Source organism: Ranitomeya imitator, chromosome 2 (genome assembly GCF_032444005.1).
Source record: "Ranitomeya imitator isolate aRanImi1 chromosome 2, aRanImi1.pri, whole genome shotgun sequence".
NCBI classification, from domain to species: domain Eukaryota; kingdom Metazoa; phylum Chordata; class Amphibia; order Anura; family Dendrobatidae; genus Ranitomeya; species Ranitomeya imitator.
This window is the reverse complement of record NC_091283.1, coordinates 240,184,150-240,328,328: the sequence shown is the minus strand read 5'-3', so window position 1 is coordinate 240,328,328 and position 144,179 is coordinate 240,184,150. Positions and strand designations below refer to the sequence as shown.

Sequence of the window (144,179 nt, the reverse complement as noted above, 5' to 3'; positions counted from 1 at the left end):
TAAAGCACCTCTCTAGCAGATTTTTTTTTTCTACCGCTGGAATGGGGCTTTAAGCGCACTATTTTGCGGCACTGCTGCAGTGTGGCGGCTCAAACTTGTGAGCGCAGCTTCTGACTGGCCAGAAATGAGAAGCTATGTCACAAGCGCTCAATGTAAGACTATGAGAGTGAGGAACATAACAGAACGAGGCTCCCATAGACTTACATGATTAGTGACCTCTGCACCGCTCCATGAAACACTGCAAGAGACGGAGCCGAGTTGAAAACCGATGAAAACTCCTGAAGGTGAGTATTAGGCTAGGTTCACATTGCGTTCGGGCAGTCCGTTTAGCGCATAGCGCTATGGACTGCGCTAACGCAATGTCCCCAAAGGGATTGCGTTTGCCGATCCCGCTAGCGCAGATGCCCGATCTGCGCTAGTGAGGAACGGACCGCGAACGCTGCAAGCAGTGTTCGATATCCGTCACTCAAATGACAGCACATCGCTAGCGCACGCCCAATGTGGGCATGCGCTAGCGATGCCTTCGCCATTACAAGCAATGGCGGCGTTAACGGACTACGTTACACCGCGTTATGCCACGGTGTAACGTAGTACGCTAAATGGGTTCACACAACGCAGTGTGAACCTAGCCTTAGACAGGGGGCAGGGGACTTGGATTTTCAGCTCCGCTCCAGCAGTGAAATAAAAAGAAAATGCTGGAGTGGTGCTGTAAATGTGATGCAGCTCTTGGTTACTGTATGGGGCTTCTTATACTAATACTCATAAAAGACCCATGTGGTACGTATCAAAAGCCCCCTACCCTCCCCCCATCTCCAGCCTCCCCAGACAGCAAATATTACATGTGATGGAGTACTTGTAATAAAATAACATAAAACATAATATTTAGCCCCCTGTGCCCTGTCCCCCTCCCCCAATTCAGCCCCAACAATACCCCCATCATCTCACATCCACCCCCTCAGTGCCCTGTCTACACCTCACCCACAACACCCCCATGGCGTCACATTCACCCCCCCAGTGCCCTGTCTCCCCTCACCCACAACACCCCCATGGCCTCATATTCACCCCCAGTGCCCTGTCTCCCCTCCCCCACAACACCCCCATGGCCTCACATTCACCCCCCAGTGCCCTGTCTCCCCTCCCCCACAACACCCCCATGGTCTCACATTCACCCCCCAGTGCCCTGTCTCCCCTCCCCCACAATATCCCCATTGCCTCACATTCACCCCCCAGTACCCTGTCTCCCCTCCCCCACAATATCCCCATTGCCTCACATTCACCCCCCAGTGCCCTGTCTCCCCTCCCCCACAATATCCCCATTGCCTCACATTCACCCCCCAGTACCCTGTCTCCCCTCTCCCACAATACCCCCATGGTCACATTCACGCCCCAGTACCCTGTCACCCCTCCCCCACAATACCCCCATTGCCTCACATTCACCTCCCAGTACCCCGTCTCCCCTCCCCCACAACACCCCCATGGTGTCACATTCACCCCCCCAGTGCCCTGTCTCCCCTCCCCCACAATACCCCCATTGCCTCACATTCACCCCCCAGTACCCTGTCTCCCCTCCCCCACAATATCCCCATTGCCTCACATTCACCCCCCAGTACCCTGTCTCCCCTCTCCCACAATACCCCCATGGTCACATTCACGCCCCAGTACCCTGTCTCCCCTCCCCCACAATACCCCCATTGCCTCACATTCACCTCCCAGTACTCTGTCTCCCCTCCCCCACAATACCCCCATTGCCTCACATTCACCCCCCAGTACCCTGTCTCCCCTCCCCCACAATACCCCCATTGCCTCACATTCACCCCCCAAAACCCTGTCTCCCCTCAGCCACAATACCCCCATTGCCTCACATTCACCCCCCAGTACCCTGTCTCCCCTCCCCCACAATATCCCCATTGCCTCACATTAACCCCCCGGTACCCTGTCTCCCCTCCCCCACAATATCCCCATGGCCTCACATTCACCCCCCAGTACCCTGTCTCCCCTCCCCCACAATACCCCCATTGCCTCACATTCACCCCCCAGTACCCTGTCTCCCCTCTCCCACAATACCCCAATGGTCTCACATTCACCTCACGGTGACATACCTGAATTTAGGAAAGCTAATAAGTTCCATCCCCACTTACTGATGAAGTTTGCAGGCAGCACCAGGAAGTGTCTCTGTGTCAGTGAAATGGCACTAGGACCCAGCGTGCACACTTCACAGAGTCAAGATTCAGAGCTGCAGCCCAGGAAAAGACAGGCAATACCATTCACTGCAGGAGGGAGACTCTGCAGCTGCCACTGTGCTAGTAGCTTGCAGAGTCTCCGTCAGATGGGAGCAGACACACTGCCTTGCTCCTATGCTGTGTTCTGCCTCATCACAGAAGTGGGCTCGCCCTGGCTCCCAGTGGGCCCCTTCATGTGACAGGGCCCGGGGCGACGGCCCCCTCTGCCCCCCCAGTAGCTACGCTACTGGAGCAGGGGCTGTTTTGTCGCAAAGAAGTTCTGATGGTTCGGTGATGAAACCATGTGCCTTCTCTTCTAGAAAATTCTCGCCTGCTGAGCGCAATTATGATGTTGGCAATCGAGAGTTGTTGGCCATGAAGTGGGCATTCGAGGAGTGGCGACATTGGCTTGAAGGAGCTAAACATCGCGTGGTGGTCTTGACGGATCACAAGAATTTGACTTATCTCGAGTCTGCCAAACGGTTGAATCCTAGACAGGCTCGATGGTCGCTCTTTTTCTCCCGTTTTGATTTTGTGGTTTCATACCTTCCGGGATCTAAGAATGTGAAGGCTGATGCCCTGTCAAGGAGTTTTGTGCCTGATTCTCCGGGTGTTCCGGAGCCGGCGGGTATTCTTAAAGAGGGGGTAATTTTGTCTGCCATCTCACCTGATTTGCGGCGCGTGCTGCAGAAGTTTCAGGCTGATAGACCTGACCGTTGTCCAATGGAGAAACTGTTTGTCTCTGATAGATGGACTAGTAGAGTTATCTCTGAGGTTCATTGTTCGGTTTTGGCTGGTCATCCTGGAATCTTTGGTACCAGAGATTTGGTGGCTAGATCCTTTTGGTGGCCTTCTTTGTCACGGGATGTGCGTTCTTTTGTGCAGTCCTGTGGGACTTGTGCTCGGGCTAAGCCCTGCTGTTCTCATGCCAGTGGGTTGCTTTTGCCCTTGCCGGTCCCGAAGAGGCCCTGGACGCATATTTCCATGGATTTTATTTCTGATCTCCCTGTTTCTCAAAGGATGTCGGTCATTTGGGTGGTTTGTGATCGCTTCTCTAAGATGGTCCATTTGGTACCCTTGTCTAAATTGCCTTCCTCCTCTGATTTGGTGCCATTGTTTTTCCAGCATGTGGTTCGTTTGCATGGCATTCCAGAGAACATCGTCTCGGACAGAGGTTCCCAGTTTGTTTCGAGGTTTTGGCGGTCCCTTTGTGCTAAGATGGGCATTGATTTGTCTTTTTCTTCGGCTTTCCATCCTCAGACTAATGGCCAAACCGAACGAACTAATCAGACTTTGGAAACATATCTGAGATGCTTTGTTTCTGCTGATCAGGATGATTGGGTGTCCTTCTTGCCTTTGGCTGAGTTCGCCCTTAATAATCGGGCCAGCTCGACTACTTTGGTTTCTCCTTTTTTCTGTAATTCTGGTTTCCATCCTCGTTTCTCTTCAGGGCAGGTTGAGCCTTCGGACTGTCCTGGTGTGGATACTGTGGTGGACAGGTTGCAGCAGATTTGGACTCATGTGGTGGACAATTTGATATTGTCCCAGGAGAAGGCTCAACGTTTCGCTAACCACCGGCACTGTGTTGGTCCCCGACTTCATGTTGGGGATTTGGTTTGGTTGTCATCTCGTCATGAAGGTTTCCTCTCCTAAGTTTAAGCCTCGTTTCATTGGGCCATATAAGATTTCTGAAGTTCTTAATCCCGTGTCATTTCGTTTGGACCTTCCAGCTTCTTTTGCCATCCATAATGTGTTCCATAGGTCGTTGTTGCGGAGATACGTGGCGCCTATGGTTGGTCGAGGGGGAGTTGGAGTATGTGGTGGAGAAGATTTTGGATTCTCGTGTTTCGAGACGGAAACTCCAGTACCTGGTCAAGTGGAAGGGTTATGGTCAGGAAGATAATTCCTGGGTTTTTTCCTCTGATGTTCATGCTGCCGAGCTAGTTTGTGCCTTTCATTTGGCTCATCCTGATCGGCCTGGGGGCTTTGGTGAGGGTTCGGTGACCCCTCCTCAAGGGGGGGGTACTGTTGTGAATTCTGTTGTCGAACTCCCTCCTGTGGTCGTGAATGGTACTTCGGCGAGTTCTGTCTATGGACTCCCTCTGGTGGCTGTGAGTGGAGCTGCTGCTTCTGAGGTTCCTTGCACAGGTGACGTGGTTTATCCTGTGGTTGGCTGCTCTATTTAACTCCACTCAGATCGTTACTCCATGCCAGCTGTCAATGTTCCTGCATTGGTTCAGTTCGCTCTTCGATCTTTCTGGTGACCTGTCTACTCCAACAGAAGCTAAGTTCCTGCTAGTTATTATTTGTTTATTGTTTCCTTGTCCAGCTGGATTTCATGATTTTGCCTTGCTAGCTGGAAGCTCTGGGATGCAGAGTGGCATCTCCGCACTGTTAGTCGGTGCGGAGGTCTTTTGCGCACTCTGTGTGGTCTTTTGTAGTTTTTTGTGCTGACCGCAAAGTTACCTTTCCTATCCTCTGTCTGTTTAGTAAGTCTGGCCTCCCTTTGCTGAAATCTGTTTCATTTCTGTGTTTGTGACTTCATCTTAACTCACAGTCAATATATGTGGGGGGCTTCCTTTACCTTTGGGGAATTTCTCTGAGGCAAGGTAGGCTTTATTTTCTATCTTCAGGGCTAGCTAGCTCTTAGGCTGTGAAGAGGCGTCTAGGTCATGTTAGGTACGCTCGACGGCTATTTCTAGTTGTGTGATAGGATTAGGGGTTGCGGTCAGCAGAGCTCCCACTTCCCAGAGCTTGTCCTGTGGTAGTTTAACCATCAGGTCATTCCGGGTGCTCCTAACCACCAGGTCCATAACAATACTCGTTAAGAGTCATTATGTGGCGAGCCCCCCGGATAGGTTCGGATTAGGGAAACCAAGGGTTGGTTTCTTCCCCTGCATGGAGTGTTTAGCATGCAGAAATCATCAGAGAGCTGTATCTTTTACATCCTCAGACGGGGTTTATTTTCTATCTCTAGCGCTAGCTAGCTCTTAGGCTGTGAAGAGACGTCTAGGGAGTGTCAGGAACGTTCCACGGCTATTTCTAGTTGTTGTGATAGGATTAGGGGTTGCGGTCAGCAGAGCTCCCACATCCCAGAGCTTGTCCTGTGTCAGTTTAACTATCAGGTTGTGCCGGGTGCTCCTAACCACCAGGTCCATAACAGACCAGCCCCAGTCACACAAAGGTGATTGTGGGAAAGTGTCAGAAGAGGTGGACGATGATGAGACACAATTGCCAGAAAGTCAGGAGGAGGATCAGGATGCGGATGTGGAAGACGAGGTGGTGGATGACTATGTAACTGACCCAACCTGTCAGGTGGACATGCAGAGGAAAGGCAGCAACACACATGGGGAAGGAGGCATATTACCCCAACAGGCAGGAAGAAGCAGTGTGGTGGCCACAGACAGAAGGCGTGCATCCGTTCCCCGTAACACCAACATGAGGGAAGTTGCCATTCCAACTGTTAGATCTTCCCGAGTCTGGTTATTTTTTAAAGACTCTGCCGATAACCCCAAACAGGCCGTTTTCAGCACCTGCAATGCCCGCATCAGCAGGGGTAGCAAAACAACCAGCCTGACCACCACCAGCATGATCACGCACATGGCAGCAAAACACCCGACTTTATGGGCCAAACCCCAGGCTCCAGGACCACTGCCTGCATGTCACACCACTGCTTCTTCCACTGTTTTGCATAGAAGCCAATCCCCAGTACACCATGCATGTGAAAATGCCTCTATCTCTGCACCTGTTTTGGCCCACAGTCATGCAGCACCATCATCAAGCCATCCACGTCCTTGTCCCATCACAGCCTTCAGTTGTCTATAACCAAGTCTTTGGAACGCAAGCAGAAATACCCAGCCAACGCCCCACAGACCACAGTCCTCAATTCCAATATTTCTCTGCTGCTTGCGCTAGAAATGTTGCCTTTTAGGCTTGATGAGATGGAAGCTTTCCACAACCTGATGGTGGCAGCCGTCCCAAGGTACTCGGTCCCCAGTCGCCACTATTTCTCCCGTGGGGTGCCGTACCGGCATTACACCAGCATGTGTCCCACAACATTACCCGTGCCCTCAACAATGCTGTTACAGGGAAAGTCTACCTAACCAAGGACACATGGACAAGTGCTGGTTGGCAGGGAAGGTGTCACGCCGTTAACAGCGATAAAGGGGCAGGACGACATACTGGGACCCGCACCTGTCCCTGCCACTATAATGGGGCACTGGCTTTCCCTTATCTCAGGGGTACCTATGATGGTTAGGAGACCTGAGCGGCCAACGTATCCCTGTCTCCTGTGCAGACCCTATCAGTGGCCCCCTCTCCCCTCAAGGGAGGTGGACTGCACCTAGTGTAACAATACAACAAATAACAGGGTATACAGACAAGGTAACTAAAAGTCTCAAACTCACCAAATGTTCACACAACCACAGAGGAAACACAGAGAAGGGAAGAGAAGGAATAAACTAGGAAGGAAAACAGGTTTAACATGCAACCAGAACAGCAGACACCAATCTCTGTAAATAAACCTCCAACTCCAACACTAAGCTCCTTCAACCTCCAAGCCAAACAGTAGAACTGATCACTGACAATAGCTGAAGTCAGGACTGGGTCTATATAGAGGATCAGATTACAAAATCCACTTCAGCTGAGAGACCCAGCTCTCAACAACTCAGCAATAAGGCTAATTCCTGCACTGCTGGCACAAAGCAGCCAGGTCAGAATACAGGTGAAGAGCTTCTGTTCACTATGTGTGAACGAGGCCCAGAGCGCTGCGGTTCTCTGGAACCTCTCTGTCGCGGTAGCCCCGTGACAGTACCCCCCTTCTACGAGAGACCTCCGGAAACTCAGGACCAGGTTTCTCAGGGTGAGCTGTATGAAATGCCCGAACCAACCTAACCGCATGGACATCGGCAGCAGATACCCATGTCCTCTCCTCAGGACCATACCCTCTCCAGTGTACCAGATATTGTAGGGACCGACGAACTAAACTAGAATCCATAACCCTGGAAATCTGGAACTCGAGATTTCCATCAACAAGGACCGGAGATGGAGGTGAAGGGGACTGATTGGATGATGCCACAATCCTATAAGGGCCAATGAACCTAGGGCTCAATTTCCACGAGGGAACTCTCAGCTTAATATTTTTCGAGGACAACCAAACACAATCACCCACACACAGGTCCGGACCTTCCACACGTCTCCGATCAGCCGCATTCTTATACATGGAACCCATCCTCTTTAATTTATCAAGAACCCCTTGCCATACGGACGTGATGGATAAAGAAAACCTCTCCTCTTCAGGAACACCTGAGGAATCCCTCCTATTAAATGAACTAGATTGAGGATGAAAACCATATGCCCCCAAAAATGGGGACTTACCAGTAGACTCATGAGTACGATTGTTTATAGCAAATTCTGCTAACAGTAAGTACTTAACCCAGTCCTCCTGATTCTCTGAGATGAAACACCTGAGATAAGTCTCAAGATTTTGATTTACGCGTTCAGTCTGACCATTGGATTGGGGATGAAAAGCTGAAGAAAATGACAAATGAGTCCCCAGCCGGCTGCACAAAGCCCTCTAAAACTTAGAAATAAACTGCACCCCACGGTCTGAGACAATATCTGAAGGAATACCATGCAGTCTCACAACCTCCTTAATAAAGACCTGTGCCAGAGTCTTAGCATTTGGTAACGCGGGGAGCGCAATGAAATTAGACATCTTGCTAAATCTATCAACTACGACTAAAATAACTTTATTACCCTCCGAAACCAGTAAGTCAGTGATGAAATCTATTGACAAATAAGTCCAAGGTTTATTGGGAATCTCCAAAGGTTGGAGAGACCCAGACGGGCAAGAACGAGAGGACTTCGAACGCGCACACACACTGCAGGCAGCAACATATTCCTGTACATCATGTCTTACCCCAGACCACCAAAAACGCCGAGTGAGTAGGTCCATGGTAACCTTACTTCCAGGGTGTCCGGCCAAAACCGAGTCATGATGCTCATTTATGACCCTGAGACAAATTAGCTGGAACAAAAAGTTTACCTAACGGACAGGCTGCTGGGGCGTACCCCCTGTGCCTCTACCACCTCTTTCTCAAGATCAGAATTAATTGCGGCTTCCCACCCCCGGAAAACAATGGGATAACGCATCAGCCTTGACATTCTTATTTCCTGGCCGGTATGTAATGTAGAAATTGAACCTGGCAAAGAACAGAGACCACCTTGCCTGCCTAGGTGTAAGACGCGTTGCAGATTCTAAATACAACAGATTTTTATGATCTGTGATCACCATGACAGGGTGAAGTGCTCCCTCCAAAAAATGACGCCATTCCTCAAATGCCCATTTAATTGCCAACAGCTCCCTGTTACCAATATCATAATTCTTCTCCGTAGGAGAACATTTTTTCGAGAAAAATGCACACGGATGCCACTTACTCGGAGAAATCCCCTGAGACAATACAGCTCCCACCCCTACCTCAGAGGCATCCACCTCTACCACAAATGGCTGAGTGATGTCAGGCTGTATTAATATGGGTGCAGTGGAAAAACACTTTTTCAAAGTTTCAAAAGCTTTACTGGCCACACTGGACCATACGGAGAAATCCGTGCCTCTTTTGGTCATGTCTGTCAATGGTTTGGCTACCACTGAAAAGTCTTTAATAAATTTGCGATAGAAATCTGCAAAACCTAAAAACCTCTGCAAAGCCTTAAGGTCCTCAGGACAATCCCACTCCAAGACTGCCCTGACCTTAGTGGGATCCATACAAAAACCTGTGGAGGATAAGAAATAACCCAGAAACGGAATCTCTTTGACCGCGAACATGCATTTCTCAAGTTTGGCAAACAGTTTATTGTCCCTGAGTACCTGAAGGACCTGCCGTACATGATCCTGATGAGACTCGAGGTCAGGGGAATAAATTAAGATGTCATCGAGATATACCACCACAAACCTACCTATTAAGTGACTAAGTATATCATTGACAAAGTGTTGAAACACAGCAGGAGCATTACTTAACCCAAAAGGCATAACCAAGTTCGCGTAATGTCCCTCTGGAGTATTAAACGCCGTCTTCCATTCATCCCCCTCCTTCATCCGAATGATATTATATGCCCCCCCCCCTGAGATCTAATTTGGAGAACCATTTAGCCCCCACAATTTGATTATAGACGTCCGGAATAAGAGGGAGCGGGAAAGAATCCCGGACCGTAATTTGATTTAATTCATGGAAGTCTAAGCATGGGTGTAAACCCCCGTCCTTCTTAACAAAGAAGAACCCAGCAGCAATGGGTGATGACGAGGGTCTGATATGACCCTTGGCCAGACTCTCCGTGATATAGTCCTTCATGGCCTGTCTCTCAGGGGCAGAGATGTTGTATAGCCTACTCTTAGGCAGTTTAGCACCAGGAATGAGACGTATGGCGCAATCATAAGGACGGTGTGGAGGTAGCTCTCGACTCCCCTCCTCAGAGGATACATCCTCAAAATCTGAGATGAACTCTGGCAAAACCTGAGAACTCAACCCGGCCAGCCGAGGACCCAGGCAATATTCCTGACAAAACTCACTCCATCTAGTAATCTCCCGAGTCTGCCAGTCTAACACTGGGTTGTGTAACGTGAGCCATGGTAAACCGAGAACTACAGGCGATGGCAAACCCCCCAACACATAACAATCTAATGACTCAGAGTGCAACGCCCCTATTTGTAGGCTCACCCCACGGACGATCTGAGTGAAAGTCCCCTGACTCAAAGGTGCAGAATCAATAGCAATTATAGGTATGGGTCTAGACAACTCTTGAGCCTTAAGCCCATGTGCCTGAACAAACCCAGCATCATTTAAATCAAACCCTGTCCCAGAGTCTTTCTATATTGTAGTGAGTTAGACCTCTCTTCTAATCATGATGCCATTCTTTGCAGCCGTATCTTGGCACTGAGGGATCTCTACCCTTTCCGCTTCAAATCACTTCTTATTGTGGATAAGGTAAACATATGTTTCCTCTATGTATATTTACATTTGTTAGAACTAGACTATCTGTCAGCCTACTACTGTATATATTGTATACGATGGGCGATCCAAAAGTAATGATAATCGGTTATTTCTATTGCACACAGAAATTAAAATAAAATGTTTTCTTCTCTCTTAGGTGCCCACTAGTCCAGGAAAAAAAATCACTTAAATAGACCACGATTCCCGGGAGCTACATTCATTTGAATATGAACTGCCGAGGAGTGAACATCAAAATGGAAAAAAACGAGCTCAGAGCTGTCATCAAATACCTCTGCTTGAAAAAAAATGACTACCAAAGACATACACAGCGACTTGGTGGAAACATTGGGGGCCTCTTCTCCTCCATATTCCACAGTTGCATGCTGGGCCAAGGAATTTAAGCTGGGAAGAACATCGACGGAAGATGAACATCGTGAAGGACGCCCATCCACGTCCCTCAATGAAGAAAACGTGAAAAAAGTTGAAGAAGTTGTATTGGCAGATCGAAGAGTGACTATCAGGCATGTAGCTGAGGTCACAGGGATCTCATATGGCAGTATTCAACGAATCCTTGCAAAAGAATTGCATATGAGAAAGGTCTCCCCGCGTTGGGTGCCAAAAATGTTAACCGACAAGCAAAAGAAGAAACGAGTTGACATTTCAATAGCAAATCTCGAAAAGTTCCAAGCAGACAAGGAAAATTTTTTGTCACGTTTTTTGACCATGGACAAGACCTGGATCCACCACTTTGATCCCGAAACTAAACAACAATCGATGACGTGGAAACGAGCCGACGAACCGACGCCGAAGAAATTCAAAGTGTCAAGCTCAGCAGGGAAGGTTATGGCGTCCGTTTTTTGGGACGCTGAAGGAATTATTATGGTGGACTATTTGGAGAAGGGAGCCACTATTACGGGCTCCTACTACGCAGAACAAATAAGAAGATTGTGGGAGGCTATCAAGGAGAAAAGGCGCGGCAAACTGCGGGCTGGAGTGCTGTTTCACCAAGATAACGCGCCGGCTCACAAAGCTGCAGTTGCCATGGCTACCATTCAAGAAGCGGGCTTTGAACGGGTGGAACACCCCCCCTATTGGCCAGATCTAGCCCCCAGTGACTTCTTTCTCTTTCCTCGGCTCAAGGAACACCTCCGGGGCAAGAAATTTGATGACAATAGCGACGTGATAACCGCTGTTGGGGATTTTTTTGAAGGTCAAGATCAAGAATTTTTTCTAAGGGAATTCTAAGTTTAGAAAAGAGATGGACTAAATGTATAGACTTGTTAGGAGACTATGTAAAAAAATAAAAATAAAATTTGACTATATTCATTGTGTTTAGTATTGATTATCATTACTTTTGGATCGACCCTCATATATTGTCCGCTCACGATATGCTGTCTTTTACTTCCAGGATCACGGAATTTTTCCACAGTGCACTACCATTATACTATTTTGTTTATTGTTTATTAGTTTGTTATTTTGTCTCTTGGTGATACATGACTCTTTTGTTCTTTCAGCGATTCAATGAATAAGGCTCTGGTTGAGCCGAAACGTCTGTTTTATATATCGCTTCCAGCACTATATTACTGTTTCGCTCCCTTATTTAAATTTATTTTGACAAATAAATATTCAAGTAAATTCACACGTTGTCATCAGAGTGTGCAGTGTAAACATATCTACTAGTACCCAGGATCATCTGATCCATTACACCAGCACCTCGCAATTCTGACTGAGTGCACGCCATCATTATATTTATATCCAGAGTCCAGAAAGGCAGAGATATTGAACCTACTTTCACCAAGATGAATCTCGGCTGGTAGGAAAAATTGAGGTTTACCTAAGGAGGAAATTAGTACACCCGAGTTGCCAACCTCCTTGCAACCCGGGCTCAATAGTTTTCCGGCGGTTGTCTTCTAGAAGGACACACATTCACATAATGACCCCTTCTGCCACAAAAAAAGCACCTCCCTTACGCCGTACTACTGCAACCCCCTTAGAACGAGAAGCGCCACCCAACAGCATAGGTTCTCCTAGAGACTCAGATTCTGGTGAGTCCAAATCTGAATTACCCTTGAATAGCGGTGATTCATTAAGTCTCTGGCGCAGGCGGCGGTCCACACGGATCGCAAGAGACATAGCTGCCTCCAGTGTGGTTGGTGTCTCCTGTAGGGCGAAAGCATCTTTTATTTTATCAGATAGGCCCTGATAAAATTGACTGCGGAGTGCAAGGTCATTCCACATTGTGTCAATAGCCCATCTCCGAAACTCAGAGCAGTACTCCTCTACTGGCCGGTGTCCTTGTGTAAGATGGCATATTGTGCACTCAGCGAGGGAGACACGGTCAGGATCATACACTTGACCTAAGGCTCAAAAAAACTCCTCCACAGTCCGTACCGGCAAAGCGTCAGCGGGAAGTGAAAATGCCCAAGCCTGAGGGTCACCTTGTAGGAACGATACTATAATTCCAACCCTCTGCTTCTCTGAACCTGAAGTGTGAGGACGCATCCTAAAATACAATTTACAGGCCTCCCTGAAAGTAACAAATTTGTCACGCCCCCAGAGAACCTGTCAGGTAACGCAATTTTAGGCTCCAGCGAAGCTTGTGGAGGTGCAGCAACCCCTGCAGTGGCCACTGGAGTGCGCTGCACAACCGCCGAGCGGAGGTCAGCCACCTCTGGACTCAGTTGCTGCATTTGTCCATCTAAAGCAGCAATGGGGTCCATATTGGACCCAAAATTTTTTTAAGGTCAGTGATACTATCACGCCGTTAACGGCGATAAAGGGGCAGGATGGTGTACTGGGACCCGCACCTGTCCCTGCCACTATAATGAGGCACTGGCTTTCCCTTATCTCAGGGGTACCTATGATGGTTAGGAGACCTGAGCCGCCAGCGTATCCCTGTCTCCTGTGCAGACCCTATCAGTGGCCCCCTCTCCCCCCAAGGGAGGTGGACTGCACCTAGTGTAACAATACAACAAATAACAGGGTATACAGACAAGGTAACTAAAAGTCTCAAACTCACCAAATGCTCACACAACCACAGAGGAAACACAGAGAAGGGAAGAGAAGGAATAAACTAGGAAGGAAAACAGGTTTAACATGCAACCAAAATAGCAGACACCAATCTCTGTAAATAAACCTCCAACTCCAACACTAAGCTCCTTCAACCTCCAAGCCAGGCAGTAGAACTGATCACTGACAATAGCTGAAGTCAGGACTGGGTCTATATAGATGATCAGATTACAAAATCCATTTCAGCTGAGAGACCCAGCTCTCAACAACTCAGCAATAAGGTTAACTCCTGCACTGCTGGCACAAAGCAGCCAGGTCAGAATGCAGGTGAAGAGCTTCTGTTCACTGTGTGTGAACAAGGCCCAGAGCGCTGCGGTTCTCTGGAACCTCTCTGTCGCAGTAGCCCCGTGACAGACGGTACATCTCACTGATTGTACACTGGGTTAACATAGTGGAAGCCAGGACCCAGTCGGACCTTGGGATGGAACACATCCTCCCCACGCCGAGGATTGCTGGCCCTACGTCAATCAGGGTTGCCCCCACAGTCTAGAGTTCCTGCACCTCCTCCTCCTCTTCATCCTCATCTCTGAAATCAACACATCAGTCAGAAGCCGAAAGCACTGCAGCACTGCCTCAGCCAAGCGGCAACAGGCTGTGCTGAAGCTAATCTGCATGGTTGACACACCGCACAATGCAGAACAGTTGTGGATAGCACTGAAAGAGCAGTCAGATGTTTGGATGACACTACTGAACCTACAGCCAGGTATGATCGTGTGTGACAATAGCCGTAACCTGGTGGCGGCTCTGATCCAAGATGAGATCACACACGTACCTTGCTTGGCACATGTGCATAACCTCGTGGTTCAACGTTTTCTGAAAAACTAACCTGGAGCTGCCGGATCTGCTAGTGAAAGTACGCCATCTGTCTGCCTATTTTAGAAAGTCAGCTACAGCTTCAGCCGCCCTTGTCATGCTTCAGCAGCGTTTGCAGCTTCCAGCTCACCAGCTGGTGTATGATGTCCCCACTGTTGTGAATTCTGTGGCAGAGCTCCCTCCTGTGGTCACAAGTGGTACTTCAGCTAGTTCTCTCTGTGAGCTTCCGTTGGTGGAGGAAAGTGGTACTGCGGCTTCTGAGTTTCCTTCCTCAGGTGATGTGGTGAAGTCGTTAGGTGCTGCTCTATTTGACTCCACCTAGTGCTTTGATCCTGGCTTCCAGTCAATGTTCTAGTATTGGACCTGTTTCCTCCTGGATCGTTCCTGTGGCCTGCTGCTCTTCATAGCTAAGTTCCTCTTTGCTATTTGTTTGCTGTTTTTTTCTGTCCACTTGTCAATTTGTTTTTTTCTGCTTGCTGGAAGCTCTGGGACGCAGAGGGTGTACCTCCGTGCCGTTAGTTCGGTACGGAGGGTCTTTTTGCCCCCTTTGCGTGGTTTTTGTAGGGTTTTGTGTTGACCGCAAAGTTACCTTTCCTATCCTCGCTCTGTTCAGAAAGTTGGGCCTCACTTTGCTAAATCTATTTCATCTCTACGTTTGTCTTTTCATCTTAACTCACAGTCATTATATGTGGGGGCTGCCTTTTCCTTTGGGGTATTTCTCTGAGGCAAGGTAGGCTTATTTTCAATCTTCAGGCTAGCTAGTTTCTCAGGCCGTGCCGAGTTGCATAGAGAGCGTTAGGCGCAATCCACGGCTGCCTTTAGTGTGGTTGGGTAGGATTAGGGATTGCGGTCAACAGAGTTCCACGTCTCAGAGCTCGTACTTGTTTTTTGGGTTATTGCCAGGTCACTGTATGTACCTCTATGTCCATTGTGGTACTAAATTACCTTTCATAACAGTACTGGAAGCCCAAAGTACTAATGATTCCCAATAGAGGGAAAAAAGAAGTTCTGAGACCATTTTTTTTTCTTTGCACTGTGTTTTGCCTTTTTTTTCCCCTAGACATTTGGGTGGTTCAGGACACAGGTGTAGCAATGGACATTAAAGGTCTGTCTTCATGTGTGGATCAGCTCACGGCAAGAGTACAAAGTATTCAAGACTTTGTGGTTCAGAATTCTATGTTAGAACCGAGAATTCCTATTCCTGATTTGTTTTTTGGAGATAGAACTATATTTCTGAGTTTCAAAAATAATTGTAAACTATTTCTGGCTTTGAAACCTTGCTCCTCTGGTAACCCAGTTCAACAAGTTAGGATCGTTATTTCTTTTTTGCATGGCGACCCTCAGGACTGGGCATTTTCTCTTGCGTCAGGAGATCCTGCATTAAGTAATATCGATGCATTTTTCCTGGCGCTCGGATTGCTGTACGATGAGCCTAATTCTGTGGATTAGGCAGAGAAGAATTTGCTGGCTCTGTGTCAGGGTCAGGATGAAAAAGAGGTATATTGTCAGAAATTTAGAAAGTGGTCCGTACTCATTCAGTGGAATGAAGGTGCACTCGCAGCTATTTTCAGAAAAGGTCTCTCTGAAGCCCTTAAGGATGTCATGGTGGGATTTCTTATGCCTGCTGGTCTGAATGAGTCTATGTCTTTGGCCATTCAGATCGGTCGACGCTTGCGCGAGCGTAAATCTGTGCACCATTTGGCGGTATTACCTGAGCTTAAACCTGAGCCTATGCAGTGCGATAGGACTTTGACCAGAGTTGAACGGCAAGAACACAGACGTCTGAATGGGCTGTGTTTCTACTGTGGTGATTCCACTCATGCTATCTCTGATTGTCCTAAGCGCACTAAGCGGTTCGCTAGGTCTGCCACCATTGGTATGGTACAGCCAAAATTTCTTCTGTCTGTTACCTTGATCTGCTCTTTGTCATCGTATTCTGTCATGGCATTTGTGGACTCAGGCGCTGCTCTGAATTTGATGGACTTGGAGTATGCTAGGCGTTGTGGGTTTTTCTTGGAGCCCTTGCAGTGTCCTATTCCATTGAGAGGAATTGATGCTACGCCTTTGGCCAAGAATAAGCCTCAGTACTGGACCCAGCTGACCATGTGCATGGCTCCTGCACATCAGGAGGTTATTCGCTTTCTGGTGTTGCATAATCTGCATGATGTGGTCGTGTTGGGGTTGCCATGGCTACAAGTCCATAATCCAGTATTAGATTGGAAATCCATGTCTGTGTCCAGCTGGGGTTGTCAGGGGGTACATGGTGATGTCCCATTTCTGACTATTTCGTCATCCACCCCTTCTGAGTTTCCTGATTTCTTGTCTGATTACCGGGATTTATTTGATGAGCCCAAGTCCGATACCCTACCTCCGCATAGGGATTGTGATTGTGCTATCGATTTGATTCCTGGTAGTAAATTCCCAAGAGGTCGACTGTTTAATTTATCTGTGCCTGAGCACGCCGCTATGCGGAGTTATGTGAAGGAGTCTTTGGAGAAGGGGCATATTCGCCCGTCATCGTCGCCATTAGGAGCGGGGTTCTTTTTTGTAGCCAAGAAGGATGGTTCACTGAGACCTTGTATAGATTACCGCCTTCTAAATAAGATCACGGTTAAATTTCAGTACCCCTTGCCATTGTTATCTGATTTGTTTGCTCGGATTAAGGGGGCTAGTTGGTTCACCAAGATAGATCTTCGTGGTGCGTATAATCTTGTGCGTATTAAGCGAGGCGATGAGTGGAAAACTGCATTTAATACACCCGAGGGCCATTTTGAGTATCTAGTAATGCCATTCGGACTTGCCAATGCTCCATCAGTGTTTCAGTCCTTTATGCATGACATCTTCCGAGAGTACCTGGATAAATTCCTGATTGTGTACTTAGATGACATTTTGATCTTCTCGGATGATTGGGAGTCTCATGTGAAGCAGGTCAGAATGGTGTTTCAGGTCCTGCGTGCTAATTCTTTGTTTGTGAAGGGATCAAAGTGTCTCTTTGGTGTTCAGAAGGTTTCATTTTTGGGGTTCATCTTTTCCCCTTCTACTATCGAGATGGACCCTGTTAAGGTCCAAGCCATCCATAATTGGACTCAGCCGACATCTCTGAAAAGTCTGCAAAAGTTCCTGGGCTTTGCTAATTTTTATCGTCGCTTCATCTGCAATTTTTCTAGTATTGCTAAACCATTGACCGATTTGACCAAGAAAGGTGCTGATTTGGTCAATTGGTCTTCTGCTGCGGTGGAAGCTTTTCAAGAGTTGAAGCGTCGTTTTTCTTCTGCCCCTGTGTTGTGTCAACCAGATGTTTCGCTTCCGTTCCAGGTCGAGGTTGATGCTTCTGAGATTGGAGCAGGGGCTGTTTTGTCGCAGAGAAGTTTTGATTGCTCGGTGATGAAACCATGCGCCTTCTTTTCCAGGAAGTTTTCGCCTGCTGAGCGAAATTATGATGTGGGCAATCGAGAGTTGCTGGCCATGAAGTGGGCATTCGAGGAGTGGCGTCATTGGCTTGAAGGAGCTAAGCATCGCGTGGTGGTCTTGACTGATCATAAGAACTTGACTTATCTCGAGTCCGCCAAGCGGTTGAATCCTAGACAATCTCGTTGGTCGTTGTTTTTTGCCCGTTTTGACTTTGTGATTTCATACCTTCCGGGCTCTAAAAATGTGAAGGCGGATGCTCTGTCTAAGAGTTTTGTGCCCGACTCTCCGGGTGTATCTGAGCCGGCGGGTATCCTCAAGGAAGGAGTAATTGTGTCTGCCATCTCCCCTGATTTGCGGCGGGTGCTGCAAAAATTTCAGGCTAATAAACCTGATCATTGCCCAGCGGAGAAACTGTTTGTCCCTGATAGGACGAATAAAGTTATCTCTGAGGTTCATTGTTCGGTGTTGGCTGGTCATCCTGGAATCTTTGGTACCAGAGAGTTAGTGGCTAGATCCTTTTGGTGGCCATCTCTATCGTGGGATGTGCGTACTTTTGTGCAGTCCTGTGGGATTTGTGCTCGGGCTAAGCCCTGCTGTTCTCGTGCCAGTGGGTTGCTTTTGCCCTTGCCGGTCCCGAAGAGGCCTTGGACACATATCTCTATGGATTTTATTTCAGATCTTCCCGTCTCTCAAAAGATGTCAGTCATTTGGGTGGTCTGTGATCGCTTCTCTAAGATGGTCCATTTGGTACCCTTGTCTAAATTGCCTTCCTCCTCTGATTTGGTGCCATTGTTTTTCCAGCATGTGGTTCGTTTACATGGCATTCCAGAGAATATCGTTTCTGACAGAGGTTCCCAGTTTGTTTTGAGGTTTTGGTGAGCCTTTTGTGGTAGGATGGGCATTGACTTGTCTTTTTCCTCGGCTTTCCATCCTCAGACTAATGGCCAGACCGAACGAACCAACCAGACCTTGGAAACATATCTGAGATGCTTTGTTTCTGCTGATCAGGATGACTGGGTGTCCTTTTTGCCTTTGGCTGAGTTCGCCCTTAATAATCGGGCCAGCTCGGCTACCTTGGTTTCACCGTTTTTCTGCAACTCTGGGTTCCATCCTCGTTTCTCTTCAGGGCAGGTTGAGTCTTCGGACTGTCCTGGTGTGGATACTGTGGTGGACAGGTTGCAGCAGATTTGGACTCATGTAGTGGACAATTTGACTTTGTCCCAGGAGAAGGCTCAACGTTTCGCTAATCGCAGACGTTGTGTGGGTCCCCGACTTCGGGTTGGGGACTTGGTTTGGTTATCTTCTCGTCATATTCCTGTGAAGGTTTCCTCTCCTAAGTTTAAACCTCGTTTTATTGGTCCGTATAGGATTTCTGAGGTTCTTAATCCTGTGTCTTTTCGTCTGACCCTTCCAGATTCTTTTTCCATACATAACGTATTCCATAGGTCATTGTTGCGGAGATACGTGGCACCTATGGTTCCATCTGTTGATCCTCCTGCCCCGGTTTTGGTGGAGGGGGAGTTGGAGTATATTGTGGAGAAGATTTTGGATTCTCGTGTTTCAAGGCGGAAACTCCAGTATCTGGTTAAGTGGAAGGGTTATGCTCAGGAAGATAATTCCTGGGTCTTTGCCTCTGATGTCCATGCTCCCGTTCTTGTTCGTGCCTTTCATATGGCTCATCCTGGTCGTCCTGGGAGCTCTGGTGAGGGTTCGGTGACCCCTCCTCAAGGGGGTGGGTACTGTTGTGAATTCTGTGGCAGAGCTCCCTCCTGTGGTCACAAGTGGTACTTCGGCTGGTTCTCTCTGTGAGCTTCCGTTGGTGGAGGAAAGTGGTACTGCGGCTTCTGAGTTTCCTTCCTCAGGTGATGTGGTGAAGTCGTTAGGTGCTGCTCTATTTGACTCCACCTAGTGCTTTGATCCTGGCTTCCAGTCAATGTTCTAGTATTGGACCTGTTTCCTCCTAGATCGTTCCTGTGGCCTGCTGCTCTTCATAGCTAAGTTCCTCTTTGCTATTTGTTTGCTGTTTTTTTCTGTCCAGCTTGTCAATTTGTTTTTTTCTGCTTGCTGGAAGCTCTGGGACGCAGAGGGTGTACCTCCGTGCCGTTAGTTCGGTACGAAGGGTCTTTTTGCCCCCTTTGCGTGGTTTTTGTAGGGTTTTGTGTTGACCGCAAAGTTACCTTTCCTATCCTCGCTCTGTTCAGAAAGTTGGGCCTCACTTTGCTAAATCTATTTCATCTCTACGTTTGTCTTTTCATCTTAACTCACAGTCATTATATGTGGGGGCTGCCTTTTCCTTTGGGGTATTTCTCTGAGGCAAGGTAGGCTTATTTTCAATCTTCAGGCTAGCTAGTTTCTCAGGCCGTGCCGAGTTGCATAGGGAGCGTTAGGCGCAATCCACGGCTGCCTTTAGTGTGGTTGGGTAGGATTAGGGATTGCGGTCAACAGAGTTCCACGTCTCAGAGCTCGTTCTTGTTTTTTGGGTTATTGCCAGGTCACTGTATGTGCGCTGACCTCTATGTCCATTGTGGTACTGAATTACCTTTCATAACACCCCACGCACTGGAACTCTACGCTGTATATGTTGGAAAGGATTTGTAAGCAGAAGAGGGCAGTTGTTGACTACCAACATCAACAAGGCCGTCAATATTCAGGTCAACCTCCACACATAAGACCTCAGGAGTGGACATGGCTGTCAGACATATGTACTACCCTCCAAAACTTTGAGGACTGCACCAAGATGGTGAGCAGCGCTGACGCCATAATTATAATAATCTTTATTTTTATATAGCGCTAACATATTTCGCAGCGCTTTACAGTTTGCACACATTATCATCGCTATCCCTGATGGGGCTCACAATCTAAATTCCCTATCAGTATGTCTTTGGAAAGTGGGAGGAAACCGGAGTGCCCAGATGAAACCCACGCAAACACGGGGAGAACATACAAACTCTTTGCAGATGTTGTCCTGGGTGGGATTAGAACCCAGGACTCCAGCGCTGCAAGGCTGCTGTGCTAACCACTGCGCCACCGTGCTGCCCCTAATTAGCATCACCATCCCGCTTCTCAGCATTCTCAAAACCTCTCTGCTCACAATTAAAGAGGATGCATTGCAGGCAGAGCACAAGGACATGGAGCAAGGAACCATACAGGGGGATTTCACTCAGCCCAGCCTCATGTCTTCTCAACGTGGATTGGTAGACAATGAGGAGGAGGAGGAGGAAGAACAGGATCTACTTTCATGCGCTATAGACGGTACTACAAATACATCTGTATTAGCGTCTGTTCAGCGTGGATGGCCTGATGACAGGGAGGAGGAGGATGAGGAGGAGGACAGCATGGTCAGTCGTCCTGTTGGTGAGGACACGGAAGTGCTGCCTGTTAGCAGTCTGGCACGCATGGCTGACTTTTTGTTGCACTGCGTTTCACCTGACCCTCGCATTATAAAAATTATTTTGGATGACACTCATTACTGGTTAGTGACACTTCTAGACTCACGCTACAAGGAGAACTTTCAATCTCTTCTGCCTGAGGCAGAGAGGTGTACTAAAATGTTGCAGTACCAGAGGGCCCTTGTAGCGGAATTACTCAGAAAATGTGAGAACGCTGACAGCAGACGTCAGAGTTTGTTGTACAACCAAGGAGTTCAAGCGAGAGAGACAGAAGTACAATCCAGTGCAGGCAGGGGAACAATGGCAAAGTTCTGGGACCGTTTTCTCAGACCCTCCCATCATGCTGGCACAGAGGCAAGGGGTGCTCTCACAAGAAGTTCAATGTTTAGGAAGATGCTGAGGGAGTACCTTGCAGATCGTACAAACGTCCTCCGGGATTCCTCTATGCCTTTTAATTATTGGGTATCCAAGCTGGACACATGGCATGAACTGGCTCTTTACGCCTTGGAGGTCCTGGCCTGCCCTGCTGCTAGCTTTCTGTCAGAGCGGGTTTATAGTGCCTCTGGTGGAATTATTACTGATAAGGGCATCCACCTGTCAACTGAAAATGCTGACAGGCTGACTCTTATCAAAATGAACAAGGGCTGGATTGGGAAAGACTTCTGTACACCACCAAGTGAAAACAGCGAAACATGACCTCTAATACATTCTATTTTTGGGGAGGTGTATTCTCATGCACCTTTTCCAAATCACACATGAGAATACGCTTCCAGATTTGGTCTGTTTGGTGCTATCTTCCTCATCCTCATCATCCACAACCAGTAGAGCAACAGGGCAACAGGGGAACAGATTATGTGATGCCTAAGTCACAATTTTTGGGGGGCAAGGGTGTCTATGATGCCCATACTATCTTTTTTTAAATGTACCCCCCCCCCCCATGGGGAAATGTTTGTCAGCCCATCCAGTTAGTGTATGGGCATTACAAGTATAGGAGACCTGCTCCTTTAAATTGGGTCTACTTTTCAATTAGGCTTTAGCAATGTCTCCTCATTTTCCACCACTAGATAACCAAGGTTCATGTGTTCCGTGCTGCTACAGACAGTGACATTTTTATGATCCCCATGAAATATTTTTTAAAAATTTAGCCCCCATGAAGAAATGCTTGTCAGGCCATGCACTCCATTACAAGTCTTAGAGACCCACACCCCTACATTGGGCCTACTTCTTAACTCGGTTTCCTGCAATGTTTCTTCCTTATCTCCGATGACATGACCTGGGTGAACGTGTTCTGTACTGTTACAGGCCACAGAATTTTGAGCAAGGGGGCTGTGATGGCAATAATATATTTTTTAAAAAGGTACCCCACATTGGTGAACCCACATCCTTGTTGGCAAAGACTTCATAAGATTTCTGTACCTTAACCCCTTTACCCCCAAGGGTGGTTTGCACGTTAATGACCGGGCCAATTTTTACAATTCTGACCACTGTCCCTTTATGAGGTTATAACTCTGGAACGCTTCAACGGATCCCAGTAATTCGGACACTGTTTTCTTGAGACATATTGTACTTCATGATAGTGGTAAAATTTCTTTGATATTACCTGCGTTTATTTGTGAAAAAAAATGGAAATTTGGCGAAAATGTTGAAAATTTTGCAATTTTCCAACTTAGAATTTTTATGCAATTAAATCACAGAGATATGTCACACAAAATACTTAAGTAACATTTCCCACATGTCTACTTTACATCAGCACAATTTTGGAACCAAAATTTGTTTTTGTTAGGGAGTTATAAGGGTTAAAAGTTGACCAGCAATTTCTCATTTTTACAACACCATTTTTTTTAAGGACCACATCTCATTTGAAGTCATTTTGAGGGGTCTATATGATAGAAAATACCCAAGTGTGACACCATTCTAAAAACTGCACCCCTCAAGGTGCTCAAAACCATATTCAAGAAGTTTATTAACCCTTCTGGTGCTTCACAGGAATTTTTGGAATGTTTAAATAAAAATGAACATTTAACTTTTTTTCACAAAAAATTTATTTCAGCTCCAATTTGTTTTATTTTACCAAGGGTAACAGGAGAAAATTGACCCCAAAAGTTATTGTACAATTTGTCCTGAGTACGGTGATACCCCATATGTGGGGATAAACCACTGTTTGGGCGCATGACAGAGCTCAGAAGTGAAGGAGCGCCATTTGACTTTTTAATGCAAAATTGACTGGAACTGAGATGGGATGCCATGTTGCATTTAGAGAGCCACTGATATGCCAAAACATTGAAATTCCCCACAAGTGACACCATTTTGGAAAGTAGACCCCCTAAGGAACTTATCTAGATGTGTGATGAGCACGTTGACCCACCAAGTGCTTCACAGAAGTTTATAATGCAGAGCTGTAATAATAAAAAATCATATTTTTTCACACAAATGATTTTTTCGCCCCCAATTTTTTATTTTCCCAAGGGTAAGAGAAGAAAATGGACCCCAAAAGTTGTTGTACAATTTATCCTGAGTACGCTGATACTCCATATGTGGGGGTAAGCTACTGTTTGGGCGCATGGCAGAGCTCGGAAGGGAAGGAGCGCCATTTGACTTTTCAATGCAAAATTGACTGGAATTGAGATGGGACACCATGTTGCGTTTAGAGAGCCACTGATGTGCCTAAACATTGAAACCCCCACAAGTGACAGCATTTTGGAAAGTAGACCCCTTAAGGAACTCATCTAGATGTATTGTGAGAACTTTGAACCCCTAAGTGTTTCACTTCAGTTTATAACACAGAGCGGTGAAAATAAAAAATCTTTTTTTCCACAAAAATTAAGTTTAGCCCCCAGTTTTGTATTTTTCTAAGGGCAACAGTTGAAATTGGACCCCAATAGTTGTTGTCCAATTTGTCCTGAGTACACTGATACCCCATATGTGGAGGGAACCACCGTTTGAGCGCATGGCAGAGCTCGGAAGGGAAGGAGCATCATTTGGAATGCAGACTTAGATGGATTGGTCTGCAGGTGTCACATTGCATTTGCAGAGCCCTTAATGTACCTAAACAGTAGAAACCCCCCATAAGTGACCCCATATTGGAAACTTGACCCCCCCAAGAAACTTATCTAGATGTGTTGTGAGAACTTTGAACCCCCAAGTGTTTCACTACAGTTTATAACGCAGAGCCGTGAAAATAAAAAATCTTTTTTTTCCACAAAAAATATTTTTTAGCCCCCAGTTTTGTATTTTTTTCAAGGGTAACAGTTGAACTTGGACCCCAAAAGTTGTTGTCCAATTTGTCCTGAGTACACTGATACCCCATATGTGGGGGGGGGGGGAACCACTGAGCGCATGGCAGAGCTCGGAAGGGAAGGAGTGTCATTTGGAATGCAGACTTAGATGGATTGGTTTGCAGGCGTCACATTGCGTTTGCAGAGCCCTTAATGTACCTAAACAGTAGAAACCCCCCACAAGTGACGCCATATTGGAAACTAGACCCTCCAAGGAATTTATCTAGATGTGTTGTGAGAACTTTGAACCCCCAAGTGTTTCACTACAGTTTATAACACAGAGCCGTGAAAATAAAAATTTCCACAAAAATTATTTTTTAGCCCCCAGTTTTGTATTTTTTCAAGGGTAACAGTTGAAATTGGACCCCAAAAGTTGTTGTCCAATGTGTCCTGAGTACGCTGATACCCCATATGTTGCGGTAAACCCCTGTTTGGGCGCAATGGAGAGCTCGGAAGGGAAGGAGCACTGTTTTACTATTTCAACGCAGAATTGGCTGGAATTGAGATCGGACGCCATGTCGCATTTGGAGAGCCCCTGATGTGCCTAAACAATGGAAACCCCCAATTATAACTGAAACCCTAATCCAAACACACTCCTAACCCTAATCCCAACAGTAACCCTAACCACACCCCTAACCTTGACACACCCCTAGCCATAATCCCAACCCTATTCCCAACCGTAAATGTAATCCAAACCCTAACCCTAACTTTAGCCCCAACCCTAACCCTAACTTTAGCCCCACCCTAAATGTAGCCTTAACCCTAGCCCTAACCCTAATGGGAAAATGGAAATAAATAAATTTTATTAATTTTATAATTTTTCCCTAACTAAGGAGGTGATGGAGGGTGGTTTGATTTACTTTTATAGTGGGATCTTAGCGGATTTTTATGATTGGCAGCCGTCACACACTGAAAGACGCTTTTTTTTTTGCAAAAAATATTTTTTGCAGTACCACATTTTGAGAGCTATAATTTTTCCATATTTGGGTCCACAGAGTCATGTGAGGTCTTGTTTTTTTGTGGGACGAGTTGATGTTTTTATTGGTAACATTTTCGGGCACGTGACATTTTTTGATTGCTTTTTATTCTGATTTTTGTGAGGCAGAGTGACCAAAAACCAGCTATTCATGAATTTCTTTTTTTTTTTTTTGGGGGGGGGGGGCGTTTATACCATTCCGCGTTTGGTAAAATGGATAAAGCAGTTTTATTCTTCGGGTCTGTACTATTACAGCGATACCTCATTTATATCATTTTTTTATGTTTTGGTGCTTTTATACGATAAAAGCTATTTTTATAGAAAAAATAATTATTTTGCATCGCTTTATTCTGAGGACTATAACTTTTTATTTTTTCTTTGATGACACTGAATGGTGGCTCGTTTTTTGCGGGACAAGATGACGTTTTCAGCGGTTCCATGGTTATTTATATCCATCTTTTTGGTCATGTGTTATTCCACTTTTTGTTTTTCGGTATGATAATAAAGCGTTGTTTTTTGCCTCCTTTTTTTTTACGGTGTTCACTGAAGGGGTTAACTAGTGGGACGGTTTTATAGGTCAGGTCTTTATGGACGTGGCGATACTAAATATGTGTACTTTTATTGTTTTTTTTATTCTGAGGACTATAACTATAACAGACCATGACCGCTATATCTATATCTCTCATTTGGGAGATTCTGTACTATATTTCTATTTGATTATTGCTTTCTTGTTTTCAGCATTGAGGGTCCGACTATCCTTTATTTATCTCTATAAGTCTAATCCCTATACTGCATACTATATTTTTGTAGGAAATATTTTAAAGGGATGTGTAGTATGAGATGGAATACACATGGTGGACATGGAAATAAGGTATATCTTTAGGTCCCTATACGAACTAATAGAGGGAAGAGGTCTATTATGACCGTTTCCATTGTCCGTTAGCCATAATGATTGTGGAACAGATTTTCTATCGCTGTGGATCTTTTAGCAGCTGGAATATAACACAACATGGAATATAAGGACCCTCTGTTGAAGCGCATTCAGCACTTTTTCATTACAAGCTGCCTGATGCTTACCGCTGGCATTGCCCTGATGAACCCCTTTGGACCGGCAATGGGGGGAAACGGGTCGGGATGGGGCACTAGTCCCCGGGAGATAAGGGGACATTATTGATTACACACCTATGTGCTGATCATGAGGTGTCTGTTACCTTTTTGGTTGGGATGAATACTCAGACAACGCGGTTGTGGCTCAATACATATTAATGCCTATAGAGATGGTCACTGTTTTCATCTATATTGGATGCCTTTGCCTGCCTTGACCCAATGGGACTTGTGGCTTATTTTGTTACCACTTTTGGCAAGAATTATGAGCTGTGTAATCTTTTGTATTGACATCATGTATAAATGCCCTAACCTGATGGTTTGATGACTATTAGCACCTGAGTATATTCACCTTGCCTAAAGGATGGTTATGACACATAATGGGTCTCTTAGCTGTTAAGTTTGCCAGTTGTTTCGACTCCTCTATCCATCAATGAACCTGAGGTATCATCCTCTATCAGCCAATTCTTGGATAGTGTCAATCTGTTTCACATCTATACATCAACATAAGAATTGTGGATAAAGACGAGGCGTTTGTGAAATACATGATACCCTCTTTGATTATCACTTGTTATTAGCCTATTGAGCCTTACCTAGAGTTATTCCGCTCCGCCTCTGGAACCACAATGTTTAGATTCAGATAAGGACCTTGGTAACTGCACGAACAGCACTTTAGACATTATAGGTGTTTGGTGATGGTGGTGGCTTTTTGATAGGGATTCCTGTTGAGGGTCTTGAGGGTCAGTCGACGGTGAGCGGGGGTGCCATATCATTCCCAGGGTGCCAACCTCCGCTGCCTGGAAGGGACATCTATAGGGTAAGGCACCTCTATCTTCCCTAGTCCATTCCCTATGCATTTAATAATTTGTGGCTCAAGTATTGACACTAATTATGGTACCTAAACCTCTGTGGTGTACAATAAACTATTCAGTCTGTATGCTATTTAATTTACGGCATAGATCCTCAACTTTCCCTATTTTTTAGGAAAGTATTTTTGGTTGTTCATACTTTTAATCATTATTATTATTATTATTAAAAGGTATTTTTTAGGGTTTTTTTGTTTTTTCAATGGTGACAAGATGGCCTACCTGCACTTTACTCTCCTATGGTGAAGGTCCTCTAGACACCCGGATAGTCAGGAACATTGGATGCCCTCTGCATCTACCCACTATTCTAACAATGGACGGTCTCTCCGCAATCATCTCCTACCTGCACTTTACTGTTCTATGGTGAAGATCCTCTAGACACCCGGATAGTCGGGAACATTGGATGCCCTCTGTGTCTACCCACTATTCTAACAATGGACGGTCTCTCCGCAATCATCTCCTCCTCTATACACTGATTACAGGGAATGATGACTTTTTTTCTGGGACAAACACAGATCAAATGTGACTAATATTGCAGTGTGAATATAAACTTAGATTATTTTCCTCATTTTTTCTGACTTTACATTATGGATTGTTAGTTGTTTGGTGCTTGTTTTTTTTGCGTGGTGTCGGCCTGTCTGATCTCCATGGCAATGAGTCCATCCAGTGTCCTTCCGGACACTCCCCCTTGGAAACACCAGAGGCGGAGTTACCCGATATGGCGTGTGACGCTGTTTCCTGGATCCCACACATGACACCACCCGGGGGCCTCACAGATGCATTTACCCACGTGGGGTATACTCGCTCTCTGGGAGCTCTGATTGGCATTTGCACTAGGACGTTCGGTTTACACCAATAAGCCATCAGGGGTATGTCCCAACTACTATTAGGTGTCACGCCAATAACATGACCCTGGATAGGAAAGGGTGGTATAAACAATAACCACCTATGTGATTGGCTTACACCGGCAGACTCAGTCATGTTTTCCATAGATGTGACCGGGGAACAGCCCCAATTAGAAACACTCCCACTGTATCCCAGAGTTACTCACCTTGCCTGGATTAGTGCAGGACCTTGGTTTGTTGGAAACACTTATCCATACCCTCTGAAGAAGCTGACGTGGCGAAACACGCGCAAGAGGGAATAGTGGTAAATATTTCATCCTTATCGGTATACCACTGGCATGTCGTCTATAGGATTTGTAATCTCCATCTCCTGTTAGGATGTTTACTCCCTTACACTACATGGGCTGTACTATATTCCTGGAATATTCCATATAGCACTTGCTGCACTTTATATCTCCTATTATTCCAGGAATGTAATGCACTGTTAGCGCTTTATTTTCTTACTATTTATACCCTTTGCTCTGTGTCCTCTCATTATAGAAGCTATTCATTTATAAGTGCACAGTATCTATTGACCTTATAGACTGATATCAAGTGATAGATCTACAATTCGTTTACATATATCTATGTATGTATTTATCGTATACTCAATAAATACATTTGTGCTGAAAAGTTTACATACCCCTGCAGAATTTTTGCTTTCTTGGCCTTTTTTTTGGAGAATATAAATGATAACACCAAAACTTTTTCTCCACTCATGGTTAGTGGTTTGGTGAAGCCATTTATTGTCAAACTATTGTGTTTTCTCTTTATAAATCATAATAACAACCCAAAACATCAAATGACCCTAATCAGAAGTTCACATACCCTGGTGATTTTCGCCTGCTAACATGCACAGAAATTGACACAAATATGTTTGAATGGCTACTAAAGGTAACATCCTCACCTGTGACCTGTTTGCTTGTAATCAGAGTGTGCATAAAAGCTGAGTGAGTTTCTGGGATCCAGACAGACTCTTGCATCTTTCATCAAGCCACTGACTTTTCTGCATTGTGAATCATGGGGGAAGCAAAAGAATTGTCAAAGGATCTACAGGAAAAGGAAGTTGAACTGTATAAAACAGGAATGGAAAACAAAAAGATATCCAAGGAATTGATAATGCCTGCCAATAATGGTGCGGAAAAATCTCACACGAATCCACAACGTGGCCACATAGCCTTAGGGTTAGGGTTGGAATTAGAGTTAGGGTTGGAATTAGGGCTAAGGTTGGAAATAGGGTTAAGATTAGACTGTGGTTAGGGTTATGGTTAGGGGTGTGTTGGGGTTAGGGTTGTGGTTAGGGTTGGGATTAGGGTTAGGATTAGGGTTGGGATTAGGGTTATGATTAGGGTTAGGGTTGGGATTAGGGTTAGGGGTGTGTTGGGGTTAGGGTTGTGATTAGGGTTATGGCTGCAGTTGGGATTAGGGTTAGGGGTGTGTTGGGGTTAGCGTTGGAGTTAGAATTGAGGGGTTTCCACTGTTTAGGCACATCAGGGGTCTCCAAACGTAACATGGCGCCACCATTGATTCCAGCCAATCTTGCATTCAAAAAGTCAAATGGTGCTCCCTACATTCTGAGCCCTGACGTGCGCCCAAACAGTGCTTTACCCCCACATATGGGGTACCAGCATACTTAGGACAAACTGGGCAACAATTATTGGTGTCCAATTTCTCCTGCTACCCTTGTGAAAATAAAAAATTTCTTGCTAAAACATCATTTTTGAGGAAAGAAAAATGATTTTTTATTTTCATGGCTCTGCGTTGTAAACTTCTGTGAAGCACTTGGGGGTTCATAGTGCTAACCACATACCTAGATAAGTTCCCTGGGGGGTCTAGTTTCCAAAATGGGGTCACTTGTGGGGGGTTTCTACTGTTTAGGCACATCAGGGGCTCTGCAAACGCAACGTGACGCCCGCAGACCATTCCATCAAAGTCTGCATTTCAAAAGTCACTACTTCCCTTCCGAGCCCAGACGTGTGCCTAAACAGTGGTTTACCCCCACATATGGGGTATCTGTGTACTCAGGACAAACTGGGCAACAATTATTGGGGTCCAATTTCTCCTGCTAGCCTTGTGAAAATAAAAAAATTCTTGCTAAAACATCATTTTTGAGGAAAGAAAAATGATTTTTTATTTTCACGGCTCTGCGTAGTAAACTTCTGTGAAGCACTTGGGGGTTCAAAGTGCTCACCACATAACTAGATAAGTTCCTTTGGGGGTCTAGTTTCCAAAATGGGGTCACTTGTGGGAGGTTTCTACTGTTTAGGCACATCAGGGGCTCTGCAAACGTAATGTGACGCCCGCAGACCATTCCATCAAAGTCTGCATTTCAAAAGACACTACTTCCCTTCGGAGCCCCGACGTGTGCCCAAACAGTGGTTCCCCCACATATGGGGTATCAGCGTACTCAGGACAAGCTGGCCAACAACTTTTGGGGTCCAATTTCTCCTGTTACTCTTGTGAAAATAAAAAATTGTGGGCTAAAAAACAATTTTAGAGGAAAAAAAATGATTTTTTATTTTCACGGCTCTGTGTTATAAACTTATGTGAAGCACTTGAGGGTTTGAAGTGGTCAACGCACATCTAGATTAGTTCCATGGGAGGTCTAGTTTCCAAAATGGGGTCACATGTGGGGGAGCTCCAATGTTTAGGCACACAGGGGCTCTCCAAACGCGACATGGTGTCCGCTAACGATTGGAGCTAATTTTTCATTCAAAAAGTCAAATGGCGCTCCTTCTCTTCCGAGCCCTGCCGTGTGCCCAAACAGTGGTTTACTCCCACATGTGAGGTATCAATGTACTCAGGAGAAATTGCCCAATAAATTTTAGGATCCATTTTATCCTGTTGCCCATGTGGAAATTAACAAATTGAGGCTAAAAGAATTTTTTTGTGACTAAAAAGTACTTTTTCATTTTTACGGATCAATTTGTGAAGCACCTGGGGGTTCAACGTGCGCACTATGCATCTAGATAAGTTCCTTGGAGGGTCTAGTTTCCAAAATGGGGTCAAATGTGGGGGAGCTCCAATGTTTAGGCACACAGGAGCTCTCCAAATGCGACATGGCATCCGCTAACGATTGAAGCTAATTTTTCATTCAAAAGTCAAATGGCGCTCCTTCCCTTCCGAGCCTTGCCGTGTAGACAAACAGTGGTTTGTGACCACATATGAGGTATCGGTGTACTCAGGAGAAACTGTCCAACACATTTTAGGATGCATTTTATCCTGTTGCCCATGTGAAAATGAAAAAATTGAGGCTAAAAAATTTTTTTGGGGAAAAAAAGTACTTCATTTTTACGGATCAATTTGTGAAGCACCTGGGGGTTCAAAGTGCTCACTCTGCATCTAGATAAGCTCCTTCGGGGGTCTAGTTTCCAAAATGGGGTCATTTGTGGGGGGAAGCTCCAATATTAAGGCACACAGGCGCTCTCCAAACACAACATGGTGTCCGCTAAAGATTGGAGCCAATTTTTCATTGAAAAAGTCAAATGGCGCTCCTTCCCTTCTGAGCCCTGTCGTGTGCCCAAACAGTGGTTCCCCCCACATATGGGGTATCGGCGTACTCAGGACAAATTGTACAATAACTTTTGGGGTCCAGTTTCCCTTTTTACCTTTGGGAAAATAAAAAAATTGTTGCTAAAACATCATTTTTGTGACTAAAAAGTTAAATGTTCATTTTTTCCTTCCATGTTGCTTCTGCTGCTGTGAAGCACCTGAAGGGTTAATAAACTTCTTGAATGTGGTTTTGAGCACCTTGAGAGGTGCAGTTTTTAGAATGGTGTCACCTTTGGGTATTTTCAGCCATATAGACCCCTCAAACTGACTTCAAATGTGAGGTGGTCCCTAAAAAAATGGTTTTGTAAATTTCGTTGTAAAAATGAGAAATCGCTGGTCAAATTTTAACCCTTATAACTTCCTAGCAAAAAAAAATGTTGTTTCCAAAATTGTTCTGATGTAAAGTAAACATGTGGGTAATGTTATTTTTTAACTATTTTGTGTCATATAACTCTCTCGTTTAACAGAATAAAAATTCTAAATTTGAAAATTGCGAAATTTCCAAAATTTTAGCCAAATTTCCATTTTTTTCACAAATAAACACATTTTGATAATTTTTTATCAACCTAAATTTAGCACTAACATGAAGCCCAATATGTCACGAAAAAACAATCTCAGAACCGCTAGGATTCGTTGAAGTGTTCCTGGTAGGCACGGTACCGCATAAGGAATTGTTGTGAATTCTGTTGTCGAACTCCCTCCTATGGTCGTGAATGGTACTTCGGTGAGTTCTGTCTATGGGCTCCCTCTGGTGGCTGTGAGTGAAGCTGCTGCTTCTGAGGTTCCTTACACAGGTGAAGTGGTTTATCCTTTGGTTGACTGCTCTATTTAACTCCTCTCAGATCGTTACTCCATGCCAGCTGTCAATGTTTTTGCATTGGTTCAGTTCGCTCCTGGATCTCTCTGGTGACCTGCCTTCTCCTGCAGAAGCTAAGTTCCTGATAGTCATTAGTTGTTCATTGTTTTCTTGTCCAGCTGGTTTTCATGATTTTGTCTTGCTAGCTGGAAGCTCTGGGATGCAGAGTGGCCCCTCCGCACCGTGAGTCGGTGCGGAGGTCTTTTTTGCACACTCTGCGTGGTCTTTTGTAGGTTTTTGTGCTGATCGTAAAGTTACCTTTCCTATACTCTGTCTATTTAGTAAGTCTGGCCTCCCTTTGCTGAAACCTGTTTCATTTCTGCGTTTGTGACTTTCATCTTTACTCACAGTCAATATATGTGGGGGGCTTCCTTTACCTTTGGGGAATTTCTCTGAGGCAAGGTAGGCTTTATTTTCTATCTCTAGGGCTAGATAGTTCTTAGGCTGTGACGAGGCGCCTAGGTCTGGTCCGGAGCGCTCCACGGCTATTTTTAGTGTGTGTGATAGGATTAGGGCTTGCGGTCAGCAGAGCTCCCACATCCCAGAGCTCGTCCTGTATGAGGTTTAACTATCAGGTCATTCCGGGTGCTCATAACCACCAGGTCATAACAGTACAGCTGGCCCAAAGTATTAATGCATCTCAATAGAGGGATAAGAGAACTTCTGAGACCATTTTTTTTTCTTTGCACTGTGTTTTGTCTTTCTTTTCCCCTAGACCTTTGGGTGGTTCAGGACACAGGTGTAGATATGGACATTCAAGGTCTGTCCTCTTGTATGGATCATCTCTCTGCAAGGGTACAAAACATTCAAGATTTTGTGGTTCAGAATCCTATGTTAGAGCCTAAAATTCCTATTCCTGACTTGTTTTCTGGGGATAGATCTAGGTTCTTGAATTTCAAAAATAATTGTAAACTGTTTCTAGCTTTGAAACCCCGCTCCTCTGGTGACCCCGTTCAACAGGTAAAAATCATTATTTCTTTGTTGCGTGGTGACCCTCAAGACTGGGCATTTTCCCTTGCGCCAGGAGATCCGGCATTGCGTGATGTTGATGCGTTTTTTCTGGCGCTTGGATTGCTTTATGATGAACCAAATTCAGTGGATCAGGCAGAGAAAATCTTGCTGGCTTTGTGTCAGGGTCAGGATGAAGCGGAGGTGTACTGTCAGAAGTTTAGAAAGTGGTCTGTGCTTACTCAGTGGAATGAATGTGCCCTGGCGGCAATTTTCAGAAAGGGTCTTTCTGAAGCCCTTAAGGATGCCATGGTGGGATTTCCCATGCCAGCTGGTCTGAATGAGTCTATGTCTTTGGCCATTCAGATCGATCGGCGCATGCGTGAGCGCAAAGCTGTGCACCATCTGGCGGTATTCTCTGAGCATAGGCCTGAGCCTATGCAGTGTGATAGGACTTTGACCAGAGCTGAACGGCAAGAACACAGACGTCGGAATGGGCTGTGTTTTTACTGTGGTGAATCCACTCATGCTATCTCCGATTGTCCTAAGCGCACTAAGCGGTTCGCTAGGTCTGCCATCATTGGTACGGTACAGTCTAAATTTCTTTTGTCCGTTACTCTGATTTGCTCTCTGTCGTCCTATTCTGTAATGGCATTTGTGGATTCAGGCGCTGCCCTGAATTTGATCGACTTGGAGTTTGCCAGGCGGTGTGGTTTTTTCTTGGAGCCCTTGCAGTATCCTATTCCATTGAGAGGAATTGACGCTACGCCTTTGGCCAAGAATAAGCCTCAGTACTGGACTCAATTGACCATGTGCATGGCTCCTGCACATCAGGAGGATATTCGCTTTTTGGTGTTGCATAATCTGCATGATGTGGTCGTTTTGGGGTTGCCATGGCTACAGGTCCATAATCCAGTGTTGGATTGGAAATCTATGTCTGTGTCCAGCTGGGGTTGTCAGGGAGTACATGGTGCTGTTCCATTGCTCTCAATTTCACCTTCCACTCCTTCTGAAGTCCCTGAGTTTTTATCAGATTACCGGGATGTATTTGAAGAGCCCAAATCTGGTGCCCTACCTCCTCATAGGGATTGCGACTGTGCTATTGATTTGATTCCTGGTAGTAAGTTTCCTAAGGGCCGTCTGTTTAATTTATCTGTGCCAGAGCACGCCGCTATGCGGAGTTATACAAAGGAATCCTTGGAGAAGGGTCATATTCATCCGTCGTCGTCACCATTGGGAGCAGGGTTCTTTTTTGTGGCCAAGAAGGATGGTTCTTTGAGACCTTGTATTGATTACCGCCTTCTTAATAAGATTACAGTCAAATTTCAGTATCCTTTGCCGCTGCTGTCTTATTTATTTGCTCGGATTAAGGGGGCTAGTTGGTTCACCAAGATAGATCTTCGTGGTGCGTATAATCTTGTGCGAATTAAACAGAGTGATGAATGGAAGACGGCATTTAATACGCCCGAGGGCCATTTTGAGTACCTGGTTATGCCATTCGGGCTTTCTAATGCTCCATCTGTGTTTCAGTCCTTTATGCATGACATCTTCCGAGAGTACCTGGATAGATTCATGATTGTATATTTGGATGACATTTTGGTCTTTTCGGATGATTGGGAATCTCATGTGAAGAAGGTCAGAATGGTGTTCCAGGTCCTTCGTGCAAATTCCTTGTTTGTGAAGGGGTCAAAGTGTCTCTTTGGAGTTCAGAAGGTTTCATTTTTGGGTTACATTTTTTCCCCTTCTACTATCGAGATGGACCCTGTTAAAGTTCAGGCCATTTACGATTGGACTCAGCCGACATCTGTGAAGAGCTTGCAGAAGTTCCTGGGCTTTGCTAATTTTTATCGTCGCTTCATCGCTAACTTTTCCAGTGTTGCTAAGCCGTTCACTGATTTGACCAAGAAAGGTGCTGATGTGGTCAATTGGTCCTCTGCGGCGGTAGAGGCTTTTCAGGAGTTGAAGCGTCGTTTTGCTTCTGCCCCTGTGTTGTGCCAGCCAGATGTTTCGCTCCCTTTTCAGGTGGAGGTTGATGCTTCTGAAATTGGAGCAGGGGCTGTTTTGTCGCAAAGAAGTTCTGATGGCTCGGTGATGAAACCCTGTGCCTTCTTTTCTAGAAAATTCTCGCCTGCTGAGCGCAATTATGATGTGGGCAATCGGGAGTTGTTGGCCATGAAGTGGGCATTCGAGGAGTGGCGACATTGGCTTGAAGGAGCTAAACATCGCGTGGTGGTCTTGACGGATCACAAGAATTTGACTTATCTCGAGTCTGCCAAACGGTTGAATCCTAGACAGGCTCGATGGTCGCTCTTTTTCTCCCGTTTTGATTTTGTGGTTTCATACCTTCCGGGATCTAAGAATGTGAAGGCTGACGCCCTGTCAAGGAGTTTTGTGCCTGACTCTCCGGGTGTTCTGGAGCCGGCGGGTATTCTTAAAGAAGCGGTAATTTTGTCTGCCATTTCCCCTGATTTGCGGCGTGTGCTGCAAAAGTTTCAGGCTGATAGACCTGACCCTTGTCCTACGGAGAAACTGTTTGTCCCTGATAGATGGACTAGTAGAGTTATCTCGGAGATTCATTGTTCAGTATTGGCTGGTCATCCTGGAATCTTTGGTACCAGAGATTTAGTGGCTAGATCCTTTTGGTGGCCTTCTTTGTCACGGGATGTGCGTTCTTTTGTGCAGTCCTGTGGGATTTGTGCTCGGGCTAAGCCCTGCTGTTCTCGTGCCAGTGGGTTGCTTTTGCCCTTGCCGATCCCGAAGAGGCCCTGGACGCATATTTCCATGGATTTTATTTCTGATCTCCCTGTTTCTCAAAAGATGTCGGTCATTTGGGTGGTTTGTGATCGCTTCTCTAAGATGGTCCATTTGGTACCCTTATCTAAACTGCCTTCCTCCTCTGATTTGGTGCCATTGTTTTTCCAGCATGTGGTTCGTTTGCATGGCATTCCGGTGAACATCGTCTCGGACAGAGGTTCCCAGTTTGTTTCGAGGTTTTGGCGGTCCTTTTGCGCTAAGATGGGCATTGATTTGTCTTTTTCTTCGGCTTTCCATCCTCAGACTAATGGCCAAACCGAACGAACTAATCAGACTTTGGAGACATATCTGAGATGCTTTGTTTCTGCTGATCAGGATGATTGGGTGTCTTTCTTGCCTTTGGCTGAGTTCGCCCTTAATAATCGGGCCAGCTCGGCTACTTTAGTTTCTCCTTTTTTCTGTAATTCTGGTTTCCATCCTCGCTTCTCTTCAGGGCAGGTTGAGCCTTCGGACTGTCCTGGTGTGGATGCGGTGGTGGACAGGTTGCAGCAGATTTGGACTCATGTGGTGGACAATTTGACATTGTCCCAGGAGAAGGCTCAACGTTTCGCTAACCGCCGGCGTTGTGTTGGTCCCCGACTTCGTGTTGGGGATTTGGTTTGGTTGTCATCTCGTCACGTTCCTATGAAGGTTTCCTCTCCTAAGTTTAAGCCTCGTTTCATTGGACCATATAAGATTTCTGAAGTTCTTAATCCTGTGTCATTTCGTTTGGATCTTCCAGCTTCTTTTGCCATCCATAATGTGTTCCATAGGTCGTTGTTGCGGAGATACGTGGCGCCTATGGTTCCCTCCGTTGATCCTCCTGCCCCGGTGTTGGTCGAGGGGGAATTGGAGTATGTGGTAGAGAAGATTTTGGATTCTCGTGTTTCGAGACGGAAACTCCAGTACCTGGTCAAGTGGAAGGGTTATGGTCAGGAAGATAATTCCTGGGTTTTTGCCTCTGATGTTCATGCTGCCGATCTTGTTCGTGCCTTTCACTTGGCTCATCCTGATCGGCCTGGGGGCTCTGGTGAGGGTTCGGTGACCCCTCCTCAAGGGGGGGGTACTGTTGTGAATTCTGTTGTCGAACTCCCTCCTGTGGTCGTGAATGGTACTTCGGCGAGTTCTGTCTATGGGCTCCCTCTGGTGGCTGTGAGTGAAGCTGCTGCTTCTGAGGTTCCTTACACAGGTGACGTGGTTTATCCTTTGATTGACTGCTCTATTTAACTCCTCTCAGATCGTTACTCCATGCCAGCTGTCAATGTTTTTGCATTGGTTCAGTTCGCTCCTGGATCTCTCTGGTGACCTGCCTTCTCCTGCAGAAGCTAAGTTCCTGATAGTCATTAGTTGTTCATTGTTTTCTTGTCCAGCTGGTTTTCATGATTTTGTCTTGCTAGCTGGAAGCTCTGGGATGCAGAGTGGCCCCTCCGCACCGTGAGTCGGTGCGGAGGTCTTTTTTGCACACTCTGCGTGGTCTTTTGTAGGTTTTTGTGCTGATCGCAAAGTTACGTTTCCTATCCTCTGTCTATTTAGTAAGTCTGGCCTCCCTTTGCTGAAACCTGTTTCATTTCTGCGTTTGTGACTTTCATCTTTACTCACAGTCAATATATGTGGGGGGCTTCCTTTACCTTTGGGGAATTTCTCTGAGGCAAGGTAGGCTTTATTTTCTATCTCTAGGGCTAGATAGTTCTTAGGCTGTGACGAGGCGCCTAGGTCTGGTCAGGAGCGCTCCACGGCTATTTTTAGTGTGTGTGATAGGATTAGGGCTTGCGGTCAGCAGAGCTCCCACATCCCAGAGCTCGTCCTGTATGAGGTTTAACTATCAGGTCATTCCGGGTGCTCCTGACCACCAGGTCATAACAGGGAATGTGCCTCTGACTGCGGAGCTCCTGATGGACGAAGCAAATAGGAAAAACCGTGCAGTGCCAATTCCCCCCTCACACTACTCCCCCAGGTGATGCACTAATTGGGACGCCCAGCTGACCGACGGGAAGAGAGAGGAAGGGGCGTCCGGCCACACCCACAAGGGCTAAATCCAGGTGCCGGGGTCAGTCCCTTCCTCTTTCTCCCCGGCTGACCCTCTGGAAGCAATTGTCCTCTTTCTCCCCGGCTGACCCTCTGGAAGCAATTGTCCTGGATATTTCGTCTGCCATGTCTGACCCCATGATCGAGGCCATACAGTGGAGAGCTGCACAGGAAGGTGAGCAATGGTTGCGATTGCTTATTTCTGACCTGGGTGCTCACCTTCCTGTGCCCTCTCCTCACCCCCTAGCCTCCCCTCAAGCCTCCCCGCCATCCCCCAGGGCTCCGTCCTCCCATGCACTCTGCCCCGGGGCCTCGTCCTCTCCTGCCGCCCCGGGGCTGACAATCCACCCTCCCCTGCCCGCGGACCTCGGCGTCTTCTGGACTACCCCTGCCCCTTAACTTTTAGAGATAATTTCCATATTCATACTAAATAATCGCACAGATCTTCCAGACATTATGATTGCACACATCCCTAGCCTTTATAACGATACTGCACTCATTCCTTGACAGACCGCAGGATGGCCATTAGTTAGAAGCTGCTATTGATCTTTGGAGCAGGTAAGTTTCCCTGAGTGGTACATATTGGGCTGTCTGAAAACTGAGTTTAGTCTAGGACAATATGTCTGTGTAACACCCCAGGAGCCGATTGTTGCGTTGCCTTCCTTTCGGGGAGGGTGATGCCATGCCTGGAAGCGAGGAACATCCCTTTAACAGGTGGTACACATACATGCAACATGTTCCGATTCCAGGTCAGAAGAGGGAGCTCTGAACCCATTTTCAGGGGAGCTTCCCCCAGATATATATATTCTGGTGTGGAGGAGGAGTTAGTGTCACGGTACCTGGATATCTATGCTGCAGGGGAAGCTGCACACAGCAGCTGAGCAAAGTGCCAAGTTACTAACCTGAACCCACAGGACCTTTGACATGAAACAGAGTGTACAGGTAACGAACAGGACCTAGACCATGTGACAGAATGGGAGGAGGAAAAGGGGGCGGAGCCAGACGCCAGGGAAACAGAGAAGGGGCAAGCACTAAAGAATTATCAAACAAGCAGAAGTCGTAGCCAGGAGATTACGAGGTACCAAAACAGAGAGACAGAGGATCGTCAGAAGCAAAGCCAGAGTTCAGTAGCCAGGAACACAAACAGGGTAAAGCACAGAAAGCAAGACAACGCTATGCAAACCAGGCACACAATCCAGGAGTCACGCATACAGGCAGAAACAGAATCTATAGCTGACAGAGGAACCAGGCTAGGAGCGAGTATAAATACCCCTCCCAATATAGAAAAGAGGCTAGCAAAAATTAACCCTGACAGGACATTAACCATGTCCTGACCATGACAGTACCCCCCCCTTAACGGGGGGCCACTGGACCCCCAGGCTTCTCAGGGTATCTTACATGAAAAGCCCGCACCAGTCGATCAGCATGCACAGAACTGGCCGGAACCCATGACCTATCCTCAATAGAAAACCCCTTCCAATGTACAAGGTACTGAAGCCTACGACGCACCCACCGTGAATCAATGATGCGCCCTACCTCGTACTCCAGCTGACCCTCTACCAATACTGGCGGAACAAATGAAGAATCTTCTCTAACCGTCCCCCACAGGTTTTAATAGGGACCTGTGGAAGACATTAGAAATTTTGAAAGAGGTGGGCAACTGTAACCTATAGGCCACCGGGTTGATCACCTCAATAATCTTGTATGGACCTATAAACCTGGGGCCCAACTTCATGGATGGAATCTTAAGTTTGATGTTACGAGTAGACAACCATACCTTCTCCCCCACCGTCAGTGAAGGAGCTGACCCCCTTCTCCTGTCTGCAAAATGTTTGCACCTCTTTTGGGCTTTGGAGATGTTCGCCTGAACCTCCCTCCAAAGGGTTCTTAACTGTTGCACCAGACCCTCAGCACCAGGGCAACCAGAATCCATGCGGGAAAATTCTCCAAACTGTGGAACAAATCCACAATTGACTTCAAAGGGAGATTTGCAAGTAGACTGATTAATACGACAATTGAACGCAAACTCAGCCATGGGTAAAACCTCACACCAGTCCTCCTGTCTGGAAGAGGCCAGGCATCTCAAAATCTGTTCCAACGACTGGTTGGTGCGTTCAGTCTGTCCGTTGGATTGCGGGTGATAAGCAGAGGAAAATGACAACGTAACCCCCAACTTCTTACAAAAAGCTCTCCAAAACCTGGCCACAAACTGCACACCCCTGTCAGACACCACATTCACAGGGACCCCATGCAACCGAACTATATGCTGAATAAACAAGCAAGCCAAGGTTTCAGCAGAAGGCAACGCAGGTAGCGGCACAAAATGGGCTTGCTTTGAAAACCTATCAACCACAACCCAAACTACAGAGTTGCCCTTGGAAGACGGAAGATTAGTGATAAAATCCATGGAGAGGTGTGTCCAGGGTTTATCCGGAATTGGCAAAGGTACCAATTCCCCGGCCGGCCGGACCAGAGAGCTCTTAGAACGAGCACACACCCCACAAGAATTCACAAACTTTTTGATATCCGAACCCATAGAAGGCCACCAAAAGTTCCTAGCTACTGCCCCCCGGGTAGCTGCAATCCCAGGGTGTGCACTCAACACAGAATCATGAAATTCTTTCAGAAGTGTGAAACGGAAGTGATCGGGTACAAACAGTTTACCTTGGGGTTTATTCCTGGGAGCTTGTGCTTGTGCATTCAAAATCTCCCTCTGTAACTCAGATGAGACTTCAGCCACAACCACTCCAGGTTGAAGAATGGAGGAAGGAGGTTCTGGAGGGGACACAGAATCAAAACTATGGGATAAGGCATCCGCCTTCACATTTTTAGACCCTGGTCGGAATGTAATGGTAAAATGAAACCGAGAAAAAAAAAGTGCCCACCGAGCCTGTCTGGGGGTTAATCTCTTAGCGGACTCGATATAGGCCAAATTTTTATGATCAGTGATGACCGTAACGGGAAAAACAGCCCCCTCCAGAAAATGCCTCCATTCTTCGAAGGCCAATTTAATTGCCAACAATTCTCTGTAGCCGACATCATAATTTCTCTCGGCCGAAGAGAATTTTTTAGAGAAAAAGGCACAGGGTTTAAGGTTAGTAAGGGTGGACGGACCCTGAGACAACACTGCCCCCACCCCCACCTCCGAGGCGTCAACCTCCACGATAAAAGGTTTCGATGGATCGGGTTGTATCAACACGGGTGCTGAAGTGAAACATTTCTTCAGTGTCAGAAAGGAATTTTTTGCGGCCATGGACCAATTTTTTACATCCGCCCCTTTGAGTGTGAGGTCCGTCAAGGGTTTCACTACCTGCGAAAACCCTTTAATGAACTTCCTATAATAATTAGCGAAGCCCAGAAATCGTTGCAACCCCTTCAGGTCCTGAGGTTGCACCCAATCAGAAATGGCCTGAACCTTCCCAGGATCCATGCGGAATCCCTCCCCAGATACAATTAACCCCAGAAAAGACAGTTCTTGCAAAAAGAACGAGCACTTCTCCAGCTTAGCATATAAATGGTTCTCCCTGAGTCTTACAAGAACCGAGTGAAGATGGTGTAAGTGTGACTGACTGTCCTCTGAGTATATCAAGATGTCATCCAGGTAAATGACAACATAACGCCCAATCAGGTCAGAAAACACAACATTAATAAAACTCTGGAAAACAGCAGGAGCATTGGTGAGACCGAAGGGCATGACCAAATTTTCAAACAAGCCCTCGGTCGTCAGAAATGCCGTTTTCCATTCATCCCCCTCTCGGATCCTTATCAGATTATAAGCCCCTCGTAAGTCAAGCTTGGAAAACCACTTGGCCCCAGTGAGTTGATTACATAAATCAGGAATCAGAGGAAGAGGATACGTGTTTTTAACAGTAATCTTATTTAGTTCTCGAAAGTCGAGGCACGGTCGCAAACCACCATCTTTTTTCTTGACAAAGAAAAACCCCGCAGCAACGGGTGAGACAGAGGGCCGAATATGCCCCTTGCGGAGACTATCTGTGATGTACTCTTTCATAGATTGGCGCTCAGGCCCAGATAAATTGTACAGACGAGCCTTGGGTAATTTGGCTCCCGGGATCAAATCAATTGCACAATCACCGGGTCGATGTGGTGGAAGCGCCTCAGCCTCACTTTCGGAAAACACGTCTTCGAAGTCCTTCAGGTACTCCGGAATACCCTCCAGACTGACAGACGACACAGATACAGACTTAATAGGGTTAACAAGAGGTCCCAGGTTACAACACGGACCATTACCCTTACATCTCCATTGAGTGATTTCCCCTGCCACCCAATCAATGACAGGATTGTGGCGTTGCAGCCAAGGCATACCCAGTACCAGTCCTGCAGGTAGATTATTCATTACAAAGCAACTTAATTTTTCCACATGAGTGGAACCCACCTTCAGAGAAAAAACATCAGTCCCGAAACAAATTCCATCCCGGGTAAGAGGGGATGAATCAACAGCCACAACTTTAACAGGGTTTTTCAGCCTGACTGTCCCTATCTTATGACGAGTCACAACTTGGGCATCAATCAAATTAATAGAAGAGCCACAGTCAACAAAGGCGGTGGTCACCACAGGACCTCCAGCAAGTTCCAATTCCACTTGAAGCAATATTTTGGCAAGTGAAAAAACATGTACCTGGGAGTCTGGACAACCTCCTCGATTGTTGCCCAGACTCAGTCGTTTCTCAGACGGTTTCACAGAAGAAGGGCAGAGTGGACAGTTGCTTTTCCAATGTCCAGAGGCTCCACAGTAAAAGCACAATTGATTGTCTCTCTGGCGCCTCCTTTCTTTCTCCATAACCGAAACTGACCCAATCTCCATGGGTTCAGATACAGGAGCAGCGTCACGCAATTTGGAAAACAAGGAAGTCTCTTGCTACATCACTCCTCGAGCACGGAGTCTCCGGTCCATTCGAACTGCCTGTGTCATGGCATCCTCCAGGGTATTAGGAGGAGGATGAAGTGCCAGAGCGTCCTTCAGACGGTCAGACAGATCCATGCGGAACAACCCCCTCAGGGCTGCATCATTCCAAGAAATTTCAGCTGCCCAGCGCCTAAACTCTGAGCAGAACCATTCAGCAGAGTGCTTCCCTTGTGTCAAACTCATCACCATTTCCTCCGCCAGATGTACTCTATCTGGTTCATCATAAATGAGCCCCAGGGACTCAAAAAACAGGTTCACAGGCATGCGTTCAGGAGCAGAGGGAGAGAGGGAGAAGGCCCATGCTTGAGGGGACCCCCTTAATAAAGACATAACTACCCCCACCCTCTGTCTTTCATTTCCCGAGGCCCGGGGACGCAACTCAAAAAACAACCTGCATCCCTCCCTAAAGACCCTGAATAACTTTTTATCCCCAGAAAAAGAATCGGGTAACTTTACAGGTGGTTCGGGGTCCACCAGGGATACATCAGTGGTGCCCCCCTCCCGAGACCGCAAGGAAGCAGACATCTGTAAAGCACCTGCCACATCTCTCTGCACCTGCTGGTGCGAGTGGACCAGGGCTTGCTGTTCCACAGACAGCTTCTGCAACAACTGGGAGAGCTCATTAATCTGCCCCGTGAGAACCTGTACAGGATCCATGGCATACCAAGAACCCCCCACCAGGGAAAAAGACTGTAAGGTCAGCTATAATGTCACGGTACCTGGATATCTATGCTGCAAGGGAAGCTGCACACAGCAGCTGAGCAAAATGCCAAGTTACTAACCTGAACCCACAGGACCTTTGACATGAAACAGAGTGTACAGGTAACGAACAGGACCTAGACCATGTGACAGAATGGGAGGAGGAAAAGGGGGCGGAGCCAGACGCCAGGGAAACAGAGAAGGGGCAAGCACTAAAGAATTATCAAACAAGCAGAAGTCGTAGCCAGGAGATTACGAGGTACCAAAACAGAGAGACAGAGGATCGTCAGAAGCAAAGCCAGAGTTCAGTAGCCAGGAACACAAACAGGGTAAAGCACAGAAAGCAAGACAACGCTATGCAAACCAGGCACACAATCCAGGAGTCACGCATACAGACAGAAACAGAATCTATAGCTGACAGAGGAACCAGGCTAGGAGCGAGTATAAATACCCCTCCAAATATAGAAAAGAGGCTAGCAAAAATTAACCCTGACAGGACATTAACCATGTCCTGACCATGACAGTTAGGCAGTCTGTAGTAGACAGTGAAGGAGAGAGGAGTGAGAGCACGTGGTGCTGCAGCTCCAGTCCAGAGTGAAGAAGCAGGAGTGTCGCATTGGTAACAAGTGCCAGAGAGGGAGATGCACAGGAGAACTAAGGAGCTGGAGGGGAGCTGTGACTGGGCTCCCTCGACGCTGAAGTGCAGGAACCAGGCACCAGGAGCCCGAGGCTGTGTGGAACTGTATGTCCCACAGCAGAACCAGAGGGCAGAAGATTCTAGGTCGTCTGTCTGCACCCAGACCCGAAGGTACAGCAGGATACAGAGCCCGGAGTCATGACAGAGAACCTGTAAAAAGGCTCATGCTGCCTACCATGCGGGTACTGTCTTAGGACAGGGAAAGAGAGGACCTTGTGTGGAGCCATAGGCAGCAAGGGACTCGCCTCACAGCGTGAGAAGGAAGGCTTTCTAACCTCACCTGAGAAAGGGATTCATAATCGCTTCCAGGCCGACTGGAGCTCACCAACACCTGTTACCGGTACCCTGGACTGTGGCAGCAAACCACCAATAAACAGGCAAAGAGACTGCAACCTTGTGTCCTCTGATTATTTCTGGCACCACACTATCTTTGCCAAATACACCGGGAGCCCTTGGGACCCAGATTCACCTGTGGGAAGCCATACCATCATTGCTGCAGTGCCATCACTCCCCAGAGGACCCCTTTAAGCAGTGTTAGTCACCCCGACCGAGTACCACAGGTGGCGTCACGAACATTTCTTATTCTAATAACCCCTTTAAAGACCTTTCCTTTAAATTGGACGCCTAGGGCCACGGACCGGGTCGCTGCCACCATGACTTCCCCTTTAATTACCACTGGACCTGGTACCGAGTAACCCCTAGGCTCTGGTGAACGCTCCATCTGCACTACTAATTAACAGCTGTTACAATACCAAACTAGTGCAGTCCCTATAGGAGAAAAAACACAAGAATTATACTGTATTGTCAGATACTATCTATTCCTGACACCGGAGTGACTTATAAACTTACGAAGTATATAGTTTGAGGTCTGGGATCTGCCAATATGTGGCTAGTTTTCTGACTGTTTTGGACATCATGATACCTGATTTTAGTCTTTTTTTGTCTAGTCTCGCTTGAATATAGGTCAATATTAAATAGTCTCCTGATGAGTCGCCTTTGGTGTGGACGATGAAACCGTAGAAATGAGAGTCTTGGAGAGTGAGTGTGTATACGTCACCTCACCCTATATACTAAACTGTGGGGTGCATGTTTTTTCTATTAGTCACCTTCTGACTAACCTTCAGAGGGTGAATTATGGGTATAGTTTTACATTTGGAATTAATAAAGTTTTATCCTTTTTTCAGCAAACAGGAGGAATGACAACAGGCAACCCATTTAAGAAGATTCAACTTTGGTGAAAACTATTCCAACATTATGAACATAAAAAAGGCGTCTCCCCTATGTGACGTTTCTGATGTTTATTAACAGCTGATTTCCAAGTAAAATATTTCCCACATTAAGAAAATGTAAAAGGCTTCTCCTTTGTGTAACTGCACTGATGTCTAACTAGATTCGCTTTCCATTTAAAACATTTCCCACATTCTGAACAGGAAAAAGGCTTCTCCCCTGTGTGAGTTCTCTGGTGATTAACAAAATGTGATTTCCGGTTAAAACATTTCCCACATTCTGAACAGGAAAAAGGCTTCTCTCCTGTGTGAGTTCTTTGGTGTCTAACAAAATATGATTTCCGGTTAAAACATTTCCCACATTCTGAACATGAAAATGACTTCTTTGCTTTAGGAGTAGTTTGTTTTTTAATGCCCCTTTTGTGACTTTGATTTTCCTTAGTAGTCATAAATGAATCAGAAGATAGGACCTGTTTCATAGGATCAGATGACAGATCTTTGCTGTGAATGGATGATGATATATCTGGAGTAATGGCATTCACTTCAGTTGTATCTTGTAGGATCTCAAGATCATCAGATTTAAAAATTGAAGATGTCAGCTGTCCCTCTGATCTCCTGGTATAGTCATCTGCTAAGATAGAAATATAATTATTTTTTAATAAAATATCATTTTGTGTTTTTGAGCACTTCTACTTAACCCTTTAACCTCCAGAGCTTTTTTCGATTTTGCGTTTCCCCTTCTTCCAAGAGCCATAACTTATTTATTTTTCTGTCAATATGGTCTTGTGAGGGCATATATTTTGTGGGACGAGATGTACTTTTGAACAACACCATTGGTTTTACCATGTCGTGTACTAGAAAATGGGGATAAAAAATCCAAATACAGTGAAATTTCAAAAAAAGTGAAATTCTTTGTTTGTTTATTTTTTGCGTGACGAGCTGATGTTTTTAGTGATACCACTTTTGTGCAGATATGTTGTTTTGATCGCCAATTATTAAATTTTAAAGCAATGTCACGGCAACCAAAAGAACGTAATTCTGGAGCTTTGAATTTTCCTCGCTACGCCGTTTAGCGACCAGGTTAATCTTTTGTTTTATTTATAGATCGGGCGATTCTGAACGCGGTGATACCAAATATGTGTAGGTTTGATTTTTTTATGTTTTATTTTGAATGGGGCAAAAGGGGGGTGAATTAAACTTTTATATTTTTTTCATATTTTTAAAAACATTTTTTTTAACTTTTGCAATGCTTCAATAGCCTCCATGGGAGACTAGAAGCTGGCATAACCTGATCGGCTCTGCTACATAGGAGTGATGCTCAGATCGCTCCTACGTAGCAGAATTACAGTATTGCTATGAGCGCCGACCACAGGGTGGCGCTCATAGCAATCTGGCATCAACAACCATAGAGGTATCCAGGAGACCTCTGGTTGTCATGTTGATGCACCAATGACCCCCGATCACGTGACGGTGGTCAGCGGTGAGCGCATTTCAGGCCCGATGGCTGGAAACGCTTTTTAAATGCCAGAGTTTGACAGTGGCATTTAACTAATTAATAGGCGCGGGTGGATCGCGATTCCGCCCGTGCATATTGCACGCACATGTCAGCTGTTCAAAACAGGTGAGATGTCCCAGCTTTCATGCGGACTCACCGCCGGCGTCCACATCAAAGCAGGGGACGTACTATTCCATCCGATGGAAGAAAGGGGTTAAACTGTCCATAAGGCTATGTGCAGAAATTTCCTGAACAAAACCGGACATTTTTTTTCTCAGATTTTTAATGTTTTTTTCAGGAGGTTGCCAATGCAATAATATAGTGGGAAATCCGCAAAAAATCCACAAAATTAATGAACATGCTGCGTTTTTTACTGCAATGCGTTTTTTTTTTTTGCAGGACCATTGTGGGTTTTTCTGTCTTTAAACGAGGGATACCAACAATTTTGACCACATATGTATAGATTATAACCCTCAGTGAATTAATTTATAAAATGGAAGCACTTTATGTGGATTTCGACTATTCTGGATTTTTGTCATTTAGTCATAATTAGGGTTGAGCGACTTTTCTTTTTATAGGATCAGGTCAGGTTTCACGAAACTCGACTTTTTCACAAGTCGGGTCGGGTGAAATCGGCCGATCCTATAGAAAAGTCGGGGTCGGGGTTGGCCGAAACACGAAACCCAATACAGTGCATTGGGTTTCTAATGGTTCCCAGGGTCTGAAGGAGAGGAAACTCTCCTTCAGGCCCTGGGATCCATATTTAAGTGTAAAATAAAGAATCAAAATAAAAAATATTGCTATACTCACCCTCGAACGCGCCCTGCTTCTTACCGGCAGCCTTCCTTCCTAAGAATGAGCGCCTGAAGGACCTTCGATGACGTCGCGGCTTGTGATTGGTCGCGTGAGTGTTCACATGGGCGTCACGCGACCAATCACAAGCCGCGACGTCATCTAAGGTCCTTCAGGCGCTGATTCTTAGGAAGGAAGGCTGTGGGTTAGAACCAGGGCGCGTCCGAGGGTGAGTATATACCTATTAGGAATATACTCACCCTCGGACGCGCCCTCGGACACTTCCTTCCTAAGAATTAGCGCCTGAAGGACCTTAGATGACGTCACGGCTTGTGATTGGCCGCGTGACCGCCCATGTGACCGCTCACGCGACCAATCACAAGCCGCAACGTCATCGAAGGCCCTTCAGGCGCTGATTCTTAGGAAGGAAGGCTGCCGGTGAGAACCAGGGCGCATCCGAGAGTGAGTATATCAATATTTTTTTATTTTTATTCTTTATTTTACACTTAAATATGAATTCCGATACCGATTCCCGATATCTTAAACATCAGGAATCGGTATCGGAATTCCGATCCCAGATCAGAAGATCGCCGACCTCATGGCCGACCCCACGCAGGGGTCGGGTCGGGTTTCATGAAACCCGACTTTGCCAAAAGTCGGCGACTTCTGAATCTGGCCGACCCGTTTCGCTCAACCCTAGTCATATTATGGCTTCTGCATATGGTGTGTCCAATCTCATCTGGGATCTGTTCCTGCTGTCCTGCTGGAGTAATCTATTCCCTACTTCAGCCAATTAGAAAGTACCACACCCTACTAAAGCTCAAAGCTAGTGATGAGTATATTCATTGCTCGGGTGGTCTCTGAGTATTTGTGACTGCTCAGAGATTTAGTTTTCCTTGCCACAGCTGTATGATTTACGGCTACTAGACAGCTTGATTATATCTGGGGATTTCCTAGCAATCAGGCAACCCCCACATGCACTCAAGCTGGATAGCAGCCGTAAATCATGCAGCTGAGTCAACAAAAACGAAATCTCCGAGCAGTCACAAACACTCGGAGACCACCTGAGCATGTTCTGGAAAACCCGAGCAATGAGTATACTCGCTCATCACTACTCAGAGCACATGGAATCTGCCAGAAACAGCGTTGTTCTCCTCTGGTTTAGTCCTCTGTGCTCAGCTTGCGTCTTGTGCATTTGTTTCCTGCTGTGACCGTGGCCCGTTTACCGATACAAATGAAGTGAATGCCATTACTTCAGATATATCATCATCCATTCACAGCAAAGATCTGTCATCTGGTCCTATGAAACAGGTCCCATCTTCTGATTCATTACTGACTACTAAGGAAAATCAAAGTGACAAAAGAGGCAATAAATAACAAACTGCCCCTAAAGCAAATAAGTCATTTTCCTGTTCAGAATGTGGGAAATGTTTTACATGGAAATCACATTTGGTTAATCACCATAGAACCTTGCCTCCAAACATAACATCACTCTCCCCGTGAGGAAAGCAACATTACTGTGACAACCAGGACCCTGGGGCGCCACAAGAATAGCCTCCCATAGCCGCTGTTTTGACGTGAACTGCCTCCCACCCTCATAGATCTTTGGCTTGATGATATTCCAAAGGTTCTCTATAGGGTTGAGGTCAGGGGAAGATGGTGGCCACATCATGAGTTTATCTCCTTTTATGCCCATAGCAGCCAATGACTCTGAGGGATTCTTTGCAGCATGAGATGGTGCATTGTCAGCATGAAGATGATTTTGTTCCTGAAGGCACGTTTCTGCTTTTTATACCATGGAAGAAAGTTGTCAGTCAGAAATTCTATATACTTTGCAGAGGTCATTTTCACACCTTCAGGAACCTTAAAGGGCCCTACCAGTTGTTTCCCCATGATTCCAGCCCAAAACATGACTCCTCCACCTCCTTGCTGACATCACAGCCTTGTTGTGACATGGTGGCCATCCACCAACCATCCAGGGTTGCTCAACACTCATCAGTAAACAAGACTATTTGGAAATTAGTCTTCATGTATGTCTGGGCCCATTGCAACCATTTCTGCTTGTGAACACTGTTTAGGAGTGGCCGAATGGTAGGTTTATGTGCAACTGTAAGCTTCTGGAGGATCCTACACCTTGAGGTTCACAGGACTCCAGAGGCAACAGCAGCTTCAAATAACTGTTTGCTGCTTTGCAATGGTCTTTTGGCAGCTGCTCTCTTAATCCAATGAAATTTTCTGGCAGATATCTTCCTCATTATGCCTTTATCTGCATGAACTCTGTTTGTGCTCTGTTTCAGTCACAAATCTCTTCACAGTATGTTTTCGTGAAATATCTAATGCTTTCATCCCTTGCCCAGAGCATTGCACTATTTAACGCTTTTCAGCAGCAGAAAGATCCTTTTTATTTCCCATATTGTTTGAAACCTGAGGCCTATGTGGAACATCATTTTTAAGTAGCTTTCCTTTAATTAGAATCACCTGGAAAACTAATTATCACGTGTTTAAGATTGATTTCAGTGATCCATTGAGCCGTGAGACACAATACCATCCACGAGTTTATTTGAAAAACAAAACAATTAAATCTTTATGACACATAAATCCAATTTGCATAATAATTTGGAACATGGTGTAGTATATACCTGCATGTCATCTCCTCCTTTGTATAGCATATTCCTGTGTGTCATCTCCTCCTGTATATAGTATATACCTGTGTGTCATCTCCCCTGAATATAGTCTACACCTGTGACATCTCCCCTATATATGGTATATACCTGTGTCATTTCCTCCTGTATATAGTTTATACCATGTGTCATCTCCTCCTTTATATAGTATATACCTGTGTCATCTCCCCCTGTATATAGTATATACCTGTGTCTTCTCCCCCTGTATATAGTATACACCTGTGTCATCTCCCCCTGTATATAGTATATACCTGTGTCTTCTCCCCCTGTATATAGTATACACCTGTGTCATCTCCCCCTGTATATAGTATATACCTGTGTGTTATCTCCCCTGTATATAGTGTATACCTGTGTCATCTCCTCCTGTATATAGTATATACATGTGTGTCATCTCCCCTGTATATAGTATATACCTGGGTGTCATCTCCTCCTGTATATAGTATGTACCTGTGTGTCCTATCCCCTGTATATAGTATATACCGGTGTGTCATCTCCCCTGTATATAGTGTATGCATGTGTGTCATCTCCTCCTGTATATAGTATATACCTGTATGTCATCTCCCCTGTATACAGTATATACCTGTGTATCATCTCCTCCTGTATATAGTATATACCTGTATGTCATCTCCCCTGTATACAGTATATACCTGTGTGTCATCTCCTCCTGTATATAGTATATACCTGTGTTTCGTCTCCCCTGTATATAGTGTATACCTATGTGTCATCTCCTCTTGTATATAGTATATACCTGTGTGTCATCTCCCCTGTATATAGTGTATACATGTGTGTCATCTCCCCTGTATATAGTGTATACATGTGTGTCATCTCCTCCTGTATATAGTATATACCTGTGTATGTCATCTCCCCTGTATACAGTATATACCTGTGTGTCATTTCCTCCTGTATGTTACCCTATAAAAGAAACTTTTGCACAACAGAACTATAGTATTAAGAAGTAATTTTATTAAATAATAATTAAAATCATAAACAGTATCAACAGATGGTGAGCAGTACCAAATGAGAAAGGCACCACAGACCAGAGGAAGGTAATATCCAAAAAATATGAACCGTACCGCCAAACAATAGATACACCCTGTGACCAATTAATACGCAATGCCATAAAGGACAGAGAAACTATATGAAAGTCACAGATGGGTTAATAAGAGGATGGCATAGTAATGGTGAATATGAATTGGTAATAGTTACCTCTGGTCTGATGGTGCCACGGCCCGTACATGCGTTTCGGCTGTGTGTGCCTTCTTCCGGGAGGAGTGGCAACATTAGGTCCCGGTACGTGTTAATTACTGGAGTTGACCAATGAGAATACAATACAATCGCTACATCATAATGCCGCCGCTTTGTACGGCGCATGCGCCGCTGATCGGCAGGGCGCTCACATCACCATCGGCATCATCAAAGGCCACTGCCGTGATTGGACCACCCACACACGTGAGTGAATCCATATCTGTGCTGTCCAAGGAAGACGCCAACAGCGATGCCTAGCAACCCAACGAGAGATGAGCACGCGCACAGGCGAGAGCAACAGACTGAGCGCACTGCAATTTCAGCAAATCGTAAATATATATAGTTTATGATGACATTAAGAACTATGATGGAATCCTGAACCAGAGATACCACCATTGAAGTCATAGAAAAATATAACATTTTTTTTAGAAAGATTACCAGGAAGAGCAGCGAACAAAACAAAAGTAATGAATAATAATAAAAATAATTATGTGTTGTGTCTACCATAAGTGCTGAACAAGCCTTAAATATATAAATATAAAAAAATACAGTATATACCGCTTAGGGAACACTTAACTTTCAGAGATAATCTCCATATTCATACTAAATAATGGCACAGATCTTCCAGACATTATGATTGCACACATTCCTAGTCTTTATAACGATATTGCACTCATTCCTTGACAGACCGCAGCATGGCCATTAGTTAGAAGCTGCTATTGATCTTTGGAGCAGGTAAGTTTTCCCTTAGTGCTACATATTGGGCCGTCTGAAAATGGAGTCTAGCCTAGGACAATTTGTCTGCACTACTAATTAACACCTGTTACAATACCAAACTAGGGCAGTCCCTATAGGAGGAAAACACAAGAATTATACTGTATTTTCACAGCCTATCTATTCCTGACACTGGAGTGGCTTTTAAACTTACGAAGTATATAGTTTGAGGTCTGGGATCTGCCAATATGTGGCTGGTTTTCTGACTGTTTCGGATAACATGATACATGACTTTAGTTTTTGTTTTGTCTAGTCTCGCTTGAATATAGGTCAATATTAAATAGTCTCCTGATGAGTCGCCTTTGGTGAGGACGATGAAACCGGAGAAATGAGAGGCTTGGAGAGTGAGAGTGTATATATCACCTCACCCTATATACTGAACTGTGGGATACATGTTTTTTCTATTAGTCACCTTCTGACTAACCTTCAGGGGGTGAAATATGAGTATAGCTTTACATTTGGAATTAATAAAGTTTAGTTTAATCTTTTTGTCAGCAATCATGAGGAATGACAATCGACAACCCATTTCAGAAGATTCAATTTTGGTTAAAACTATTCCAACATTATGAACATAAAAAAGGCTTCTCCCCTATGTGACGTCTCTGATGTTTATGAACAGTTGATTTCCATTTAAAACATTTCCCACATTCTGAGCAGGAAAAAGGCTTCTCCCCTGTGTGAGTTCTCTGGTGACTAACAAGATTCCTTTTGTGGTTAAAACATTTCCCACATTCTGAACAGGAAAAAGGCTTCTCCCCGTGTGAACAAATGAAGAGACTGGATCATGAATGATATAAACTTATAAAAACCATCTATTTATTAGTTACAAAAATATAAAAACAACATAACATAACACATACAATAGTAAAGTGAGAAACAGTCACACGAACGGAGTCGTCACAAAGCCAGAGGCTGAGAAACCCTCCCTCTAATTAAACGTCTACAGATCAAAATATAGCTGATCCAGCTGCACATACATAACATTCTATTATAGTGAATCACTAGTACAATGGTGCAACTACATAAGTACAACACATGTGTAGCCAGAACCTTGCCTAAATATAGTAGCTCAAACCAATTAATCAGATACTAAGTGAGTAGATAAAGTAATCGCAGTTGTTATACCTGCAGTCATGTTGGTCAGCCACAAAGAGGAGGGGGGACACTCAGCCTGGAGCGCACCTCGACGCGCGTTTCGCCGGGCTACCGGCTTCGTCAGGAGGTTGAGTCCTAGTGCTGCCCCGGTCTTTATATAGCGGTCATGTATTAATGAATTGCCGGCATGTGTGGAGAGTTGCGCACCGCCGCCATGATGCATCGTCACTGAGGGGGACAGCGCTCAGTTCGTGCGTCATCCGGTCACATGTCCAGGTCACATGACCCGGCAGGTAACCAGGACAACGCATCGCAGCCATAGAGCACTTCCCCACAGCGGCGATGCAGCATATGCGCGCCGCGCGCCAGCACACAGATCAGCAGGATGTAAGTATCTAGGCGCGCATAGTATATTATACTTGCCACTTATTACACACCTATAACGGCATATACTACTCAGAAGTGGGGGACAGATATAGAGAACCCCCGAAAAATGCGCTACAGCAATATCCTAACCAAATGCCTATAAACATACCTACAACCCACCAAAAGACCAATAGAAAAAAACACATAACAATGTAGGATTTCTAGGTAACAGCAGCATCTACTAGACACAAATTCAAAGAAGTATACATACACTGCATAGTACAATAACAGAGTAAAACTCATATACTTTTAGTCCGGTATATGTACATCTGGCGATGACAGATCTCTCATTGTCTTTAGTACTGTTGAACATGTGGCAGTGGTATGAATGTTCACTTCCAGAGGGGTGCTGCAACTGATGAAATAGGCACCGTCCATCAAATATGCCAGCGATCGCCAAAAAGTATCTGTTACAATACTAGAGTAAAGTGCAAATTATAATTAGCACACAGGGAACCCACATAGACACAAATAAAATGGTACAAAGACCACAAAAACAAAAAATAAATAAAATAGAACATACACATACAAAAGGACAGCCTAAAATTCGCGCTAACCTAAAAAGGATTTGAAGCTAACATACTCATTAAGACCTTTGGGGGCAACTGTGTCCAGATCTACCATCCATCTGGTTTCTCTCTTTAATAGCTCTTTCCTATAGTTCAAAAAGTAGTAATCACACCAGCGCTATAATACCCAAATAAATTCCTAAGCAGCTGGACTCAAAACCGGGAAGACGCCACCCCGGATATGAATAAAAGATACAAAAAAGCTAGAGACCGCGCGTAAAGGAAAAAGACTGCGAGAAAAGAAAAGGGAATGTCTAAAATCCTACTGTAAAGAGTCCCACAATGGAGCCATGCAAACCCCTAAATCAGTGTAAGCCCCAATGAAGGTACTAGTGTGGTAGCACAAACATATAAACATAGACAATACTATATCAGACTACATAGACTCCGCAATGGCCCCGACCCCGTGAAAACAGTACCTGTAACCGGGCAATATGGCTGGGCGATGAATCAAAAGGAGGGCACCGCTGGGTCCAATACAGAGCTGAGCCTGACGCCGCAGGAAAAGTAGTGAGACAATACGTGCAGAGATGCAGTGGGGGTCTGCAGATGTCTGGAGCGAGGCTTCACGTGGTAGTAGCGGGAAGGCTGTGTAGAGCCAGGGAGAGCCCCGGCCGGTGGCGTCCCTGGATACGAGCACAGGGAAGATGGCCCATGTCTGCTCAGATGGGCATATTTCTGCATGATTCTGGCACATACACTGCTTGTAGTTTCTCCTATCTCATCCGTAGTGGGCGCTATTTTTATATTATTGGAGCATTCGGCAGAATGCACACACTGATTTTCTCACTTTATAGGGCGGGGGGGGCGGGGCCTGGGTTGGATGATTGACAGACACTTAGCCTTTATATCTTCCGGAGCCGCCGGTGCCAGGTAACCCTGACGAAGAAGGACGCTGTTCCTTCGAAACGCGTTGGTTTGTGCCGCTCCGTAGTTTTTCAGCTGTGACGTCACATGCTAGGTTCTCCGTCGGCCATCTTCCCTGTGCTCGTATCCAGGGACGCCACCGGCCGGGGCTCTCCCTGGCTCTACGCAGCCTTCCCGCTACTACCACGTGAAGCCTCGCTCCAGACATCTGCAGACCCCCACTGCATCTCTGCACGTATTGTCCCACTACTTTTCCTGCGGCGTCAGGCTCAGCTCTGTATTGGACCCAGCGGTGCCCTCCTTTTGATTCATCGCCCAGCCATATTGCCCGGTTACAGGTACTGTTTTCACGGGGTCGGGGCCATTGCGGAGTCTATGTAGTCTGATATAGTATTGTCTATGTTTATATGTTTGTGCTACCACACTAGTACCTTCATTGGGGCTTACACTGATTTAGGGGTTTGCATGGCTCCATTGTGGGACTCTTTACAGTAGGATTTTAGACATTCCCTTTTCTTTTCTCGCAGTCTTTTTCCTTTACGCGCGGTCTCTAGCTTTTTTGTATCTTTCCTATAGTTGCCACCTCTGATCCCCAGCTGGACACGATCAATCCCTCTTACTTTACCTCTTCTCCCCGTGTGAGTTCTCTGGTGACTAACAAGATTCCTTTTGTGGTTAAAACATTTCCCACATTCTGAACAGGAAAAAGGATTCTCCCATGTGTGAGTTCTTTGATGGCTATCAAGATCTATTTTCCATTTAAAACATTTTCCACATTCTGAACATGAAAAAGGTTTCTCCCCTGTGTGAGTTCTCTGGTGACTAACAAGTTTCCCTTTGTGGGTAAAACATTTCCCACATTCTGAACATAAAAAGGCTTCTCTCCTGTGTGGGTTCTTTGGTGTTCATCAAGATTCCCTTTGCAGGTAAAAAATTTACCACATTCTGAACATGAAAAAGGCTTCTCCCCTGTGTGAGTTCTATGGTGAATAACAAGCAGTGATTTACGTGCAAAACACTTCCCACATTCTGAACAGGAAAAAGGCTTCTCCCCTGTGTGAGTTCTCTGGTGACTAACAAGATTCCTTTTGTGGTTAAAACATTTCCCACATTCTGAACAGGAAAAAGGATTCTCCCCTGTGTGAGTTCTTTGATGGCTATCAAGATCTATTTTCCATTTAAAACATTTCCCACATTCTGAACATGAAAAAGGTTTCTCCCCTGTGTGAGTTCTCTGGTGACTAACAAGATTCCATTTGTGGGTAAAACATTTCCCACATTCTGAACATGAAAAAGGCTTCTGTCCTGTGTGGGTTCTTTGGTGTTCATCAAGATTCCCTTTGCAGGTAAAAAATTTCCCACATTCTGAACATGAAAAAGGCTTCTCTCCTGTGTGTGTTCTACGGTGTCTAACAAGATTCTCTTTGAGGGTAAAACATTTCCCACATTCTGAACAGGAAAAAGGCTTCTCCCCTGTGTGAGTTCTATGGTGAGTAACAAGCAGTGATTTACGTGCAAAACATTTCCCACATTCTGCACAGGAAAAAGGCTTCTCCCCTGTGTGGATTCTTTGGTGTCTAACAAAATGTGATTTCTTGTTAAAACATTTCCCACATTGTGAACATGAAAATGACTTATTTTTTGCTTTAGGAGCAGTTTGTTTTTTAATGCCTCTTTTGTGACTATGATTTTCTTTAGTAGTCAGTAATAAATCAGAAGATGGGACCTGTTTCATAGGATCAGATGACAGATCTTTGCTGTGAATGGATGATGATATATCTGGAGTAACAGCAATCACTTCAGTTGTATCTTGTAGGATCTCAAGCTCATCAGATTTAAAAATTGAAGATGTCAGCTGTCCCTCTGATCTCCTGGTACAGTCATCTGCTAAGATAAAAAAAAACATTTTTTTTAATAAAGTATCCTTGAGATTTATATTTTTGAATATTTCTACTTAAACTGTCCATAAAATGGCAAGCTATGTAAAAAACGTTATTTACCAAGACAATGACTGTTCACAGTCTAACAGAAAAACCTTGTTGGATGAACAAGTAGTGTGTGGTGTTCAACTGTTTGTTCATTCTGACTCCCAAATATCGAATAAAAAGAAACCAATCAATGTTATGTAGGCGAAAATAATACCAATTCTCATCTCACAAAAACAAGTCCCCACTCAGGTCCATCATCTGTCAATGGAAAAACAGAGGTTCCCACACTATTAGTGGCTCAAAGGCTGTTGAAAAGCAACAAAGTTTCTATAAACCAATCCAGAAAAATCCGCTCTCACTTCTGAGTCTTGCAGTGTGCTCAAACAACATTTAGGATCCCTGTATTTAGCACTATTATAGTGAGAATAATCCACTTAATTTACTGTGTGTGTGTCTCCTGGAGCACAATCTGGGCATTATGTGCTGGGTAATAAAATGGCAAATGTGTAATTTTCACTCTCCAATATCCACTTCATGCTAATTTCCAGAAAGTGGCTGTGGAGTCAAAATATTCATTCCTCCTACACACGTGGTCTAAATTGTTGATACCCCTCGTTTAATGACAGAAAAACCCACAATGGTCACAGAAATAGCTTGAATCTGACAAAAGTAATAATAAATCAAAAATCTATGAAAATCAACAAATGAGGACATTGCTTTTCAACCATGCTTCCACAGAAATTAAAAAAAGTACAACTCATAAAATAGGCCTGGACAGAAATGATGGGACCCTTAACTCAAGCGCTTCGTGACTGCCAACGGTAGATAAACATCTGTGTTAGCAGGGCTTTGTGCAGCGCCAAAGTTTGTCTATGGTCAGCAGTTTTGTGCTCATCGGGACCCCCATGTACCTTATAACGAGGGGATTCCGGCTCACAATGCTTACTGTGACCCCCCGACCTCATCGAGACCTGATTGGCTCAGGTCCTGATGACGTCGGCATCACACCGGACAAATTACTTGGACAGTTGGTTGTAGCAACGAACTTTCCCGGGTGAGCTGCCTCACAAAAACGCTGATTCTACTCAGATCACCTGTCAGTGAGAGATTAGAGGAGAAACAGTGTTACAAGTGCTGCTGGCAACAGCTGTGTCAGTCAGCGATTTTGCTATAAAGTAAAAAAAAAAACAGATAAGGCAGGTTAGGGTTAGGGCTATAGTTAGGGTTAGTGTTGGGGCTAAAGTTAGGGTTAGGGTTAATGTTAGGCTAAAGTTAGGGTTAGGATTTATTCTAATGTTAGGGTTAAGCTAAAGAATTAGGCTTTTCTCAATTGTCTCCCCAATAATTTGGTCACATCAGTCACATCAGAGTTTTCTATTTCCGGAAAAAATAAATAAAAACTTATTAAATGGCCCGTCAGTATTATAGTGCAGAGGGGGCTTACAAAGTTTTATGTTCTAACAGCGAAGAAAGTGCTGTGCCAGATGGCCATGTGGATTTCGAGGGCTTTAGTAGCAGCAACAGTGATAGCTCAGAAATGAGCAGTGATTCTGGTCCATCCTCACACACAAGGACCAGTACAACAAGAAGGACAAATAGCGCTTCTGGAGAAATGTATCCAACTCAGGGAACAATGCCCAGTACTAGCGCTGTCCCTAGTGCTCGTGATTTGGTGCACACCAATGTCCAAGGGGCTTTGCCTCTTGGTGTAGGATTTCCCAGATGGAAGGCTTCAGATTCGGCTACTCCATTCATCCCTAATTTTAATGCCATTCCTTGTATAAATGTGGAGGTGGAAAATTTTGGACCAATTAATTTGTTTCTGATAGATAGCTTGCTAGAGCATATTGACCTACAAACAAATTTATATGCATCCCAATTCATCAGCCAGAATCCACGATCCTATCATGCTAGGTTAAATTTATGGACACCAACTTATGTCCTAGAAAATAAAAAAAATTTAGGACTTACATTCGATCCATTCGCTCAAAACCACATTCAAGAAGTTTATTAACCCTTCAGGTGTTTCACAGGAATTTTTGGAATGTTTTAATAAAAATGAACATTTAACTTTTTTTCACAAAAAATTTAGTTCAGCTCCAATTTGTTTTATTTTACCAAGGGTAACAGGAGAAAATGGACCCCAAAAATTGTTGTACACTTTGTCCTGAGTACTCCGATACCCCATATGTGGGAGTAAACCACTGTTTAGGCGCATGGCAGAGCTCGGAAGCGAAGGAGCGCCATTTGACTTTTCAATGCAAAATTGACTGGAATTGAGATGCGACGCCATGTTGCGTTTAGAGAGCCACTAATGTGCCTAAACATTAAAACCCCCCACAAGTGACACCATTTTGGAAAGTAGACCCCCTAAGGAACTTATCTAGATGTGTGGTGAGCATTTTGACCCACCAAGTGCTTCACAGAAGTTTATAATGCAGAGCCGTAAAAATAAAAAATCATATTTTTTCACTAAAATGATTTCTTCGCCTCCAATTTTTTATTTTCCCAAGAGTAAGAGAAGAAATTGGACCCCAAAAGTTGTTGTACAATTTGTCTTGAGTACGCTGTTACCCCATATGTGGGGGTAAACCACTGTTTGGGCGTATGGCAGAGCTCGGAAGGTAAGGAGCGCCATTTGACTTTTCAATGCAAAATTGACTGGAATTGAGATGCGACGCCATGTTGCGTTTAGAGAGCCACTGTAACAACTCTGCTGGCATCACAGCATGGCCTCACATCTCTCACACAATCTTACCCACTGCTCCAGGCCATGATGTGCTTTCTCTTTAATGCCAGCTCCATGTTCTGTGTCTCTGCTCTCTGCTTGCCTCATGGCTATGTGTATAGGGGGCCGGTGCCTGAACTCTCTGGTTCTTATAGGAATCAGGTGCACCTGTCCAATCAGTTCCTGACCAATTATCAAGAGGCCTCCTGTATATAGTGCAGCTCCACCCTGTGGTCTGGGCCTGTCCAATGTGTTAGCTCAGTTAGTGTTTAGGTGCTGAGTTTGCCTAGCCTTGCTCTGAGTTACTCCCTCTCTGGAGGCTTTTCTCTGTGCTATTGCCTTGATCCTGTAGTCCGCCCTCCAGGAGGCAGAATATCCTGGTCCCTGTGTCTTTGTCCCTGTGTCTTGTTCTATTGCCTTGTCTGTACTTTGTCTTTTCTCGGTCTCCTTGTCTGTGGCTTCCTTCCCTGCTTTCTTTCCTTGTGTTTTCTGTTTGCTTACACTCCGCACTCTTGCGGCTCTGCACTCAGACTTTGCTTCGCACTCTCTGGCTTTGCTCTGTGGCTCCGCTCTTTGCGGTTCTATCTGGCTCCGCTCTTTGCGGTACTGTCTGGCTCCGCCTTCAGCGTCTCCGCTCTTGGCTCCGCCTCCAGCGTCTCCGCTCTTGGCTCCGCCTCCAGCGTCTCCGCTCTTGGCTCCGCCTCCAGCGTCTCCGCTCTTGGCTCCGCCTCTAGCGTCTCCGCTCTTGGCTCCGCCTCTAGCGTCTCCGCTCTTGGCTCCGCCTCCAGTGTCTCCGCTCTTGGCTCCGCCTCCAGCGTCTCCGCTCTTGGCTCCGCCTCCAGCGTCTCCGCCCTTGGCTCTGCCTTCTCCTTCTCTTTTCTTAGTTCCACCTTCAAAACCAGGGATTCAAGCTTCAGGAGGCTAATTTGCATATTCCAGGTGCCTTCTGGGAGAAGCGAAGTCTCCCTAAGCTAGAAGATCGTTGGGTACAGCCGGGACCAGCTGCTTCGAAAGCATCACCAAACCAGGGATTCAAGCTTCAGGAGGCTAATTTGCATATTCCAGGTGCCTTCTGGGAGAAGCGAAGTCTCCCTAAGCTAGAAGATCGTTGGGTACAGCCGGGACCAGCTGCTTCGAAAGCATCACCAAACCAGGGATTCAAGCTTCAGGAGGCTAATTTGCATATTCCAGGTGCCTTCTGGGAGAAGCGAAGTCTCCCTAAGCTAGAAGATCGTTGGGTACAGCCGGGACCAGCTGCTTCGAAAGCATCACCAAACCAGGGATTCAAGCTTCAGGAGGCTAATTTGCATATTCCAGGTGCCTTCTGGGAGAAGCGAAGTCTCTCTAAGCTAGAAGATCGTTGGGTACAGCCGGGACCAGCTGCTTCGAAAGCATCACCAAACCAGGGATTCAAGCTTCAGGAGGCTAATTTGCATATTCCAGGTGCCTTCTGGGAGAAGCGAAGTCTCCCTAAGCTAGAAGATCGTTGGGTACAGCCGGGACCAGCTGCTTCGAAAGCATCACCAAACCAGGGATTCAAGCTTCAGGAGGCTAATTTGCATATTCCAGGTGCCTTCTGGGAGAAGCGAAGTCTCTCTAAGCTAGAAGATCGTTGGGTACAGCCGGGACCAGCTGCTTCGAAAGCATCACCAAACCAGGGATTCAAGCTTCAGGAGGCTAATTTGCATATTCCAGGTGCCTTCTGGGAGAAGCGAAGTCTCCCTAAGCTAGAAGATCGTTGGGTACAGCCGGGACCAGCTGCTTCGAAAGCATCACCAAACCAGGGATTCAAGCTTCAGGAGGCTAATTTGCATATTCCAGGTGCCTTCTGGGAGAAGCGAAGTCTCTCTAAGCTAGAAGATCGTTGGGTACAGCCGGGACCAGCTGCTTCGAAAGCATCACCAAACCAGGGATTCAAGCTTCAGGAGGCTAATTTGCATATTCCAGGTGCCTTCTGGGAGAAGCGAAGTCTCCCTAAGCTAGAAGATCGTTGGGTACAGCCGGGACCAGCTGCTTCGAAAGCATCACCAAACCAGGGATTCAAGCTTCAGGAGGCTAATTTGCATATTCCAGGTGCCTTCTGGGAGAAGCGAAGTCTCCCTAAGCTAGAAGATCGTTGGGTACAGCCGGGACCAGCTGCTTCGAAAGCATCACCAAACCAGGGATTCAAGCTTCAGGAGGCTAATTTGCATATTCCAGGTGCCTTCTGGGAGAAGCGAAGTCTCTCTAAGCTAGAAGATCGTTGGGTACAGCCGGGACCAGCTGCTTCGAAAGCATCACCAAACCAGGGATTCAAGCTTCAGGAGGCTAATTTGCATATTCCAGGTGCCTTCTGGGAGAAGCGAAGTCTCCCTAAGCTAGAAGATCGTTGGGTACAGCCGGGACCAGCTGCTTCGAAAGCATCACCAAACCAGGGATTCAAGCTTCAGGAGGCTAATTTGCATATTCCAGGTGCCTTCTGGGAGAAGCGAAGTCTCTCTAAGCTAGAAGATCGTTGGGTACAGCCGGGACCAGCTGCTTCGAAAGCATCACCAAACCAGGGATTCAAGCTTCAGGAGGCTAATTTGCATATTCCAGGTGCCTTCTGGGAGAAGCGAAGTCTCCCTAAGCTAGAAGATCGTTGGGTACAGCCGGGACCAGCTGCTTCGAAAGCATCACCAAACCAGGGATTCAAGCTTCAGGAGGCTAATTTGCATATTCCAGGTGCCTTCTGGGAGAAGCGAAGTCTCCCTAAGCTAGAAGATCGTTGGGTACAGCCGGGACCAGCTGCTTCGAAAGCATCACCAAACCAGGGATTCAAGCTTCAGGAGGCTAATTTGCATATTCCAGGTGCCTTCTGGGAGAAGCGAAGTCTCTCTAAGCTAGAAGATCGTTGGGTACAGCCGGGACCAGCTGCTTCGAAAGCATCACCAAACCAGGGATTCAAGCTTCAGGAGGCTAATTTGCATATTCCAGGTGCCTTCTGGGAGAAGCGAAGTCTCCCTAAGCTAGAAGATCGTTGGGTACAGCCGGGACCAGCTGCTTCGAAAGCATCACCAAACCAGGGATTCAAGCTTCAGGAGGCTAATTTGCATATTCCAGGTGCCTTCTGGGAGAAGCGAAGTCTCTCTAAGCTAGAAGATCGTTGGGTACAGCCGGGACCAGCTGCTTCGAAAGCATCACCAAACCGCGCGCCTTACGGCGCGCGAATTTTTGCCTGTAGGACATTATTGCAAGAGAGCTTGGCTGAGTAGATTACACAAGAAGGAAAACACACAGCAAGTCAGCAGGATCTAGGAGCAACATGGCAGATGTGACAACCTACATGGTGAGCTGCAGCATGTGCTACATGTTCACAGATCGACCAGAAGAAGAATCCAATTTCACCTGTCAGAAGTGTAGACTAGTGGCCCTTTTAGAAGAAAAGGTGCGGGGTCTGGAAGAAAGAATAGCAACTTTGAAACTCATCAAAGAGAATGAAGACTTTCTAGACAGAACAGAAGCATCTCTACTGGTCACAGAAGGTGCAAAAAGTGTCAGAGAACCTCCAAAAGCAGATGAGTGGAAGCATGTGACCAAAAGAAGCAAGAAGACCATGGAGAAATCACCAACCACACAACTGAAGAACCGATATCAAATCTTTGTAGAGGATGAAGATGGCACACCTAAGAATGAAGCAATACCAGCAAGCAAAAAAGAAAAGGGCACACAGCAACAAGTGACAGCAAAAAGTACAGCCAAGAAGCAACGAAGAGTGGTGGTGGTGGGAGACTCACTACTGAGAGGCACCGAAGCAGCCATCTGCAGACCGGACATAACTGCAAGAGAAGTATGCTGCCTTCCAGGTGCGATGATCAAGGATGTGACCGATAGGATACCAAAGCTCTTCAGCTCCAAGGACGTCCACCCATTTCTTCTGATACATGTTGGCACCAATGACACGGCAAGGAAGGACCTACCGACAATCTGCAAGGACTTTGAAGAGTTGGGGAAGAAAGTAAAGGAACTGGATGCACAGGTAGTTTTTTCTTCTATCCTTCCAGTAGACGGGCATGGCACCAGGAGATGGAACAGGATCCTTGATGCAAACAACTGGCTAAGACGATGGTGCAGACAACAAGGATTTGGATTCCTGGACCACGGTGTGAATTACTGGTATGATGGACTCCTCGCCAGAGACGGACTACACCTCAACAAACCTGGGAAACACACATTCGCCAGAAGACTCGCTACACTCATCAGGAGGGCGTTAAACTAGAAGAAGAGGGGACGGGAAGAAAAACATTAGACTCGAACAAAGACGACCCAGGAAAACATACTCAGAAGGGAGGTAAGAACATTTCTAAAACAATCCACAGTGAGGAGATTGGAACAAAACAAAATCCTCTAAACTGCATGCTCGCAAACGCCAGAAGCCTGACAAACAAGATGGAAGAACTAGAAGCAGAAATATCTACAGGTAACTTTGACATAGTGGGAATAACCGAGACATGGTTAGATGAAAGCTATGACTGGGCAGTTAACTTACAGGGTTACAGTCTGTTTAGAAAGGATCGTAAAAATCGGAGAGGAGGAGGGGTTTGTCTCTATGTAAAGTCTTGTCTAAAGTCCACTTTAAGGGAGGATATTAGCGAAGGGAATGAGGATGTCGAGTCCATATGGGTTGAAATTCATGGAGGGAAAAATGGTAACAAAATTCTCATTGGGGTCTGTTACAAACCCCCAAATATAACAGAAAGCATGGAAAGTCTACTTCTAAAGCAGATAGATGAAGCTGCAACCCATAATGAGGTCCTGGTTATGGGGGACTTTAACTACCCGGATATTAACTGGGAAACAGAAACCTGTGAAACCCATAAAGGCAACAGGTTTCTGCTAATAACCAAGAAAAATTATCTTTCACAATTGGTGCAGAATCCAACCAGAGGAGCAGCACTTTTAGACCTAATACTATCTAATAGACCTGACAGAATAACAAATCTGCAGGTGGTTGGGCATTTAGGAAATAGCGACCACAATATTGTGCAGTTTCACCTGTCTTTCACTAGGGGGACTTGTCAGGGAGTCACAAAAACATTGAACTTTAGGAAGGCAAAGTTTGAACAGCTTAGAGATGCCCTTAATCTGGTAGACTGGGACAATATCCTCAGAAATGAGAATACAGATAATAAATGGGAAATGTTTAAGAACATCCTAAATAGGCAGTGTAAGCGGTTTATACCTTGTGGGAATAAAAGGACTAGAAATAGGAAAAACCCAATGTGGCTAAACAAAGAAGTAAGACAGGCAATTAACAGTAAAAAGAAAGCATTTGCACTACTAAAGCAGGATGGCACCATTGAAGCTCTAAAAAACTATAGGGAGAAAAATACTTTATCTAAAAAACTAATTAAAGCTGCCAAAAAGGAAACAGAGAAGCACATTGCTAAGGAGAGTAAAACTAATCCCAAACTGTTCTTCAACTATATCAATAGTAAAAGAATAAAAACTGAAAATGTAGGCCCCTTAAAAAATAGTGAGGAAAGAATGGTTGTAGATGACGAGGAAAAAGCTAACATATTAAACACCTTCTTCTCCACGGTATTCACGGTGGAAAATGAAATGCTAGGTGAAATCCCAAGAAACAATGAAAACCCTATATTAAGGGTCACCAATCTAACCCAAGAAGAGGTGCGAAACCGGCTAAATAAGATTAAAATAGATAAATCTCCGGGTCCGGATGGCATACACCCACGAGTACTAAGAGAACTAAGTAATGTAATAGATAAACCATTATTTCTTATTTTTAGTGACTCTATAGCGACAGGGTCTGTTCCGCAGGACTGGCGCATAGCAAATGTGGTGCCAATATTCAAAAAGGGCTCTAAAAGTGAACCTGGAAATTATAGGCCAGTAAGTCTAACCTCTATTGTTGGTAAAATATTTGAAGGGTTTCTGAGGGATGTTATTCTGGATTATCTCAATGAGAATAACTGTTTAACTCCATATCAGCATGGGTTTATGAGAAATCGCTCCTGTCAAACCAATCTAATCAGTTTTTATGAAGAGGTAAGCTATAGACTGGACCACGGTGAGTCATTGGACGTGGTATATCTCGATTTTTCCAAAGCGTTTGATACCGTGCCGCACAAGAGGTTGGTACACAAAATGAGAATGCTTGGTCTGGGGGAAAATGTGTGTAAATGGGTTAGTAACTGGCTTAGTGATAGAAAGCAGAGGGTGGTTATAAATGGTATAGTCTCTAACTGGGTCGCTGTGACCAGTGGGGTACCGCAGGGGTCAGTATTGGGACCTGTTCTCTTCAACATATTCATTAATGATCTGGTAGAAGGTTTACACAGTAAAATATCGATATTTGCAGATGATACAAAACTATGTAAAGCAGTTAATACAAGAGAAGATAGTATTCTGCTACAGATGGATCTGGATAAGTTGGAAACTTGGGCTGAAAGGTGGCAGATGAGGTTTAACAATGATAAATGTAAGGTTATACACATGGGAAGAGGGAATCAATATCACCATTACACACTGAACGGAAAACCAATGGGTAAATCTGACAGGGAGAAGGACTTGGGGATCCTAGTTAATGATAAACTTACCTGGAGCAGCCAGTGCCAGGCAGCAGCTGCCAAGGCAAACAGGATCATGGGGTGCATTAAAAGAGGTCTGGATACACATGATGAGAGCATTATACTGCCTCTGTACAAATCCCTAGTTAGACCGCACATGGAGTACTGTGTCCAGTTTTGGGCACCGGTGCTCAGGAAGGATATAATGGAACTAGAGAGAGTACAAAGGAGGGCAACAAAATTAATAAAGGGGATGGGAGAACTACAATACCCAGATAGATTAGCGAAATTAGGATTATTTAGTCTAGAAAAAAGACGACTGAGGGGCGATCTAATAACCATGTATAAGTATATAAGGGGACAATACAAATATCTCGCTGAGGATCTGTTTATACCAAGGAAGGTGACGGGCACAAGGGGGCATTCTTTGCGTCTGGAGGAGAGAAGGTTTTTCCACCAACATAGAAGAGGATTCTTTACTGTTAGGGCAGTGAGAATCTGGAATTGCTTGCCTGAGGAGGTGGTGATGGCGAACTCAGTCGAGGGGTTCAAGAGAGGCCTGGATGTCTTCCTGGAGCAGAACAATATTGTATCATACAATTATTAGGTTCTGTAGAAGGACGTAGATCTGGGTATTTATTATGATGGAATATAGGCTGAATTGGATGGACAAATGTCTTTTTTCGGCCTTACTAACTATGTTACTATGTTACTTGTTACTTGGTCCTCCTGTGTGAACAGGTCCCTACCTGTTCCTTCATTCTCCTTTCCTTCTGGCTTGTTTCCGTACCTGCATCTTCTGTGTGTACAGGTCCCTACCTATTCCTTCATCACACTCACAATAGGACTGCACTCGGGTGTCATCTGAGTGCAGCCTGATTCATACACCACATCAACCAGTCCTGTGTATCCTGTGTTCCTGCCAGTCCTGCCCTGCCTTCCAGTCCTGTGTTCTCTGCAGTGCCTCCCAATCCTGTGTTCCTGCCAGTCCTGCCGTTCCTGCCCTGCCTTCCAGTCCTGTGTTCCTGCTGTCCTAGCCAGTCCTGTTTCCTGCCGTGTCTCTGCCAGCCCTGAGTTCTCTGCCGTGTCTCTGCCAGCCCTGTCTCAGCCGTGCCAGCCTACTCATCTGTGTTCCAGCCGTGCTCTTCTGCCAGTCCTGCCTAATGCCCGCACCAATCCTGGTGTTCCTGTCTCCCAAGTGGGATCAGCAGCCACAGCCAGACACCACCCTGGAGTAGCACCTGGCAGCTGCCTGCTGCACAAGCCTGTCCTCACCATCAGAGGCTCCAGTGAAAACCCAGGCAGCTGTCATAGTCACGCCCCTTCCAGGGTAGTCTGGTTTGTGGCACAGTGGGGCCACAAACCCCCTGAGCTCACACCCACCAGTCAGGGCGTGAGCGTGACAGTTTGCACAGGCCATGGCCTCCGCTGTATCCCATGTCCTACCGCTCTCAGAGCATGATGAACTTTCTCTCTACCAGTATGAGCAAGCTGAAGAATTTGTTCCGCCCTGTGTCGTTCCAATTGAGGAGACCTCGGGCCCAATCATAATTTCAAACGCTCTCTACGATCAACTCCGGGCCTATGAGGAGGAGCACGACCCAGCTGACCCACCTAGGTTCTATGGGAATCAAGAAGAATGCCAAAGCTTCCTGGAACAGTGCTTGCGCTACATCCTGCAGAATGCAGCTTGTTTTCCCTCTGACCGGATTAAGGTGGCCTACATCATGTCCTACCTAGCAGGAGATGCTTTATTATGGATTTGTCCCCTCTGGGAAGCAGGGGATCCTATCGTCATGAGTCTTGGGGCCTTTCTGGTGGCCTTCCGTAAAGTCTTTGACAAGCCTCGTCCTGCTGCTCCTGTGAAGTCTTCCCCATCTAGATTAGAGAGGCGCTCCAGACGGGCGAAACCTGTGAAGAAACCTCCACGTCAAGCCATGACCGTCTGTGATCCTCCAGTTCCTCTACCCGTTAAAGCAGCTACTCTAATAGAACCCAAAAAGACAGTCAAGAGTGGACTGGCAAAGCATCAGTCTAAGACCAGTCGTAAGAAGGACTTACTATATCGCTGCTGTTGTGAGGAACACCTGGAAGACCTCTGTCCAGGGGATCTAAAGCTACAAAACCTCGGGCCAGTAGGAGAGACTGCCCTTGGTGAGAATAACTCCCTTCCGCTAAAGTCTGAGTCTGTTCCAGTGCCTTGTGGGAGCTTCGGTCCTGCAGATGTGTTAAAGCTGCTAACCAGACGGAGTCTAAGTGTGATTCCTGTTCCACTGCTCCAGAATCCTGTGAAGGTGTTTGGTGATTGCCGAGTCCTACTTATGAACAGTCCAGTGTTGAAGGGACAACTACAGCTCCAAATCGGAGCATTGTATGCGGAGAGATTTGTTTTCCACTTGTTGACCAGTCCGCCCGTCGGTTGTTCTGAACTGGATACTCTGCTGCCCGTTCCGGTCCAAAGACCCAGCGTGGTTCTGCGTTTGGAACTATCAAGTCTCCAGAAGTTTCTTGTTCCTAAACTGCTAGGTCAACCTACAGTGTTGATATCTTCTCCACCCAATCAGCTGGCTATTGAGTCACGGTGTGCTGACTTCACTGAAGTAAAGAAAGCAGTGGCGTCCTCTCCGCACACCTCCAGTGTCAATACCTGTGACCAGTTCACAGGAACATCCCTGTCACTTAAAAAATTTTCTAGGAACTTTGGGAAGAAGATGCTTCCTGTAATGATGCCTTCGGATTCCATGTGGCAGGTGGATGAAGAAATTGAAGCTGAAGCTCTTGCATCTCTGTTCTTCACCAATCCAGAGGAAGAAATGGTCCAGTCTTGTCAGAGCAACTGGCTGATGGGGCTTGCTAAATGTATGTCTTCTGCTTCCAAGTGGCTACTTGCTGATAATACTAAGACAGAGACTTACTCATCCTCTAATCTTGAAGAGGAGGTCCAGTTTTTTCAGGGTACCAGGTTGAAGATGTTTCCTATATGTATGCCACCAGTTTCCATCTGGCTATCGGGCGAAGATCCCAAGACTGAAGTGTTCTCATCTCTGCTTCCCACCGGTCTAAAGGAGGAGGTCCAATTTTCTTGTGATGATGGACTTAAGTTGGATCCAGTGAAGGTGTCTTCAGTGTCCAAAGAATCAGACTATGTTGTGGTCAAATCACAAGCTTCCAAGTCCCTGCTTTCTGTTGACCAGGTGAAAGAAGTCCTGTCCCTTGTGTCTTCTGAGTGGGAGGCTGTTCTTACTGGACTCAGAGACTGAGCATCCTGAGATCTTTAATGTCTCAAATACCTCATTCTACGAGAGGAATGTTGTGATGGCTATGACTATGTGTCCTCCTATCATTCTTCTACAGGTTGTTCTGGCGGGCTTGAAGAGGAGGGGCCGTAAAGGGGGGGGTACTGTAACAACTCTGCTGGCATCACAGCATGGCCTCACATCTCTCACACAATCTTACCCACTGCTCCAGGCCATGATGTGCTTTCTCTTTAATGCCAGCTCCATGTTCTGTGTCTCTGCTCTCTGCTTGCCTCATGGCTATGTGTATAGGGGGCCGACGTCTGAACTCTCTGGTTCTTATAGGAATCAGGTGCACCTGTCCAATCAGTTCCTGACCAATTACCAAGAGGCCTCCTGTATATAGTGCAGCTCCACCCTGTGGTCTGGGCCTGTCCAATGTGTTAGCTCAGTTAGTGTTTAGCTGCTGAGTTTGCCTGGCCTTGCTCTGAGTTACTCCCTCTCTGGAGGCTTTTCTCTGTGCTATTGCCTTGATCCTGTAGTCCGCCCTCCAGGAGGCAGAATATCCTGGTCCCTGTGTCTTTGTCCCTGTGTCTTGTTCTATTGCCTTGTCTGTACTTTGTCTTTTCTCGGTCTCCTTGTCTGTGGCTTCCTTCCCTGCTTTCTTTCCTTGTGTTTTCTGTTTGCTTACACTCCGCACTCTTGCGGCTCTGCACTCAGACTTTGCTTCGCACTCTCTGGCCGTTCCTGCCCTGCCTTCCAGTCCTGTGTTCTCTGCAGTGCCTCCCAATCCTGTGTTCCTGCCAGTCCTGCCGTTCCTGCCCTGCCTTCCAGTCCTGTGTTCCTGCTGTCCTAGCCAGTCCTGTTTCCTGCCATGTCTCTGCCAGCCCTGAGTTCTCTGCCGTGTCTCTGCCAGCCCTGTCTCAGCCGTGCCAGCCTACTCATCTGTGTTCCAGCCGTGCTCTTCTGCCAGTCCTGCCTAATGCCCGCACCAATCCTGGTGTTCCTGTCTCCCAAGTGGGATCAGCAGCCACAGCCAGACACCACCCTGGAGTAGCACCTGGCAGCTGCCTGCTGCACAAGCCTGTCCTCACCATCAGAGGCTCCAGTGAAAACCCAGGCAGCTGTCATAGTCACGCCCCTTCCAGGGTAGTCTGGTTTGTGGCACAGTGGGGCCACAAACCCCCCGAGCTCACGCCCACCAGTCAGGGCATGAGCGTGACAGCCACTGATGTGCCTAAACATTGAAACCCCCACAAGTGACACCATTTTGGAAAGTAGACCCCCTAAGGAACTCATCTAGATGTGTTGTGAGAGCTTAAAACCAAGTGTTTCACTACAGTTTATAACGCAGAGCCGTGAAGATAAAAATTCTTTTTTTTGCAGACTGAGATGGATTGGTCTGCAGGCGTCACATTGCGTTTGCAGAGCCCCTAATGTACCTAAACAGTAGAAACACCCCACAAGTGACCCCATATTGGAAACTAGACCACCAAGGAACTTATCTAAATGTGTTGTGAGAACTTTGAACCCCAAAGTGTTTCACTACAGTTTATAACGCAGAGCTGTGGAAATAAAAAATCTTTTTTTTTTCCACAAAAAAAATTTTTTAGCACCCAGTTTTGCATTTTCCCAAGGGTAACAGGAGAAATTGGACCCCAAAAGTTGTTGTCCAATGTATCCTGAATACGCTGAATCCCCATATGTTGGGGTAAACCCCTGTTTGAGCGCACAGGAGCGCTCGGAAGGGAAGGAGCCCTGTTTTACTTTTTCAACGCAGAATTGGCAATTGGCTGGAATTGAGATCGGACGCCATGTCGCGTTTGGAGAGCCCCTGATGTGTCTAAAGAGTGGAAACCCCCAATTTTAACTGAAACCCTAATCCAAACACACCCCTAACCCTAATCACAACGGTAACCCTAACCACACCCCTAACCCTGACACACCCCTAGCCCTAATCCCAACCCTATTCCCAAACGTAAATGTAATCCAAACTCTAACCCTAACTTTATCCCCAACCCTAACTGTAGCCCTAGCCCTAACCCTAATGGAAAAATGGAAATAAATACATTTTTTTTAATTTTTTAATTTTTCCCTAACTAAGGGGGTGATGAAGGGGGGTTTGATTTACTAGGGTTTTTTTTAGCGGATTTTTATGATTGGCAGCGGTCACACACTGAAAGACGCTTTTTATTGCAAAAAATATTTTTTGCGTCACCAGATTTTGAGAGCTATAATTTTTCCATATTTGGGTCCAAAGAGTCATGTGAGGTCTTGTTTTTTGCAGGACAAGTTGACGTTTTTATTGGTAACATTTTCGGACACGTGACATTTTTTGATCGCTTTTTATTCCAATTTTTGTGAGGCAGAATGACCAAAAACCAGCTATTCATGAATTTCTTTTGGGGGGTGTTTATACCGTTCCACGTTTGGTAAAATGGATAAAGCAGTTTGATTCTTCGGGTCAGTACAATTACAGCGATATCTCATTTATATCAATTTTTTATGTTTTGGCGCTTTTATACGATAAAAACTATTTTATAGAAAAAATAATTATTTTTGCATCGCTTTATTCTGAGGACTATAACTTTTTTCTTTTTTCTTTTATGACTCTGTATGGGGGCTCTTTTTTTGCGGGACAAGATGACGTTTTCAGCGGTACCATGGTTATTTATATCCATCTTTTTAATTGCATGTTATTCCACTTTTAGCTTGGCGGTATGATAATAGAGTGTTGTTTCTTGCCTCTTTTTTTTTTTTTCTTTTACGGTGTTCACTGAAGGGGTTAACTAGTGGGACAGTTTTATAGGTCGGGTCGTTACGGACACGGCGATACTAAATATGTGTACTTTTATTGTTTTTTTTATTTAGATAAAGAAATGTATTTAAGCCCTTTACCCCCAAGGGTGGTTTGCACGTCAATGACCAGGCCAATTTTTACAATTCTGACCACTGTCCCTTTATGAGGTTATAACTCTGGAACGCTTCAACAGATCCTGGTGATTCTGACACTGTTTTCTCGTGACATATTGTTCTTCATGATAGTGGTAAAATTTCTTTGATAATACCTGCGTTTATTTGTGAAAAAAACGGAAATTTGGCAAAAATTTTGAAAATTTCTCAATTTTCCAACTTTGAATTCTTATGCAATTAAATCACAGAGATATGTCACACAAAATACTTAATAAGTAACATTTCCCACATGTCTACTTTACATCAGCACAATTTTTTTTGTTAGGGAGTTATAAGTGTTAAAAGTTGACCAGCAATTTCTCATTTTTACACCATTTTTTTTTAAGGACCACATCTCATTTGAAGTCATTTTGAGGGGTCTATATGATAGAAAATACCCAAGTGTGACACCATTCTAAAACTACACCCCTCAAGGTGCTCAAAACCACATTCAAGAAGTTTATTAACCCTTCAGGTGTTTAATAGGAATTTTTGGAATGTTTAAATAAAAATGAACACAACTTTTTTTCACAAAAAATTTACTTCAGCTCCAATTTGTTTTATTTTACCAAGGATAACAGGAGAAAATGGACCCCAAAAGTTGTTGTACAATTTGTCCTGAGTACGTTGATACCCCATATGTGGGGGTAAACCACTGTTTGGGCACATGACAGAGCTCGGAAGCAAAGGAGGGCAATTTGACTTTTCAAAGCAAAATTGACAGGAATTGAGATGGGACGCCATGTTGCATTTGGAGAGCCACTGATGCGCCTAAACATTGAAATTCCCCACAAGTGACACCAGTTTGGAAAGTAGACCCCCTAAGGAACTTATCTAGAGGTATGGTGAGCACTTTGACCCACCAAGTGCTTCACAGAAGTTTATAATGCAGAACCGTAAAAATAAAAAATCATTTTTTCACAAATATCTTTTCGCCCACAATTTTTTATTTTCCCAAGGGAAAGAGAAGAAATTGGACCCCAAAAGTTGTTGTACAATTTGTCCTGAGTACGCTGATACCCCATACGTGGGGGGGAACCACAGTTTGAGCGCATGGGAGAGCTCGGAAGGGAAGGAACGCCATTTGGAATGCAGACTTAGATGGAATGGTCTGCAGGCATCACATTGCGTTTGCAGAGCCCCTAATGTACCTAAACAGTAGAAACCCCCCACAAGTGACACCATTTTGGAAAGTAGACCCCCTAAGGAACTCATCTTGATGTGTTGTGAGAGCTTTGAATCCCCAAGTATTTCACTACAGTTTATAACGCAGAGCCGTACAAATAAAAAATATTTTTTTTCCACAAAAATTATATTTTAGCCCCCAGTTTTGTATTTTTCCAAGGGTAACAGGAGAAATTGAACCCTAAATGTTGTTGTCCAATTTGTCCTGAGTACGCTGATACCCGACATGTTGGGGTAAACCCCTGTTTGGGCACACGGGAGAGCTCGGATGGGAAGGAGCACTGTTTTACTTTTTCAACGCAGAATTGGCTGGAATTGAGATCGGACGCCATGTCGCGTTTGGAGAGCCCCTGATGTGCCCAAACAGTGAAACCCTAACCCTAACACACCCCTAACCCCAACGGTAACCCTAACCACACCCCTAACCCTGACACACCCCTAACCCTAATCCCAACCGTAAATGTAATCCAAACCCTAACCCTAACTTTAGCCCCAACCCCAACCCTAACTTTAGCCCCAACCCTAACTGTAGCCTTAACCCTAGCCCTAACCCTAGCCCTAGCCTTAACCCTAGCCTTAACCCTAGCCCTAACCCTAGCTCTAATCCTAACCCTAACCCTAGCCCTAACCCTAGCCCTAACCCTAGCCCTAACCCTAGCCCTAACCCTAGCCCTAACCCTAGCCCCAACCCTAGCCTTAACCCTAGCCCTAACCCTAGCCCTAACCCTAGCCCTAGCCCTAACGGGAAAATGGAAATAAATACATTTTTTTATTTTTCCCTAAGGGGGTGATGAAGGGGTTTTTGATTTACTTTTATAGCGGGTTTTTAGCGGATTTTTATGATTGGCAGCCGTCACACACTGAAAGACGATTTTTATTGCAAAAAATATTTTTTGTGTTACCACATTTTGAGACCTATAATTTTTCCATATTTGAGTCCACAGAGTCATGTGAGGTCTTGTTTTTTGCGGGACGAGTTGACGTTTTTATTGGTAACATTTTCGGGCACGTGACATTTTTTGATCGCTTTTTATTCCGATTTTTGTGAGGCAGAATGACCGAAAACCAGCTATTCATGAATTTCTTTTGTGGGAGGCGTTTACACTGTTCCGCGTTTGGTAAAATGGATAAAGCAGTTTTATTCTTCGGGTCAGTACGATTACAGCGATACCTCATTTATATCATTTTTTTATGTTTTGGCGCTTTTATACGATAAAAACTATTTTATAGAAAAAATTATTTTGGCATCGCTTTATTCTGAGGACTATAACTTTTTTATTTTTTTGGTGATCATGCTGTATGGCAGCTCGTTTTTTGCGGGACAAGATGACGTTTTCAGCGGTACCATGGTTATTTATATCTGTCTTTTTCATCGCGTGTTATTCCACTTTTTGTTAGGCGGTATGATAATAAAGCGTTGTTTTTTGCCTCTTTTTTTTTTTTTTTTCTTACGGTGTTTACTGAAGGGGTTAACTAGTGGGCCAGTTTTATAGGTTGGGTCGTTACGGACGCGGCGATAATAAATATGTGTACTTTTATTGTTTTTTTTTAAATTTAGATAAAGAAATGTATTTATGGGAATAATATATATATTTTTTTCATTATTTAGGAATTTTTTTATTTATTTTTTTTTACACATTTGGAAAATTTTTTTACTTTTTTACTTTGTCCCAGGGGGGGGACATCACAGATCGGTGATCTGACAGTTTGCACAGCACTCTGTCAGATCACTGATCTGACATGCAGCGCTGCAGGCTTCACAATGCCTGCTCTAAGCAGGCTCTGTGAAGCCACCTCCCTCCCTGCAGGACCCGGATGCCGCGGCCATCTTGGATCCAGGCCTGGAGCAGGCAGGGAGGTAGGAAGACTCTCGCAGCAACGCGATCACATCGCGTTGCTGCGGGGGTCTCAGGGATGCCCGCAGGGAGCGCCCTCCCTGCGCAACGCTTCCCTGCATCGCCGGCACATCGCGATCATGTTTGATCGTGGTGTGCCGGGGGTTAATATGCCGGGGGTGGTCCGTGACCGCTCCTGGCACATTGTGCCGGATGTCAGCTGCGATAGGCCGTGAGCCGTGAGCGCGGCCGATCGCTATGACGTACTATCCCGTCGAGGGTCAGATAGGCCCAGGGCACCTCGACGGGATAGTACGTCTAAGGTCAGAGAGGGGTTAAGGGAACAATATATATATTTTTTTTTGTTGGAATTTTTTACAAAAAATTTTACACATTGAATATTCTTTTCCTTACACTATAACATTGCCCCAGGGGGGCATCATGTTATAGTGTAAGATCGCTGATCTGCCACTTTGCTGTGCACTGTGTCAGATCAGCGATCTGACATGCACTCCTGCAGGCTTACCAGCGCTTGCTCTGAGCAGGCGCTGGTAAGCCACCTCCCTGCAGGACCCGGATGCAGCCCTGCGGCCATTTTGGATTAGGGCCTGCGGCAGGGGGGAGGTAAGAGACCCTCGCAGCAACGTGATCACATCGCGTTGCTCTGTGGGTCTCAGGGAAGCACGCAGGGAGCCCCCTCCCTGCGCAATGCTTCCCTATACCACCGGAACACTGCGATCATGTTTGATCGCAGTGTGCCGGGGATTAATGTGCCGGGGGCGGTCCGTGACCGCTCCTGGCACATAGTGCCGGATGTCAGCTGCGATAGTCAGCTGACACTCGGCCGTGCTCCCCCCGTGAGCGCGGACGATCGCTATGATGTACTATCCCGTCGGTGGGCATACGGGCCCACCCCACCTCGACGGGATAGTACGTCTAATGTCAGAAAGGGGTTAAAAGCATGGACAACCGACAATAGAAAAATGGCATAAATAGCAGGGGTCCCAGACACCTGTTACGTCTATCAGGGCCAAATATGCCTCTTAGTCATAACCTAGTGTTGCCGCAGTGGAAACGCATAAAAACGCTTTAAACCGCACTCCCATGCAATCCTATGTGATTCCGCAGTTGCTGTGCCTATGCTGCATTTTTTCCCACTGCGGAATCGCATAACGGTAAAATCTGCCGCATGTTCATTATTTCTGCGGAATCACGGCGATTCCGCAGGCATAGGATTGCATTGAAACACTCACTTTATGTTGCTATGCCCACCATGCGTAAAGTGAGCGCTTCATGTGCGGATGGTACCCGGGTCTGGAGGAGAGAAGTCTCTCCTCCAGCCCTGGGATCCATATTCATGTAAAATAAAGGAAAATAAAAAACAGGGATATACTTGCCTTCTGATGGCCCCCGGAGTCCTCCTGCCTCTCAGCGGTGCACTGGTCAACTTTTAATCCATATAGCTTCTGTGATGCAGCGATCACTAATGGGTTTGGGGAACACTCGCTTGGCTGAGATATTCAGGCAAACAGGAACGATCTTTCACTTAAAATAGTCTATGTGGTTTATTTTCTCCTTAAACCATAGAAACCTGAACAAAAGGCAAACAGTCTTACATCAGACAGATGAATCATCAATGTCCATAGTAGAGCTCTGCTCTCTCAGGCCTCGGGACACACAGGCTGTGCCATGTCCACCTGTTGGTGTCGGAAACACAGGTTCCTGGATGCCTCTTATTCTCAGAGGTGTCCCAAAAACACAGTCTGGGTTACCTGCTTGACAGCGCTGCATGTTTCACCAGCTGGCATCACAAGGGTTCTGACCTCCGAAGAAGCTGCCTTATGGGGATCACCAACTTGCATGGTAGGCACACATCAATCGGCTCCAGTCCCACCGAAGGACGGTAGCTTCCCCAACACAGTAGCCATCACCAGCTCTGCAGAATCGTGGCCTCACCTCGTGTTCTTCAGGGATCCGGTCCACACACAAGACCTTCTAACACAGAGGCCACTCAGGATCAAGGCCCCACCAGGTGCTCTTCAGAGATCCAGTCCCCACTCTGGACCACCCAACACCCAGGCCTTTCCTCTCACAGGACCTTACAGCTAAGAACCATTCAGGTCCATACACTCAGAAACATGTGACCCACACCCTGGTGACATTACATATTGTAACCACTCCCATAGATGGGAGGTGTGTGTGGTTAGCCAGACCTGCCCAGCTCTCCGACTAACCCGGCAAACCTCCCTTTAAAGCTACACCAATACTTGTGGAACTACAGGTCCAAGAACAACCTTACTTCAGGCTTACAGCGCAGAGTATCTTACACTGCGACACATACCGGCCATTTATAATAATGCCGGACGCTGTCTCACAAACCCGGTTATGCCTCCATGCGTATTCTGAGTAGACTATGCAGTGCCCACTACCTGTAACAGGGGTCACTGCATCACACTTCCTAACAAAAAAAAATACGTTTCTGAAATTGTGCGGACGTAAAGAAGACATGTGGGAAATGTTATTTATTAACTATTTTGTGTGATATGACTCTCTGATTCAAGAGCATAAAAATAAAAATTTTGAAAATTGCGATATTTTCAAAATTTTTATTTTTTTAACAAATAAACGCAAGTGATATCAGAGAAATTTTACCACTATCAAAAAGTGCAATATGTCACAAGAAAAGAATCTCAGAATCACCAGGATTCGTTGAAGCATTAAGAGTTATGACCTCATAAAGTGACACTAGTCAGAATTGAAAATATTGGCCCGGTCACAAAGGCAAAAACAGGCTCTGGTGTGAAAGGGTTTATATTTTGCTCGCACAACCTTTTGAGGCAATCACTGCAATCAAACGATTCCTGTAACTGTCAATGAGACTTCTGCACCTCTCGACAGATATTTTGGCCACTCCTCAAGAGCAAACTGCTCCAGTTGTCTCGTGACTGAAGGCTGCCTTTTCCAGACGGCATGTTTCAGCTCTTTCCAAAGATGCTCAATAGGGTTTAGGTCAGGGCTCACAGAAGGCCACTTCAGAATTGTCCAATGTTTTCCTCCTGGCCATTCTTGGGTGATTTTAGTTGTGTGTTTTGGGTCAGATGCACCAAAGCAGCCCCAGAACATAACAGAACCTCCTCCATGTTTTACAGTAGGACAGTGTTCTTTTCTTGATATGCTTCATTTTTCCACCTGTGAACATAGAGCTGATGTGCCTTGCCAAAAAGTTTCATTTTTGTCTCATCTGTCCATAGGACATTCTTCTAGAAGCTTTGTGGCTTGTCAACATGCAGTTTGGCTTTTTTTATGATTTTTTTCAACAATGGTGTTCTCCTTGGTCGTCTCCCATGAAGTCCACTTTGGCTCATACAAAGACGGATGGTGCGATCTGACACTGATGTTCCTTGAGCTTGAAGTTCACCTTTAATTAGTTTAGAAGTTTTTCTGGGCGCTCGTTACCATTCGTATTATCCGTCTCTTTGATTTGCCATCAGTTTTCCTCCTGAGGCCACGTCCAGGGAGGTCGGCTACAGTCCCATGGATCTTACATTTCTGAATAATATGTGCAACTGTAGTCACAGGAACATCAAGCTGCTTGGAGATGGTCTTATAACTTTGACCTTTAACATGTTTCTCTATAATTTTCTTTCTAATCTCCTGAGACAACTCTTTCCTTCACTTCCTCTGGTCCATGTTGAGTGTGATACACACCATGTCACCAAACAGCACAGTGAGTATCTGTAGCCCTATATACAGGCCACTCACTGATTCCAAGATTGTAGACACCTGTGATGCTAGTTAGTGGACACACCGTGATATAACATGTCCTTTTTGTCACATTATTTTCAGTGGTACTATCATTTCTGTCCAGGCCTATTTCATGAGCTTTATTTATTTTTTTAATTCTGTGGAAGCATGGCTGAAAAGCAATGTCTGACTTTCATTTGTTCATTTTCATAGATCTTTTATTTATTACTTTTGTTAGATTCAGGTTATTTCTGTCAGAATTGTGTGTTTTTCTGTCATTAAACGAGGGATACCAACAATTGTGACCACATATGTACAGATTATAACCCTCAGTGAATTAATTTATAAAATGGAATCACTTTATGGGGATTTCGACTCTTCTGGTTTTCTGTTATTTAGTCATATTAGGGCTTCTGCATATGGTGTGTCCAATCTCATCTGGGATCTGTTCCTGTCCAGCTGGAGTAATCTGCTCCCTACTTCAGCCAATTGGAAAGTACCACACCCTACTAAAGCTCAAAGCACATGGCCGGAATCTGCCAGAAACAGCGCTGTTCTCCTCTGGTTCAGTCCTCTGTGCTCAGCTTGTGGCTTGTGTATTTGTTACCTGCTGTGACCGTGGCCCGTTTACTGACTACTCCTGTGTCTCCTGATTCTGTATTCTGTCCTTCTGGTTCTGACCCAGCTACCTGACTATTTTTCTTGCCATCTTATACCACAGAATAGCAGGTAACACCATGGTCCAAGCCTAGGGGTCCCAGTGTAAGTCCAGATCCATGTAATGGTGTTAAAGGGCGATGAGCAAGGCAATCCTTGGGATATGGAAAGCAGAGAAGATAGTGCCAAGCATGTTCATGGTGGAGATCTTTTGAGCTGCCAGTTGACCACGAACATTGCTCCCAATACATTGTGTCTGCAAACTATTCCAGCTAGATCTGTATTCAAACAGCTAAATGGCGCTCCTTCCCTTCTGAACACTGCCATGTGCCCAGAGAGTAGTGTACAATCGTATGTAGGGTATTGTGAGAAGCTGGAAATAATTTGTAAGATCCGTTTGTTTTCTATTATCCTTTGTGAAGAATTCCACAGTTATCATCACATAAAGTGACACACGTCAGATTGTAAAAATGGGGCCGGATTAAGAACACAAAACTGGCTGCGGGAAGAGGTTAAATCAGAGGATTCTGGACACTACTGTAATCAAAAACTGACTATAGACAATAACATCTACTGAAATGCTCAAACTGAACAGTCTCCATCAGTAATAAATGAGCAACTAGTGGTGAAACCTCTCTGGGGGAATTAGAGCACGGGGCTCGGTGACTTCACAATCTAAACTATCGGAAGCTCCAATATTTTCTGTCAGATGAGTTTCAAGAAGAAATATTACACATTTATAGAGAACTGTGTATAATAGTGCAGAGCGGAGATGTCTTAAAGGGAACCTGTCAGCAGAATTGTGCTCAGTAACTACAGACACTGTCAGGTCGGTGCCGTTATACTGATTACACTGATACCTGGTGATGAAATCCGTCTTGTGGTTGTTGTTTAATCTGTATTTGTAGTTTTCAGTTAATGAGATTCTTCTGCTTTGGGGCGGGGCTGTGGATGGCTTGTGGGTGGGGCTGTGGGCCGGGCTTTATGTGGTGCTCTCACCAAAAGCAAAAGAAAAAGAGTAGCATGCATAATAAAGGGATCACCACAAAATATATAGCAAAATATTACAAATTTTTATTGAACCACACTTGAGTACACCACAAAAAAGTTTTAAAAACACTTAAAATAGCAGCATAAAGCAAACATGAAAACATGGCCCATAATAGGGTCAAGCCACAGTGTCACCCCACACACAAGCTACCAGGAAAATTCCAAGTATAGGAGATATAGGGATATAATGGAACCCAGCATATAGGGCCTCTGTAGCTATGAATAGCCAAACAGATAACTACCTATACTACCTGACGTGAATAGACCAGGCCTCCTAGGTAGCGTTCCTGCATAATAGATCAGGGCTGATGAAAGATGACAATGGACAGGGGTGGCACCGGGCAAAGATGCCCAACGCGTGTCGCCAGTAAACTGGCTTCTTCAGGGGCAGTACCAGCAGTGTCCCAAGTACACGGTTTAAATACCTTGATAATGATGTGCAAAGTCGATACAGCTGGAGACCAGGGAGGTCGGGAGCGCGGTATGTGCAGGTGAAGCCGGAAGTATAGAACAACACCGGCGCCTGCGCAGTGAGAGGGCAGAGCCGGGGTCCCTGCTCCGAAGCGTCCGTCCAGACGCAAGCGCGCAAGCCCCAGAGGCAGCGTCCGCGCATTGCAGTCCAGGCGGGCGCCAAGCAGAGACAGGACGCACCGCCACCATCCCTTTCCCCGTCGGCGCCTGCGCAGTATGAGGCATGAAGTCCGAGCCTCCCGTTCCAAGATGGCCGCCCGAAGCTCAGTGCGCACGCACAGGAGCGCAGATAGGGCGAAGGGCGGGCATCCAGCGAACAGGACGCCCGGTGACGTCAAGTGCCAGCGAAGGAAGCCAGAGGGGGAAAGGAGGGAACAGAGGGAGGGGTGGGAGGGAGCAGAGGAGCGCACAAGTATCACTGGACACATAAATGGCGAGAACAGAGATCTCCATATAACGTAGCAGATCCCCACCACCCATGTATCTAGAGGCCAGACAATAGAGTCTCAAAAAGGGGGGCCCTGGAAAAATGCAAGGGTATAGTAAACCAACTGGGGGTCTCAAAGAGGTTGTGTACAGAAAAAATATATAGAAATAAATATAAACAATAACACTTCAAGTATAATAAACATAATAGCAAAAGAGCATTAGTTAAAGAGACATAAATAAATATAATACTTGAAAATGAATTCAAATACACCCTTTACGAAAACCATGGTTTTCACGGATAGAAGCTAGTTCATCCGTATTTCGACATATATATGACGAGGTGCAGATATAGGTCACAAAAAAAAAAAAAAACGCGCCGGCGTTGTTCTATACTTCCGGCTTCACCTGCACATACCGCGCTCCCGACCCCCCTGGTCTCCAGCTGTATCGACTTTGCACATCATTATCAAGGTATTTAAACCGTGTACTTGGGACACTGCTGGTACTGCCCCTGAAGAAGCCAGTTTACTGGCGACACGCGTTGGGCATCTTTGCCCGGTACCACCCCTGTCCATTGTCATCTTTCATCAGCCCTGATCTATTATGCAGGAACGCTACCTAGGAGGCCTGGTCTATTCACGTCAGGTAGTATATGATGGGTTATCTGTTTGGCTATTCATAGCTACAGAGGCCCTATATGCTGGGTTCCATTATATCCCTATATCTCATATACTTGGATTTTTCCTGGTAGCTTGTGTGTGGGGTGACAGTGTGGCTTGACCCTATTATGGGCCATGTTTTCATGTTTGCTTTATGCTGCTATTTTAAGTGTTTTTAAAACTTTTTTGTGGTGTACTCAAGTGTGGTTCAATAAAAATTAGTTATATTTTGCTATATATTTTGTGGTGATCCCTTTATTATGCATGCTACTCTTTTTCTTTTGCTTTTGGTCTTAGCTCTTCTGTAGCATGTTATAGGTGATCCCTGACGGTGGTGCCGACCTATACTTTGTTATGTGGTGCTCTCATTACATATGCATCTGAATAGGCTTATGACAGGTCGCTGATGCCTCAGTACAGGGGCTGACAGCCCCTCTCACTTTGAATCGGTGACCCCGTGGCATGACGGGATCCCTATCACTGCCATGGAAACCCGATGTCGTCATGACGACATCCATGTCTCCGGACTTGAGAGGCTTCCTGTCATGCACAGTGATGATCAGGAAGTCTCCCAGGTCAGTGTATAGAAGCTGCAGCGCTGACAGATCTGCTATAGAAGCGATCAGCTGCACACAATGATTGTCCCATAGTGGGACACAGTGGAAAACTAAGAATGAATTAAAATATACCAGGGGGGAGGTGGATCTACCAGGTTGTAAGTTCTATAGAAAAGGGCTTTCAATGACCAAAGTCATTAGAACAGTTTTGTGTGGAGGAGAAGGTTGTGGTCTAGAGGTAAAATGGTGATCATGGTAATACGGCCGGACTACACCACCGATAAAGCAGTCACAGCCGGTGATGAGAAGAATCTGTGACTTCTCTGCATTTAGTGGTTACTACTCACCTGGGTAGCCATATGTAGGAATCTCCTCTTTACACCGCTCATCATCCCTCACATATGTCTCTGTAGTATTAATATGGGTCAGATCTTCACTCTGAAACAAATATTATAAAAGTCACCGATAGATGGGGAAGTCTATGATCAGCTCTAATCCTATTAACATTAAAAGACTATCCCAAAGAGTAAACAGGACAAAAAACTCAAGATATCATATTAACATCAGAAACCATGGTGCATAAAGACCACATATCGAGTACAATCCTTAAATTCAAATCTTTATTGTTATAGCTAAATCAAACAATAGTTAAAATTATATCTACTGGACACCACTACTCCAGGGACAGGATGCAACCTTCATGTATTTTAGCCTTTCTAAACAATTATTACAACATTTCTTCCAACAATACAATTTGAAGTATATAGGCAGCTCGACTCTACCAGTGCTGACTTATATATTAGCAGCAATCTTGGACTCAATAAAAATAAAGTGCCTTGTGCATAGTAACTGGTCCAGAATATACCGCTCAAACACTCAATCCAAACACAGCGGAGAAATGTGACATACTTACTGAATATATAAAGGCAGCGTGCCGACAACAAGCTGTCCCCGCCGCCCCAACGCACGTTGGTCTCCTGAGCAAATCTTAACGAAACGTGCGTTGGGGCGGCGGGGACAGCTTGTTATCGGCACGCTGCCTTTATATATTCAGTAAGTATGTCACATTTCTCCGCTGTGTTTGGATTGAGTGTTTGAGCGGTATATTCTGGACCAGTTACTATGCACAAGGCACTTTATTTTTATTGAGTCCAAGATTGCTGCTAATATATAAGTCAGCACTGGTAGAGTCGAAGTTCAAACTGTATTGTTGGAAGAAATGTTGTAATAATTGTTTAAAAAGGCTAAAATACATGAAGGTTGCATCCTGTCCCTGGAGGAGTGGTGTGCAGTAGATCTAATTTTAACTATTGTTTGATTCTAACTATAACAATAAAGATTTGAATGTAAGGATTGTACTCAATATGTGGTCTTTATGCACCATGGTTTCTGATGTTAATATCAGCTCTAATCCTGCCACCTCCACCGTTCTCATTACACAAGTATAAAACATATAATACTGGTGGATAAAACAAGACTGAGCACAAGACCTTCACCGGCGTCTACACATCATAGGGGAGATCTCCTGACACTTTCTCTCCATCTACCTGATGATCCTGAGGAGCATTGGGATCTTCTTGGTTACAGTCCTGTGGAAGAAGAGGACAGGAACATCTCTCTGGTGTTGTCCTCTTACGGGATAGATCTGGAGGAAACACATACAGGGAGTGAATTCATTCTTTACATACAGATAATTATAGGCCGTGTGTATTTAGTCCTGTCTATTACCTGGAGATGTGAGGGGCTGGGGAACCTCCATTATGACGTTCTTGTACAGATCTCTGTATCCTTCTAAATACTCCCACTCCTCCATGGAGAAATAGACAGCGACATCCTGACACCTTATAGGAACCTGACACATACAATGATACCGTCATCCCCCGATCCCTTCATAGCGTTACTGTATAATGTCCCAGCATTCCCAGCAGTGTCACCTCTCCAGTCAGCAGCTCAATCATCTTGTAGGTGAGTTCTAGGATCTTCTGGTCATTGATGTCCTCATGGATCAGGGGGTGAGGTGGAGGCCCTGTGATTGGGCTCAGGGGTCTTCCCCATCCCTCAGACACAGGGTCCTGACAGCGATCACTAGAGGTCTTCTTCACCACTGTGTAATCCTGGTAATGGAGAGACACATTAATAAATCTCACTACAGACATTTCCAGAGTCCTCACCTCTTCAGTTCTGTAAAAATGATGTAATGTGACGTCATCAGAATCTCTCACCTCTCCAGTAAGCCGGAACAGGATCTCTAGGGTGAGGTGTAATATCCTCTCCGCCATCTTGTCTCTGTCCATATCCATCTTTGATGGGTAAATCAGGAAAATGTTCTTTTGTAGACGATCTTCACTGGGAGGATCGGATATTGTAGAGACCTGAATGAGAAGATGAGCTGATGTAACATCATAAGAATCCTGTGTAATAATACAATTACTAGAGATAATAAGGGAAACATATGAGGAGATTTATTATTTTACAGTATTTAGTTTCCTTCTTTACATCTACTAATAAATCCTATATATTTAGGCCACAGACAACAAGCAGTTTCCTCCTCTGAGTCAGCAGCTGAATACGTTTCTCATAGACTCATCTTCCATAACGCTAATTCTCGTCTCATTTACCGACCCTGGAATCGGCATTAGCAATACTGCAGGAGATATTCATTACACGCGACATGAGAAATAACTACTTCATGATGAGGACATCTTCATCATCTACTACGGCTCTAGAGACAGATTTGGCCAGAGTCGGTCACTGACTCCATCACCACCAGCCTCTATATGAAGGTTTCCTGTCTTCCCTGCACTGTAATCTTCTATCACGTTAGATCTCAGCTCTGATTCACACACAGCAGGTTGTTTATAGGCTAGGAAGGGGGGGTAATACCCATGGAGCTTTCCAGGCTATTAATATCAGCTCACAACAGTATAATTAGCTTTTAGTGGCTATTAACTTGGGGGACCCCCCAAAAAGTGATATAGGGTCCCCCTATATTTAATAACCAGCAAAGGCTATGCAGACAGCTGCGGGTTGATATTAATAGCCTAGGAAGGGACCATGGATACTCACATTGCGTTAGTGCAGTCCGTTCAGTGCATACACTAATGGACTGCGCTAACGCAATTGCCGAAAAAGGATCGCGTTATGCGATCGCGCTAGCGCAGATGCTTTATCTGCGCTTGCGGTGACGGACCAAAAAACGCTGCAGACAGCGTTCGAGGTCCGTCACAAAAAAACGGCACATCACTAATGCATGCCAATAATGACATGCTATAGCGATGCGCTACATAACTGCGGTCAATGGGTGCGCTAACGGATCCGTTACATATAGTTAGTGCCGCTATGTAATGGATTCCGTCAGCAGACACCCACTAACGTAATGTGAACCTAGCCTTAGCTACCCTGGAAAAGGCACATCTCTAAGATGCACCAATTCTGGCACTTAGCCTCTCTCTTCCCACTTGCCCTTTAGCGGTGGCAAGAGAGGTAATAGTTGAGGGTGTGGGTTCACCTTTGTATTGTCTGGTGACATCAAGCCCCGAGGTTAGTAATGGAAAGGCATCAATAAGACGCCCCCATTACTAACCCTATAGTCACATTGTAAGAAAACACAGACAACCCAAAAAAAAGTCCTTTAATTGAAAGAATAACACAGACTCCTTTAATAATCTCAATAAAACCATACTTACGACCTCACCTAATTCTACTGAAGCCCTCAATCTCCTGTAATAAACCAAAAATAATAAAAAAACAATATCCCTCATCAGAGGCGTAGCTAAGGGTTCAGCTCAGGGGGGGCGAACCATCTGAGTGGGCCCCTAAACCTTGATTACAACTATGGTGGCACACTTTAATCATGGGTTTAGGGGGAACCTCAGCAGATGATCCTGCTGTAATTGAAAATATATAATGGCCCCCGCATTAGCCCCCAAGTTGTATCTCCCTTGGATTCTGGTCTCTGGCCTGTGGCCTGCAAATTGCAGAAAATAAAAACAACCAGTAAATGCGTATAGAGTCCACCATATGGGAATAGGTCCCTGAAAGAATCCAGGTAACCCTAAAAGGAATACTCTTGTCTGGACAAGACCCTAAAGAGGTGAATGGAAAGAAAGAGGAAAGCAGAAGAAAGGGGGGAGGTAAAATATCACACAATGAAAGAAGAAAGTGCGCCCCCTGTATGTCATCTCTTCTTTTTTTACCTTCTCCCCATTTGTGGGCCATGTTATTCAGACTGAGTATACATATGCATCTATATGTGATTGTGATTATCTATACTCACCTACTGGCTGTTCCCATTTTTATTCTATTCGGCTCTTCATCATATATATTTATCCTCAACTTTATGTTTTTTTTTATTGTTTATATAAATGGCATTTTCATGTTTATTACCTTGTATTTACTGATATGAGATGAGACACATTGGACTGATAGGACCCTGACCCCGTCTACAGGACCACATTACGAGCGAGACAGACACAGAGAGAGAGAGCGAGACAGACACAGAGAGAGAGAGCGAGACAGACACAGAGAGAGCGAGACAGACACAGAGAGAGAGAGCGAGACAGACACAGAGAGAGAGAGCGCGAGACAGACACAGAGAGAGAGCGAGAGACAAACACAGAGAGAGAGCGCGAGACAGACACAGAGAGAGAGAGCGCGAGACAGACACAGAGAGAGAGCGCGAGACAAACACAGAGAGAGAGAGCGCGAGACAGGCACAGAGGGAGAGAGCGAGACAGGCACAGAGAGACAGACAGAGAGAGAAAACAAAAACATCAAACAGGGCTGGAGCTCAGGAGGAATATTAGTATGGTACAAAGAAGAGCTCCATGAACATATCAGAGCAGTGAAGAGAGGAGACAGCCATATCTGGATAAGAATAAGCCGCTCCATCCTCACATCCGTGGCCGACATCTACCTCTGTGCAGTGTACGTAGCTCCTCCAGAGTCTCCATACTTCAACCCAGGCAGCTTTGAGACCCTAAAGACTGAAGCTGCCCATTTCCAGACTCTTGGGAACGTTCTCATCTACGGAGACCTCAATGCAAGAACGGGAAGAGAAAGAGACTACCTGACCACTGATGGAAACATCTATATACTTGGAGCAGATACCGACTGTGACAACCCAGTACACACCAACAGGAACAGCTATGATTGCACAGTTAATAAAAGTGGCAGAACGCTGTTGAACCTATGCCGAAGCCTTGGACTTCGTATCCTCAATGGCCGCACCAAGGGAGACTCACTGGGAAGACATACCCTAAACTCCCATGTGGGCAGCAGTGTGATAGACTATGCCATCACAGATATGGACCCTACAAATATTGGCGCCCTTAAATTCACCCCACAAACAGATCTGTCAGACCATAACCAACTGCTCCTATACATCAAATCCACAAAGAAATCACCCTCACAAACCCCGCAAAAGACCGGCCTCTTTAGCCTGCCACCATCCTTCAAATGGTCCAAGATGTTGGCCCCAAAATACAAAGATGCCATCAACAGACCAGAGATCAAGGAGAAGCTCCAATGTTTCCATAATAACGTGTATGAACTCAACCCAGAAGGAGTACACCTAGCGGTAAGAGACCTTAACGACATTCTATATGCCATGGCAGAAATGTCTGACCTGAAAAGAAGCATCAACAAGAGACCGAGTAAACAAAATCCCAACAACTGGTTTGACAAAGAATGCAAGACCATACGGAAGGCCCTAAGAATGGCCTCAAATAAAAAAAACACAGAGACCCCAATAACTCCACTCTGAGAGAAGCCTACCACACCGTACAACGAAATTACAAAGCCATCCTCAGAAAGAAAAAGCAAAATGACATCTCTACCAAACTCCTCCAACTCCAAGATGCCCTTGAAGACAACAAATTTTGGGAACTGTGGAATCACCTTGGATCCAACCAGAAAAGCAACAGCCTCCACATCCAGAGCGGCAACATCTGGCTCCAGTACTTCAAGGACCTCTACAATGACATCCCAAGTGAAGACCTGAACCTGGCACAAAAAGAGCTTGTGAAAAAACTGAAAGATATGGAGGAAAAGTTCAAAGATTTCCAAAATCCTCTGGATACACCAATCACACTGACAGAAATAACAGAAAGGATCACACAGATAAAAGGTAATAAAGCCAGTGGTCCAGATGGGATCCTCCCAGAAATGCTGAAATACAGCCCTCCAGACATCCAGGCTGCAATAACAAAACTATTTAATATTGTACTGCAGGCCGGCTGCTTCCCCAAAAACTGGAACCAAGGCCTCATAACCCCTATACACAAAAATGGGGACAAGAACGACCCAGCAAACTACCGAGGGATATGTGTCAGCAGCAACCTGGGTAAACTCTTCAACTGCATCCTGAACAAGACGATCTTCACCTTCCTCACCAAGCACAACGTCCTCAGCAAGAGCCAAGCAGGGTTCATGCCAAACCACCGCACCGCTGACCACATCTACACTCTGCACAGCCTCATCAAGAGCCAAGTCCACAATACAAAGAACGGGAAGATATACGCTTGTTTTGTGGACTTCAAGAAGGCCTTCGACTCAGTGTGGCACCCAGGACTATTCCTAAAATTGCTGGGGAGCGGAATAGGAGGCAAAACATATGATGTCATCCGAAGCTCCTACACAGAGAACAGTTGCAGTGTGAAGGTCAACGGAAGGAGGACGGCCTATTTCCAACAAAGACGAGGAGTGAGACAGGGCTGCAGCCTCAGTCCAACGCTCTTTAACATCTACATCAATGAGCTGGCAGTGGCCTTTGAGTCCTCCTCAGCACCATGACTCACCCTCCATGACACCCAGGTGAAATTTCTGCTGTATGCAGATGACCTCGTGCTGTTATCACCAACTGAGAAAGGCCTCCAAGATCATCTGAAAATCCTAGAGACCTTCAGCAGCACATGGGCACTGCCAATCAACGAGAAAAAAACTAATATCATGGTGTTCCAGAAAAGAAAGCAGAAACCCACTGGCAATCCTATCTTTATGATAGACAACCGTCCACTTACTGAAACCAACAGGTACACCTACCGGGGCCTAGAACTCAGCCAGTCAGGGAGCTTCAAGCAAGCCATAGAGTCACTAAAAGACAAGGCATCCAAAGCCTTCTATGCCATCAGAAGGTGTCTGTACCACCTCAAGGCACCAGTAACCGTATGGCTAAAAAATTTTGACTCCATCATTGCCCCAATTCTTCTATACGGTAGTGAGGTCTGGGGCCCAGTCTCATATCCAAACTGGTCAAAGTGGGACGCTGGGCCGACAGAAATATTCCACCTAGAGTTCTGCAAGCATCTTCTCCAAGTCCATCGGAGCACATCAAATAGCGCCTGCCGAGCAGAGCTGGGCAGATTCCCACTACACATCGCAATAAAGAAGAAGGCACTGTCATTCAAGGCTCATCTACAAAGTAGCAGTCCCAGCTCCTACCATCACAAAGCCTTCCTTCACCAGGAAGCCTCAGGAAGCCTCCCAAGAAAAAGTACCCAAAGCCAGTCTGACAAAGCCATCAACCCCCATGGCCTGACAAAAGGTGAAATCCAGAAAATGGTACACAAAGTCAAAGAGGAATATCTCAGCATCTGGAGGAACGACATAAACAAATCCCAGAAACTGACTATATACTGGAATCTACAGAGGGAGTACAAACTGGCCCCATATCTAGAGAAACTAGAAAACCCCAAAGATCGACAGATCCTGAGTCGGTACAGACTGAGCGCCCACAGCCTACTCATCGAATCCGGGCGGCACCGACAGAACTACAAGCCTCGAGAGAGCAGACTCTGCCAGCAGTGCCCCCAGGAGGCCGTGGAGGATGAGGCCCACTTCCTGCTGAGGTGCCCCAAATACTCCGCAGTGAGGGACACTCACTTCAAGAGACTGTCTGATCTCCTCCCAGACTTCACCTCCAAGGAGGAGGAAGAGAAACTGCCGATAATACTGGGGGAAGAGGAAAGTGCAGTGGCCGTAGCAGCGGAATATGTCAGTGCCTGCCACAGACTAAGAGGAGCCTGATATGTCATGGACTCCTGTATCCCATCACTGGACAAATCCCTATCCCCCGACTAAAGAGCCCGATAGGTCATGGACTCCTATACCCCACCCTGGAAACATCCCCTATCCTCTAAAAAAAATTTGATATTCCCTGGACCTCTATATGCGCCCCCTCCCCCACCCCCGTATTTTTACCATATGCTTTGGCAATGCTAACATGTACTTAGTCCTGCCAATAAAGCTCATTTGAATTTGAGAGAGCGCGCGAGACAGAGAGAGAGAGAGCGCGAGACAGAGAGAGAGAGCGAGACAGAGAGAGCGCGAGACAGAGAGAGAGCGCGAGACAGAGAGAGAGCGCGAGACAGACACAGAGAGCGCGAGACAGACACAGAGAGCGCGAGACAGACACAGAGAGCGCGAGACAGACACAGAGAGCGCAAGACAGACACAGAGAGCGCAAGACAGACACAGAGAGCGCAAGACAGACACAGAGAGCGCAAGACAGACACAGAGAGAGCGCGAGACACACACAGAGAGCGCGAGACACACACAGAGAGCGCGAGACACACACAGAGAGCGCGAGACACACACAGAGAGCGCGAGACACACACAGAGAGCGCGAGACACACACAGAGAGCGCGAGACACACACAGAGAGCGCGAGACACACACAGAGAGCGCGAGACACACACAGAGAGCGCGAGACAGACAGAGAGCGCGAGACACACACAGAGAGCGCAAGACAGACACAGAGAGAGCGCGAGACACACACAGAGAGCGCGAGACACACACAGAGAGCGCGAGACACACACAGAGAGCGCGAGACACACACAGAGAGCGCGAGACACACACAGAGAGCGCGAGACACACACAGAGAGCGCGAGACACACACAGAGAGCGCGAGACACACACAGAGAGCGCGAGACACACACAGAGAGCGCGAGACACACACAGAGAGCGCGAGACAGACAGAGAGCGCGAGACAGACACAGCGCGAGACAGACACAGAGAGCGCGAGACAGACACAGAGAGCGCGAGACAGACAGAGAGAGAGCGCGAGACAGACAGAGAGAGCGCGAGACAGACACAGAGAGAGAGCGCGAGACAGACACAGAGAGAGAGCGCGAGACAGACAGAGAGAGAGCGCGAGACAGACAGAGAGAGAGCGCGAGACAGACAGAGAGAGAGCGCGAGACAGACAGAGAGAGAGAGAGAGCGAGACAGACACAGAGAGAGAGAGAGAGTGCGAGACACAGAGAGAGAGCGTTAGACAGAGAGAGAGAGAGCGCGCAAGACAGACGCAGAGAGAGAGCGTGAGACAGATGCAGAGAGAGCGCGCGAGACACACAGAGAGCGCGCGAGACAGACAGAGAGAGCGTGCGAGACAGACACAGAGAGAGCGCGCGAGACAGACACAGAGAGAGCGCGAGACAGACACAGAGAGAGAGCGAGACAGACACAGAGAGAGAGAGCGCGAGACAGACAGAGAGAGAGAGCGCGAGACAGACGCAGAGAGAGCGTGAGACAGACAGAGAGAGAGAGCGCGAGACAGACAGAGAGAGAGAGCATGAGACAGACACAGAGAGAGAGAGAGCGCGAGACAGACACAGAGAGAGAGCGCGAGAGACACAGAGAGAGCGCGTGAGACAGACACAGAGAGAGTGCGCGAGACAGACACAGAGAGAGAGAGAGCGCGCGAGAGAGACAGAGAGAGCGAGACAGACAGAGAGAGAGAGCGCGCGAGAGTGCGTGAGACAGACACAGAGAGAGAGAGAGCGCGCGAGAGAGACAGAGAGAGCGAGACAGACACAGAGAGAGAGCGCGCGCGAGAGAGAGCGAGACAGACACAGAGAGAGAGTGCGAGACAGACACAGAGAGAGAGAGTGCGTTTTCAGACACAGAGAGAGAGAGAGAGCGCGCGAGACAGACAGAGAGAGCGAGACAGACACAGAGAGAGAGCGCGCGCGAGAGAGAGCGAGACAGACACAGAGAGAGAGTGCGAGACAGACACAGAGAGAGAGAGTGCGTTTTCAGACACAGAGAGAGAGAGAGAGCGCGCGAGACAGACACAGAGAGAGAGCGCGAGACACAGAGAGAGAGCCAGACCCAAGCACCAAACAAACCCCAAGTCTAGAACAAAAGCAGACCACAACACCAGGACAGAGCAACAAGAAGAACGTAAAGAGAATTTCCCATAGGAGCAGCCAACCAACATGTCCTGATATAGTCCTGATTATAGACTCCAACAGAAAATACCTCAATACAAGGCGACTCTTCCCAGGAAAAAAGGTCTCCAAAATCCGCTGCTCAACTATAGAACAAGCAAAGGCCGTAATTGACAATCCATATTTCACCAACCCAAACCACATCATCATACATACTGGCACCAACAATCTCCAGGACCAATACCAGCAGGTAGCAGGACAATTGTGTCAGCTGGCAGAGACCACACAACAGAAGTTCCCCAGCAGCAAGATCATCCTGTCATCTCTGCTGCCAAGAAAAGATTCCTTCCAATACATCACCCAAGACGTCAACAGAGAACTAGTAGCCAAGATCAATACGATGCTAGACATCACCCTGGCACAACATCCCATCATAAACCTCCACCACCTGTATGATGACAAACATCTTAACAACCAAGGAGTCAGCCTTCTTGCCAAAGAACTTAAAGACATTGTACTCAAGAGTCCCTGGACCAAGAACTCATACAAACCGAAAACCTATAGGAAGAGCACCAACTAACAGACCTAAAATGGAATATGCTCAACGAACTGAAAACTGCAACCTGTATGGAAAACCAGTCTATGAGAGACACAAACCATGGAAGACACCACCCTCCCCACACAGAGTGAAACAGAGCAGTGAGCTGGCAGAAATAAAGACCATGATCAGCTCCATATGCAAGAAACTCACGCGACTGGACCAATTGCCTACAAGTTCACCAGTCAGCAACCCAAGATGTCCTATGCAGGACAGCCCATTACAAGGTATACAGCTACACAATGTCAACTCTAATCATTAGTAGCTGGAACATCCAGGGCCTGAACACCTCAGCCTTTGGATACAAGACAAATGACCCAGACTTTAACCAAAGACTGAAAGACATTGATATACAGATCCTCCTTGAAACATGGACTAAGGCCAATAATTTAACCTATGTCCCCATCGGATACAGGGAATTCTCTGTCTCCGCCCTGAAAAACAAAAACATCAAACAGGGCCGGAGCTCAGGAGGAATATTAGTATGGTACAAAGAAGAGCTCCATGAACATATCAGAGCAGTGAAGAGAGGAGACAGCCATATCTGGATAAGAATAAGCCGCTCCATCCTCACATCCGTGGCCGACATCTACCTCTGTGCAGTGTACGTAGCTCCTCCAGAGTCTCCATACTTCAACCCAGACAGCTTTGAGACCCTAAATACTGAAGCTGCCCATTTCCAGACTCTTGGGAACGTTCTCATCTACGGAGACCTCAACGCAAGAACGGGAAGAGAAAGAGACTACCTGACCACTGATGGAAACATCTATATACTTGGAGCAGATACCGACTGTGACAACCCAGTACACACCAACAGGAACAGCTATGATTGCACAGTTAATAAAAGTGGCAGAACGCTGTTGAACCTATGCCGAAGCCTTGGACTTCGTATCCTCAATGGCCGCACCAAGGGAGACTCACTGGGAAGACATACCCTAAACTCCCTTGTGGGCAGCAGTGTGATAGACTATGCCATCACAGATATGGACCCTACAAATATTGGCACCCTTATAGTCACCCCACAAACACATCTGTCAGACCATAACCAACTGCTCCTATACATCAAGTCCACAAAGAAATCACCCTCACAAACCCCGCAAAAGACCGGCCTCTTTAGCCTGCCACCATCCTTCAAATGGTCCAAGATGTCGGCCCCAAAATACAAAGATGCCATCAACAGACCAGAGATCAAGGAGAAGCTCCAATGTTTCCATAATAACGTGTATGAACTCAACCCAGAAGGAGTACACCTAGCGGTAAGAGACCTTAACGACATTCTATATGCCATGGCAGAAATGTCTGACCTGAAAAGAAGCATCAACAAGAGACCGAGTAAACAAAATCCCAACAACTGGTTTGACAAAGAATGCAAGACCACACGGAAGGCCCTAAGAATGGCCTCAAATAAAAAACACAGAGACCCCAATAACCCCACTCTGAGAGAAGGCTACCACACCGTACAACGAAATTACAAAGCCATCCTCAGAAAGAAAAAGCAAAATGACATCTCTACCAAACTCCTCCAACTCCAAGATGCCCTTGAAGACAACAAATTTTGGGAACTGTGGAATCACCTTGGATCCAACCAGAAAAGCAACAGCCTCCACATCCAGAGCGGCAACATCTCGCTCCAGTACTTCAAGGACCTCTACAATGACATCCCAAGTGAAGACCTGAACCTGGCACAAAAAGAGCTTGTGAAAAAACTGAAAGATATGGAGGAAAAATTCAAAGATTTCCAAAATCCCCTGGATAGACCAATCACACTGACAGAAATAACAGAAAGGATCACACAGATAAAAGGTAATAAAGCCAGTGGTCCAGATGGGATCCTCCCAGAAATGCTGAAATACAGCCCTCCAAACATCCAGGCTGCGATAACAAAACTATTTAATATTGTACTGCAGGCCGGCTGCTTCCCCAAAAACTGGAACCAAGGCCTCATAACCCCTATAGACAAAAATGGGGACAAGTATGACCCAGCAAACTACCGAGGGATATGTGTCAGCAGCAACCTGGGTAAACTCTTCAACTGCATCCTGAACAAGAGGATCCTCACCTTCCTCACCGAGCACAACGTCCTCAGCAAGAGCCAAGCAGGGTTCATGCCAAACCACCACACCACTGACCACATCTACACTCTGCACAGCCTCATCAAGAGCCACATCCACAATACAAAGAACGGGAAGATATACGCTTGTTTTGTGGACTTCAAGAAGGCCTTCGACTCAGTGTGGCACCCAGGACTATTCCTAAAATTGCTGGGGAGCGGAATAGGAGGCAAAACATATGATGTCATCCGAAGCTCCTACACAGAGAACAGTTGCAGTGTGAAGGTCAACGGAAGGAGGACGGCCTATTTCCAACAAAGTCGAGGAGTGAGACAGGGCTGCAGCCTCAGTCCAACGCTCTTTAACATCTACATCAATGAGCTGGCAGTGGCCATAGAGTCATCCTCAGCACCAGGACTCACCCTCCATGACATCCAGGTGAAATTTCTGCTGTATACAGATGACCTCGTGCTGTTATCACCAACTGAGAAAGGCCTCCAAGATCATCTGAAAATCCTAGAGACCTTCAGCAGCACATGGGCACTGCCAATCAACGAGAAGAAAACTAATATCATGGTGTTCCAGAAAAGAAAGCAGAAACCCACTGGCAATCCTATCTTTATGATAGACAACCGTCCACTTACTGAAACCAACAGGTACACCTACCTGGGCCTAGAACTCAGCCAGTCAGGGAGCTTCAAGCAAGCCATAGAGTCACTAAAAGACAAGGCATCCAAAGCCTTTTATGCCATCAGAAGGCGTCTGTACCACCTCAAGGCACCAGTAACCGTATGGCTAAAAATTTTTGACTCCATCATTGCCCCAATTCTTCTATACGGTAGTGAGGTCTGGGGCCCAGTCTTATAGAGCAAAAAAAGGGGAGAAGCCAGCGCAGCCTAAGGTTAAGACGCAATACATGAAGTGCAAATGCACATATTAATTTCTAACTGTATTTTCAAAATGAGACATTTAGCAAACAATTGATCAATTCTTTGAGCCACCCCGCCTCTTCACGGCAATCTCACATTGGGGCAGTCCTACACTACGTTTTTTATATTCGCTGTGCCATAAAGGCCTCCTAAATGAACTAAATGCAAGACCACATTAAAAACATGCTGTACCTGGAGCATATACTGAGTCACCCCCATGGCGCCAGAGCAGGCAAGCGAGGATAAAAGTTGACCAGGTCCAGACAGACATTTCGGATCCAACCTCCACACTGCCTATCCAGAGCCACAGATGAAGAGTGAAACAGGCTGGGGCACAGGTGCATAATTAAACAAAGCCTGAGGCAGGGCAGGGCTGCTGTGTGTGGACAGCAGCCTATCAATCACTGAGACACAGAAAGAATGGCGCACATAACCAGGCGCGGCGCACGGCAACAGTGGTGGTCAGCCACTTACCAATAACAGAGCAAAAAAAGGGGAGAAGCCAGCGCAGCCTAAGGTTAAGACGCAATACATGAAGTGCAAATGCACATATTAATTTCTAACTGTATTTTCAAAATGAGACATTTAGCAAACAATTGATCAATTCTTTGAGCCACCCCGCCTCTTCACGGCAATCTCACATTGGGGCAGTCCTACACTACGTTTTTTATATTCGCTGTGCCATAAAGGCCTCCTAAATGAACTAAATGCAAGACCACATTAAAAACATGCTGTACCTGGAGCATATACTGAGTCACCCCCATGGCGCCAGAGCAGGCAAGCGAGGATAAAAGTTGACCAGGTCCAGACAGACATTTCGGATCCAACCTCCACACTGCCTATCCAGAGCCACAGATGAAGAGTGAAACAGGCTGGGGCACAGGTGCATAATTAAACAAAGCCTGAGGCAGGGCAGGGCTGCTGTGTGTGGACAGCAGCCTATCAATCACTGAGACACAGAAAGAATGGCGCACATAACCAGGCGCGGCGCACGGCAACAGTGGTGGTCAGCCACTTACCAATAACAGAGCAAAAAAAGGGGAGAAGCCAGCGCAGCCTAAGGTTAAGACGCAATACATGAAGTGCAAATGCACATATTAATTTCTAACTGTATTTTCAAAATGAGACATTTAGCAAACAATTGATCAATTCTTTGAGCCACCCCGCCTCTTCACGGCAATCTCACATTGGGGCAGTCCTACACTACGTTTTTTATATTCGCTGTGCCATAAAGGCCTCCTAAATGAACTAAATGCAAGACCACATTAAAAACATGCTGTACCTGGAGCATATACTGAGTCACCCCCATGGCGCCAGAGCAGGCAAGCGAGGATAAAAGTTGACCAGGTCCAGACAGACATTTCGGATCCAACCTCCACACTGCCTATCCAGAGCCACAGATGAAGAGTGAAACAGGCTGGGGCACAGGTGCATAATTAAACAAAGCCTGAGGCAGGGCAGGGCTGCTGTGTGTGGACAGCAGCCTATCAATCACTGAGACACAGAAAGAATGGCGCACATAACCAGGCGCGGCGCACGGCAACAGTGGTGGTCAGCCACTTACCAATAACAGAGCAAAAAAAGGGGAGAAGCCAGCGCAGCCTAAGGTTAAGACGCAATACATGAAGTGCAAATGCACATATTAATTTCTAACTGTATTTTCAAAATGAGACATTTAGCAAACAATTGATCAATTCTTTGAGCCACCCCGCCTCTTCACGGCAATCTCACATTGGGGCAGTCCTACACTACGTTTTTTATATTCGCTGTGCCATAAAGGCCTCCTAAATGAACTAAATGCAAGACCACATTAAAAACATGCTGTACCTGGAGCATATACTGAGTCACCCCCATGGCGCCAGAGCAGGCAAGCGAGGATAAAAGTTGACCAGGTCCAGACAGACATTTCGGATCCAACCTCCACACTGCCTATCCAGAGCCACAGATGAAGAGTGAAACAGGCTGGGGCACAGGTGCATAATTAAACAAAGCCTGAGGCAGGGCAGGGCTGCTGTGTGTGGACAGCAGCCTATCAATCACTGAGACACAGAAAGAATGGCGCACATAACCAGGCGCGGCGCACGGCAACAGTGGTGGTCAGCCACTTACCAATAACAGAGCAAAAAAAGGGGAGAAGCCAGCGCAGCCTAAGGTTAAGACGCAATACATGAAGTGCAAATGCACATATTAATTTCTAACTGTATTTTCAAAATGAGACATTTAGCAAACAATTGATCAATTCTTTGAGCCACCCCGCCTCTTCACGGCAATCTCACATTGGGGCAGTCCTACACTACGTTTTTTATATTCGCTGTGCCATAAAGGCCTCCTAAATGAACTAAATGCAAGACCACATTAAAAACATGCTGTACCTGGAGCATATACTGAGTCACCCCCATGGCGCCAGAGCAGGCAAGCGAGGATAAAAGTTGACCAGGTCCAGACAGACATTTCGGATCCAACCTCCACACTGCCTATCCAGAGCCACAGATGAAGAGTGAAACAGGCTGGGGCACAGGTGCATAATTAAACAAAGCCTGAGGCAGGGCAGGGCTGCTGTGTGTGGACAGCAGCCTATCAATCACTGAGACACAGAAAGAATGGCGCACATAACCAGGCGCGGCGCACGGCAACAGTGGTGGTCAGCCACTTACCAATAACAGAGCAAAAAAAGGGGAGAAGCCAGCGCAGCCTAAGGTTAAGACGCAATACATGAAGTGCAAATGCACATATTAATTTCTAACTGTATTTTCAAAATGAGACATTTAGCAAACAATTGATCAATTCTTTGAGCCACCCCGCCTCTTCACGGCAATCTCACATTGGGGCAGTCCTACACTACGTTTTTTATATTCGCTGTGCCATAAAGGCCTCCTAAATGAACTAAATGCAAGACCACATTAAAAACATGCTGTACCTGGAGCATATACTGAGTCACCCCCATGGCGCCAGAGCAGGCAAGCGAGGATAAAAGTTGACCAGGTCCAGACAGACATTTCGGATCCAACCTCCACACTGCCTATCCAGAGCCACAGATGAAGAGTGAAACAGGCTGGGGCACAGGTGCATAATTAAACAAAGCCTGAGGCAGGGCAGGGCTGCTGTGTGTGGACAGCAGCCTATCAATCACTGAGACACAGAAAGAATGGCGCACATAACCAGGCGCGGCGCACGGCAACAGTGGTGGTCAGCCACTTACCAATAACAGAGCAAAAAAAGGGGAGAAGCCAGCGCAGCCTAAGGTTAAGACGCAATACATGAAGTGCAAATGCACATATTAATTTCTAACTGTATTTTCAAAATGAGACATTTAGCAAACAATTGATCAATTCTTTGAGCCACCCCGCCTCTTCACGGCAATCTCACATTGGGGCAGTCCTACACTACGTTTTTTATATTCGCTGTGCCATAAAGGCCTCCTAAATGAACTAAATGCAAGACCACATTAAAAACATGCTGTACCTGGAGCATATACTGAGTCACCCCCATGGCGCCAGAGCAGGCAAGCGAGGATAAAAGTTGACCAGGTCCAGACAGACATTTCGGATCCAACCTCCACACTGCCTATCCAGAGCCACAGATGAAGAGTGAAACAGGCTGGGGCACAGGTGCATAATTAAACAAAGCCTGAGGCAGGGCAGGGCTGCTGTGTGTGGACAGCAGCCTATCAATCACTGAGACACAGAAAGAATGGCGCACATAACCAGGCGCGGCGCACGGCAACAGTGGTGGTCAGCCACTTACCAATAACAGAGCAAAAAAAGGGGAGAAGCCAGCGCAGCCTAAGGTTAAGACGCAATACATGAAGTGCAAATGCACATATTAATTTCTAACTGTATTTTCAAAATGAGACATTTAGCAAACAATTGATCAATTCTTTGAGCCACCCCGCCTCTTCACGGCAATCTCACATTGGGGCAGTCCTACACTACGTTTTTTATATTCGCTGTGCCATAAAGGCCTCCTAAATGAACTAAATGCAAGACCACATTAAAAACATGCTGTACCTGGAGCATATACTGAGTCACCCCCATGGCGCCAGAGCAGGCAAGCGAGGATAAAAGTTGACCAGGTCCAGACAGACATTTCGGATCCAACCTCCACACTGCCTATCCAGAGCCACAGATGAAGAGTGAAACAGGCTGGGGCACAGGTGCATAATTAAACAAAGCCTGAGGCAGGGCAGGGCTGCTGTGTGTGGCTTCTTCCCTTTTTTTTTGCTTTGCATTGGTATGTGGCTGACCACCACTGTTGCCGCGCACGCTGGGTTATGTGCGCCATTCTTTCTGTGTTCACTGTGATTGATAGGCTGCTGTGCACACACACAGCAGCCCTGCCCCGCCTCAGGCTCAAGTTAATTGTGCACCTGTGTCTAAGCCTGTCTCACCCTTCATCTTTGGTGCGGGTTTGGCAGTGTGGAAGCCAGATCTGAAATGTCCGCACTGGACCTGATCGGCCTTTACCTGCGCTTGCCTTTCCTGGCACCAAGGGAGTGATTCTGATAATGCTCCAGGTACAGTTCGCATTTAATGTGGTCCTTTTTTTTTTTTTTATACATTCAGGAAGCCATAATGGCACAACGTTAATAAAATACGAAGATTAGGACTGCCCCATTATGAGATTGCCGTGAAGTGGCGGGGTAGCTCAAAGAATTGATCAATTGTTTGCTAAATGTCTCATATTTGAAATACAGTTAGAATTTATGTGCAATTGCACTTCAGTTATTGCGTTCTGACCATAAGCAGTGCTGGCTTCTTCCCTTTTTTTTTGCTTTGCATTGGTATGTGGCTGACCACCACTGTTGCCGCGCACGCTGGGTTATGTGCGCCATTCTTTCTGTGTTCACTGTGATTGATAGGCTGCTGTGCACACACACAGCAGCCCTGCCCCGCCTCAGGCTCAAGTTAATTGTGCACCTGTGTCTCAGCCTGTCTCACCCTTCATCTTTGGTGCGGGTTTGGCAGTGTGGAAGCCAGATCTGAAATGTCCGCACTGGACCTGATCGGCCTTTACCTGCGCTTGCCTTTCCTGGCACCAAGGGAGTGATTCTGATAATGCTCCAGGTACAGTTCGCATTTAATGTGGTCCTTTTTTTTTTTTTTTTTATACATTCAGGAAGCCATAATGGCACAACGTTAATAAAATACGAAGATTAGGACTGCCCCATTATGAGATTGCCGTGAAGTGGCGGGGTAGCTCAAAGAATTGATCAATTGTTTGCTAAATGTCTCATATTTGAAATACAGTTAGAATTTATGTGCAATTGCACTTCAGTTATTGCGTTCTGACCATAAGCAGTGCTGGCTTCTTCCCTTTTTTTTTGCTTTGCATTGGTATGTGGCTGACCACCACTGTTGCCGCGCACGCTGGGTTATGTGCGCCATTCTTTCTGTGTTCACTGTGATTGATAGGCTGCTGTGCACACACACAGCAGCCCTGCCCCGCCTCAGGCTCAAGTTAATTGTGCACCTGTGTCTCAGCCTGTCTCACCCTTCATCTTTGGTGCGGGTTTGGCAGTGTGGAAGCCAGATCTGAAATGTCCGCACTGGACCTGATCGGCCTTTACCTGCGCTTGCCTTTCCTGGCACCAAGGGAGTGATTCTGATAATGCTCCAGGTACAGTTCGCATTTAATGTGGTCCTTTTTTTTTTTTTATACATTCAGGAAGCCATAATGGCACAACGTTAATAAAATACGAAGATTAGGACTGCCCCATTATGAGATTGCCGTGAAGTGGCGGGGTAGCTCAAAGAATTGATCAATTGTTTGCTAAATGTCTCATATTTGAAATACAGTTAGAATTTATGTGCAATTGCACTTCAGTTATTGCGTTCTGACCATAAGCAGTGCTGGCTTCTTCCCTTTTTTTTTGGCCCAGTCTTATACCCAAACTGGTCAAAGTGGGACGCTGGGCCGACAGAAATATTCCACCTAGAGTTCTGCAAGCATCTTCTCCAAGTCCATTGGAGCACATCAAATAGCGCCTGCCGAGCAGAGCTGGGCAGATTCCCACTACACATCGCAATAAAGAAGAAGGCGCTGTCATTCAAGGCTCATCTACAAAGTAGCAGTCCCAGCTCCTACCATCACAAAGCCTTCCTACACCAGGAAGCCTCAGGAAGCCTCCCAAGAAAAAGTACCCAAAGCCAGTCTGACAAAGCCATCAACCTCCATGGCCTGACAAAAGGTGAAATCCAGAAAATGGTACACAAAGTCAAAGAGGAATATCTCAGCATCTGGAGGAATGACATAAACAAATCCCAGAAACTGACAATATACCGGAATCTACAGAGGGAGTACAAACTGGCCCCATATCTAGAGAAACTAGAAAACCCCAAAGATCGACAGATCCTGAGCCGGTACAGACTGAGCGCCCACAGCCTACTCATCGAATCCGGGCGGCACCGACAGAACTACAAGCCTCGAGTGAGCAGACTCTGCCAGCAGTGCCCCCAGGAGGCCGTGGAGGATGAGGCCCACTTCCTGCTGAGGTGCCCCAAATACTCCGCAGTGAGGGACACTCACTTCAAGAGACTGTCTGATCTCCTCCCAGACTTCACCTCCAAGGAGGAGGAAGAGAAACTGCCGATAATACTGGGGGAAGAGGAAAGTGCAGTGGCTGTAGCAGCGGAATATGTCAGTGCCTGCCACAGACTAAGAGGAGCATGATATGTCATGGAGTCCTGTACCCCAACACTGGACATATCCCTATCCTCTAAAAGGAGCCTGATATGTCATGGACTCCTGTATCCCAACACTGGACAAATCCCTATCACCCGACTAAAGAGCCCGATATGTCATGGACTCCTATACCCCACCCTGGAAACATCCCCTATCCTCTAAAAGGAATTTGATATTCCCTGGACCTCTATATGCCCCCCCCCTCCCCCACCCCCGTATTTTTACCATATGCTTTGGCAATGCTAACATGTACTTAGTCCTGCCAATAAAGCTCATTTGAATTTGAGAGAGAGAGAGCGCGAGACAGACACAGAGAGAGAGCGCGAGACAGACACAGAGAGAGAGCGCACGCGAGAGAGACATAGAGAGAGCGAGACAGACACAGAGAGAGAGAGCGCACGAGAGACAGAGAAAGAGCGAGACAGACAGAGAGAGGAAAATGGATGCAAGAAACCTCAGGGACTTGTCAGTAGGGGAACAATGTCCTGCCTCCTCCTCACTGCACAGTGCAGTCACCTCTGGTCCCCTGCAGCCTGAGCTCCTACCTCTTCCTATCTCCTGTCCGGCTGCTCCTCTATGCAGGGCTCAGGGAGGGAAGAAGCAGCGTCTCTTCAGCAGACACCCATCAATGTGTGTGTGTCTGCAGTATGCTCTGCTGGAGGCTCCGAGGCAGCAGGTACAGTGCCGGCATCCAGCATCCCCGGGTACATGCTCCTCTACAGAACAGACCGCGGCAGTGCAGGGAGATTCTGTCCCTGCTCTACCGCAGAGCTCAACTATATTGGCGTGCACAGCAGGCTAGTATAGTCAGGGCCGCCATCAGGGCATTACAGGCATCACTGCCGTATGGGGCCCGGTGATGAGGAGCAAAAAGGTGTGCCCGAGCAAGCACGCTGGCAGCCGGTCCGGTCCGCGCTCTGCTCGGGCCCCCCCTGACATTTTTATTCAGGCTGCGGCTGCAGTGCCACTGTGCTGTGCCTGCTGTCTCTAAATGAGCCTTGTACCTTTAAGGCGGCGGTGATTCAAGGGCCCGCCCGCCGCAAGTTAGTGACGTCACACGCTGCCCTGCTCCACTTCCTCATTCCGGGACCAGAGCAGAGCAGCGTGCGGCGGCACACCACGTGGACGGCGGAGGCCGAGGGAGCAGAGAAGAGGCAGCGGGGGACCACCGGACGACGAGGGACCCGGCGGAGGAGAAGAGGCAGGCGGCAGCGGGGGACCGGTCACCGGCAGAGGAGAAGAGGGCAGAGGCAAGCGCCGGCGGCAGCGGGGCCCGGGGGACCGGCAGAGCAGAGGAGAAGAGGCAAGCACCGGCGGCAGCGGGGTCCGGGGGACCGGCAGAGCAGAGGAGAAGAGGCAAGCACCGGCGGCAGCGGGGCCCGGGGGACCGGCAGAGCAGAGGAGAAGAGGCAAGCGCCGGCGGCAGCGGGGCCCGGGGGACCTGTCAGTGGGGCAGAAATGCTGGACACAGTGGGGCAGAAATGCTGGACTCAGTTGGGCAGAAATGCTGGACACAGTGGGGCAGAAATGCTGGACTCAGTGGGGCAGAAATGCTGGACTCAGTGGGGCAGAAATGCTGGACTCAGTGGGGCAGAAATGCTGGACTCAGTGGGGCAGAAATGCTGGACTCAGTGGGGCAGAAATGCTGGACACAGTGGGGCAGAAATGCTGGACACACAGTGGGGCAGAAATGCTGGACACAGTGGGGCAGAAATGCTGGACACAGTGGGGCAGAAATGCTGGACTCAGTGGGGCAGAAATGCTGGACACAGTGGGGCAGAAATGCTGGACACAGTGGGGCAGAAATGCTGGACTCAGTGGGGCAGAAATGCTGGACACAGTGGGGCAGAAATGCTGGACTCAGTGGGGCAGAAATGCTGGACACACAGTGGGGCAGAAATGCTGGACACACAGTGGGGCAGAAATGCTGGACTCAGTGGGGCAGAAATGCTGGACTCAGTGGGGCAGAAATGCTGGACACAGTGGGGCAGAAATGCTGGACTCAGTGGGGCAGAAATGCTGGACTCAGTGGGGCAGAAATGCTGGACTCAGTGGGGCAGAAATGCTGGAAACAGTGGGGCAGAAATGCTGGACACAGTGGGGCAGAAATGCTGGACTCAGTGGGGCAGAAATGCTGGACTCAGTGGGGCAGAAATGCTGGACTCAGTGGGGCAGAAATGCTGGACACAGTGGGGCAGAAATGCTGGACACAGTGGGGCAGAAATGCTGGACACAGTGGGGCAGAAATGCTGGACACAGTGGGGCAGAAATGCTGGACACAGTGGGGCAGAAATGCTGGACACAGTGGGGCAGAAATGCTGGACACAGTGGGGCAGAAATGCTGGACACAGTGGGGCAGAAATGCTGGACACAGTGGGGCAGAAATGCTGGACTCAGTGGGGCAGAAATGCTGGACACAGTGGGGCAGAAATGCTGGACACAGTGGGGCAGAAATGCTGGACACAGTGACAGGGGCAGAATGCTGGACACAGTGACAGGGGCAGAATGCTGGACACAGTGACAGGGGTAGAATGCTGGACACAGTGACAGGGGCAGAATGCTGGACACAGGGGCAGACTGTGAGACCCGGGGGCAGAATGCTGGACATTCGGGCAGAATGCTGGAAATTGGGGCAGAATGCGAGACACGGGGCAGAATGGAGATACAGGGCATGATTGGAGACACGGGGCAGGATGAAAGACATGGGGGCATGACTGGAGACAGATGGGGGAGGATTGGAGACAGATGGGGCAGAATGGAGACACAGGGGGCATGATTGGAGACAAGTGGCTGGATTTCAGACATGGGGGCATGGTTGGAGACATAGGGGGCAGAATGGAGACATGGGGCATGATTGGAGACAGATCGTGCAGGATCATGGGGCAGGATGGATATGATGCAGAAAGATGGGGCAGGATGGAGAGATCACATGGGGCGATCATATGGGGCAGGATGGGGAGATCATATGGGGCAGAATGGATACTCATGAGGGCAGGATGGGAGAACATGTGGCTGACGCCAGGAATGAGACACACGGTGGCCAGGCTGGGGGATATTATTACCATAGGGGCTAATTTAGGGATATTATTACTGCAGTGATGTATTTATTTTATTTTTTGAGGACACGGTTTTAAATGGGGGGGGCGGTCCTGTTACTGTGTAGAGTGACACTACGTCGCCTCTTTTTCTTCATGTGGTGTAATGTAGAAGGTGGGAAAAATTAAGTAATGTATTCTACAAGCGGAGCTCGAGATAACTGTGTTATTTCCTGCAGAGAGAAGTCCTGGCTGGATTAAATGATGGCGGTCTGTGCTGGATGAAAGATGAAGGACTTCACCTAGAGACGTCACTAGTGAGTCAGTGTGTTACCTATACACTGACACTATACACTGTATACTGTATACAGAGCTCCTGTGTATAATTTCATCATTGATCACTGTATTATCTGTACACAGACACTGCATACTAAGTACAGATCTCCTGTGTATAATGGCACTTATGGTGATAGTATGGTGCTTTTTTTTAATTACTGATCAGAATTGTAGTATTCAGTCACTATGTGGTGGTAATATGTGGTCTGGACATGGTGTTGCGGTATTTGTTCCTTGTATGTGATATTATCCAATCACTGTGGTGGTAATATGTCATCTGGTCATGGTGTAGCGGTATTTGTTCCTTGTATGTGATATTATTGGTCATTTTAAAAATTGAAAAATAAATAAAAATATACCTAAATTGTATTGCATATTTTAACAAATATTTAATAGGTTACAGTAGAGTAGGGCCCGGCCAAAAGTGTCTACCATGTTATGGTGGCGGCTTAAAAAATCTTTTGGCCAAAACAAAAGCTGCTGGCTATATTTATGATCTGGTGATGGGAACTGTTGATGTGTGATAGGTGAGAAGTGGAGTTTTTCCAAGAGAGAGCGGTGGGTCTGTGGACAGTTCGAGGGGTGGAGCGTGGAGGCGGGGCTGGGGTGGAGCCTGGGCGGAGTCTCAAGGTGGCCCCGAAAATTTTGCCAGTATGGGGCCCCGAAATTTCTAGTGGCAGGCCTGAGTATAGTTAAAGGTAGCGTAGCTCCAGGTGGGCCCCCTCTTAGCTCTGGGCCCGGGGCGACCGCACCCTCTGTCCCCCTGGTAGCTATGCTACTGTCCCTCATCTCTCTATCATTCTGTCCCACGCTGTAATCCATGTCTGTGGGAGAAATAGTTTCCAACCTGGACGGTGCCAAGATGTGACCGTACAGGCTGAGAACCACTGGTGAATGAGCTGCTGCGAGCGCAGCCTCAGTATCTAGCGGTGACATCACTGATGCTCCGTTCCCAGCCGGGCTGAACTGCGGTGACCTCGGTGAGAAACCTCGCTAGCACTGTGAGAAAGTTGCACAGTGCAGAGGTGAGTTCACTGGGAGAATTATTCTAAAATACAGTGTGGGGACCACTCTATTCTTGACAACTAGCCTTGCTGAAGCTGACAGTTGAGGGTTGCAGCCCCCAGCTGTGAGTTTTGCCTGGCTTGTTATAAAAAATAGGGGGGAACCCACACAGGTTTTTTTTAATTATGTATTTACGGCACAGAAGCAGCTGATGAATACTCCTATCATCCGCTCCTGCTCTCACTGTTATTAGGAGGTAGCAGGTGTCGGATGATGGGAGCAGTTGTGCCATCAGCTGACACCAGTGACCGGAGGTAACCTGTACACCTCCGATCACAGCTGAGCGCTGCCGCTGTCTTTTGACAGTGGGGGAACTGCGGCTCTCTGACCGGCGGGGATGGTTTCACCACCATTCAGAAGTGGTGTTTGCCGTGCTCTCATGCATATGACAGAGTATCAAATACTGTATTGTCGGGCCCCCTATTCAAGTGAATGGGGTTCGGGTCCACTCTGCCCAATGACAGGATGTATGGACGCATCATGCAGCCTGCCATCTGGAGGTAGCAGAGCCGAGTGTCAGTTGACATCCGGCTGTCCTTGACTTTTCGGCAGCAAATACACTGCAAAAAATGGTCAACCTGCGTATTTGCAGCGTTTTTTTACCATCCATTCAAGAGGCGAAAAACGCTGCAAAAACGCTGAAAGAAGTGGCATGCTCTATGTAAAAAAAACGCAGCAAAAACACCCAGTGTGAACATACTCGTGAGAGCAGGAGCGGATGATGGAGGGTATTATTCAGCTGCTCTGGCGCTGTAAATAAATAATAAAAAAGGCATAGGTTCCCCCCCTATTTTTGATAATCAGCCAGGCAAAACTCAGAGCTGGGGGCTGCAACCCTAAGCTGTCAGCTTCAGCAAGGTTGGTTATGAAGAAAAAAGGGGTCCCCACGCTTTTTTAAATTATTTAAATACATAATTTTAAAATATAGCGTAGGGTCCACCCCATTTTGTAACAACCAGCCTTTCTAAAGCTGACAGCTGAGGGCTGGCATTCTCAGGCTGGTAAGGGGCCATGGATATTGACCCCCCAGCCTAAAAGTAACAGCCCGCAGCTGCCCAGAAAAGCCACATCTATTAGATGCGCCAATTCTGGTGCTTTGCCCGGCTCTTCCCACTTGCCCTGTAGCTGTGGCAAGTGGGGTTCAAATTTGCGTAGTTGATGTCACCTTTGTATTGTCAGGTGACATCAAGCCCACGGCTTAGTAATGGAGAGTAAGACACCTATCCATTACTAATCCTATAGTTATATGGTAAATAAAGACACAGCAAGAATAAAGTGAATTGAAAAAAATGACACAGACTCCTTTAATAATCTCAGTTAAACCATACTCACGACCTCGCCTAATTCCACCAAATCCCTCGATCTCCTGTACTAAAACTAAAATAAAAAAACAATATACCATACCTGTCTGTCGTTCTGTCCCACGCCGTAATCCATGTCTGGCAGAGAAATCGTTTTCAACCTGGACGGTGCCAAGATGTGACCGTCCAGGCTGAGAACCACTGGTGAATGAGCTGCTGGGAACACAGCGTCAGTGACTAGCGGTGACATCACTGAGGCTGCGTTCCCATCCGGGCTGAACTGCGGTGACCTCAGTGAGATCCCCACTAACACCTTGAGAAAGTCGCACAGTGCAGAGGAGAGTTGAAATTCACCGCAATGAAATCCTCCCGGTGAACTCGCCTCTGCACCGTGCGACTTCCTCATGGTGCTAGCGGGGATCTCACAGAGCCCACACCATTTTTTTTCCAGAAAAATTATCTTTTATTAATTAAATACATGTACAGTAAGCTGCACACACTGTACTAATTATATTTGTTACTGACATCTATATATCTACCTATTCTATTTGTATTTACTGTATGTAATCCATCTCTTCTATCCTGTCGCCTCCTGTAGTGATTTTACACTACCGCGGCTGCTGAATTACCGGCTTTTCTTCTATCTATGTAATATATATACACTGTCACTGACATCTATAAAAAAAAAACCTTCCTTCTCACCACCAATGGAGGCGGTCTTTGTTGTCCTTTCTCATTCTCGGGTCCTCTACCAGAGACTTGGGAGTTTGAGGGTTCTGCGCAGGATATTAGTTGTTCTCAGCATTGCGCTTTTCTCAACAGAGAGCTCAGATGTTGCTCCTGGGATCTGTTGTAGCCATTCTTCCCACTTAGGGGTCACTGCTCCAAGTGCTCCTATCACCACTGGAATCACCGTTGCCTTCACCTTCCACATCTTCTCCAGTTCTCCTTTCATGCCCTGGTATTTCTCCATCTTCTCATATTTCATCTTTCTGATGTTGCTGTCACTTGGCACTGCCACATCTATTATCAATGCTGTCTTCTGATCCTTGTCTACTATCACAATGTCTGGTTGGTTAGCCAACACCTGCTTATCCGTCTGGATCTTGAAGTCCCACAGGATTTTAGCTCTTTCATTCTCCACCACTTTTTCTGGTTTCTCCCACCTGGACTTTGGGGGAATTAGCCCATATGCTGTGCAGATGTTCCTGTATACAATTCCCGCTACTTGTTTGTGCCGTTCAGTATACGCTGTTCCTGCTTGCATTTTGCATCCTGCCACTATGTGTTGGACGGTTTCTGAGGTTTCTTCGCATAGTCTGCACCTTGGGTCTTGTGTGGTAGATTCCTGCTTCAATGGATCTGGTACTTAGTGCTTGCTCTTGTGCCGCTATGATTAGTGCCTCTGTGCTGTCTCGGAGTCCAGCTTTCTCCAGCCATTGGTAGGATTTCTCCATGTCAGTCACCTCCATTATATGTCGATGGTACATCCCATGCAGCGGCTTGTCTTGCCATGGCAGTTCATGTTCCTGGTCTTCCTTCCAGATCTGTTGTTATTGCTGCCTTAGGCTATGTGCACACGCTGTGGACTTTGCTACGGATCTGCAGCGTTTCCGAAGCTGCGGGTTCGCAGTGGTTTCCTATATGTTTACAGTACAATGTAAACCTATGGGAAACGCAATCTGCAGTGCACATGCTGCGGAAAAAAACGCGCGGAAACGTAGCGGTTTACATTCCACAGCATGTCAATTCTTTGTGCGGAATCCGCAGCAGTTTTGCACCTGCTCCATAAAAGAAAACCGCAGTGGAATCCGCACAAAAAACGATAAATCCGCAGGAAAACCGCAGTGTTTTTGCCCTGCGGATTTATCAAATACGCTGTGGAAAAATCCACAGTGGACCATTTCTACGTGTGCTCATAGCCTTAGGCTTTCTCTCAGCATCTCATCTTTTGGTGCCATTTTTCTGATGTATTCCTGGATACTCCTTGTTTCATCCGTGATGGTGGCCTGGATGCTTATCAAGCCTCGACCACCCTCCTTACTGTTGTATACAATCTTTGGGTGTTAGACTTAGGGTGAAGACCTCCATGCATTGTGAGGAGCTTTCATGTCATCACATCAGCAGCTTCCATCTCTTCTTTTGGCCAGCACGCTATGCCAGCAGGGTATCTGATAACTGGCAGGGCATATATATTGATGGCGTGGATTTTATACTTCCCATTGAGCTGGCTCTTCAGGACCTTTCTTACCCTTTGATGGTATTTGGATGTTGCTGCTTTCCTTGCCTCCTCATCATGGTTACCGTACCCCTGTGGAATGCCGAGGTTCTTGTAGCATGTCTGTACATCTGCTATGTGCCCTACTGGTAATTCCACTCCATCAGTCTTGACTACCTTGCCTCTCTTTATTACCAACTGGCCGCACGTCTCCAGTCTGAAGGTCATCCCGATGTCTTCACTGTAGATCCTTCTCAGGTGGATCAGTAAATGATATCTCGTTCGTTTTTCACATACAGCTTGATGTCATCCATATAGAGGAGGTGGCTGATGGTGCTTCCACTCTTGAACTTGTATCCATAGCCAGACTCTGTAATTATTTGACTGAGGGGGTTCAAACCTATGCAGAACAGCAATGGGGACAGTGCATCACCTTGGTATATGCCGCATTTGATGGTCACTTGTGCTAGTTGTCTTGAGTTGACTTCAAATATTGTTCTCCATAGCCCCAGTCCAACACAACCCCAGTATAATGGCCCCTACCAGCCACACATTCAGTATGAGAGTCCCAACAGCTCTTCTCTTAATATGATGCCCCCACAATTCCTGATATTTGAAAAAAAACAATCACACACTACTCAGCCAACCCGGTTCCTGAGGAGCACTGCTCTGGTCTGTACGGTGAGTACTGAGGCTCCGTACTACAGTTGTGATGTAGTGACGTCATTGTGCCTGCAGTGCACGGAGTCTCAGACTCAGAAGTGAAGGCTGAATGGTGGATCAGGAGCTTTCCACTCCCTGATCCACTAATCTATTCAGCGGTATCACGGTCATGGGAATGTGGATATCGCTGACATTGTGATGATGGGAAGGAGAGGGTGACCAATACCGCACCCCACCGAGCCCTGTCAATTCATAGGCATCATAGCAACCGAGTGTGCTACCTTTATGGATGATACACTCCTGCCTATCCAACTATGGTATGGTAAATATCTCATAGATCCTGGGTTCATTAGTATCTGCACCAAGAATGAGGCTAAGTGAGTATTTATTAATTGTCGGTGGTCGGAGGTAGTCAGTGAGGTGGAAGGTACCATATTGTGCATGTAGGGGGCAGCACTGTGGGAGCATTAGAAAGTGGGGGGATGGCAGTACTGTGGGGACATTATACTGTGTGTTAGGGGGGTGCCAGTCCTGTGGAAACATTATCCTATGTCTGTGGGAAGCCACTATTGTGGGAACAAAATACTGTGTGTGGGGGTATGGCGGTACTGTGAAAACATTATACTGTGTGTGGAGGTATAGCGGTACTATGAGAACATTATACTGTGTGTGGTGGGGTGGAGGTACTGCAGGAATATTATACTGTGTGTGGGGGTATGGCGGTACTATGAGAACATTATACTGTGTGGAGGTATGGCGGTACTGGAGGAACATTATACTGTGTGTGGCGGTACTATGAGAACATTATACTGTGTGTGGGGGTATGGCGGTACTACAGGAACATTATACTGTGTGTGGGGGTATGGCGGTACTATGAGAACATTATACTGTGTGGGGGGATGGCGGTAGTGTGAAAATACCTTTTTTACGAGAGATGCCAGTACTGTGGAAACATTATACTGTGTGAGCACCATCATATAGATTACATAAGGGGTGTAAAAAGGAGAGTCATAAAAAAGACTCCTCAGGGCTGTGCTGCATTTGTACAGACTGCTATCTGCCGTCCAGACGGGACCATGTGACATCAATGGGAAGAGGGAGGGTTTCCGGAGGGAAGAGTCTAGAGGGTGCACCTGGTCAGGAGACCTTGATGACGCAGTTACTGATATTATAAAGGCCGGAGCCCCAAAGGCAGAACAGATTTGGCGCCAACAAAGGAAAGGGGTGCGGGGAAGAATCTGAGGTACCAGCTGATGGTAAAGTGCCCGAGGCAGCTGGGTGTGGGGCAGAACCTGCTTACAGGGCATAATGGGGGCATTACACTGTGTGGGGCCAAGAAAGGGGCCCTGTACTAGGAGAACAATCCGCTCCCTCACTTCCTGTCCTCCATAGTTGGCTCGTATGTATCTATTACAGGAAACAGAACAACAACGTTATGATTCTTATAAAGTGGCAACAACGACCCCAAAAGAGTCTCAGTGCAGAAGGGGTTAATGTCCCCGCGCTCAGTAATGGGGAATCTCCACATACCTCCACCTGCAGAGCCGCACTCCACATATATGGCTGCTCTGTGCGCACAGGACCTGTGATGAGGTCACAGGAGGGAGGAGTCAGGGGTCACGTGATCCGCAGTGAAGACGCTACATGGAGACTTCTCCTCAGTCAGTGACATTTCCGCCATTATTCGCCCTCACTTGAAGACCGCACACAATACACCTGAGGGGCAGATTGAACATTTGATGCTGCCATTCGGGGTAACCAATGCTTCGTCAGTCTTTGAAAATGTCACTAATTATATTTTTTCTCACTGATTGGTAGATTTGTGGTAATTTTCCTGGGTGATATATTGAGTTCCTCACGTACTCTGGAGGAGCATTGTGAGCATGTCAGACAGCCGGAGTGGGAAGAACATTACCTAGCAATCTTTTTTTGACATTTTAAATAGAGCTCCATCATTGAAAAAATGTCCTAGCACCAAGAAAGATAAAAAAGAAGATGGAAGATTCACTACAAGTGGCGTCTTCTGAATAAAGTCATTACATGTGATCTGACAAATTGTCTGTGTCGTCTTGTGATCTGCCATGGTCTCTCTGAATTCACCCTTATTTCTACAGGTGACATTTTCCCTACGAAAAGTTCCATGCCATGTTCCACCAGTTCTGTCATCTGTGTGACCAGGGCTGCCACTAGAAATTTTGGGGCCCCATACTGGCAAAATTTTCAGGGCCCCCTTTTGACTCCGCCCAGGCTCCACCCCAGCCCCGCCTCCAGGCTCCACCCCTCGAACTGTCCACAGTCCCACCGCTCTCTCTTGGAAAATCTCCACTTCTCACCTATCACACAATGACAGTTCCCATCACCACATCACACATATAGCAGGCAGCTTTTGTTTTGGCCAAAAGATTTTTTAAGCCACCAAAATGACAAGGTAGACACTTTTGTCCGGGCCCTCCTCTACTGTAACCTACTAAATATTTGTTAAAATATGCAATACAATTTAGGTATATTTTTATTTATTTTTCATTTTTTAAAATGACCTATAATATACATACAAGGAACAAATACCACAGCACTCATCATGTCATGATTAAGGGAGCCTAGTCTCCAGAAACGCGTTGAGATTCTTACCCATATGGTTGTGCTGAAGTCTGTATCCTCCATGTTTAAAGTTTGTTAATAAAGAAATCGCTTTTTTACAGACTCGGTGAAGCTGGACATTTCTTTCTTTTTTTGGATATTGCGAAATTACCCAGAAGACTTAGCGGTCTCGCGAGACCGCTAAGTCATCTGGGTAATTTCACAATGCATCCTGGGAACGAAAGATGATAGCAGCCACGAGCATATCGTCGGAGCTCCGCTGTACCCCAGGAGGTGAGAATATAACGATTTTTTATTTTATTTTTTTAACAGGGATATGGTGCCCACATTGCTAAATACTGCGTGGGCTGTGTCACATACCACATGGCTCTGTGCTGTATACTACATAGGCAGTGTTATATACTCCGTGGGCTGTGCTAGATACAGTTATATGAAAAAGTTTGGGCACCCCTATTAGTCTTAAGCTTAATGTTTTATAAAAATTGTTTTTTTTGCAACAGCTATTTCAGTTTCATATATCTAATAACTGTTGGACACAGTAATGTTTCTGCCTTGAAATGAGGTTTAATGTACTAACAGAAAATGTGCAATCTGCATCCAAACAAAATTTGACAGGTGCATAAGTATGGGCACCCCACCAAAAAAGTGAGCATGGACAGCCCTCTTCAAATGATCCCACATATGTTCAATGATATTCAGGTCTGGGGACTGGGATGGCCATTCCAGAATAGTGTAATTATTCCTCTGCATGAATGCCTGAGTAGATTTGGAGTGGTGTTTTGGATCACTGTCTTGCTGAAAGATCCAACCCCTGCGTAACTTCAACTTTGTCACTGATTCATGAACATTATTGTCAAGAATCTGCTGATACTGAGAGGAATCCATGCGTCTCTCAACTTTAACAAGATTCCCGGTGCCGGCATTGGCCACACAGCCCCACAGCTCCAAAGCAAAAAATATCGGATATCGCCGATACCGATACCCGATCCCAATGCAAGTCAATGGGACCAAAATATCTGAATTAAAATAAACCCTTTCTTTCCTTGTAGGTTCATTCTACATGAAGGAAAACAACTAAGAATAATGCAGGATGTATTTGGGGAGGTGGCAGAGACATTAAAGGCATAGAGGTTTAGCCCAATCAAATAGAATAGCATGATTTTTTTTTTTTTTAAAGACGTTCAGAGTGACAAAGATATTGACTATGTAAATTTTTTTTTATTTTGTCAGATATTGATGTTTCACTATTCCACGCCCTTCCCCTTCTTTTTTTTTTTACTTTTCCCACACTTTCATCTTCATCATCATCAGCATCTTTGACATCAACTTCTTCTTCACCTTATTCATCTTCTTCTTCATCTTCTACATTTTTTTTATTACATTCTTCATATTCATTTTATTCAACTATGATTATTCTTCCTATTCTACATATTCATTTAATTCAACTATTATTATTCTTCCTATTCTACTTCTTCATTATATTCTCATTTGTGACAGGCATTCCCGTAGTTGTTATCTATAAAAGTTTGAAGATTACACCTTCCGTTCTGCCTGTCACAAAAGAGTTACATTTGTCCGCGTTCAGTTTGGCCTGCAGCATCAGGCTTTATCCAGGGGCACCACGAGGAGGAACGGACTCACCCCCATACACTGCTTAGTCTTCTTCTGCATATAATTTAGATAATATCTTTTGCTCTGATATTAAGTGTTATGCTTAATGTTCTTCTGCTCTTTGTTCTGCAGCCTCTTGTTCTTCTGCTTCTCGGTCTTCCATGTCGTCGTCTCCAGGGTCGTCGTCTCCAGGGTCGTCGTCGTCATCAGGGTTGTCTTCAGGGTCGTCATCTCCAGGGTCGTCGTCATCTCACTGGTTGTCGTCTCTGGTGTCGTCGTCATCTTAGGGGTGCTCTTCCGGGTCGTCGTCTTTAGGGTCTTCAACTTGGAAATGTAGCAGAAGGTACAAGAAGGCTGAGAAAATGCCAAGAACCAGCTGATGGAACTGGAACTCGGATGGCTACCCGAAGGTTCAAGAGCCTATGGAACTACCGAGGACCAGCTGACGTTACTGGAACCCGGTTACTAAGCAGGAGGTACCCGTGCTAAAAAGCACTACCAAGGACCGCCTGACGTTGGCGGAACTCGGATACCCAGAAGGAGGCACCTAAGCCAAAGGCTCTGCCCGGAACCAGCTGACGTTACTGGAATCAGGATGGGGAGCAGAAGGTACAAGAGCAAAAGACACTGCCGAGAACCAGCTGACGGTACTGGAACCCGGATGGGTAGCCGAAGGTCCAAGAGCCAATGGAACTACCGAGGACCAGCTGACGTTACTGGAACCCGGTTACTAAGCAGGAGGTACCCGTGCCTGAAAGCACTACCAAGGACCACCTGATGTTGGTGGAACTTGGAAACCCAGAAGGAGGCACCTAATCCAAAGGCTCTGTCCGGAACCAGCTGACGGTACTGGAACCAGGATGGGGAGCAGAAGGTACAAGAGCAAAAGACACTGCCGAGAACCAGCTGACGGTGCTGGAACCAGGATGTGGACCAGAAGGTCCACAGGAGTGAAGAGAACAGCTAGGCCGCGAGGCAGCCGCAGTTACCGAACCCCAACAGTCCTACAGGGGGAGCTTGGCCTACTGGCACTACAGAACCAGCCTTGACTGTCAATTCACGCAGCCCACATAGGAAGCTCCTAAACTGGAGGCACCCTGGAGTTGGCTAACCCGACCGCAACACGACGGGGCAACGCATAGGCGTCTCAGTGAGCTTGACACTACCTGGAAACAGCTGACGGTGCTGGAACCAGGATGGGCACGAGGGAGTACCCGTGACAAAAACACTGCCTAGAACCAGCTGGCGGTGCTGGAACCCGGATGCGTTGCCCCAGTGTGCAAGAGCCAATGGCACCGAGGACCAGCTGACGGTGCTGGAACCCGGTTACTAAGCTGTAGGTGCCCGCGCTTAAAAGCACTACCAAGGACCGCCTGGCGTTGGCGGAACTCGGATACCCAGGAGGAGGCACCTAAGCCAAAGGCTCTGCCCGGAACCAGCTGACGGTGCTGGAACCAGGTGGTGGACCAGAAGGTCCACAGGAGAGGAGAGAACAGCTAGGCCACGAGGCAGCCGCAGTTACCGAACCCCAACAGTCCTACAGGGGGAGCTTGGCCTACTGGCACTACAGAACCAGCCTTGACTGCCAATTCACGCAGCCCACATAGGAAGCTCCTAAACTGGAGGCACCCTGGAGTTGGCTAACCCGACCGCAACACGACGGGGCAACGCATTGGCATCTCAGTGAGCTCGACACTACCCGGAAACAGCTGACGGTGCTGGAACCAGGCTGGGCACGAGGGAGTACCCGTGACAAAAACATTGCCGAGAACCAGCTGGCGGTGCTGGAACCCGGATGCGTTGCCCCAGTGTGCAAGAGCCAATGGCACCGAGGACCAGCTGACGGTGCTGGAAGCCGGTTACTAAGCTGTAGGTGCCCGCGCTTAAAAGCACTACCTAGGACCGCCTGGCGTTGGCGGAACTCGGATACCCAGGAGGAGGCACCTAAGCCAAAGGCTCTGCCCGGAACCAGCTGACGGTGCTGGAACCAGGTGGTGGACCAGAAGGTCCACAGGAGAGGAGAGAACAGCTAGGCCGCGAGGCAGCCGCAGCCCACATAGGAAGCTCCTAAACTGGAGGCACTATGGAGTTGGCTAACCCGACCGCAACACGACGGGGCAACGCATAGGCGTCTCAGTGAGCTTGACACTACCCGGAAACAGCTGACGGTGCTGGAACCAGGCTGGGCACGAGGGAGTACCCGTGACAAAAACACTGCCGAGAACCAGCTGGCGGTGCTGGAACACGTATGCGTTGCCTATTCAAGATTGTCTTCCTAGAGCCCCAACTAGCGGTGTTGGAGCAAAGGGTAAGCAGGGGGAGCATAGTGTAGGCCGAATCCTGCACTGGAGGCAGCTTTGTGTCTGCGTTGCGTTTGCAGGACACGTTGCCGGCTACACAGCGGGGGAACAGCTGGCGTTGCTGAACCCCACTGACACATTGGCTGGTGTTTTTCTCTGTGCAGCTAGCACTTCCGGGCAAAAACTGGCGGTGTTAGAGCCCAGGGTCAGCAGGAGGAGGAGAGGAGCAGAGTGTAGGCCGAAGCCTAATTGAACCAATTTCAAAGGTAACCTTTAACCCACCCTCAGGTGTTACAATGTAGAAGAGCCACACCTTGTGCAGCAGTAATGCTCCACAAGTGAAAGGTTGCTCTTTAAATTTTGCTCATTGCACACGCAGAATGAAAGACATACACAATTTTGCCCATTGTACAGTAGAACTGTATTGGAGGCGTGACTTGTCTTTTTAAGGAGACGCAGCACAGGTGTCCAAAGATAACGCCTTGGTGCTGGGCGCAGCCTCTTGAGCTTTGTTATTTGCTGTACAGGAGTCTGCGCTCTTGTTAGCCCTTGGCCATGCGCTGTGAGCGCTGCCTGTCTTCTGACCTCATTTCATGTTGGCCGGTGCGGTTATCGATGGCCATGAATCCCAGACCCCCAGTGTGTTTTCAAAAATTCACACTGTGGGGCTGGGATTCATGCCCTTGTGCAGTAAATATGTTCACCGCTCACAAATGTTCTTACACCTGCTTCAGAATGGGCGGCCTCAGCTGATCCCTTATCGCATGCCGCGGCCATGAGGCCGCACAGTCTGAAGAAGGCAGAAGGAGGGGAGTGAAGACAGGCGAATATATGCACTGCACATGCCCATCAATCACACCCTCGCAGTCAAAATATATGAGACAACGAGGGGCGTTGTGTCGGGCAGGGCGGACGCACAAGCACAAGCAGCCAACCAATGATGTCAGAAGACGGGTAGCGCTACCAAGGGGGGTGCTGCGTGTCATTAAAAAGGAAAGTCACACCTCAGGGACACTGTAATGGTCTCTAATGAGACACATTTTGTACGTGTTAAATTCAACGTGGGCAACGAGAAAAAGTCAGCCACCTTGTACAAATGCAGCATTACTGCTGTACAAGGTGGCTGTTATACATAGAAACACCTGGGGGTGGGGGCAGGGTCCCTTTAATTTCAGTTCAGGTGCCTGCGTGGCGTTTGCAGGTCACGTTGCCGGCTACACAGCAGGGGAACAGCTGGCGGTGCTGAACCCACTAATACATTGGCTGGTGTTTTTCTCTGTGCAGCTAGCACGTCCGGGCTAAAACTGGCGTTGTTAGAGCCCAGGGTCAGCAGGAGGAGGAGAGGAGCAGAGTGTAGGCCGAAGCAGGGCCGGCTCCAGGTTTTTGAGGGCCCCGGGCGAAAGAGTCTCAGTGGGCCCCCCCCCCTTTAACACATACCCGATTTATGATGCACAGATATGGCAGAGAAATGTATAGTACAATGCCAGATTTCACTTCTTACATGAGTGACAGCTATTGTAAATTCTGCAGTGTGTATATACAGGACAGGAGGAGTGGTACTGTGCAGTGTATATATACAGGAGGAAAGGTGCTGTGCAGTGTATATATACAGGAGAGGTGCTGTGCAATGTATACATACAGGAGGAAAGGTGCTGTGCAGTGTATATATACAGGGGGAAAGGTGCTGTGCAGTGTATATATACAGGAGAGGTGCTGTGCAGTGTCGTGAGCAGGGCGTTGTTGTATCAGAAAATCTTTTCTGTTTTGAGTTTTTCTATGAAACAAAGACTTTTCTACATAAACAACGTTGTTTGGTTTTGCGGCCCTAACAGATCTGTGCTACAAAGTAACATCGCTCGGGCATTAATGAGGGACCTGATGCTGAATCCTTTCCACAAACCCTAATGACCCAATTAGTGCCCCGTCATTAGAAGCTCATTAAACGCCTCCCTGTCCCGAGCAATCATGTACAGTATGGGGGGATCCTGCAGCCCACCCGTGACTGCTCCATACCATACACTGCCCTCTGTCGCTCTCACTATTATCCTGTGCATTTCTCCTTCATCGTTACCCCATGTTACACTTGTCACCCCCCACTACAGAGTAGCCGGGCAGCCAATGTCACCCCCTCCCGGACGCTAATGGCAGCAGGAAATGTCTGCTCCTCTATTGGGTTGGAACCTGATTTAATCAAGGAATAATGTGGATTTGTTGCCGGTGGCTGCAGGGGAAGGGTTAAGTGATGCCATGTCCTTGGTGGGAGCAGTGGCAGCTGCTGGGACCTGGACAGACACAACCAATGTTGCTGTGACTGCACAGTGTGACCTGGAGGAGAGAAGCTGAGACTCCGGAGCAGAAATCACCCACATGCCAGCACTGGGCAGAGTCCCTCCAGTCACCAGCATGGGGCCACGGGGCCCCAACCTACAGCCCACATGGCAGCAGCTCCCCTTCCTCCTGGCATCTGGTTAACCCCATTTATGCGGGTCAGATATTATTATTGTTATATTTAAGGTTTAGCAATAACCTTCATACAGATGGGAAGGGGTTAAGCTTCTTCCTACCCCACTGGTGCAGGTTTGGTGCAGCATGCATGTATTCTGGGGTTCTGGGAGAGCTGGGTGGCTGCAGGCTGCACCCCACCAGCTGCTCCTCCAGACATCACCCACATTTTTAGGCAGCAGAGACAGACAGCAGCAGACTGAGCCACAGGACCAACTGCAATTATTGCTGGATACCTTTGCACTCTGGTAGGACTAGCTCCTCCGGAATCTTCCTGATAAGTTCAGCTCAGCAGCACTGTCTGCAGCCAGCCAGGGGCCAGAGCAGAGAACTGCTCTCTCCGCCCACAAACAGTCACACTGGCTGCCTTCTGTTAACCCCTATGTGTGCCTGCCTGGCTGCACTGACTGAGTGAGAAGATGCTTGTGTCAGAGCTGGCACATAGGGGTTAAGAGAACGCAGCCAGCAGTGACTTTGTGGGCGGAGAGAGCATGTTATCTCCTGCTCTGCTCTCCCAGCTGCTAGTGGGCCCCCCTTTCTTCCCAAGGCCCCGGCATTTGCCCGCTGTGCCGGGTGCTGACGCCGGCCCTGGGCCGAAGCCTGCACTGGTGGCAGCTTTTGTTCTGTTGTGCCAGAGTGGCTTGTGCTGGACACGTTGCCGACTACACAGCAGGGGAACAGCTGGCGGTGCTGAACCCCACTGACACATTGGCGGGTGTGTTTCTCTGTGCAGCTAGCACATCCGGGCCCCAACTGGCGGTGTTCGAGCCCAGGGTCAGCAGGAGGAGGAGAGGAGCAGAGTGTAGGCCGAAGCCTAATTGAACCAATTTCAAAGGTAACCTTTAACCCCCCCTCAGGTGTTACAAAGTACAAGAGCCACACCTTGTGCAGCATTAATGCTGCACAAGTCAAAGGTTGCTCTATGAATTTGTCTACTTGCACACGCTGAATGAAACACGTACACAATTTAGCCAAGTATACAGTCAAACTGTAGTGGAGGCGTGACTTTTCTTTTTAAGGAGACGCAGCACTGGTGTCAAAATTTACACCTAGTTGCTGGGCACAGCCTCCTGAGCGTTGTTATTTGCTGTACAGGAGTCTGCGCTCTTGTTAGCCCTTGGCCATGCGCTGTGAGCGCTGACTGTCTTCTGACCTCATTTCATGTAGGCCGGTGCGGTTAGCGATGGCCATGAATCCCAGACCCACAGTGTGTTTTCAAAAATTCACACTGCGGTGCTGGGATTCATGGCCTTGTGCAGTAAATATGTTCGCCGCTCACACATGTCCTTACACCTGCTTCAGAAAGGGCGGCCTCAGCTGATCCCTTATCGCATGCCGCGGCCATGAGGCTGCACAGTCTGAAGAAGGCAGAAGGAGATGAGTGAAGACAGGCGAACATATGCACTGCACATGCCCATCAATCACACCCTCGTTGTAAAAAAAAAATGAGACAACGAGGGGCGTTGTGTCGGGCAGGGCGGACACACAGGCACAGCCAGCCAACCAATGATGTCAGAAGACGGACAGCGCTACCAAGGGGGGTGCTGCGTATCATTAGAAAGGAAAGTCACACCTCAGGGACAGTGTAATGGTCTCTAATGAGACACATTTTGTACGTGTTGAGTTCCACGTGGGCAAGGAGAAAAAGTCAGCCACCTTATACAAATGCAGCATTACTGCTGTACAAGGTGGCTGTTATACATAGAAACACCTGGGGATGGGGGGCAGGGTCCCTTTAATTTCAGTTCAGGTGCCTGCGTGGCGTTTGCAGGTCACGTTGCCGGCTACACAGCAGGGGAACAGCTGGCGTTGCTGAACCCCACTAACACATTGGCTGGTGTTTTTCTCTGTGCAGCTAGCACGTCCGGGCAAAAACTGGCGGTGTTAGAGCCCAGGGTCAGCAGGAGGTGGAGAGGAGCAGAGTGTAGGCCGAAGCCTGCACTGGTGGCAGCTTTAGGTCTGTTGTGCCAGTGTGGCTTGTGCTGGACACGTTGCCGGCTACACAGCAGGGGACCAGCTGGCGTTGCTGAACCCCACTGACACATTGGCTGGTGTTTTTCTCTGTGCAGCTAGCACGTCCGGGCCCCAACTGGCGGTGTTAGAGCCCAGGGTCAGCAGGAGGAGGAGAGGAGCAGAGTGTAGGCCGAAGCCTAATTGAACCAATTTCAAAGGTAACCTTTAACCCTCCCTCAGGTGTTACAAAGTAGAAGAGCCACACCTTGTGCAGCAGTAATGCTCCACAAGTGAAAGGTTACTCTTTAAATTTTGCTCATTGCACACGCAGAATGAAAGACGTACACAATTTTGCCCATTGTACAGTAGAACTGTATTGGATGCGTGACTTGTCTTTTTAAGGAGACGCAGTACAGGTGTCCAAAAATAACGCCTTGTTGCTGAGCGCAGCCTCCTGAGCGTTATTTGCTGTACAGGAGTCTGCGCTCTTGTTAGCCCTTGGCCATGCGCTGTGAGCGCTGACTGTCTTCTGACCTCATTTCATGTTGGCCGGTGCGGTTAGCGATGGCCATGAATCCCTGACCAGCAGTGTCTTTTCATAAAGTCACACTGCAGGGCTGTGATTGATGGCCTTGCGCAGTAAATATGTTTGCCGCTCACTCATGTCCTTACACCTGCTTCAGACTGGGCGGCCTCAGCTGATCCCTTATCGCATGCTGCGGCCATGAGGCCGCACAGTCTGAAGAAGGCGGAAGGAGATGAATGAAGACAGGCGAAGATATGCACTGCTCGTGCCCATCAATCACACCCTCGCAGTCAAAATATATGAGACAACAAGGGGCGTTGTGTCGGGCAGGGCGGACGCACAGGCACAGGCAGCCAACCAATGATGTCAGAAGACGGCCAGCGTTACCAAGGGGGGTGCTGCGTGTTATTGAAAAAGGAGAATCACACCTCAGGGGCAGTGAAATGGTCTCTAATGAGACAAATTTTGTACGTGTTGAGTTCCACGTGGGCAAGGAGAAAAAGTCAGCCACCTTGTACAAATGCAGCATTACTGCTGTACAAGGTGGCTTTTATACATAGAAACACCTGGGGGGGGGCAAGGTCCCTTTAATTTCAGTTCAGGTGCCTGCGTGGCGTTTGCAGGACACGTTGCCGGCTACACAGCAGGGGGACAGCTGGCGGTGCTGAACCCCACTAACACATTGGCTGGTGTTTTTCTCTGTGCAGCTAGCACATCCGGGCCCCAACTGGCGGAGTTAGAACCCAGGGTCAGCAGGAGGAGGAGAGGAGCAGAGTGTAGGCCGAAGCCTGCACTGGTGGCAGCTTTTGGTCTGTTGTGCCAGCGTGGCTTGTGCTGGACACGATGCCAGCTACACAGCAGGGGAACAGCTGGCGGTGCTGAACCCCACTAACACATTGGCTGGTGTTTTTCTCTGTGCAGCTAGCACATCCGGGCCCCAACTGGCGGAGTTAGAACCCAGGGTCAGCAGGAGGAGTAGAGGAGCAGAGTGTAGGCCGAAGCCTGCACTGGTGGCAGCTTTTGGTCTGTTGTGCCAGCGTGGCTTGTGCTGGACACGATGCCGGCTACACAGCAGGGGAACAGCTGGCGGTGCTGAACCCCACTGACACATTGGTGTTGTGAATTCTGTGGCAGAGCTCCCTCCTGTGGTCACAAGTGGTACTTCGGCTGGTTCTCTCTGTGAGCTTCCGTTGGTGGAGGAAAGTGGTACTGCGGCTTCTGAGTTTCCTTCCTCAGGTGATGTGGTGAAGTCGTTAGGTGCTTCTCTATTTAACTCCACCTAGTGCTTTGATCCTGGCTTCCAGTCAATGTTCTAGCATTGGACCTGTTTCCTCCTGGATCGTTCCTGTGGCCTGCTGCTCTGCATAGCTAGGTTCCTCTTTGCTATTTGTTTGCTGTTTTTTTCTGTCCAGCTTATCAATTTGTTTTTTCTGCTTGCTGGAAGCTCTGGGACGCAGAGGGTGTACCTCCGTGCCGTTAGTTCGGTACGGGGGGTCTTTTTGCCCCCTTTGCGTGGTTTTTGTAGGGTTTTGTGTTGACCGCAAAGTTACCTTTTCTATCCTCGCTCTGTTCAGAAAGTTGGGCCTCACTTTGCTAAATCTATTTCATCTCTACGTTTGTCTTTTCATCTTAACTCACAGTCATTTTATGTGGGAGCTGCCTTTTCCTTTGGGGTATTTCTCTGAAGCAAGGTAGGCTTATTTTCTATCTTCAGGCTAGCTAGTTTCTCAGGCCGTGCCGAGTTGCATAGGCAGCGTTAGGCGCAATCCACGGCTGCTTTTAGTGTGGTTGGAGAGGATTAGGGATTGCGGTCAACAGAGTTCCCACGTCTCAGAGCTCGTTCTTGTTTTTTGGGTTATTGCCAGGTCACTGTATGTGCGCTGACCTCAATGTCCATTGTGGTACTGAATTACCTTTCATAACACATTGGCTGGTGTTTTTCTCTGTGCAGTTAGCACGTCCGGGCCCCAACTGGCGGTGTTAGAGCCCAGGGTCAGCAGGAGGAGGAAAGGAGCAGAGTGTAGGCCGAAGCCTAATTGAACCAATTTCAAAGGTAACCTTTAACCCACCTTTAGGTGTTACAATGTAGAAGAGCCACACCTTGTGCAGCAGTAATGCTACCCAAGTGAAAGGTTGCTCTTTAAATTTTGCTCATTGCACACGCAGAATGAAAGACGTACACAATTTTGCCCATTGTACAGTAAAACTGTATTGGAGGCGTGACTTGTCTTTTTAAGGAGACGCAGCACAGGTATCCAAAAATAACGCCTTGGTGCTGGGCGCAGCCTCCTGAGCATTGTTATTTGCTGTACAGGAGTCTGCGCTTTTGTTAGCCCTTGGCCATGCCCAGTTAGCGCTGCCCGTCTTATGACCTCATTTCATGTTGGCTGGTGCGGTTAACGATGGCCATGAATCCCAGACCCACAGTGTCTTTTCATAAAGTCACAGTACGGGGCTGGGATTCGTGGCCTTGTGCAGTAAATATCTTCGCCGCTCACACATGTCCTTACACGTGCTTCAGACTGGGCAGCCTCAGCTGATCCCTTATCGCCTGCCACGGCCATGAGGCCGCACAGTCTGAAGAAGGCAGAAGGAGGGGAGTGAAGACAGGCCAAGATATGCACTGCTCGTGCCCATGAATCACACCCTCGCAGTCAAAATATTTGAGACGAGGGGCGCTGTGTCGGGCAGGGCGGACGCACAGGCACAGGCAGCCAACCAATGATGTCAGAAGACGGGCAGCGCTACCAAGGGGGGTGCTGCGTGTCATTAAAAAGGAAAGTCACACCTCAGGGACACTGTAATGGTCTGTAATGAGACACATTTTGTACGTGTTAAATTCAACGTGGGCAAGGAGAAAAAGTCAGCCACCTTGTACAAATGCAGCAGTACTGCTGTACAAGGTGGCTGTTATACATAGAAACACCTGGGGGGGGGGGGCAGGTTCCCTTTAAAGGGACTCTGTCACCTGAATTTGGCGGGACTGGTTTTGGGTCATATGGGCGGAGTTTTCGGGTGTTTGATTCACCCTTTCCTTACCCGCTGGCTGCATGCTGGCTGCAATATTGGATTGAAGTTCATTCTCTGTCCTCCATAGTACACGCCTGCGCAAAGCAATCTTGCCTTGCGCAGGTGTGTACTATGGAGGACAGAGAATGAACTTCAATCCAATATTGCAGCCAGCATGCAGCCAGCGGGTAAGGAAAGGGTGAATCAAACACCCGAAAACTCCGCCCATATGACCCAAAACCAGTCCCGCCAAATTCAGGTGACAGGTTCCCTTTAATTTCAGTTCAGGTGCCTGCATGGCGTTTGTAGGACACATTGCCAGCTACACAGCAGGGGAACAGCTGGCGGTGCTGAACCCCACTGACACATTGGCTGGTGTTTTTCTCTGTGCAGCTAGCACGTCCGGGCAAAAACTGGCGGTGTTAGAGCCCAGGGTCAGCAGGAGGAGGAGAGGAGCAGAGTGTAGGCCGAAGCCTGCACTGGTGGCAGCTTTTGGTCTGTTGTGCCAGCGTGGCTTGTGCTGGACACGTTGCCGACTACACAGCAGGGGAACAGCTGGCGGTGCTGAACCCCACTGACACATCAGCTAGTGTTTTTTCTGTGTAGACAACACTTCCAGGTGGCAACTGACAGTGTTGAAACCCAGGGAATCAAAGAAGAGCAGAGTGTAGGCCGAAGCCTGCAGTGGAGCAAGTTGAAAGGGAACCTTTAACCCCTCCCCAGGCATTTGTTGCTGAAAGAGCCATCTTGTACAGCAGTAATACTGCACATGGAAAATGGTGGCTCCTAAAATTATGCTCCTTGCAAACGCTGAAGTACACACTCACATAATGTGTCCCCTCACACCGTTAAACTGTCCCGGAGGTGGGACTTTCCTTTGTAATGTGACACAGCACAGCCGTCATTCCAACCCCCTTGGTGCCGTGCACCACCTCCTCAACGTTGTTTGGTTCTGTCACGGTGCCCGCGCTGTAATGTTATCCCTTGGCCATGCACAGTTAGCGGTGCCCGTCTTCTGACATCATTTAGGTGTCAGGCTGGCAGTGCCTGTGCGTCAAAGCTGCCCGAGATCCAACCTCGCAGTGTCATCTAATGTAATCCCACTGCGGGCCTGGGATCCATGGGCATGCGCAGTGCATATCATCGCCTCTCACTCCCCTCCTTCCTGCTTCTTCAGACTGTGCGGCGTCAATGCCGTGGCATGCTATTAGGGATCAGCTGACGCCGCCTAGTCTGAAGAAGCGTGAAGAAGGGGAGTGAGAGGCTAGTATATGCACTGCGCATGGCCATGGATACCAGGCCCACTGTGGGATCACATTAGACGACACTGCGAGGTGGGATTTCGGGTAGCGTGGACGCACAGGCGCTGCCAGGACGACAACAAATGATGTCAGAGGACGGGCAGCACAAACTGTGCATGGCCAAGGGATAACATAACAGCGCAGGGTCCATGACAGAATCAAACAACGCTAAGGAAGCAGCGCACGGAGCCAAGGGGGTAGGAATGACGGCTGTGCTGCGTCACATTACAAAGGAAAGTCCCACCTCCGGGACGGTTTGACGGTGTGAGGGGACACATTACATGAGTGTGTAGTTCAGCCTTTCCAAGGAGCATAATTTCAAGAGCGACCTTTTCCTTGTGCAGTATTAGTGCTGCACAAGGTGGCTCTTTCAGTAACAAACGCCTAGGGGGGGGGGGACAGGTTCCCTTACATTTTTGTTGTGCCAGCGTGGCGTTCGCATGACACGTTGCCGGATACACAGCTGGGGATCTGCTGACGTTACTGAACCCCAACAACAGAGGAGCGACTGTTGACTGCAGACAGCACTTCCAGGCACCAACTGGCGGTGTTAGAGCCCAGGGACAGCAGGAGGAGCAGATTGGAGGTATTGCCACACACACAGCTGGGGATCAGCTGATGTTACTGAACCCCAATAACAGAGGAGCGACTGTTGACTGTGCAGACAGCACTTCCAGGCACCAACTGGCGGTTTTAGAGCCCAGGGACAGCAGGAGGAGCAGAGGAACAGAGTGTAGGCCGAAGCCTGATTGGAGCAAGTTGAAAGGGAACCTTTAACCCCCCCACCTCCCCCCCAAGACGTTTGTAGCTGAAAGAGCCATCTTGTGCAGCACTAAGGATGCAAAAGGAAAAGGTTGCTCTTTTAATTATGCTCCTTGCAAACACAGAAGTAAACACTAAAGATGTGTCCCCTTAAACCGTAAAACCGTCCCGGAGGTGGGAATTTCCTTCGTAATGGGACGCAGTACAGCTGTCATTCCTATCCCCTTGGTGCTGTGCACTGCCTCCTCAGCGTTGTTTTAAGCTGTCACAGAGCCTGCGCTGTTCTGTTATCCCTTGGCCATGCCCAATTTGCGCTGTCTGTCTTCTGACATAATTTGGTGTCAGGCTGTCAGTGACTGTGCGTCCACGCTGCTCCAGATCCCACCTTGCAGTGTCGTCTAATGCAATCCCACTGCGGGCCTTGGATCCATGGGCATGCTCAGTGCATATCCTCACCTCTCACTCCTTCCCTCTTCTTCAGACTGTGCGGCGTCACGGCCGTGGCATTCTATTAGGGATCAGCTGACGGCGCACAGTCTAAAGAAGGCGGAAGGAGATGAGCGAGAGCCCGAGGGGAAGATATGCACTGCGCATGCCCATGGATCCCAGGCTCGCAGTGTGATTCAATCAGAAGACACTGCGAGGCGGGTTCTCGGGCAGCGCGGGCGCACAGGCGCAGCCAGCCTGACACCAAATTATGTCAGAAGACAGGCAGCGCAAATTGGGCATGGCCAAGGGATAACAGAACAGCGCAGGCTCCGTGACAGCTTAAAACAACGCTGAGGAGGCAGCGCATGGCACCAAGGGGGTAGGAATGGCGGCTGTGCTGCGTCACATTACGAAGGAAAGTCCCAGCTCCGGGACGGTATAACGGTATCAGTGAACACATTTTATAAGTGTTAAGTTCTGCGTGTGCAAGGAGCTAAACTAAAAGAGCTACCTTTTCCTTGTGCAACATTACTGCTGCACAAGATGGCTCTTTCAGTAACAAACGCCGGGGTGGGGGGGAACAGGTTCCCTTACATTTAGGTTGTTGTGCCAGCGTGGCGGTCGCAGGACACATTGCCGGCTACACAGCTGGGGATCAGCTGACGTTACTGAAACCCAATAACACTGGGTCGTATGTTTTAACTGTGCAGCCTGCACTTCTGAGCCGCAACTGGCGGTGTTGGAGCCCAGGAATAGCAGTTCAGGTGGTAGAAAGATGAACACATCAGGATACCTGGATGACACCCAATTACTTAATCAGGCAGAGGAGTGGCAAATTCCTGCGAGATCCAGGCCTGGTTCATTTTCAGGAAAGTAAGCCGGTCAACGTTATCGGAGGATAGTCGCATGCGACGGTCTGTTAATACACCACCTGCGGCACTAAAGACACTTTCCGATAAGACACTAGCCGCAGGGCAAGCCAGCACCTCCAATGCATACTGGCTTAGCTCTAGCCATGTATCCAGCTTAGAGACCCAAAACTTGAACGGGGAAGAGCCGTCTGGGAGTACAGTAAGAGGGCAAGCCATGTAGTCTGTCACCATCTGACGGAACCGTTGCCTCCTGCTGACTGGAGCCGCCGGTGATGGTGTAGACATTTGGGGTGGGCACACAAAAGTTTGCCACAGTTGTGCCATACTGGTCTTGCCTTGGGCAGAGGCACTGCTTCTGCTGCCTCTTTGTGCAGAGCCTCCCCCACTGCCTCGACACACTGAGCTGCTTTGTAAAGCACTAGCAGCACTCCTCTCAGTTGGACTGGAGAAGATGATGGAATTCACCAGTGTGTCGTGGTACTCCCGCATTTTACGCTCCCGGGTCAACGCTGGGATGAGGTTTTGGACGTTGTCCTGGTAGTGAGGATCGAGGAGGGTGAACACCCAATAATCAGGCATGTGGTCGATGCGGCGGTCGTTTCTCAGGCACTGCAGCATGAAATCAACCATGTGCTGCAGACTGCCAACTGCCCCAGAAACGCTGTCCCCTGCTTGAGACATGATCTCTGCCCGCTCGTCATCACCCCACCCTCGCTGTACACACTGACCACTGGACAATTGTCTCACTCCCTCCTCTGGATGGAGCTCTTCCTCCTCCATTGACTCCTCATCCTCCTCACAAAGTGGCCCCTGCGCACCCCTTTGTGAGGAACCACGTGGCGCTGACTCTCCAGAAGCTGATGGAAAAGGTGACTCCTCATCCTCCACCTCTTCCACAACATCATCCCTTAACGCTTGCAAAGTTTGTTGAAGCAGGCAGATAAGGGGGACAGTCATGCTGACTAGTGCATCATCTGCACTTGCCATCCGCGTGGAATAATCGAAAGGACGCAAAACCTGGCAGACGTCCTTCATAGTGGCCCACTCTGTGGTTGTGAAGTCTGATCGGCGCTGACTGCGACTTTTTTGCTCCTGATGCAGCTGGTACTCCATTACTGCTTGCTGCTGCTCACACAACCGCTCCAACATATGTAACGTGGAATTCCACCTGGTAGGTAGGTCACATATGATGCGGTGTTCCGGAAGGCGGAATCGGCGCTGCAGAGAAGCAATGCGAGATCTTGCCAAGCTGGAACGCCGCAAGTGAGCACACTCTAGGCGGACCTTGTGCAGCAGTGCATCAAGATCCGGATAGTCCCTCAGAAAACTCTGCACAACCAAATTGAGCACATGTGCCAGACATGGGATGTGAGTGAGGTTGCCAATGGCCAAAGCTGCCACCAGATTTCGGCCATTGTCACACACTACCATGCCTGGCTGGAGATTCGCTGGCACTAACCACACATCGCTCTCCTGCTTGATGGCATTCCAGAGCTCCTGTGCTGTGTGGCTTCGATTCCTCAAAGAAACTAGTTTCAAGACGGCCTGTTGACGTTTGGCCACGGCTGTGCTCATGTTGGTCGTAACAGGTAAACGTTCACGGGTCCATGTGGAGGTGGACTGTGACGGCTCCTGCAGAGATGATTCTGAGGAACTTGTGTATGAGGAGGAGTCAATGCGTACAGACTGGATTCCTGCAATCCTTGGAGTGGGCAGGACACGTCCTGCGCCACTCGCACGATCTGTACCTGGCTCAACAACATTAACCCAATGGGCAGTGAGGGAAATGTATCGCCCCTGTCCATGTTGACTGGTCCATGCATCGGTGGTGAGGTGGACCTTGCTACTGACGGCGTTCAGTAGCGCGTGTTTTATGTGTCCCTCCACATGCTTGTGCAGGGCAGGGACAGCTTGCCTGCTGAAGTAAAAGCGGCTGGGCACCTTGTACTGTGGGACTGCCAATGCCATCAAGTCACGGAAGCTGTCAGTCTCCACCAGCCTGAATGAGAGCATTTCCAGGGACAGAAGTTTGGCAATGCCTGCATTCAGAGCCTGTGCTCAGGGGTGGTTGGCCGAGAATGCCCGCCTTTTCTCCCATGCCTGTACTACCGATGGCTGTAGAGTAGACTGGGAGTGTGAGGATGACTTGGAATGTGGTGCTGTGGGTGGAATTACACTAGGTCTCTGGACAACAGTGCCAGAGGTTCTTCCATGGCGATCCTGGGAGGAAGCCAAACCAGCTGTGCGTGAGCTGGAGGAAGAGGCAACGCGAGCTGAAGAGGTGGTAGCTGCCGCTGTTGGTTGGCCTAGGTCTTCAGTGTGTTTTTGTAACTCCACCGCGTGCCTGGTCCGCACATGTTTCCACATATTTGTGGTATTGAGGTTGCTGACACTTTTACCTCTTTTGACTTTCTGATGACACAGCTTGCATTTGACAAAACAAATGTCATCTGCAACTGTGTCAAAAAAGCACCAGGCACTGCAAGTCTTGGGAGCGCCCTTTTTGGCTTTTGAAAGAGACAGGCTCCTAACGAGTGCCAAAGTGGAGGCTACAGGCTCTGCAGTCTTCCCCCTCCCTCTCCCTCTTTGGCCCGTAAGGGGAATCTCTTCCTCAGAGCTGCTCCCACCACCTTCCTGTTCCTCACGCCACGATGGGTCAACGACCTCATCATCTCCACTACCCTCTGCCACCAACTTCTCCTCCTGGGTAGTCTCGGCAGCACAGTACGCACCAGAAAGCGACACCTGAGTTTCATCATCAGATGCGTACTGCGCTGTGGTCACCGCAGGCACTGGCCCACCCGCCTCTTCAGAGTCAGAGAGACAAAGCTGTTGGGGTTTACTCTGTCAGCTGTACAGATTCTGGCTTTACTCCGTTGCAGCTCAACTGCTCTGGCCTCACTCTATTGCAGATCTAGGGCTTCAGGGATCACTTTTTGCAGTCAGTAGGCTTCAGGGTTTACTTTTTGCAGAACGTGATCTTCAGAGGTGAGTTTTTTTTTTGCAGCCGTACGGTATGCTGCTTTATAGATGTATAGACAGAAATTTCTATGTTCAGATTATTTTACAATACTGCCACAATTTTGTTTCTTACTCTTTGGTAGTGCATAATTGTCTTGTATAATATGTGTTTTGCATACGATATTACTGCGCCAAACTTGATTTGCTCAATTCCTTGCATATGACAATACTGCCACACGTTTTTAAATTAATAAAAATGCTTTCTACCTTGTGCAATGCGCAATTGTGTGACACATTGTGCACATACGGTTTTTCTGCGCCAAACCTGTTTTGCGCAATTCCGTACACATGACAGTACTGCCCTAAATGTTTTCAAGTTGATCAATGTATTTTCTTTCTGTGCAGTGAGCAATTATGCAAAGTTGAGTTTCTGATATCATTTTACTGCGCCAAACTTGTTTCGCTAAATTCCGTACACATGACAGTGCTGCCCTAACTATTTTAAACTTGATGAATGTGTTTCTTTCCCTGTGCAGTGTGCAATTATGTAATACAAAGTTGAGTTTCTCGTATGATTTTGCTGCGCCAAACTTGTTTCGCTCAATTCCGTGCACGTGACAATGCTGCCCCAAATGTTTTTAAATTACTAAATGTGCTTCCTACCTTGTGCAATGTGCGTTTGTGTGACACAATGTTGCATTTTACATTGGATTTCACAGTGCCAAACCTGTTTTGCGCAATTCCGTACAAATGACAGTACTGCCCCAATAGTTTTTTTAAAGTTGAATGTGTTTCCTTCCCTGTGCAGTGTGCAATTATGCAATGTAAAGTTGAGTTTTTCATATGATTTTACTGCGCCAAACTTATTTTGCGCAATTCTGTACACATGAAAAATAGTCCCCTAAATCTTTTGAAATTGCTGAATGTGCTTCCTTCCCTGTGTACAATTCAAAGTACATACCCCAAAGTGCTAAATACTACCTTCAACAGCCCCTAATAGGCTGAATCCTATTTTTTATGTCCCTCAAGTGATTATTTCTATAAATGACACATTTTAGGGTACATTTGAGATGACTCATTTTTGGGGTGCAGCTGCCTAAAGTACTAAATACAGCCTCCCCAGGTCACCACTTCTGTATTTTTCATGCATTCCTGGTTTTTGGTTAATGGCTTACAGTAACTGATATGAAAAACTGACTAAAAAAACGGACATGCCCTACAGTGTATTTTCACTTAAGTCCTGTATTTTATTTCTATATTGTAGAGTGAACAGCATGTACTGTGGAAACAGATCTGCTAGAGTGTAGTATAAAAAATACACACTAGATGGCAGTACAGTCTGCTCTCAGTGCAAGGCATTGCTGGGGGAGGGGTGCTACGCTTTTCTATATGGAAGCTTATCTCTGAGAAGACATTGAATGTTAATTAAGTGCTTGTATAGGGGGAGGTTTAAACAAAATCTGCTAGAGTGTAGTATAAAAAATACTCACTAAAGGCCCCTTCACATTTAGCGACGCTGCAGCAATACCGACAACGATCCGAATCGCTGCAGCGTCGCTGTTTGGTCGCTGGAGAGCTGTCACACAGACCGCTCTCCAGCGACCAACGATGCCGGTAACCAGGGTAAACATCGGGTAACTAAGCGCAGGGCCGCGCTTAGTAACCCGATGTTTACCCTGGTTACCATGCTAAAAGTAAAAAAAACAAACACTAGATACTTACCTACAGCCGTCTGTCCTCCAGCGCTGCGCTCTGCTTCTCTGCTCTCCTCCTGTACTGTCTGGGAGCCGGAAAGCAGAGCGGTGACGTCACCGCTCTGCTTTCCGGCTCACAGACAGTACAGGAGGAGAGCAGAGCACAGCGCTGGAGGACAGACAGCGGTAGGTAAGTATGTAGTGTTTGTTTTTTTTTACTTTTAGCATGGTAACCAGGGTAAACATCGGGTTACTAAGCGCGGCCCTGCGCTTAGTTACCCGATGTTTACCCTGGTTACCAGTGAAGACATCGCTGGATCGGTGTCACACACGCCGATCCAGCGATGTCTCCAGGGGGAGTCCAGCGACGAAATAAAGTTCTGGACTTTCTTCAGCGACCAACGATCTCCCAGCAGGGGCCTGATCGTTGGTCGCTGTCACACATAACGATTTCATTAACGATATCGTTGCTACGTCACAAATAGCAACGATATCGTTAACAATATCGTTATGTGTGAAGGTACCTTAAATGGCAGTATAGTCCACTCTCAGTGCATTGCAGTGCATCATCTATCTCCTCGACTACTGCAACCTCCTACTCTCTGGACTCCCCTCTAGCACCACTCCAATCCATCCTACACTCTGCTGCCCGACTAATCCACCTGTCTCCCCGTTATTCCCCAGCCTCTCCCCTATGTCAAGCCATTCACTGGCTTCCTATTGTCAAGAGGCTCCAGTTCAAAACCCTCACAATGACAAACAAAGCCATCCACAACCTGACTCCTCCATACATCTGTGACATGGTCTCCGCTACCTACCTACACACAATCTCCGATCCTCTCAAGACTTCCTTTTCCCCTCTCATCTCTTCTTCCCACAACCGCATCCAAGACTTCTCCCGTGCTTCCCCCATACTCTGGAACTCTCTACCCCAACACATCAGACTCTCGCCTACCATAGAAACCTTCAAAAAGAACCGACTCACCTCTTCCGACAAGTCTACAGCCTGCAGTGATCCTGAAGTTACTGAAACACCGCACAACCTGCCCTACCCTCTCCTAGTGTTTCATCACCCATCCCCTGCAGACTGTGAACCCTCGCGGGCAGGGTCCTCTCTCCTTATGTACCCGTGTGCCTGTTATCTGCTCATGTTTAATGTATTTGTCTATATTTGCCCCGTATTCACATGTAAAGCGCCATGGAATAAATGGCGCTATAAAAATGTATAATAATAAGAAATAATAATAATAATTGCATTGCTCTGTATTTCCTCCCCACAGCTCAAGGCTTCTAATTTTGGCAGCACAATGCATCTCTATGGGAAATCTGTGTATGACCTACAGTTAGGTCCATATATATTTGGACAGAGACATTTTTCTAATTTTGGTTATAGACATTAGCACAATGAATTTTAAACAAAACAATTCAGAAGCAGTTGAAGTTCAGACTTTCAGCTTTCATTTGAGGGTATCCACATTAAAATTGGATGAAGGGTTTAGGAGTTTCAGCTCCTTAACATGTGCCACCCTGTTTTTAAAGGGACCGAAAGTAATTGGACAGATTCAATAAATTTTAAATAAAATGTACCTTTTTAGTACTTGGTTGAAAACCCTTTGTTGGCAATGACTGCCTGAAGTCTTGAACTCATGGACATCACCAGACGCTGTGTTTCCTCCTTTTTGATGCTCTGCCAGGCCTTCACTGCGGTGGTTTTCAGTTGCTGTTTGTTTGTGGGCCTTTCTGTCTGAAGTTTAGTCTTTAACAAGTGAAATGCATGCTCAATTTGGTTGAGATCAGGTGACTGACTTGGCCATTCAAGAATATTCCACTTCTTTGCTTTAATAAACTCCTGGGTTGCTTTGGCTTTATGTTTTGGGTCATTGTCCATCTGTAGTATGAAAGGACGACCAATCAGTTTGGCTGCATTTGGCTGGATCTGAGCACAGTATGGCGGCTCTGAATACCTCAGAATTCATTCGGCTGCTTCTGTCCTGTGTCATATCATCAATAAACACTAGTGACCCAGTGCCACTGGCAGCCATGCATGCCCCAGCCATCACACTGCCTCCGCCGTATTTTACAGATGATATGATATGCTTTGGATCATGAGCTGTACCACGCCTTCGCCATACTTTTCTCTTTCCATCATTCTGGTAGAGGTTGATCTTGGTTTCATCTGTCCAAAGAATGTTCTTCCAGAACTGTGCTGGCTTTTTTATATGTTTTTTAGCAAAGTCCAGTCTAGCCTTTATATTCTTGATGCTTATGAGTGGCTTGCACCATGCAGTGAACCCTCTGTATTTACTTTCATGCAGTCATCTCTTTATGGTAGATTTGGATATTGATACGCCGACCTCCTGGAGAGTGTTGGTCACTTGGTTGGCTGTTGTGAAGGGGTTTCTCTTCACCATGGAGATTATTCTGCGATCATCCACCTCTGTTGTATTCCGTGGGCGCCCAGGTTTTTTTGCATTGATGAGTTCACCAGTGCTTTCTTTCTTTCTCAGGATGTACCAAACTGTAGATTTTGCCACTCCTAATATTGTAGCAATTTCTCGGATGGGTTTTTTCTGTTTTCACAGCTTAAGGATGGCTTGTTTTACTTGCATGGAGAGCTCCTTTGACCGCATGTTTACTTCACAGAAAAACCTCCCAAATGAAAGCACCACACCTCAAATCAACTCCAGGCCTTTTATCTGCTTAATTGATAATGACATAATGAAGGGATTGCCCACACCTGTCCATGAAATAGCCTTGGAGTCAATTGTCCAATTACTTTTGGTCCCTTTAAAAACAGGGTGGCACATGTTAAGGAGGTTAAACTCTTAAACCCGTCATCCAATTTGAATGTGGATACCCTCAAATGAAAGCGAAAAGTCTGAACTTCAACTCCATCTGAATTGTTTTGTTTAAAATTCATTGTGGTAATGTCTATAACCAAAATTAGAAAAATGTTGTCTCTGTCCAAATATATATGGACCTAACTGTATATTTCTCTTTGCTTTTCTTTGAACACAAGTAGTACGGCACCTGTATGTTTTTGGGGCAGATCAGATGCAATTTGAGGAGTTACCTGACCCCCTTCCATTTTTACAGCAGATTGCATTCCCCATCGGACTCCATACAGCAGAATGGACTGCTTGGGAAGCTTTTTGAAAGTGCCCTTGACATTTAAAAAAATTTTGAGAAAATCCTGATTTTGTGAAAAATGACGCATTTCCCCTACTTCCACCACAGGGGGTGTCAATATGTTGTAAGGCACCCCAAGACAGTCACCCAAGTGGGGGTGAAGTTTGCGGGTCATGGGCGGAAAGTTGAATTTTGGGTGAAACACGGTATTTTCATACTCTAAAAATTTCAGACAAGTGTCAGACTTCCAGGCGGGGGGAAACCGCAGGAAGTGTACCGAGGAGGCTTCCAGGAGCCTGGGGAAGCTTTTCTGAAAGTGTCCTTGATACTTAGAAAAATTTTGAGAAATTTCCGATTTTGTGAAAACTGACCCATTTTCCCTCCTTCCACCCTAAAGGGGCGTCAATATGTTGTAAGGCACCCCAAGGCAGTGACCTAAGTGCGGGTGAAGTTTGCGGGTCATGGGCGGAAAGTCGAATTTTGGGTGCAAAACAGTATTTTCATACTCTAAAAATTTCAGACAAGTGTCAGACTTCCAGGCGGGGGGAAACCGCTGGAAGTGTACCGAGGAGGCTTCCAGGAGCCTGGGGAAGCTTTTCTGAAAGTGTCCTTGATACTTAGAAAAATGTTGAGAAATTTCCGATTTTGTGAAAAATGACCCATTTCTCCTCCTTCCACCCTAAAGGGGCGTAAATATGTTGTAAGGCACCCCAAGGCAGTGACCTGAGTGTGGGTCTGTCTGTCTGTCTGTCTGTCTATCTATCTATATATATTGGGGTATTGGGGTCTAAGGGGTACTTCCGTCTGTCTGTCCTTCTGTAACGGTTATTAGTTCACTGATGGGTCTCGGCAGCTGCCTGTCATGGCTGCCGCGACCAATCAACAACGCACACAGTCCAGAAGAAAATGGCCGCTCCTTACTCCCCGCACTCACTGCCCGGCGCCCGCATACACCCCTCCAGTCTGCCCTCACCCAGGGTTAATGGCAGCGGTAACGGACCGTGGTGTAATGCAGTCCGTTACCGCTGCTATTAACCCTGTGTGACCAAGTATTTTACTATAGACGCAGCCTATGCTTTTTTTCTTACATCTATGTCCGCAATGCCGATGTATGATAGTGGGGCATCAAATATTTTTATGTCCCACGCAGTACAACACACACGCTATGCATAGCGGTTTTTGGGGCACTGATAGGCTCTGTTCACCTACCTGAGACTCGGTCCCTGGTGGTGCGCATGCCTGGTTGCCATGATGGAGCTCCACTGCTTAGCGTCTCTGTTGCTGGGTGACGTCGGGTACTCTGACCCCGTACGTCCGGCGGCATGACGCGGGCGGCGGAAGTTCCTGACTTGTGCAACTGCGCATGTGCCGGTTACATCCGGGCAGCAGCACTCGGGATAGGAATCATATAAAAGGCTGTACATTTGACACAGTGGCCACCCCCTGACGAAGGATAGTGATCCGAAACGTGCGTCGGGGTGCGCTTTATCGGGACCCGGCTGACCCCACTTTTACAGGTATATTTTTAAAAATTCTATACATCCCCCCTGCATTGTGCCATATTGGAGAGACTGGTATCTGGTCCCTACTTTGGGATCAAGGCTATACCTGGACCGTGTAGTGGCAACAAGGCTGTATCTGGTTAGGATATCTTGGTAATGTGTAGTGGTACACTGCCCAATTATAATTGATTCTTTTATAGGCGGTTTTTGCACACTGTGGTTCAGTTTACCACTATTTATAACAGCTGTACCTGTTTGATTTATGCTCTATTTGTGGTCACTTTAGTTCCCACGGTTTTTGTACATTTCTGCACATTGCACTTTTTTGGCATGATACATTTTAGGCATATTATATTGGCCATATTTACTCTCTCTATATAAAGTTTTCCTTTTTTGCACCTTATATTGCAGTTTTGCACGCACAGTTGCCATCTATGCTATATTTTGCACATATCATACCAAGGAGTGTATATTTTGGGCATATACAATATTCCATATATATTTCCAATTATTCATATATATTTTTTGGGGGGTTGTATGAGCCTGTTATTTATATATAATCTTTTTTAGGGTCAGCCTGGACCATTTCTCATATTGTTTTTAATTATTATTATATTGTCCTGTTGTGCGCACATTTGTTGATTTTTTATTATTTCTATTTAATATTTGCCAACTATATATAATAAAGGCATTTTTATATCTTATCCTTGCTTGGTATACTTTCTTGGACTATCATATTTTGGCTGTGGTTGTTCTTTCCTGCAACGGTGGTGGTTTCCACACTCTCTCTCCACAGGACGCTAGTCACTGGCATTAATATTCAAGTTTTATCTCACATTGATTTTATTAAATTATTGGCATATAGTGATTGTTGGATCTGTGGTTGTTGCTTAATTCCATAATGAATGGTGCAGAGGATTATATGTGGCACAGCTTTATATGGAGCATCTATGGGGCCATAATGAACGGTGCAGAGCATTATATATGGCACAGCTTTAAATGGAGCATCTATGAGGCCATAATGAATGGTGCAGAGCATTATATATGGCACATCTTTATATGGAGCATCTATGAGGCCATAATGAACGGTGCAGAGCATTATATATAGCACAGCTTTATGTGGAGCATCTATGGGGCAATAATGAAATGTATGGAGCATTCTATATGGCACAGCTTTATATGGAGCATCTATGGGGCCATAATGAACGGTACAGAGCATCTATTTTTATTTTTGAAATTCACCAGTAGCTGCTGCATTTTCCACCCTAGGCTTATACTCGAGTCAATAAGTTTTCCCAGTTTTTTGTGGCAAAATTAGGGGGGTCGGCTTATACTCGGATCGGCTTATACTCGAGTATATACGGTAAAAATAAAGATTATTATTATTAGGATTGTTTGGCCAGATGGAGGGCAGAGTTATAGGTTTTGAGCATGATCTTATAGTGGATGAAGTCTTCTGCTAAAAGAGATTTTCTCCACTGCCGCTCTGCACACCTTGAGCAACGCTGAAGAGAGCGTGTTTGCATAGTGTGCCAGGGCTACCGTTGTCTGTGTCAGGTCTTTCTGCATGTAGAAGGTGCTGCTTTATTATCTAGGGCATTCTTCAGTGTATTATTGATGTGTGACAATGCTAAGTCTGGACAGGAGAGGGAGGAGATGGGGGCTAGAGATGTGTGGAGATTGTCCACAAGCTGCTGGGTATTAATGGTATGTGTATTCCGATAAGTGTGGTAAGTGGGGGTGTCCCGGGTGAGGAGACAATTCTTAACAGAGAAGGAAAGAAGGTTGTGGTCCGAGAGCGGGAGAGGGGAGTTAGTGAAGTTGTGCAGCGAGCCGGGACGGGAGAAAACCAGGTCCAGAGTATTCCCGTCCTCATGCGTAGGAGAATTAGTAAAGTGTGAGAGGCTGAATGAAGAAGTTAGAGAAAGAAGATGAGAGGCAGATTGGGAGAGGGGATCATTGATGGGGATATTAAAGCCTCCCATGATGAGGGCGGGGATGTCACAGGATAGAAAGTGAGTAAGCCAGATGGCAAAGTGGTCTAGAAACTGGTGGGAGGAGCCTGGAGGGTGATAAACAACCGCCACTCGCAAGGAGAAGGGCTTATAGAGTCTGACGGCGTGGACTTCAAAGGAAGGAAATGTGAGTGAGGGATCCGGGGGGGATGACCTGGAAAGCACATTGTGATGAAAGGAGCAAACCATCACCTCCACCCTGTCTGTTCTCAGGTCCGGTGGTATGTGAAAATTTCAGCCCACCAAACGAGAGTGCGGCAGCGGTGGTGGTGTCTGAATGCTGGATCCAAGTTTCTGTAATAGCCAGAAGGTTAAGGGAATTAGAGAGGAAAAGATCGTGAATGTAAGTTAGTTTGTTACACACAGACCGTGCATTCCAGAGAGCACAGTGGAAAGCGATATGAGAAGGCATGCACTGAATGTTAATAAGACTAGCAGGGTTTCTATATGTAGCTGGAGGAGAGTAGTATATGCTGGTGGAGGGAGGTCCAGGGTTTGGGGAGATGTCACCTGCAACTAGTAGAAGGAGAAAAAACAGAAAGAGCAGGTGGTGGGATGATTTGTATGAACGTTTTGAGTGCTGCATGGCGGTAGTGGCTGGTTTGGAGTGGGTAAGAAATGTCAGTAGAGCCTCAGAGTTATACATGGAAGAGGCGAGAAGGGAGGGGAGGATATAGAGAGAGTGCCCAGAATGTGTTAAAGGGCGGGCGAGTTGTGGGAAAGCAGAAGTAAAAACAAATAAGAAGCAGATTGGTATGATCAATGCATAATGTAGTATGACTGACCAATAAGCATGATTGTTTGAATAACTTATGCACCTTACCTGCCTCCTGCCCTGTCCAACTGCCATTTTCTAACTGCCAAGCACTTTAAACTGTTGCACACGCGAACCCGCACGCGTGCTATCCCAGCCAGACTAAATATATATGAAACTAGCTGAAGAGCCCGGCGGGTATAGTAAATATCTGTGGTTAGTTATAGCACCTCGCGTCTCTTATTTTCCCATCATGCCTCTCATTTTCTCCCTTACACCTCTCATTTTGCCCTTCACACCTCTTATTTTCCCCCTCACTCCTCTCATTCCCCCCTAACATTTGTAATTTCGACCTCACATCTGTCATTTTCCCATCACTCCACTATTTTCCCTCACTCCTCTCATTTTGCACTCACACCTTTTCATTTTCACCTCACACCCCTCATTTTCACCTCAGTATATACATGTTTGTCATCTCCCTTATATATAGTATACACCTGTATGTCTTCTCTTGTATATAGTATATATCTGTATAAATAAAAGAAAAAAGTACATCGGCACCACTGCTATTAGTTAGACCCTTATGACCCTCCTCTAGTGCACCATATTGCCGTATATAGCCTATAAGGCAAAAAAATCATCACTTGCCGGGGTGCTGCTCATGCGACAGTTCATGTACATATCAAAAAATGAGAAAAAAGAAAAGCGCACTCACCGGTGATGATGCATCAGATTTATTCGGACATAAACATTAAAAGGCAGGGAGGGTAGTGAACACACACGGACGACGGCCGTTTCGTGCGCAATGCACTTCAACTGGTCCTGTGACGGGAGGAAGTGGGGTGGGTCTTTAACCTGTGAATGTCTCAGATCCCTCCCCTCTTCTCTCACATCATCATGGCTGAATGGCCACAATCCCGGAACATATGTGAACTAACAAGTGAATTAAAATAACTTGTGAATGATTAAAAACAATTACACGTTACAATAACAAGCTCAAGAATACTCATTGCAAAAAATGTACAGCAAAAGGGACCTTTTTTTTACAAGAAAACAGACATATCGATTTTATCATTGAAGCCTATTGGTCCCGCTGCGTCTGCACGCAGGATCCATCTGGCTTCATTTCTCAGCAGAATACGATCGAGATTCCCACCTTGTATTGGTAAGGACACTTTTTCTAAACCTGCAAAGCGTAAAACCTGGGTATTACCGGCATGATGTTCTCTCATATGTTTAATTAAGCGGGGCACCCCTTTTCCTGTGCGTATTGAGGAGAAATGTTCTCTGATACGGATGAACAACGGACGAATTGTCTTGCCGATGTAGAAGAACCCACATGGGCAAAACAAAACGTAAACGACATGAGTTGTCCTACAAGAAATGAACTAATGTACCTCATGGAAAATGGGACCAATTTTTAAAGAATTACCTGTGAGATGGAAATTACAAAAATTGCAGTGACCGCAAAAAAAGGCAAAAAAATCATCACTTGGATTCGGATTTATGTCCGAATAAATCTGATGCATCATCACCGGTGAGTGCGCTTTTCTTTTTTCTCATTTTTTGAAATGTA

The 144,179-nt window shown here is 46.8% G+C and overlaps 1 protein-coding gene across 2 annotated transcripts; it reads right to left on the bottom strand.

Moving 5' to 3' along the window:
* Nucleotides 1-56,278: 56,278 nt before the first annotated feature.
* Nucleotides 56,279-114,249, bottom strand: LOC138662848 (oocyte zinc finger protein XlCOF22-like). 2 transcript variants are annotated; one of them, XM_069748825.1, is made up of 7 exons: nt 114,216-114,249; nt 85,863-86,012; nt 85,575-85,754; nt 85,369-85,492; nt 85,188-85,285; nt 83,988-84,078; nt 56,279-57,548 (listed from the first exon to the last, which is right to left on the bottom strand). In XM_069748825.1, exons 1-7 carry the CDS (start codon nt 114,240-114,242, stop codon nt 56,410-56,412), a joined length of 1,809 nt encoding a protein of 602 aa, XP_069604926.1. In that variant the 5' UTR covers nt 114,243-114,249; the 3' UTR covers nt 56,279-56,409. The 2 variants fall into 2 exon arrangements, with proteins under 2 accessions (XP_069604926.1, XP_069604927.1); XM_069748826.1 differs by having other exon boundaries at nt 56,279-57,545.
* Nucleotides 114,250-144,179: the final 29,930 nt, after the last annotated feature.

What these genes read in the sequence shown, in the direction of transcription:
- LOC138662848 (XM_069748825.1), bottom strand. Translation starts at nt 114,242, where the DNA reads ATGTGGAGTGCGGCTCTGCAGGTGGAG. An exon ending in TGTTCCGGCTTACTGGAGAG is followed by an intron (nt 85,755 to 85,862) that starts GTGAGAGATTCT and finishes CTCCATTACCAG; the next exon opens with GATTACACAGTGGTGAAGAA. An exon ending in CCAGCCCCTCACATCTCCAG is followed by an intron (nt 85,286 to 85,368) that starts GTAATAGACAGG and finishes TGTTTCCTCCAG; the next exon opens with ATCTATCCCGTAAGAGGACA.